Here is a 128,933-nt window from a genome sequence, read left to right as displayed (position 1 = left end):
AATGTCTTACAATCTTGAATCACATGATTCATATTACACAAATAGTTGATCTCACCATCAACAACATACATAAGTTCATACATAGCGGAAGCGTAATAGTAACGGGACTCTCTAGTCCACGGGCCAACATTTGACGTCAGAAACCCCTAGTTGTCGTAGGCGTCCTGCTTGGTCATCCTCGTGATAGTTCTGTTCCTCCTCATACTCTGGCCATTTGAATAGCCAGGGACAAAGCCGTAAGTACTTCAAGTACTTGCAAACTAATACTATTGTAAAATGCCTATTAAAGAAACTAAGTTCTAATTTAACTTGCATAAGCCATATTTTAGTTCACAAGCTTGGATCATGTGCTAACTAACATAAGTGGGAACATTAGTGTCATTCCCACATCATTGGTTCAATACCCAAGAGTCACCAAGTCACCATTCACATTTACTAAAGCTTTCAAAAAATCGACACGGAAGCCTGTATGGCCCTTCCAACCGTCCGTAACCGTGGACACGGCTATTCGAATAGATTTACACTCTGCAGAGGTTGCACACTTGTGCCACAACATTTGATTTCATCCGTCGGAATAACTCCGAGTCACCGTAACACAGTACGCGGATCATCAACCATAACCTTTCACTTACATATCCTAGTATGAGCACCTCTCCCCATGAGCTTGGCCTCCCAGTGAAAACCAACTGTTAACCTGGGAACTGCACAGGGCTTGGCCGTACAATTTCACCGCAATTCACATCCTTTCTCAACAACGGAGGCAGCCTCGGCATAACCCCTATGATGTGTGTTCGAGAGGGAACTCATACTAAAATCTATAAACTTCCAGTTAAGCCCTACCCATAATCGGGTATTGTGGGGGTACTCAAAAATTGGAAAGGTATCGCATTCAAACCAATATCGAGGTTTTATCAAAAATCACCATCTTCTCTTGTTCACATTCAACTTCAAACTCTTCAATGGAATGCTTCATCATTCCAAGGTTTCAAAATCAACCATTCACATGCTCCCATCTAATATAGTCAAATTTTAGTACTTTAGCACTAGCACTAATCATGAGGGGTGCTACCTTGCTTTGCTATCTCTACTCATCTAGTAATCTTGTTCTCTATCCCAATTTTAGTTTATCTTTGGAAAACACAACAAGTAGAACTTGTATGGTGTACACATAAGATAGGCTTGTATAAAGAAAAGTAAGTATCATGGTGCCTTGCTCAAAGTGAGCTTTGCACTTTGCAAGAGTATTATCTTGCCTTGGTAGTTCTCTAGGTTTTCTCCTTCTTCTTCGAGGGTAGAATTCTCCTTCCTCTTGATAATCTCCGGTGCTAGCGTCTAAATTTGAATACGAAGTATAATCACCAAACAAGCTCAAAGGCTATTCTACACACATTATTACTTCACACAAACTATACTAAGCACACACATAAAATAAATAAGTGTATTGTTGGGTGACTTGAGGAAAAATGATTTCCTCTTATTCCTATGTGAGAAAATAGGGTTCATATGGTGTTTGGGAAATAATTTCCTCTCATTGAATCTTCTTAAGATTTAATTTCTCCACAGCAATACTTGAATCCTAGGTTGACCCAAGTCAACCATTCATCATCATTATTGGAGAAAATGATTTAAATGAGGTAGACCACCTCATACTATTTAAATAACACTACATTTGATTTAAATCCCAAGTAATTCATATAAGAGAGTTTGAAACCAGGGGTCCAAACATCCCATGAATTCAGGTGAGACAAGTTTAAATGAAGTATACAACTTCACATGATTTACTTTAATAGTTTTGGATAATATCAACTAGTTAAACTAGTCAAATGATCCATTAATTAAACTAGGGCATGATCATGCAAAGTGACCACACCATTTTCTTGCAGAAACAATTAGTGTAAGTCATATGTGAGCTACTAGAGTTGGAATTGACTTCATATCTATTTTGGTTGATTTTTAATAATTATTTGAATAAGTAAAAGTCCCTGTCTTGTTATTTTTATCACATTTATTCTACCAAGAATTTGACCATGGGGCCAGTGGCATTAGTTAGGTCTTTTTCCTAGCTTTCCAACAATATAAAGTTCATCAAATTTGGTTTAGCCAATTTCAGTCTATTGAATTTCAAAGTTGGAACCAGTATTGAGATTAAATGGATTTGGATAATTCGAATTTGAATTACTGGGCTACGCGGGAAAGCTAAGTGGGCCTAAAGGTTTAAAAACGGCCCAAACCAACCCGAGTTCAGCCCAACCACGGTCCACGGACGCGCAGCGTGCCGACGGGGTGGGGTCCGCGCGTCGGTGACTCGGCGTCACCGAAACGGTATGGGGCGAGGTGGTGCGTTGGATTAGAACACGGATCAACGGCTCGCGTTCATCGTCGTCTCCGACGAGAACCCGGCGTGCGGCGGCGGCAGTAGGGGGTCGGCGAGCTCACCGTGGCTCCAGCTAGGGTTGGCAGTGGGCTTGACGAAGGTGTAGACGACGGCGAGGCAGCCTGTAGCAGTGGCGAAGCTCGAGGCGGCCTGGATCGACGGCGATTTCACCAGGGCTTCCGCGGCTCCGATCGCTCGATTGAGCTTGCTCCGGCGACGATTGAGGTGGCTAGCGGTGCGAGGCGAGCGGTGGTGAGAGGTGGTCATGGTGGTGTGCTTGGTTTGGTCCGGGAGTGCTCTATTTATAGGAGGGAGGGGGTGCTGCGGGGCGGTGAGCAAGTCGTCGTGGGCGCGACGTCTCCGGCGAGCTAGAGGGCTAGGCGGTGACGCAGCGACGATCGCAAGGGTACGGCGAATCCGCGAGCGTCCATGGCGAGTTAATGCGAGGCGTACGATGGTCGGGGCCGTGCGTGTACTGTCGCGGCCGTGGCGGAAGGAAGCTTCCTCTCCGGCGGCGGTAGGCGCTAGGGGGTGACGCGAGCATGTCCGGCAAGCTCCGCGTGGCGAGAGAAGTACTACGGCGCGCGGATATGGTCGGGTACGGCGAGATCTGGCGAGCGCCGCGTGGACGTGTCCGTGCACGCGGTGACGTCGCCATGCCGTTGGCGGCGTACACGGAGCGTGCCGGGCGCGGCGATGGCGGGTCGTGGCGTCGTCCTCTCGTTCAACGGCGGGTACGGGCGATCTTCCGGGATCGTGGGCGACGCGTTTGACAAGGTTGCTTAGGGCTGGGGAGGCAGGGAGAGAGGGGTGAGCGTCGAGGGGCGACGTGACCGGCATGGCCATGGCCGGCCATGTTCTGGTCGTGTCCATGGTGTGTTTTTGCATGGGCTAGGTAGAGGAAGGTCCAAGGCACTGACTTGAGCCAAGAATTGATCAAGGAGTGGTCTGGTTTGATCAATTTCAAACATGTGCTGATCTTGTTTTTGTTAAAAAGTCTCTACTTTGCTTGATCCTAGTTCTTGATCCAAGATGAATTTGGTATGGTCCACTTTACAAAAGTTGTTCATTGTGTTGTATACTTGGATGGCATGCAAAGAGTTGGAGGTGTTTAGTTTAGAAATTTTGAGATAGAGAGGCTCAAAGTGATGACCAGATTGTAATTGTCAAAAATGACCATTATCTTATGTGAGCAAGTTTTAATTCTTAGCTTTGATTTAATTGAGGTTTCTTTGATTCTCAAAGTTGTAATAACTATTTAATAACCTATTACCACTAGTGGTGAAGACTAATTGGGTCTAGGGTCAAAGTTTGTAAAAATATCATATGTCATATGTTAGGGTTTTTAGGGTTTTATTCTTATTTGATTTCTTTCTCTTTTTCATTTATTTGTTTGGTGATCATCATGGGATCACTCTAGGGTTGTGGAGTTTATTACATACACAAAATAACACTCATCATGGCATAGCACTCAAAATGCACAAGTCCTATGCAGGGCACTATATGAATTTTGAAAAGTTTTTGTTGGTTCTCAAATTTGGATAATTGGATTGGTTCTTCTTCCTTTATTTGAAATTTGAGGTGTTACACTTAACCTGCAGCGTCACCGGGAGGTGGGGCTGGATGTCTTCGAGGATGCCCTTGACTGCCTCGGGGTTTTCGACCAGGGTTTCGACCGAGGAGGAGAGCAAAACCTTGAGACGCCTGGAGCGGGCCATGGACCGCGCTAGGGCTTGGCTCTTCACCTGCTTTGGAAGTAGCCGGCTCGATGGAGTCGGGATCGAACGTCGGCAAGCTTGAAAGATCACAACCCCGACGGACGAACAAGAGCAGTATGAGCATACAACAAAGGAGAAGGGTAGGCCCGAGAGAGTGGAGCGTACCTCTCCCAAAGAAGGAAGGGCAGCCGATGTTGTGGCAATCGGCTTTTCGGTGGACTGGGCCAGGTTAGCCACTTGGTCAGCCACGCTCGGCGAGGTGGTTAGGCCGAGCGTGGCGGATGGCATCGGTACCTCTTCAACGTCCCTGCTAGAGGTCCCATTAGTCTGCAAAAGAAATGGTGAGCCGATCCAATTAGCAACGGGACGGTATGGAATATGAGCTGTTGGGGTAATTACATTTGAAACTTCCTGGCTCGGCGAGGAAACTCGTGGGTCTTTGCGAGCCCTTTTGACGCATCGACGCTTCACGCGTGATCCCGTTTTGATCGGAGCTTGGAGGTCAGCAGGCTCGGGAGTCGACCTTTTCCTAGAAGCCGACGCTGGCGAGTCCGTCTGGCTCTGTGTGGTGGATCTCTCAGAATCGCCCGGGGTGGAGTCCCTTGGGCTGGACTGTGCTTCCTCACTGGAGTTCTCTTCAGTGGAAGTCTGAAAGAAGAAGTACAACCATGTTACAAAAGACTAGGGAAGACAGATGAATTTGGTCAAGGCACGAGTCAGCTTACATGCAAGCTTGCTCGGACAGGAGCTTTGCGCTTCAGGGTTTTTCTGGCAGCTACTTTCCTCACTGCCTTCCTCGCCTGGGTTGAGGCTCGGGGGGCAACTGACCCCGAGGATGCTTTACTCTTGGGAGCCGATTTCGGAGAAATCGGCTGGCTCTGCATTATGACCTTCTTCAAGGGCGGTGAGTTCTGACAGAAGAGAACCACCGGGGCTGGTGGAAGAAACTTGAAAGGGGAGCCATCGGCTTGTGTGGGCTCTGGTCCATCCTGTTGCTGCCAAGGAATAAAGTTAGGTTACAGACAATCGTCATGAGCCATTGCAAGTAATTTATATGTAATGGTACCTGGTGTGCAGGAACGTCATATTCAGCATCAATTTGCTTCAGCAACGGTCCTAGAGCTCTTCTGAAGGCGTGGGTCTTCCACATCGACCACCAAGTCTCGAAGCCATCGGTAGTGGTGGTGAAACAGAGGTTATGAGGAATTGGAAGGGCCAGAGCGTCAAAGAAGGTATAGCACCTTTGGCCAGTAAGAATGTCAGGCAGTTCATCCCTGCTTGTTGTCAGGTGGTGGAGGAAGAAGTGTGGGGGCACTTGCCCGAGGCCAAGCTGCCGGGCTACTACCACCGGTTGGTAAGACTCATAACCAGGCTTAATGATCCTATTTGAGGTACTCATGCCAACTGGGAGAAAGCAAGGACGGATCATGATAGAGTATAGGTGCCGGGTGCTGGCGTCATCGGCAAGGCTGTCTAATCGGAAGGAGACTGGATTCTCAAAGATTTCCGATTCAGTATAGGGGAAGAACAGGGGGTTGTCCGGGCCTTGGAAGAAAATCTTGAACCACTCTGCTGCTTCCTTGGGGATCAGCCTGCTGCCTGGGAGACTATACAGAGCTTGGCCATAGCTAGTGCATCGGATGTCCTTCCCATTTGCATCTGGGAAGGTGCAGGTGGCCAAAGGTGGGAAGTTTGGGATTTGGTTTTGAAAGTACAACTGAGCCCATAACTGAATAAACCACCGGGGGCCTCTCGTTTTAACCTGTCCTTTGGGAGAACGAGTTTGACGGACATCGATTGAAGAGATCGATAGACCTCTCCAAGGAGCAGATTTTCCAAGGCCAAGTTGAGTACCTTTGGCGAGCTCATAAGCCGGGGAGAGGTAATTCTTGGTTGGGGCGAGTGAAGGACCACAAAATATGAAGTGCTCCAGCCCGGAAGTTCAAGAAAGCTGTGTGCTCTCTTTCGTCACGTGGCCTTTGGTTTTCATATAACGCTCGAGGTAGGCGCCCAGACTTGTACACTTTGTTTTGGAGGAAAGGGTGAAAGGGACCTTTGGCAATTTAAAGGCGAGAGGGGCTTGGGGATGCAATGTCCAAGCTCGTGATCATGGCCACGTCCGGCAGAGTTGGTGTCATGGGGCCATGGCCGAACATGAAGCAATTTAGTGCATCGGACCAAAAGTAGCCGATGGTTTTCGGGATGTTCTCATTCTTTTCAAGAGGAGACAATGATAATGACAAGGCATCGGCTATCCCTATCGTATCCCAGGTAGCGTAGTGTGTTTTGGACACTCTACTGTACCATGCCACCCAACCTTCGGGAGGATTAGGCCAGGCTCGCAGCCAGTCGGCCCAGGAAGTCAGATCTAAATTCTGGTTCGCAAAGGGGATTCTATTGGCCTCGCATGAGATTAAGTGAGCGGGACTCTCGGAAGAACGGGGTCCAAGACACATAGAGTTTGGGAGAGAAGGGTGCGGCAGCAGGATATCTGAAACCTAAAATTGATAACGGAATAAGGCATTAATTTAGGTGTTTGCTGTTTAATCCGAACCTTGATTCGGATGGCGAAGAAGCGGTTGAGGATTACCTTCAGACCGGAGACCATGGCGTTGGCGTTGGATGATTCCGCCATTTGATGCGCTGAGGAATTGGGACGGTGTGGTTGAGATCTGAGGTTCGTGGGGCTGCTTGGGCGGCGATTTGGGGATCCGAGTTTGCTTTCTCGGATGGAGGTCGCAGGTTACCGTTTGGAGGAGCGATTAGGTTGGCCTTACTCTTGTTTTATCGTAGAGGCTGATGTGATACCATCGGCTCTTGGGAGTGCTTGACTTTGACTATCGGCAAAGTTAAGTGAAAACACTCCTTCATTAATAAGAAGGATTTTTTAGATTGGTGATAAAGTCGAGGAGGCAAGACATCATGATGAAGGATACTGCGACGGTTCTGCTCTGCCACGACATGACCCGACGAAGAAAAAGCAGAGTGATTTTGGAATTGAAATTTCCAAAACCAGGGGGGCATGTGTTATCACCAGAATTTGACCGGATCAGAGGTGGGCCGCGATTGAAGATGGGCTTGAAGGATACACATAGAAGAAATACATGAATCGGCCTTGCATACAAAGTCTGGGCTAGTTTGCCCGTGTATCTGTAACATAGTAGGATACGTGTCGGTTAGATAGAGTTTGGCTCGTGCACGGTTGGGATTATTCCCACGTTAGGAAGTCTACGGACTATAAATATGTATCTAGGGTTTATGAAATAAACAACAATCACGTTCACCACAAACCAATCTAGGCGCATCGCCAACTCCCTTGTCTCGAGGGTTTCTCCCGGGTAAGCATCATGCTGCCTAGATCGCATCTTGCGATCTAGGCAGTACACGTTTATTCACTATTCATGTGTTGCTCGTACTGAAGCCTTGTTGATGGCGAGCAACGTAGTTATCATAGATGTTTTAGGGTTAGCATTGTTCATCGTATCATATGCTATCGTCGTGCGACCCTTAGACGTCTAGACGCCCTTACACCCATCTTGGGTGTAAGGGCGGCACCCCGCTTGATTATTATTTAGTAGATCCGATCCGTTATGATTGCTCCTTGTTCTTCAAGGATTAGTTTAATATCTGCATAGTTAGGCCTTACAAACGGGTTGAAGGATCCAGTGTCGCGTAGGGTGTAGTTTGCTAGCCCTAGACAGGATGTTCCGGGATCAACTTCGTGTTGGTTTTTAGGCCTTGTCTAGGGTCGGTTTACGATCACCGTGCGTGGCCGCCGAGGCTCAATCACGAGTAGGATGTTCCGATTATGTGGTGAAAACCCTAAATCGTAGTAGGTCGTTTTAGCTTTATTTTGATCAAGCGGGACCACCATCCGATCGTACACCTCGTACGGATCATGGGTGGATCGGCTCCTTGAGCCGATTCACGAGACAACCTGAGAGCCGATCGAGGCTCGTATTTAATGTTTACGTGTATGCCATGCAGAAACTAAGCGAGGCACATCCAACACCTTCCCGACCGGGTATAGGTCGGTGGCACGCCCTGCACCGAGCATCGGACGTGCGTGCCGGAGTCTTTGCGGGCCGTCGCTCGGAGGGGCCAGGGCCAGCCGCAGCCCTGGGAGCCTCCCGGCTCTACCGTGTTGCCCGTCTCTGCTCGCCGGTGGGTTTCTGACCGCAACACCAAGTCAAATTAAAAATCAAATGCAACATATGCATAGAGGCATATGTGACACATAGCCATAATACCCAATTCTTGTTCTATGCCTTTAAACCTTGACCAACTGATGTGAAACCATCCCTAAACCTAATCTAACACTAAATTGACCCTAACCCATGCCTAAGTAAAGCAAGGGGAACAATTTACAAGAATAATGAAATTTGACATATCACCTCTTATGTGTTATGGCCATTTTTGCAAATCTTTGAACTAGACCATTTGGAATGGTTTCAATGGTTTGGAAATGTTTCTAAACTAATAAGAATCACTTTAGATTCAAGAAAAGTCAAATCAAATGAAGAGAAATCAATTAGTGAGAAAATCCCATTTTCCCTCACATACACTTTGGCCAATTATGCAAATCTTCACCAAAGGCCACCATTGCTTGATCTATGGTTTGTAAAACTCTTATATATCATGAACAAACACAAATGCATCAAAGAAACCAGAATCAAATCAAAGAAAATCTCAAAACCAACATACATGTGATAATGGTCAAAAGTGAGTTTTATAAAATGTTCCTCACTTTACCCCTCTGGTTTTATCTTTTCTTAAACTAACCTTTGTCAACACTTGCCATGTCATCCAAGACCTTGTCAAGGTGAACAACTTTCCTGTTGACCACCATTGCTAACTTTGACCAGGTTGACCAGAATGGATTTGACAAATAGTGACTTTGAAACAAAGTGTAGATGACCCCAATTTTGGAAACTTGCAAATCAACCCCAAAATGAACACCACCACCACCATTCTATCACATTGATTATATAAATGAGTTGCACCAAAAAGAATTTCAAATTTTGAAAAGAAGTTTCATGCGGCCATTGTGTCGAGCACCTTGTAGGCATGATTCTGGAATTGTAATACCCCTCTTTGTCCAGCAGATTTTAGCCTAAACTACTTTTAATTCTGGATGATCATTGCTCCCCTATCACCCCTACACCAAGCCCAGTACTTGCAATGGTTGATTAAAGTGGAGAAACGGCAGAACTTTGGCCATGCCGTACCCATGCCGGCCACACTCACTCCATTTCTCTCTGGCCCTCATCTCTCCCTCTCACCATGTCAAATGAGTCGCCTACACTCTCCTACTCACGCCGGTACACTTCCCAGCCTAAAGGCTCGCATGACATTGGCCGGAACACCTCGCGCCCGGACACGCCGAGAACCATGCCGAGCCACGCGGTGAGCGCGCACGGGCACCTCCTCGGACGCGCCGAGCACGCACGCGTGCGGTCGCCTCAGCCCACCCCTGCATCCCTACGCCTGCGTCAAGCACCACCACCCTCACCTCTACCCCGTAGACATGCTCTCCAGCTCGCGGAGGAAACGTCGCCGTCGCCATGATCCAAGAACTGCCGCGCCCGTACTGCAGGCACTCGAGCGTCGCATGCACGCTCTCGTCCTCCCTCTGCTGTCCCTTCACGCGCGTTAGCTCCGCCTAGCCGTCGCCTACCTCCTGCGCTCCCTAGCTTGCCCCTTCGCGCCCTGGACAGCCATCGCCGTCGACGACCCCCACAGCACCCCACGGCCACCTAGTGCAACTATAAATAGAGCCCCTCCCCGAGCGATTCAAGCATACCATCGGCCTCCCCTCCTTCTCCTCGATCTCCTCGACCTCTTGCTGCACCACATTAGCCACCACATCGCCGCAATTTGGCCGGAGTCTGCCGCCACCGTAGCTCAGCGACGCCGTTGATCTCCTCCACCCCAAGCCCTGTTGCGACCACCCTCTGTCTCGCCGTCGTCTCCTCGTTCGATCGCCCGCCTCACCGAGTCCTGCCAGCGCCCAGGTACGCCGCCGACGACCCCCTCTGCCGCCGGTAGGGTTTCGTCCCCGACGGGCGGTGTCAAGGAAGGTGATGAACCTCGCCCGTCGATCCCCCTTTTAATCGAACGGCGCAGCTCACCCCATACCGTTTCGGTGTTTTAAAACACACTGACATGTAGGCCCCACCTTTGGACAGCCCACCAAGCGCTGAAGCGTTACTGGGCCGACCAGTTAAATTTTCCCGCGCAAGCCCACCTTTTCAAATCTGGAATAAATAGGCTTGGTCAAATTCTTTACTGATGCTGTGTTTCAAATTCAAATAGCTTCGAATCTACTGAAACAATTTGAACCAACCTTATATTATTGGAAACCCCACGAAATGCTCTAACTAACCCCACTGGATTCAACCCCATACCTAGTGTAGATTTTGAATAGCAAAAATAACAAAACAAAGACTTTTCAGTATTGAAATAAATATAGAAAATCAACCAATTTGAATTTTGAAGTGAATCCAATTGCTATAATTCACATTTCATAAACTCTAATTTACTATGCAAAAATATGATATGGGTTCTGTACATGATCATGGGCTAGATTCAAAAATTGGCTATGTAGTCAATACTAGCTCATTTAAATCAATTTCAAATTTTAGGGTTTTAAATCTATGAGGTGTAGCACCTCATTTAAATCACTTTCCCAAGTGTTATGCAGTAATGTGAGGTCCTTAGTTGCATGATCTCATACTTGCTCACTTGTGGAATTTAAATCAAAATAGTATTTAACTTTGCAATGGTTATTTAAATCACATGAGATGATGAATCTCATTTAAATCATTTTTCTCAAATAATAAGTGTGAAGTGTTGACCTTGGTCAACATGTGATCATACCTGGTTATTTGAGAAGATTAAATCTTAAGAAGATTCAATGACAGGAAATTATTTTCTCCAAAGAACTACATAGAAACCCTAACTCCAATTTCAATGGGAGGAAAGTATTGTCCTATTACTATATAAGAAACCCTAGCATAATTTGTGAATAAATGTTAAATAGTGATGCTAGATCATTTGTGTGAGCCAATAAGACTAATTAAGATTACTTAAGTGTTGTTTGGTGATTGTATCCTCGTATCCGTTTATAGACGCTAGTACCGGAGGCTATCAAGAGGAAGAGGTCTTCTACCAAGAGGAAGAGCCAGAAAACTTTGATCACCTCACCAATCAAGGCAAGCTAGACTAATGCAAGCTATTTTGTTTGCAAGCTATTACTAATGCAACTAGACTAATGCAAAGCTCTACAAGAGCAAGGCACCATTACTTTTATTTTATGCTTAATGCTCCTATCCCAAGTTTTTACTTTACAAGCTTTACTAAATTTTGTTTATCAAAGTACTTTTTGATTCATGATTCACTTAGTTTAGTTATGGGGTAGTGCAAGAGTATCAAACTTAGCCTAGAGCAATCCAAGTTGCTTAGCACCCCTTATGACTAGTTGCTAGTGCTAAACTAAAATTGACTACTATAGATGGGAACTTGTGAAATGAAATAACTTTGAAAACCTTGGAATGATGAGTCATTCTATTGAAAGATTTTGAAGGTGAATATAACTTGTGAATGACTTGGTGAATTTTACCAAAACTGATGGTTGGGTTCGGATGCGATACCATTCCAATTTTACAAGTACCCCCACAATACCCGAATCCGGGTAAGGCTTAGCTGGAAATTTATGTGTCTTAGTATGGGTTCCCTCTAAAACAAGCGTCATCGGGGTTATGGCGGAGGCTGCCTCTACAACAAAAGGAATGATGTGAAATGACGTGAAATGAGGTGAATGTCGGGCCCAAGCCTCGTGCGGTTCCCGAGCCGACTGTCTGTCTTCACTGGGAGGCCAAGCTCACGGGGAGAGGTGCCTATACTAGGGTATGTAAATGAAAGGTTAGGATTGGTAGTTCGCGTACTGCGTACAATAAATCAGGGCCAGTTACCCCTGACGGACTATTGCAATTATTGTGGCACAAGTGTACAACCTCTGCAGAGTTTAACCTATTCGAATAGCCGCGTCCGCGGTCATGGACAGATTGGAAAGGCCATACTTGTTCCGTCATCGAATTTTTCTAAAAATATGAATGGTGACTTGTGATTTGAATTGAAAGGTGACTTTGACTTTGAATCACAACTGAGTTGTGGGAATGACACTAATGTTCCCACTTGAGTTAAGTTAGGCAAATGAGGAGTTTTTGATTATTAAAATGCTTATGAAATAAAGCTGGCTTTCTGCAAATGAAACTAGAGCTTAGAACCCCTTTACTATAGTTGATAGTATTTACCTTAGTACTAGTTTGCGAGTACTTTAAAGTACTCATGGCTGTGTCCCTGGCTATTCAAATGGCCAGACTATGAAGACGAGTACCAGAACCCGGAAGAAGGACGAGCAGGACGTCTACGACAACTAGGATCACTCCCGACGTCAACGGTTGCTCGTGAAATAAATGGACTACTACTACGCTATTTCGCTTCCGCTATGTGTTATGTAATTGATCAATAGAACTTCTATTATTGTAATGAGACTGGATCATGTGATCCTTTATTTGTAAGACGATTATGTGTTGTAATGAATGATGTGTTGTGATATCAATCTATTATGTCTCGCAAAAACAATATTCCTGGGATTGCGAGGAATGGCATAATAGGCATCTGGACTTAAAAATCCGGGTGTTGACATCTGGGGATGCCATCAACTGTTACACCTTTGTTGAATATCATGTGAGTTGCTATGCATGTTCGTCTTGTCTGAAGTAAGGGTGATTTGTCATGATTAAATGGTTTGAGTATGCATATTGTTAGAGAAGAACATTGGGCCGCCAACCAAAGCCATGTATCATGGTGGAAGTTTTAGCTTGGACATTAATCCTCAATCTCTTATGAGAATATTATCTGTTGTTGAATGCTTAAGCATTAAAGAGGAGTCCATTATCTGTTTTCTATGTTGTCCCGGTATGGATGTCCACAAGTTGAGATCTATCAAAATCGAGAAATCAAATGCGATTTATCTCCTTGGACCTTTGTACAAGTGACATAGAGGTACCCCTTTGTGACACTTGGTTGAAACATATGTAATGCAATGATAATCCATGGAAATCCGAGCTAATTAGGACAAGGTGCGAGCACTATTGGTATTCGATGCATGAGGCTTGCAACTTATATGATGTTTTATGCATAACACATATGAATTATTACTACCGTTGACAAAATTGTTTCCATGTTTTCAAAATAAAAGCTCTAGCACATGAGTAATATCTGCTTCCCTCTGCGAAGGGCCTTTCTTTTACTTTATGTTGAGTCAGTTTACCTACTTCCTTCTATCTTAGAAGCAAACACTTGTGTCAACTGTGTGCATTGATTCTTACATACTTGCTTATTTAAATTCACCATATTACTTTGTATTGACAATTATCCATGAGATATACATGTTGAAAGTTGAAAGAACCTGCTGAAACTTAAATCTTCCTTTGTGTTGCTTCAAAACCTTATATTAAGAATCTATTGCTTTATGAGTTAACTCTTATGCAAGACTTATTGATGCTTGTCTTGTAAGTACTATTCATGAAAAGTCTTTGCTATATGATTCAGTTGTTTAGTCATTATCTTTACCATTGCTTTGAATCACTTCATTCATTTCACATGCTTTACAATAGTATTGATCAAGATCATGTTGGTAGCATGTCACTTAAGAAATTATCCTTGTTATTGTTTACCTACTCGAGGGCGAGTAGGAACTAAGCTTGGGGATGCTTGATACGTCTCAAACGTATCTATAATTTCTTATGTTCCATGCTAGTTTTATGACAATACCTACATGTTTTATTCATACTTTATATCATTTTGATGCATTTTCCGGTACTAACCTATTAACAAGATGCCGAAGCGCCAGTTCCTGTTTTCTGCTGTTTTTGGTTTCAGAAATCCTACACAGGAAATATTCTCGGAATTGGACGAAACAAAAGCCAAACCTTCTATTTTACCGAGACGGACCCAGAACACCGAAGGAGAGACGGAGAGGGGCCAAGGGGGCCCCACACCACCTGGCGGCGCGGCCAAGAGGTGGGGCGCGCCCAGCTATGGGGTGGGCCCCTCGGGACCCCTCCGACGCCGCCCTTTCGCCTATATAATCCTCCAGATGCGAAAACCGTAAATAGCCCGACGATATTCCACGAAGAGTTCCATAGCCGCCGCCATCGCGAAGACAAGTTTCGGGGGACAGAAGTCTCCGTTCCGGCACGCCGCCGGGACGGGGAATTGCCCCCGGAGTCATCTCCATCGACACCACCGCCATCTTCATCGCCGTTGCTGTCTCCCATGATGAGGAGGGAGTAGTTCTCCCCGAGGCTGAGGGCTCTACCGGTAGCTATGTGGTTCATCTCTCTCTCCCATGGTGTGATCTTTATGTGATCATGAGCTTTGTATCACTATTAATCTATGTGCTACTCTAGTGATGTTATTAAAGTAGTCTATTCCTCCTCCATGATGTAAAGTTGACAAGTGTGTGCATCATGTAGTACTTGGCGTAGGTTATGATTGTAATCTCTTGTAGATTATGAAGTTGACTATTACTATGATAGTATTGATGTGATCTATTCCCCCTTTCATAGCTATTGTTGACAGTGTGTATGCTATGTTAGTACTCGGTCTAAGTTGCAACGGTATTGTCTTGGATTATGATTTGATGAGGATATCCCTATGAGTGGTGTTTGTCAAGTACTTGATGAACTTTGGGTGGAGCTTTCGTAGCCGCTACATGATTAGTGATTCCAACAGGAGAGTAATTCAGAGTAGCACAAGTGAGGAGAAGTTATTTATTTATTATGTGATCATTGTTGAGAGTGTCAACTAGTGAAAGTATGATCCCTAGGCCTTGTTTCTAAGCATTGAAACACCGTTTCCAACAAGTTCTGTTACATGTTTGCTTGCTGCCATCTTTATTTCAGATTGCAATTACTACTTACAATCATCCATATTACTTGTATTTCACTATCTCTTCGTCGAACTAGTGCACCTATACATCTGACAAGTGTATTAGGTGTGTTGGGGACACAAGAGACTTCTTGTATCTTAATTGCGGGGTTGCTTGAGAGGGATATCTTTGACCTCTACCTCCCTGAGTTCGATAAACCTTGGGTGATTCACTTAAGGGAAACTTGCTGCTGTTCTACAAACCTCTGCTCTTGGAGGCCCAACACTGTCTACAGGAATAGAAGCATGCGTAGACATCAGGCCCGCCAGCGGGCAAAGATTGCATGGCTGCGGGAGGGGGACGCCAACACGGTCTTCTTCCACCAGCATGCGGCCTACATGCGCCAAAAAATGCGATTCATAGCTTACGGGTGGATGGCGCGGTTACCTCGGACCCCGCGGCCATGGCTGAGGCTACCTTCGCACACTTCGAGGGCCTGCTTGGCACCGAGGTGGAGAGGATGCACTCGCTGGATCTGGATTTCCTAGGCTTGGCCACAGAGGATCTCTCCGAGCTGAAGGTGGCATTCACTGAGGACGAGGTCTGGGACGTCATCAGACACCTGCCGGCGGGTAAGGCCCCCGGGCCTGACGGGTTTATGGCCGAGTTCCTGCAGAAGTGCTGGGGTGTGCTCAAGGCTGACTTCATGGCGGCCTTCGACAAGCTTTACACGATGTGTGGGCGCGGATTTCAAGGCCTCAACCAAGCCTTGATAGTTGTGCTGCCTAAGCGCCCGGACGCGATGGCGCTGGCTGACTATAGGCCGATCAGTTTGATCCACATATTCGCCAAACTGGTGGCAAAGGTCCTGGCGTCTAGACTGCCCTCCCGGATGGATTCGCTGGTGGATCGCAACCAATGCGCCTTCATTCGCAAACGGTGCATCCATGACAACTTCATGTTGGTACAGCAGACTGCCAAATTTCTGCAGAGGGGGAAGGAGCCGAGGGTGATGCTGAAGCTGGATATAGCGCGTGCTTTCGACTCAGTGTCCTGGGGATTCCTTTTGGAGGTTCTCCAGAAGATTGGGTTCGGACCGCGATTCCGGGAGCTCGTTTCCTTCTTGCTCGCCACAGCCAGTACTCGGGTGTTGCTCAATGGTGAGCCAGGCCCCCCTATTTGGCATCGGAGGGGATTGAGACAGGGCGACCCCCTGTCGCCATCGCTGTTTGTGCTGGTGATGAACTCGCTCAATAAGGTGCTGATCAAAGCTACTTAGTTGGGTATCCTGCGACGGTTGGCGCGGCGGGAGCTTGCGACTTTCGTGTCCCTCTATGCGGATGATGTGGTGATCTTCTGTCACCCGGATGAGACGGACCTGCGCGCGGTTCGAGGCATCTTGGAGCTCTTCGGACAAGCCTCCGGCCTACGCACTAACTACGCTAAGTGCTCGGTATCCCCCATTGCCTGCACTGACGCCGAGGCCGTTGGCGCTGCGGAGCTCATGGAGAGCCAGCTAGCGCCTTTTCCGGTGAAGTACCTAGGCATTCCCCTGTCCACCAGGCGGCTGACGGCGGTGTCATTCCAGCCCCTTTTGGACACACTAGCTGACAAGCTGCCGACGTGGCGTGCGTCTATGATGCCGCGTGCTGGGCGCTTGGCGCTGATACGGGCGGTGCTTGCGGCCATCCTGTTGCACCAGCTGATGGTACTGGGCCTGAACAAGAAGACGCTCAAGCAGGTCAACAAAATCCTGCGAGGGTTTCTATGCCTGGGTAGGGCTGAGGCTAATGGAGGCACCTGCCACGTGAATTGGGCTAGGGTGTGCAGACCGCTTAACCTAGGTGGGCTTGGAATCCCAGACCTCGCACGGATGGCTACCAGCCTTAGGGTGCGCTGGCTGTGGAGGATGCGCACGGACCCCCTGAGACCGTGGCGCGGGTTGGACATGCAGTTCTCGAAGGCGGAGCGGGACATCTTTGCAGCCTCCACCTCGATGGTGGTGGGTAATGGAGAGTCCGCCTTCTTCTGGGAGGATCGGTGGGTGGACGGCAGATCCATCAGAGAGATGGCGCCGGAGGTGTATGCGCTGGTACCTAAGCGACGCAGGAAGGTGCGTACGGTGCGTGAGGCGCTGCTTGATCGCACATGGATCCCAGACATAGCTGGAGCACCAAGCGCCCTCGCAATGTGGCAGTATGTGCAACTGTGGGGCAGGCTACGAGGGTTCCAACTATCGGCGGAACAAGATAGGATGACCTGGCTGTGGACGACGGATGGACAATACACCTCCCACTCCTGCTATGAGGCCCTCTTCCAGGGGGCGATCACCTCAGCATCTTGGGAGCTAAACTGGAAGTCCTGGGCGCCTCCGAGGGTAAAGTTCTTCATTTGGCTGGCCTATCTGGACAGGTGTTGGACGGGTGAGAGGCTGGCGCGTCGGGGCCTCCTGCATGCGCCCAGTTGCCCGCTCTGTGATCAGTGTGTGGAGACCATGACGCACCTCCTCACAGGGTGCTCATTCTCCAGGACGATCTGGTCCGAGGTCCTCTCGTGGATCCGATCCACCTCGGGACCTCCTACTGAGGGCGACTTCGCGGAGTGGTGGTCGCTGGTGGTGCGGACTACCCCCGCCAGCTGCGCAAGGGTACCTCGTCGCTCATCATGCTCACGGCGTGATGGATCTGGAAGCATCGGAACGCTGTGATCTTCGACAATGCACAGCCCTCGGTACCCTCCCTATTCAGCGACATTAGGACCGAGGCGCGGCAATGGGTGGACGCGGGAGCCTGGGGTGTTCGCCAATTACTCCCCTAGGATAGGGTCTCCTCTCTTGGGTCGAGTTGTAACGCGGGGTGTGTCTCCCTCTTCGGAGGAGCATGTACATATCTAACTTTTTTTATCTATCAATGCATCGAAACGCATTGCGTTTTCGCGAAAAAGGTCTCATCAATCAACTGGTTCACCAAAAGAGCAGGGTTCACTTTCAAACACGTAATTGGTTTCATATTGGTATCCCTTGCGAAAAGTGACTTTGGCACATGAGCACCAATGCTTCCGGTAAAAAAAAAAACATATTTCTAGAATTTCAAAAATATGAGCTTAAATCTACACATACATAAAAATCTTCTGAATGTACTGTAGAAATTTTGGAAGAAAATATGTTGTATTATGAAATATATGAAAAAACAAATTTCTGACAAACATTATCCTTATATACATCCATAAATTTGTTTATTTTACTGTAGCTCAAAATATAACATAAGTTTTACCAAAGTTTAAAATTGTTCGTATTTGAAAAATTTCATAATCGAAAAATGTACAAATTTAACATATGTTCAAATTTTGGAAAACATCGATTTTTTTGAAATGTTCAATTTAAAAAAATGTTCAAATTTTAAAAATGTTCAAATTTTAAAAAACAATCCACTAAGAAAATTATTTTTTAATGAAAAAGACAAGAAAATCAGAACTTCCGTATTAAAAAAACGGATTTATCCATTTTCTTTTTTAAAAACGAAAATATGTAAGCATAAGGAAAAAAAACAGAATAAAAAAAACAAAAACAAAAACAAACTTACATGGGCCGGGGCACACTACACAACCGCCGGGTCGGTGTGTGCGGCATCCCGTCCCACCGTCCCGGTCCGTGTATAGGTGGTCCCCGCCGAGTCGAACCTTCCCCAGCATTCCATCCCCTTCTTTCCCGGAACCGGAAGAGAACACCCGAGATGCTCCTCCTCCGCTCCCACCGCCCCCCTTGCCGCCTTCCTCTCCTCCCCGACATCCACCGCATCACCATGTCGTCCTCCTCCTCCTCGACCCCGGCGCCGGCCTCGTCAGCGGCAGCGGACTACCACTGCCGCACCAAGCACAGCCTCACCGCCGGCTACGCGCGCGGCCCGGGCCGCCTCGACTGGGCCAACCAGCCCAACCCCTTCCTCCGCTTCTCCCCTTCCTCGCTAATCGCTCTCCCCAACCCGCCTCCGCTTCCGCTTCTCTCCCCCGTCCACTACCCGGCCCTCTTCCACTCCCCGCCGCCTCCGCCGCAGCCGCTCTCGCTCGACTCCCTCTCCGACCTCCTCTTCCACTCGCTCGCCCTCTCCGCCTGGAAGTCCGCCGGCGCCTCCACGTGGTCCCTCCGCGTCAACCCCAGCAGCGGCAACCTCCACCCCACCGAGGCCCACCTCCTCTTCCACCACCCGGAGCAGGAGCCCCGCCGCCTCGTCCTCGCCCACTACGCGCCCCGCGACCACCTCCTCGAGATTCGCGCCACCGGGCCCGCTGACAACCCTTCGGCTCTACTGCCACCGCCCGCGACCGCGCTCCTCGCGCTCTCGTCCATCTTCTGGCGGGAGGCTTGGAAGTACGGCGAACGGGCGCTGCGCTACTGCAACCACGACGTGGGCCACGCGCTGGCCGCCGTCGCGGTTGCCGCGGCCACGCTTGGGTGGGACGCCCGGTTGCTGGACGGCTTGTCCGATCAAGACCTTGGCAGGCTAGTGGGAGTGGACAAAGGCTGCCCTGCCCCCCCTCCGGACAATGATGTGGTGACGAGCAGGGGCAAGGCGCCCTGGGTTGAGAGGCATCACCCGGATTGCGCTCTTCTTCTGTTCCCTGTGGGCTCAGAGCCGGAGGTGGACTACGCCCGGATAAGCGATGCTCTGAGGGGATTTGATGCAGTGGAGTGGGCGGGCAAGGCAAATGGGCTGAGCAAGAATCATGTGGTGTGGGATGTCATATACCGCACGGCCGAGGCGGTCAAGAAGCATCGTCCCGAGCCCGGCGAGCAGTTCTCGGTGAGCCCATGGCGCAGGAGTGCAGAGCTATCTGAAGGGCTGTATAAGGAACGGACGGTGCAGGAGGTGGTGCGGCAGCGGAGGAGTGCGGTTGACATGGATGGGATGCACGTGATGTCGAAGGAACAGTTTTATCAGATGCTCTTGCATTGCTTGCCTTCAGGCGAGGTTGGCCCGGGGGAGCGACAGGGACCGCAGAGCGCTCTACCGTTCCGCGTGTTGCCATGGGATGCAGAGGTGCATGCTGCGCTGTTCGTGCACCGTGTCTCAGGGCTGCCCAAGGGGCTGTACTTCTTGGTGAGGAACGAGGAGCATTTTGATACGTTACGACATGCTATGAGGCAGGACTTCGAGTGGGCTCGGCCAGAGGGGTGCCCTGATGGCCTCCCACTGTATAGACTGTTGAAAGGAGACTGCGAGAGGTTGGCAATGCAGATTTCATGCTTGCAGGTATGTGAACATGCCAACTGTAAGAAGTTACGGTTTTTTGTTAACATAAGTTATATTTTTGTGGCTGTGCAACAATTTTATCAAGGATTTATAATATCCTGTTAGCCTTTACTGTGCTCAAACTGTAGAGACTACCTTTTGTTTATCTAGTTCATCTTTCCTTAGTTATATTATATGGAGCTAATCTGAACACTCAAAATATCAGTTCTATAGTTTATCAGGGAACAGGGGATGACATGCTCTGACCTTGTTATGCATTGCTGATTCTTGATGCAGGATATTGCCTCACATGGATGCTTTAGCCTTGGGATGATTGCACGATTTGAAGCTGTGCTGCGTGACAAAGGTGAATGGATGTATCCTCGTTTATTCTGGGAGACTGGTGTTCTTGGTCAAGTTCTCTACCTTGAGGCGCATGCTGTAGGAATATCTGCCACAGGGATTGGTTGCTACTTTGATGATGCCGGTAAGTTGATGTAGAAATATAAAAAGATCAAGTAGCAATTGAAATGCATCATTTAATTATTTGCTCCATTAACCATACATGATTAAAAAGTCTTACGAGCTTTGTTTGGTGAGCAGTCAGGCCTTTCTTTTTTTGCTGGCATGAAAATTTCCTTCTAAACAACTCATTTTACTCACACTTGTGCTCATTATCATTGTGGTAAAAACCAAGCCATAAAGTTGCATTTGTTATGTCCAGACTTGCAGTTAACTTAGCAAGCGTAATCGAAAGATCTGATTGTTAGGTGGACTAACTAAGCTCTCTTTATGGCCCGTTTGCTTAATATCTTGTAAATGCCACACTAAAGTGCACGAAATTTCATGGGTGAGTGAGTACAATAATCACCTTTTCAATAGAAAATGAGTCCATGGATTCTGCAAATCTTGATGCTTTATTGGTTTTGGTCACTAAAATGTTATGTGAATAAGCTTTCATCTTGAAAAGAAGAACAAACAGTGCTGGATTAATATTATTTCCTGGTTTGTTCATTGAAGTAATGGCCCAATCAATTTGATGTTATTTCTACAAGATTCAGTTTTTAAATAATATAAATTTCCATGTACGTTTGAGGCTTGAAACTCATGAAGTATTATGTGGTTGAAAGATCTCGTTTCCAAAAACTTACTAACTCCTTAACTCATTTGAGTTCTTCATTATTTTTTGCACTTGTAATTATTACCTGTAATTTAGTTCTTTTCTTATTCTCCGTATAGACAAGCATGCCTTGCACCCTAATATATGTTTGTTCTTGACAAAACATGTCATCATGTCGTGCCTGCATTTTTCTCAGTTGTTCCTGAATTTGCAGTTTTTTCGTCACATTGTTGTCATCTGCTATAGAATAAATTTTGTGGTCTTTGACTCTGGGGTCGCCTACATTATCATCACTTGAGAGAGAAAACATTTCTGATATTTATATGGAATGCATAGTTACTTTTATGAGAATGCACCCTCCCTGAAATTGGATGATCCATCACCCCAGATGCCTTATAAGCTATTACGGCAATTGAATATATTTCCTTCCGTTGTTGTGCAGTTCATGAGGTACTTGGTTTGAAAGATTTGGAGTTTCAAAGCTTGTACCATTTTACCGTTGGCGCCCCTGTACTTGACAAGCGGATTATGAGTCTCCCTGCCTACCCAGGTCCAGGGATTGATGCATGATTCCTGGGTTCAGAGAGTGATGATCCAGGCCTACAGATCAATGCTTGCACGTATGTTACCAATTAGTTTTTTTTTGTTAACATATTTTTGTGGCTGTGCAACAATTTTACCAAGGATTTATAATAGCTTGTTAGCCTTTACTGTGCTAACTGTAGAGCCTACCTTTTGTTCATGTAGTTCATCTTTCACTAGTTAATTTATGGAGTTAATGTGAGCACTCAAAATATCAGTTTTGTAGTTTATCAAGGAACAGGGGATGACATGCTCTGAGCTTGTTATGCATTGCTGATTCCTGATGCAGGATGGTGCTTCACATGGATGTTTTAGCCTTGGGATTATTTCAGGATTTAAAGCTGTACTGCCTGACAAAGGTGAATGCATGTATCCTTGTTTATTCTGGGAGACTGGTGTTCTTGGTCAAGTTCTCTACCTCGAGGCGCATGCTGTAGGAATATCCGCCACATGGATTGGTTGCTACTTTAATGATGTCGGTAAGTTGATGCAGAAGTTTTAAATGATCAATTAGTTAAACTGCTTCATTTGTATTTGATCCATTAACCATACTAGGGGGACAATACTATTCCAAAGAAACTCAGATGTATGACAAAACAAAAACGTCAGTAATCTATCCACCGAAATTATTTAATCAGAGCTTAATAGGATGGATCAGAAATCCAGTTCTAACTGAGTTGAATATTCGATATTTCTTGGAGCAATGCGTTAGGGTGCTCCTCTCTCACACATCTGGCCATCACGTTGTGGTCGTCCTCGCAGAAGGGCAGGCCAATCCTCTCTTGCTCGTAGCTCATCAACCTTGCCAGCCCCCCTGTGCCAAAATCAAACCATACGCCGAAGTTCCGCCAGGATGACAGACCAAGAAGATCATATCGAAGTAAGCGCTGCTGCAGCACGTCCATGTTTGGCTGGTTAGACACCTGATCCTTGGCATGCTGGATCAAGGTCTATGATGTTTCCATTTGCCACCATGCTACTCGTCACCGTGACAAGGTGTATGGTTACACAGTTACCGTAAAAACCCTCCTTGCCCCCCGCATATCTGTGTGCATTAAACATGAAAAGAGTGCGACGAGGGCACCCTGGTGGCCTGGTCAGAGAAGATTGCGCGCGTCCAGCACTGCTATTGCACCGCAGTCACTGCCTCGAACACCTAGCATGGCTGCCCTTGACTCGTCAAGCACATATGCTTGATGTGGTTGATTAAACTAGATGGTACAGTGATGTTGAGGAAGGCCCTCGGGGATGGTTGCAGGGTAGCCACAAACCGCATAAAGTCTGGAAAATGGAGGCAAACGGGTTGCCGCAAACCTAGGATGATAGATGGTGATGTTAGCCCATGGGCAAGCTCGCCCACCACCTGGAAGAACTGCACGAGCCCACTGCCATCACAGAGACTGTGGTTGCATGTTAGCCCCATGATGAACCCGCCACAAGAAAAGACAGTCACCTGCATCAACATCAATGGCTTGGAGTGGCTGAAACCCACAGACGGGTAGAGGGCGAGCTCTTCTTGCAGCGATGGGTCACACAACTCCGAGACATCCTTGATCGTAGCATGCTGCCGGGTACCCCCTCCCGGGTGCATTTGATGACGACCTAGCCGGAGGTTTCTCCAACAGTGAGGCGGCCCGTGATAGGGTAGTAATGGACGAGTGTCTGTGAGACGCCCCTTCTTACAGTCTCGGCAGGCTCATGGATGGGATTCTTGAACACAAAGAAGGCTGTGACGGGGCCAACGAATATTTTGTCATGCAACCAAAGGGGACTTGCTGATCAGCCCTATGGTCACACTGTTAGTCTCTGCTTCTTATGTACAGCTGTGGTACTTCTTTTTGAGAGATTATGAGTAGCTATGGTTTCTTTTGAGAGTTCCTGGCAGCCTTGTTGTGTTTATATAGACGAGAGGCGAGCTTTTATATGGAACTTGGGTACCGTTATGTGATGCCCCAAAACTGGTACTATGCAGATTCAAGCGTTCCCGTCCAAATTCGCACAATATGATTTTAGGAGATGCACCACCAAGCGCCTCGTATATGCCAAGCATGCACGCTATGGTGGAATCAATCACAGGTAGTAATCATTATAACAAGTAATCATTATAACAAGTCATGACATAGCCCACAAGAGGAATTATTACAACAACGACTCCAACGAATCAGAAATACAAATATACAATACAAAGATTCAAATCATACAGAAAGCCAAATACATCCGAGTACGTACAAATGGACTAAGAGTCTTGAAGATAACCAAGTGGCGTCCATAAGCCTAGGCCAAGCCGAAGGGTAACCTCGCTAGCGTCGTTCTTCATCGAACCTATCTTCATACGTCCAGTATTGTCCCAAAGCAGAAATAAGTAGGGGTTCGTACTTAACAAGACTTCAAGATGTATAAGCTTCGTCAACCAGTCGTCCTTTGTACTTGAGGCACGCAGAGGACTTAGAGGACGCCATAGGCAATATGGTGGGGTTAAGCGGAAGTGCGCAAGCACTAAAAACCTGTAGAGACACTCACAACTTACAGGTGCTAGAAATAGATAAGAGAGCGCATAAGCTAACAGTTCTATACTCTGCAAACATAACCCAGCCGATGTGTTTCCCCCCTTCGCAAACGAGGAAGTACTTGCAAGGACACTCACACAGTTGTTAAGTTTAAACCATTTATTATTGAGGTTGTGCTAACTTACTACGCAAGTTATTATTAATGGAACAACAGGTGTAAGTTGTCTATGATCGAGTTAAACAGCTCCAAGTCGTTCATAACCGCTGATACGGTTTTTCGAAAAGATCTAACCCTGCGGGGGTTCCCAAATGTGCCCACACGCGCGATCAATCCAACCTGGCGAGGGTAAGATATCACGACTCGCACTCTCCTGATAACCTCCAACAGATATAACATGTAGCATGTGTCTAGGAACCCCCAACAAATAACCTGATAAGATAACGGTATCGGTAACAAGATATAACATCTGTACTAAGCACGCACTACGACTCGCAAGGCAGACCCGATAACCAAACAATAGTTGTAGGAGGGATGTGGAGGCAATATGGGCTGCTTGAGGTAAACATGTGGATATGACACGTGAAAAGAACGTGTTGAAGAGTTGTTGCGCTGTTCTGTACCTGGCCCATGTGGCCCAGTTAGAGTGTTACCTTAAGGAGCTATATAAGGGGCTCTGTTCAGGGTTCGTACGCTAGCCGTCACAACATAGAATAGATCAGGTTAGCTACTTTCTTTGCTCAACATGGTATCAAAGCAAGGGGCGATGGAGGTGGCTATGGCGGTGCCGGCGCGTTGGTGATGGTGACTCGTAGCGCGAGCCTAAGGAGTGGCTCTGGGCTGGGGAGGCGATGCTTGGTGGTGCTACAAGTGGGAAGGAGAGGAAATTTCGTGGAGGAGTGACTGCTGGTGCTGTGCAAGATGGGGGACGAGCTCACAACAGCTCTTGAGAAGCTGGCATAGCTTCTCGTGACCAAGAATGCAGAGAGCACTTCCGCTGATGGGGGTGCTCATGCCCAATGAAGTGAAGCTACAAGGGATGAGCAACTATCTAAGTTGGTCGAGGCGAGCAGTGCTTATTCTTAGGACAAAGGGACTGGCTGGACACGTTCAGGGAAGCGCTGTTGAACCGGAGGACAAGGAGAGTGCAGATTGGAAGAAATGAAGTGTGACCCCTTCTATTGGTGTTTCAGCCGAGGGTCTTCCAAATACCTCGGAGGTATGGAGTACTTTGTCAAAATGTACTCTGGTAAGGGAAATCTGATGCTAATGACACAGATTAAGGATGCAGTGCATGACTTGCGTCAAGGTGAGAAGGGCCTGATGGCATATGTGGCTGACTTGCAGCGTCTCTGGGCTGATTTGGATAACTGTGATCCTCTTGAGCTCCCTCATTCAGTATGTGGAACGCCACCGGGTGATGAAGTTTTTGAAGGGATTGAACCCCTCTTTTGAGAACAGACGTGCTACGTTAGTGCACCAACCCAAGCTTCCTTCTCTTGACGAAGCTATTGCAGCCATGTCACCAGAGGAGGTTCGTCTGAAATCTGCTGGAGGCAGTGAACAGCCAATGCAGTCCGCATTTGCAATGACCACAAGGAAAGAAACAAGAGACTGCTTTACCTGTGGTGAACCAGGGCACATAAGCAGATTTTGTACTGCATCAATCAGGGGAAGAGGAAGATGATACAATGGTGGTTACAACCAGAGAGGTGGTCGTGGTTGGGGTGGCAACACTAGAGGTGGCCGTGGCTGGGTTGTTGGTCCTCGTTATGGAGAAGGTGCTCACAAGGCAAATATGGCTGCACCAAGTGAAGGGAAACAACCAATAACCGGAGAGCCTAGAGATGGACCAGAAGCTACTACTTCAAGCTTTGGCAATTTCGCCAACTTTGTCGACACAAATAAAGGTAACACAGCAACACATTCAGTTAATAGAGGATGGGTTTTAGACTCAGGAGCATCCAAACATGTTACTGGGAATCTAAAAGAATTTGAATCCTATATTCGATATCCCCCCACATATCAGGAGACTATACATACAACAGATGGCACATCGCAACCTATTAGAGGAGTTGGGACAGTTAATCATGTTATTGAACTATCATCAGTATTGTATGTGCCTGCCTTTCCTGTGAATTTAGTGTCTCTCAGTGCACTGGTTGATCAAATTGACTGTGAAGTTACCATTAACAAATATATGTGCTTGATCCAGGAGAGGGTAACAAGTAGGAAGCTTGGGATTGGGACCAGGCATAGAGGATTGTGGTACATGGACCGCAGCGTGCCTAGCCAGGATGGGAATCAAGGCCTAGTGGCTGTCACTGAAGACAAGGAAACTAGAGCTCTAATCCATCACTGTCGAATGGGACATGTATCGTTTGATAAAATGTATCAAATATTTTCCGATGTAATGAGTGGTGATGTAATGAGTGTTGTTGACAGAAGCAAGCTCAAGTGTGATGCTTGTGAGTATGCCAAACACACTAGAACCTCCTATGTGAGTAAGGGGATCAGAAGTATATGTCCTTTTGTGTTGGTTCATTCTGATGTATGGACATGTCCAGTGGTATCCATAAGTGGTGCAAAGTATTTTGTAACCTTTATCGATTGTTACTCACGGATGACTTGGATCTATCTCATGCGACACAAGGATGAAGTATTCCAGTGTTTCAAAAAATTTCATGCTCTTGTGAAGAATCAGTTCAATGTACAAATACAAGCTATTCGCAGATAATGGTACGGAATATGTTAACAAAATATTTGGTGCTTTCATGTCTAAGCATGGAATCTTGCATCAAACATCATGTTCAGATACGCCTCAACAGAATGGTGTGGCTGAAAGGGAAACCCGTCATATATTGGAGGTTGCTCGGGCCTTAATGTTCACCATGAATGTGCCTAAATTCCTATGGAGCGAAGCTGTCCCGACTGCAACCTATTTGATCAACTGTACGCCATTGAGTGTGACAGGTATGAAGTCACCATGTGAATTAATTCTAAAGGATAATACTTTTGTTGTTCCTCCAAAATTATTTGGATGCACTTGCTTTGTTAGAGATCACAGGCCATCAGTGAGCAAACTAGATCCTTGAGCTCTGAAATTTATTTTTATTGGGTATTCGCCCACACAAAGAGGTTACAAGTGCTGGAGTCCTTCCGAACGAAGGACATTTGTGAGCATGGATGTCACTTTTCGGGAATCTGAACCATTTTATGGAGATAAGACTGATCTGAGCATATTATTCGAAGATCTTGACCATTGTTCGGCTCATGGAACTGGTCAAGAGGGGGAGAGTGAACAGATGCAGGGGGAGACAATCTCAGAACCACAACCACAACCTCAACCAATAGTGGGTCTCATTCCAGTAAGACAAGATGGAGATGACCAAAATTTACCGCAGAGATGGAGAAGGCTGAATGAGGAACAAAATCTTCAAGTTTATGGTAGGAGGCAAGTGAGTGCGCAACATGTCCATGGGGAGCAACGAGAGTTACAACTTACAAGTTGAACATCAGGACAATTCTAAGACCATCTGCTCCAGTGAAAGCCAAGTTGATGGAGACTCGACAACAATGGGAGGAGGACAAATGGACCTACCAATTGCTTTGAGGAAAGGAACTCGGGCTTGTGTTGAGAGACTATAGAAAAGGCATGATGAGTGTGATATAGGCAACTTTGTGTCATACGAAGCCTTGTCTCCTTCTTACAAAGCATTTGTTGCTTCCCTACAGTCAGTATCTATTCTAACTGGCTGGAAGGTAGCAAAGGAGGACCCAAAATGGCGAGCGACCATGTTGGAAGAACTACAAGCATTAAGAAAAACCAAAACTTGGGAGTTAGTATCTCTTCCAAAAGGAAAAAAAAGGCTGTCAGTTGTAAGTGGGTATACACTGTAAAACAAAATGAACAAGAAAAGATTGAAAGGTACAAGGCAAGACTTGTGGCATTGAGGAAGAACATAACTTAGGAATTGACTACTCTTCCTAGAGGAAAGAATGCAATCAGTTGTAAATGGGTATATACCGTAAAACACCCTGAAGGAAAGATAAAGAGGTACAAAGCGAGATTGGTAGCTAGAGGGTACACTCAAACATATGGAGTTGACTATGATGAAACATTTGCACCTGTGGCAAAGATGAATACAGTAAACTTTGGATGGCCCTTACACCAGCTGAATGTGAAAAATGCGTTTCTACATGGTGATCTACAAGAAGTTTACATGGAGAATGCCCCGGGCTTGGCTTCAGCTGAAACTGAAGGTAAAGTGTGCAAGCTAAAGAAGTCGTTGTATGGTTTAAAACAATCCCCTAGAGCTTGGTTCGATCGATTTAGAAGAGCTGTGTGCGAGATGGGATATGGACAATGTAATGGATCTAGAGGCATTAAAATCAGAAAATAACAATTCTACGTGGATGACATTATAATCACATAAGATGATGTAGCAGAAATAACCATGGTAAAGAATTGTTTCAGCAAAGCCTTTGAAGTCAAAGATCTGGGGCAACTTAGATACTTTTTTGGAATAGAGGTTGCAAGGTCAAAGAAGGGAATAGTTCTATCACAGCGCAAGTACATCTTGGACCTTCTCAGTGATATGGGGATGATGGATGGTGTAGCTCCAACACCCATGGATCAAAATCAAAAGAACTCGTAGACAAGGAGAAATATCAGAAAGTGGTGGGAAGATTGTTATACTTGTGTCACACAAGACCTGATATTGCATATGCAGTTGGTGTAGTGAGCAGATATATGCATGAGCCAAGAAGTGGACACATGGATGTTGTTCATCGAATCCTAAGATACTTAAAAGGAACTCCAGGAAAAGGGTTATGGTTTAAAGCAAATGGACATCTAACAGTTGATGGTTAGTGATGCTGACTGGACAAGTTGTTTAGACGATAGAAGGTCAACTTCTGGTTATTGTGTACTACCTCCGTTTCAAAGAATAAGGCGCCCTCGTTTTACGAGCTTTTTGTTTGACCAAGAATTACTTCAAATAGATAAAAATTGTTTATATGAAATTAATATCATTAAAAAGTTCATTTCAATACGAATCCAACGATACTAATTACATATAATATAATCAAGATTTTGTTACTCAATTTTTATGGTCAAAGTTTGTCTTGGGATGCGCGTGCGCCTTATTCCTTGAAACGGAGGTAGTATTTGTTGGAGGGAATTTGGTAGAAGCAAAAAACAACCAGTATTATCAAGATCAACTGCAGAAGCATGACTCTGTACTCCCGGGGGCCTTTGTTGCTCATATTCCCGTAGGGATTAAAACTATCCGTGGCAAGTCCAAGCCTTATGTTCCTGGCATCAGCGGCAAAGTCTTTATGAATATTGTCAAAATCCTTCCATGCATCCCCGTCTGCTGGATGACTGAGTTCATTCTTCACGTCTTGCCGCTTCAGTTTGTGCCACTGTACCTCCTTTGATTGCTCCTTTGAAAGAAACATTCTTTGCAGCCTTGGAATCAATGGGAAGTGTCTCAGCACCTTCTCTGGGATCTGTCTCCTACCATCAGCATCTTTCCATCTGGAGGCTTTGCACTTGGGGCAATTATTCTCCTTGGCATAATCCTTCCGGAAAAATACACAGTTATTAGGGCACACATGGATACTATCATAACCAAGGCCCAACCTGCCGATTATGCTAAGTGCCTCCACGTATGACTTTGGTATTGAGCTAGTAGGGTATTGCAAGGCCAAAATCAGGAGTATCGCGTTGAATGCAACGTTGCTAATCCGGTAGTACGACTTGGCCTCGAAGTAACTTGATCGTGAGTGAAAACCTTGACATTGTACCCCCATCGGCTGGTCGCGCGCTTGGCTTCCTCTATCAACTCAGACAAATATAGTGTCCTTTTCGGGACCTTGCGGTTCGACTTGTACAAATCGGCAAGCGGATCGGGAATTCTATCATCTTCGTAACCATCTTCCTCTTGCAAACCAAAATAGAGTGCCTCTGCATCACCTCCACCAACATGGTGTGCCCCTGCATCACCTCCATGTCCAGCCTCAGGTTCACCTCCATGTCCAGCCTCAGGTTCACCTCCATGTCCAGCCTCAGGTTCACCTCCATGTCCATGTCCGGCTTCAGGTGCACCTCCTTGTCCTCCATGTCCAGCTTCAGGTACAGGATGTAATGGTTCTCCATGGAAGACCCATCTGTCATAAGTGCTTGTCATCCCAAAAAGAAGCAAATGAGCCTCTACTACATCTAGAGGTTTTGTGCACCGGTTGAGACAGCTACGGCATGGGCACAGGACCTGATCATCATTGGCAGCACTCAAGCAAACAAACTGCATAAACTCTGCCACTCCCTTTGTGTGTTCAGGGGAAAGCCTTCTAATTCTTGTTGTAATCCAGCGTCTGTCCATCTGCGGAAGAACAAAATGTTGCAATTAGCACACACCTAACTGCACAGCGAGTTCCAATTTCAAGCAATGCACAGCCGTTCAATTCGATTTTGTGAACTGATGAAGAAGAACAGATCGAGAGGGGAGAGATGAGAGGGGTGCAGATCGGGAGATGCGGAGGGGCTCGTCGTCGGAGAGGGCCGGGGCTCGTACTGGAGAGGGACGGGGCTCGTCCTGGAGAGGGCGAGGGGCTCGTCGTCGGCGAGGCAGATGGACATCAGATCCCTTGCTCGGACGTAGCGCCGGCACACCCACCACCGCCGTCACCTCGGACTCGGTACTTTAGTCCTAGTAACAGCACATATTGGATCACAGAGATTCGATATTGTGAACTGACGAAGAAGAACAGATCGAGAGGGGAGAGATGAGAGGGGTGCAGACCGGGAGAGGCGGAGGGGCTCGTCGTCGGAGAGGGACGGGGCCGGTGACCACCGCCACCGCCGCCGCCGAGCGACTGGACCGCCAGATTTACGGGAGGGGTTCGAATTTCTGCTAGGTTATCGGAGGGAGTTGGATTCGGAAGGGATATTTGGGCTTCTCCTGGGCGCCAAGAAAAAATCAAAAAGAGTGAGGGCTGGGAGTCGAACCCAGCACCTCTAGATATGTCAACGTGCCAGTTAACCAGTGGAGCTATTGGAGAGATCTTGTCAGCTTACCATCCTTTATCCTTACATAGTGGAACTAAGGCAACTTTTTTTTTTAGTTATGGATACGATCTTGTTACATTATCTATCAGAGGGGATACTGATTTAGGACAACAGTTCATTTGTACAGGAGCATTAGCTAAGCAACAGGCTAATATATGACTAATAATTAATTACGGCTAGCAAACTATATATATCTATATATACTCCAGCATATATAGACCACCAAAAGCACATTATATATTACACATATATAGTGACAGCCTTGAGCTCAATAACATAGTACCAAAAGGACACGTTAATTATAGATACTACCGAGAAGGTTCAACGCTCATTTACTTGAGCTCATTACATAGACCAACAGGCCATTAGATAGTACCAGATCGATAAGAGGTTCAACGCTCATATTACTTGAGCTCATACACACATATATATAGTACTACTAGCTTAATTAGAGAGGTTCAGCCTGCTAGCTCATTTCTCGAGCTTCCTGACATGCAACTTGAGACCGCCCTGGACGCGAATGCGGAACCAAAACACAAAGATATCATTTTCCTTCATCTTGCTCTTCTGCACCACAGCTCTCCAGTTAGTTGTGATCACTGCACCGTCAAACCTCCCTTTGCCCTGGAAAATCCTCACTTTCACACCATGTCTCTCACTGTAAGAGACAAGAAAGTCGTTATCTGGAAGGTGCATATTCCTCGAGATGTGCTGCTTGGTAAACTTCCGGTTGAAGTACTGCAGATTATAAGATGCAAAACTTCGTTCAGATGAAGTCATTGTCAACATATAAAGATGCAAAAACATCCTTGAGATGGAGTAATTATTTACCATTCTGGAACTGCCTTCCACGGTACTTGCGCTCTTTATAGTGCACACATAAAAAGGAATTGCGGGCGCTTTTGGTCAACAAGATATCTCAGGGTTTCAACTTGTGTAGGATTCATTTCCACTAGATTGGGATACATGCAAAAGTCATCCCATTCCTCACCTTCCTCTATCCTGGGACCTACATATAAGGAAACCAGGGAATAATGCCTAGTTTAAAGTTTTCCTAAAATTGAAGTATATCAAACCAACAGTATTTATAGAAACTGAAGTATTCCTTGAATGCTACAAATTGACTAGCTATTATGCCAAACCGAGACTAAGCATTTGACCTATATCCTGCATCTATAACTAATATTTTTTTTTTACCTCGACGAGTCAGATGGACATCAGCAGGAGGAGGAGGAGCAACTTCCTCATGCTCAGCTGCACAATCCATTGCTGCAGCATCATCAGCTTCCTCTTGCTTAACGTGAATCCTATTTGGAGCACCATCCTCACCTTCGGAGGATGAGCTGATGTCGATGGTCTCAACGGCCTTCTTGGATGGGACCAAAATGCCAACTTCATAGTCATAGGGGTCCATGGTGTCGACCTAATAACAAGCAGTGAACAATTTGAGAATTATAAAACTATTAATTACACGTTAATTAAAACTAAGTTGGGATGTTTAGGTTCAGATTGACATTCGCACTAGCGGCACTAGCATTCGCCATGGACGGTGAAGGTCCTGATCTGATTAAAGGCCTGCATGGCTGACGGCGGAGGAGGCAGAAGCGGTTGCGATTCAAAACATGTGCTAGTGCTGCTAGTGCGAATGTCAATCTGAACCTAAACATCCCAACTTAGTTTTAATTAATGTGTAATTAATAGTTTCATAGTTCTCAAATTGTTCACTGCTTGTTATTAGGTCGACACCATGGACCCCTATGACTGTGAAGTTGCCATTTTGCTCCCATCCAAGAAGGCCGTTGAGACCATCGACATCAGCTCATCCTCCGAAGGTGAGGATGGTGCTCCAGATAGGGTTCACGTTGAGCAAGAGGAAGCTGATGATGCTGCAGCAATGGATTGTGCAGCTGAGCATGAGGAAGTTGCTCCTCCTCCTCCTGCTGATGTCCATCTGACTCGTTGAGGTAAAAAATATATATATAAGTTATAGATGCAGGATATAGGTCAAATGCTTAGTCTCGGTTTGGCATAATAGCTAGTCAATTTGTAGCATTCAAGGAATACTTTAGTTTCTATAAATACTGTTGGTTTGATATACTTCAATTTTTGGAAAACTTTAAACTAGGCCTTATTCCCTGGTTTCCTTATATGTAGGTCCCAGGATAGAGGCAGGTGAGGAATGGGATGACTTTTGCATGTATCCCAATCTAGTGGAAATGAATCCTACACAAGTTGAAACCCTGAGATATCTTGTTGACCAAAAGCACCCCGCAATTCCTTTTTATGTGTGCACTATAAATACCGTGGAAGACAGTTCTAGAATGGTAAATAATTACTCCATCTCAAGGATGTTTTTGCATCTTTATATGTTGACAATGACTTCATCTGAACGAAGTTTTGCATCTTATAATCTGCAGTACTTCAACCGGAAGTTTACCAAGCAGTACATCTCGAGGAATATGCACCTTACAGATAATGACTTTCTTGTCTCTTACAGTGAGAGACATGGTGTGAAAGTGAGGATTTTCCAGGGCAAATGGAGGTTTGACGGTGCAGTGATCACAACTAACTGGAGATCTGTGGTGCAGAAGAGCAAGATGAAGGAAAATGATATCTTTGTGTTTTGGTTCTGCATTCGCGCCCGGGGCGGTCTCAAGTTGCATGTCAGGAAGCTCGAGAAATGAGCTAGCAGGCTGAACCTCTCTAATTAAGCTAGTAGTACTATATATATGTGTGTATGAGCTCAAGTAATATGAGCGTTGAACCTCTTATCGATCTGGTACTATCTAATGGCCGGTTGGTCTATGTAATGTGCTCAAGTAAATGAGCGTTAAACCTCCTCGGTAGTATCTATGATTAACGTGTCCTTTTGGTACTATGTTATTGAGCTCAAGGCTGGCACTATATATGTGTAATATAATGTGCTTTTGGTGGTCTATATATGCTGGAGTATATATAGATATATATAGTTTGCTAGCCGTAATTAATTATTAGTCATATATTAGCTCGTTGCTTAGCTAATGCTCCCGTACAAATTAACTGTTGTCCTAAATCAGTATCCCCTCTGATAGATTATGTAACAAAATCATATCCATAACTAAAAAAAAAGTTGCCTTAGTTCCACTATGTAAAGGATAAAGGATGGTAAGCTGACAAGATCTCTCCAATAGCTCCACTGGTTAACTGGCACGTTGACATATGTAGAGGTGTTGGGTTCGACTTCCAGCCCTCACTCTTTTTGATTTTTTTTTTGGCGCCCAGGAGAAGCCCAAATATCCCTTCCGAATCCAACTCCCTCCGATAACCTAGCAGAAATTCGAACCCCTCCCGTAAATCTGGCAGTCGAGTCGCTCGGCGGCGGCGGTGGCGGTGGTCACCGGCCCTGTCCCTCTCCGACGATGAGCCCCGGCCCTCTCCGACGACGAGCCCCTCCGACTCTCCCGGTCTGCACCCCTCTCATCTCTCCCCTCTCGATCTGTTCTTCTTCGTCAGTTCACAATCTCTGTGATCCAATATGTGCTGTTACTAGGACTAAAGTACCGAGTCCGAGGTGACGGCGGTGGTGGGTGTGCTGGCGCTGCGTCCTAGCAAGGGATCTGCTGTCCATCTGCCTCGCCGACGACGAGCCCCTCGCCCTCTCCAGGACGAGCCCCGGCCCTCTCCGACGACGAGCCCCTCCGCATCTCCCGCTCTGCACCCCTCTCATCTCTCCCCTCTCGATCTGTTCTTCTTCATCAGTTCACAAAATCAAATTGAATTGTTGTGCATTGCTTGAAATTGGAACTGATGTGCAGTTAGGTGTGTGCTAATTGCAAAATTTTGTTCTTCTGCAGATGGACAGACGCTGGATTACAACAAGAATTAGAAGGCTTTCCCCTGAACACACAAAAGGAGTGGCAGAGTTTATGTAGTTTGTTCGCTTGAGTGCTGCCAATGATGATCAGGTCCTGTGCCCATGCCGTAGCTGTCTCAACCGGTGCACAAAACCTCTAGATGTAGTAGAGGCTCATTTGCTTCTTTTTGGGATGGCAAGCACTTATGATAGATGGGTCTTCCATGGAGAACCATTACATCCTGTACCTGAAGCTGGACATGGAGGACAAGGAGGTGCACTCGAGTCGGGACATGGACATGGAGGACAAGGAGGTGCACTCGAAGCCGGGACATGGACATGGAGGTGAACCCGAGGTCGGACATGGAGGTGATGCGGGGGCACACCATGTTGGTGGAGGTGATGCGGAGGCACACTATTTTGGTTTGCAAGAGGAAGATGGTTACGAAGATCCTGGAAAGGACACTATATTTGCCGAGTTGATAGAGGAAGCCAAGCGCGCAGCCGGCGATGGGGGTACAATGTCAAGGTTTTCACTCACGATCAAGTTACTTCGTGCCAAGTCGTACTCATCGGATTAGCAACGTTGCATTCAACGCGATACTCCTGATTTTGGCCTTGCAATACCCTACTAGCTCAATACCAAAGTCATACGAGGAGGCACTTAGCATAATCGGTAGGTTGGGCCTTGGTTATGATAGTATCCATGTGTGCCCGAATAATTGTGTATTGTTCCGGAAGGATTATGCCAAGGAGAATAATTGCCCCAAGTGCAAAGCCTCCATATGGAAAGATGCTGATTGTAGGAGACAGATCCCAGAGAAGGTGCTGAGGCACTTCCCATTGATTCCAAGGCTGCAAAGAATGTTTCTTTCAAAGGAGCAATCAAAGGAAGTACAGTGGCACAAACTGAAGTGGCAAGACGTGAAGAATGAACTCAGTCATCCAAGCAGACGGGGATGCATGGAAGGATTTTGACAATATTCATAAAGACTTTGCCGCTGATGTCAGGAACATAAGGCTTGGACTTGCCACAGATGGTTTTAATCCCTACGGGAATATGAGCAACAAAGGCCCCTGGAGTACGTAGTCATGTCTCTAGGACTAAGCGAGATGCTATGGGTAAGAAACCTTTTGAGTGAGTTGAATATCTTAAAGGTCGTACACTTGAACGTATGGTGTGATAACAAGTCACCAATATGCATAGCAAACAATCCAGATCCAAAGACGATAGGACAAAGCACATTGAGATTGACAGATATTAAAGAGAAACTAGATGCTGGAATTATCAAGATCAGCTATGTGAACACAGGAGAGCAAATTGCTGATTGTCTGACAAAAGGTTTGGCTGCCAAGGGGTGTGATCGAGCTTGTGACACGATGGGGATGATAGATATCTATCACCCATCTCGAGGGGGAGTGTTGGACAATATATGGGCTGCATTCTATCTAGCATTCTGTCTTCCTATTCTGGCCCATGTGGCCCATTAGCCCAAATAACATGAGATGGTATATAAGTGAGGCTGGTCTGTTAGAAACCCTAAGACATAACATAGCAACTGCCACTACTAGGGAAAGGCCCATTGCCGGCGCACCTAAAACCCCCATTGCCGGCGCACCACGAGCCCGCCGGTGCGAACGCGCCGGTGATAAACGGACACTGCCGGCGCACCAGGTAGTGCGCCGGCGATATCTCCGCTATCGCCGGCGCACCACCCCGCTTCGCCGGCAAAGATCTATTCCACCGGCGCACTATCGAGTGCGCCGCGAGTAGTGCTTCCAAGATCGGCGAATGCCACGTGCGCCGGCAATGTGTCATTTAGGTGCGCCGGCAATTAATTCGAAAATTCTTTTTTCCACTTTTTTCCAAAGCATATTACAATACAATTTTGACAAGAATACATATTTGACAGCAAGTATATATTTAAACGCAGTTCATATTTATACAAGATTACATGCAATATGAGAAGCACATAGAGAGCCAAGTTTCATTTCGGTATCGTACACAAATACGCAAGTCTCGTTTCGAATGTGTTGATTCATACAACACACATGTGCATATGCAACACCGAACGGCGAAGTTTCACAAAGTTAGAAGTCTTGGTACATAGTCGTCACAAGTATCGTCATACACCTCACAATGTAGGTCCTAACCTAAACTAGAATCACATAGAACATGACCAACATGGTCATGACCATCATCACGAAGGCCATGGTCTTCATCCGGTTCCTCCTCATGTCCCTCATCTCTCCCGCTAGATAACGGGCGTATCTTCCTTCCGCCTCCACCCTAGCGGGGTATCCCTTGTAGCCGTTGCCGCCGAAACGGTGCACCCGTCTCCGATAGTCCTCCCAGCCGTCGTAGACTCCGAGAACCCTCCCCTTGTACACGACATATGTCGTCGGCATCTCCATTCACAAGACAAGTAAAACGTTAGTACCAATGCAATGAACAAGTGCCAACTCAAATAAGAGACAAGTAGTATGAACTAAATAGCATGTGCCTCATACTTTGTTGGTCGAAATAAATAATAACATACAGGGATGGGGTCAGTGAGGCTAGGTAGGATGCACAATAGATTGATATTTGTGGCCATCACACCAAGCCTCACCGGCCCCACCCCGGAGTGTACAAGTGACCGAACATTTTAATCATCGGCCAATGCAATTAAGAAGTGCGAACTCAAATAGAAGACAAGTAGTACGAATTAAATAGCGTGCCTCATACTTTGTCTGGTCGAAACAAATATTAACATCCAGGGATGGAGTCAGTGAGGCTAGGTAGGATGCACAATAGATTGATACTTGTGGCCGTCGCACCAAGGCTCACCGGCTCCACCCCCGAGTGTACGATTGACCGAACATTCTAATCATCGTCGAACTCCAAATACGAGGCAAGTAGTGGTCGAGTAAATGCAAATAATTATTAAGCTATGTACGCCATAATCTTGAAATATATATCAAAGTAAATGAAACTACGTACACATGTTCACATGCACATTCATACAACTAAATAAAAGCAACTACTCGATTCTATGGGAATATATAACAATTATTACAAGTACGGAAGTTCAAGGACATATCGTTCAAGCTTTAGCAAGTGTTCCCGTCGTAGGATCAGAGTTGTACGCCTAGGGGGAATGGACGGCAGCCCTCAAGCGAGTTGAACGGCCTCTCATCACGCGACATCTCCAAGCGGAGGTCTATCTCGTCATTAGGTGGTAGACCATAGCCGTAGAAGAACTCGCCGTACCTATTGTTGACATCCCGCAGATTATCGTGCAAATGAACCGCCGGATGCGACCCCAGCTCTTTCTAATCTCTCTATCGTGGACATCCGCCATGTTTGCAAACCTGTTTCCGAGATTATCCGGCAAGCAACATGTCATCTCGCGTACTTTATGTACTCCCGCATCCGAAGGATGGCGTACCACGTGTCCATCCCATTGTCGGGCGTCGATCGCCCGAGGCGGGGAAGTTGGTTGTGTGGGTTAAGACGAAGCCTCCTCGGGATTTCCTCTCTACTTTGAGGGGCTCGCCTTGTTGGCGAAGCCGGTGAGAGCATCATTGAGAAGGGCCCCGATGTGGGAGTAGTCTTTCTTGCGGTCCCTACCCGAGTCGAGATAGATCGCATGCGAGTGTTGCGGGTGCACGACGACGAGGGTGCAGTAACTTGTCTCTCGCGGAAAACACACGGATTAACCTTTGGAAATGCAAATGGAGATATAGGATAGAATGGTGATGGTGGACTAGCGAGTGATTACTTACTCGGGAAGTAAGGGATGAGAATGGCGCCCTTCTTAATGTTCGCCAAAGCATGAAATCCTCGACCCGCCGGGTGGCAATCGCGCGATCCCCGTGGTTGCGTATGATGCTCTCCCGCATATAGAAGGGGTCCATGATCGCGATGGTCGCGCGTCCCCTCCTTAACAACTGGGAAGACATGCTAAGAGCAACTAGGCGAACCACACTAAAGTGGAGCGCTTGCATGCGATAGATGCCGAAGATGTCGTTGAACCGGATGAAGCACAAGTCCGCGGGTACTTCTCGACGAAGTTCATGCCGCTTGGCACCTTCGCCACGAAGAGAGGGTAACCGGGATCTTTTGATTTGAGAAGAAGGTTCTCCACATGCAAGACAGCCTCATGCAAGCTCCTCATATCCGGGTGAGTTTCTTCACGACATGCTCCGGCAAGCATCGGTTGACCCAAGTGATGCAGAGGTCGCCAATTGTTTGGCAACTTGTCAAGGAGTGGGACCTTGTCCTTGGATTTGGCCGCCGCCGCCTTGTCTTGGGCGTCCTTCTTATTTGCCCTCTTCCTCTTCTTGGGTTGTAGTGCCTGGACCATCCATCGCCGTAGTGGCCGTAGCACGGAGTGTGTTTGGGCTCAACATATTTTTGACGGCGGCGGTGGCGACCTCCTCAGATTTTCCTCCTCATCGCCCGTTTCTTGAGAATCGAACAGCCTTCTTGGAGCACACATATTTGAAGCCCGGCGCATCCTCATGGACAACTTGTGAAGACGTAGGAATATCCCATTGGAAGTTGTCACGTTCATATTCCTCGGCCTCCGGCGCAGCTCGGCCGTTGTGGCGGGGCGCCGACCTCCGGCGCAACTCGGCCGTTCGCGGGGCGATGACCACGGCGCCGCCGGGCCGGTCGTGGAGGGACGCCGACATGTGGCGCCGCAAGGTGCTTGTCTTTGCTTGCCGTCGACCCCGAGTAGGTGTTGATCCGAATTAGGGTCTTCGGCCATAGCAGCAGCCAACCCTTCAGCGAGGCCGCATTCAACGGGCTATCGTCATCGGCACCATGCGGTTGATTAGGAGGAAACAAATCCTCATAGCCCGGTAACGCCCGATCCACTTCAACCCGGTAAACGTCATCCGCCATATCTCGTGTGTGCCACTTCTTATCCAGGGGCCGAATGATGGACCCCTCGCGACGTCTTTGAGTTCGTCGTTTACTCTCATCAAAAGGTGCATGGCGTCGAGAGCGCCCGCGAGAACATGTGTATGGCGTTAGAGTAGAGGGCAAGGATGACGAAACTAATATATTAACTTGATGTACACATTAGTTAATTACCGTGAGGGCGTTGAGCTCTGCTAATGTCGACGGGCCAGCACATGCGGCGCCGGCGTGCAAGTGACGGAGGGGCTGCTACCCGGCATGGACTGGTGAATCCCTAGCACCGGCCGACATTGCTCGGCGGCCGTGAGGAGTCTCCATTATAACATTGTCATTGCCGGCGGACGGCGGCACCATCGAGTTGCCGCCGTTGAAGCTAACCACTTGCATTTTCGGGGTGTGGGGCCTTGTTTGCCACCCTCATACCACGCTTGCATAGCGTTGAAATCTGCTTGGACTCCAGCCGCGACTTCAGCTTTGACTTCAGTACGAGTGTAGCTTTGAGTTGCGGTACCAGCTGCGGTACCAAACCAGCTTGGACTTGGGCTAGGATTGACTCCCTCATTTCCTCCGCCTCCCGCCGCTTCCTCTCATTACGCGCATTTTTATCGGCCGCAGACGACAAGCCATAGTGACCATGCTTGTAGCCCGTACCGGCGCCGCCCACACGGCCTCTATGCGGCCTTCTCGTCGGTGAATGCTCATTAACGATGTTTAGCGCCCGTACGAGAGGCTTGTCCCATGCTACCCTCGCCCGTCGACGCTCGGGACGAGGAGCCTTCGTCACCTTGGGAGGCTTGAGAAAGTCTTTGTCTTTCTTCTTCCTCGCGGAAGAAACGCGAACCATTTAGAAATGTTGCTACTATTATATGAACGATACTTGATCTAATAAAACCGGTAAATTGCTTACCAGCTTTTTTCTCCAACGCCAGGACCTTCCGGTCGTTCGTGAACCAAATTATGTCGGTTACGACCTTCGGGTCCGTGACAAGTTCCCTGGTTAGTTTCTTCTTATGGTACCGGGACCCGATGAATCTTCTTTCAAGCGGGTCCTTGTACTTGAGCCAGTGGGTTCTCAATGCCGGCATTTACATACGCCTCGTCCTCCTTCGCCCAATAGGGCTCCTTTCCTCGTACCCACGGCTCCCAAGGTTGTGGTTGCCGATGTTAAGCTCCCGCATTTCCTTCCCCCACAACTTGCGATTCTTGGTTGCTTGTAGCTCTTCATTGGCCACAAAAGCATCAAAGTCCGCCCCGGGTGACATGCGGAAAGGCGGAGTGGACCTCTTCGAAACCTTTGCCCTCGAAGAATCGGCCTCCGCACCATGTACTTATAGCCGCTCGAGGTGTTTGGTGAACTTCGGGAGGGCTTGTGAGTTCACAATGTTGTTGGTTTGATGACCGGAGGCGTAGTCGCCTAGGAACTTGTATCGTGCGTGCAACCTCGCAATGAGCCGGGCTCGCAAAGGCGCTTTGCTCTCGGCCGCGAGGTCCGTCTCGTTGAGATTGACGACCTCTCGAGGATACATGCCGCCTGGTTGCCGTACCCCTTGGCAACATCCTTAGGCAACACCGGCAAACCACCGGCGGGGTCCACCTCTCGTGGATCGTGTCTCTCGCCGGTGCCGACCGTGTTTTGGCGCCTTGCCTTCCGCGGCCTCTTGGCTCCACTTGTCCCGTGCCACTACTCCCGGCGGCGGCGCTAGGATCGTCGCCGCTTGTCTCGCCGCCACCCCCGGCGGCGCCGGTTGCCTCATCGCCGCTAGGCTCGTAGGTACTACCCCCGGCGGCGGCGCTTGCCTCGTTGCCGCTCGGCTCGTCGCGCACTACCCCCGCCGGCATCCTCCATCTCATGGTCCTCGTCGCCGCCAACACCGCCGGCCTCGGCATCCTCCTCCGTCCTAAAGAAGTGCCTATTGTAGTGCTCCTCTAACTCTTCTTGAGACGACATGGTGGCTTGCACTAATAGAAGATGAAAAAGAGTTAGAATTCACTGAAAAATTCGGCATGACCTTTGCTAAAAATTGGTCATGCCGAGTGCTAGAATTGCCGAACGGAAATGAATCGACATTCCGCACTCAATAGCAACTCAATCCCCGTAATGTAAATGCAAACATATAAATGCCATAACCATAACCATAACCATCTCCATAACCATGCCATCACCATAACCATCACCACATAAATTACAGTAGCTAGCTTTTTAGCATATACATTACAACCAGAGAACAATTTCCAACCAGAGAACAATTTCCATCACCATAACCATGCCATCACCATAACCATCACCAAATAAATCACCATAACCATCACCATGCCATCACCAGAACAAATTTTATCAACTAAACCAACTAATACTAGCTATTTACATTTTTTCATTTAGTTATTTCTATATCACAATTTCCAACCAGAGAACAATTTCCAACCAGAGAACAATTTTTAGCATTTAACTAAATCAATTAAATGAAACCTACTGCTAGCATTCAAAATTTTATGTATAACTTATAATGAAAAATTGAAACCTACCGCTAGAATTTGAAACCAATTTTTAGCATTCAAAAATTCAAACCAGAGAACCCTATTTCCAATTTGAACCCTATTTCTTGCAATGTTAACCAAAGGTAACCAAGCAGAAATCCAAGGGATCATATTGACTTGCACTAGTAAAATTAACTAAACAAAATCAATTTTCATTTTAGCTACCGCAAGTAAAATCAATTTTGAGCCAAACCTCTATTTCATTTTCTTTTTTTGGCAAGTAGGTAATGATGCATGAGCATTTTGAACCAAATTAATTTACAACCAAGTGAGCATGCATGAGCATTTTGAACTAAACAATTGAACCAGTTGAGCTACCGCCAACTAGAGAACCATCATAAAGTAGCATAAAGTAGCATAAAGTACCAAAATGCTAGCATTTTTAAACCAGAGAACACCAGCCAAGATGCTAGCATTTTCTCGGGCATTTTATAAATGGTTTGGTGAGCTAAACCTGTCGCTTCTTTACCTAGCAAACCAGAGAATGCATTTAATCAAGAACTAACATACTCGCTAGCATTCATTTTCCTTTTTCAAACCAGAGAACAAATTAACCTATGAATTTCATTCATATTATTAGCATGAGCATGCAACACCATTTAGCAAAAGCATGAGCATTTTATTTTCATTTAACCATTTAGCAAAACCAACATATATAAAGTTCATTTTCAACTTGATTGCGTAGCATAAGCATGAGCATTTTATTTTCATTTAACCATTTAGCAAAACCATTTTCATTTTCATTTTCATTTTCATTTAATGAAGAACTAACATACCCGCAACTAAAATCATTTTCTTGTTTGAACCAATCCTTTTTTGCTACCGCTAGCAATTAACCTCCTATGAACATAAAGAACCAAAACCAGAGAACAATACCGCTAGCTTTTCAAACCAATTTTAGCATTCAAACTTCCTTTTTGGGCAATTTTGTTGGACATCAAATTTTAGCTTTTCAAACCAATTTTAGCATTCAAATTTAACCAGGGTATTAAACACGAATTAAATGAACCAGGGTATGAGACGAGGAAGAACCCTAACCGGCTTGGGTCACCGGAGATGAGGAAGAACAGAGAGGGAAGGGGAGGGAAGGGGAGAGGGAAGGGGAGCGGGAAGCTCACCAATGGCGCGCGGCTCCTTCTTCTCCAACGGCGGCGCCGACGTCCCTCGCGCGCGGCACCTCCTTCTCCAATGGCGCGCGGCACCTCCTTCTCCACCGGTCCCCCGCGGCGGCGTACGTGGCGGGTGGCGGGGGATGGTCGAGGGATGGTGGAGGACGGTGGCGGGGCGCAGAACGGCGCGCGCTCGAGAGTGGGACTTGAGGTGGCGACGAACGGCGGCGCTCGACGGCGGGGTTGGAGATGTGGTCGTGCGGGAGAAGGAAGAAGGGGAAAAAAGGTTAAGTCCGACTACGAGCTGATCCGGGTTATTGCCGGCGCACCACATACCCGGGTTCGCCGGGGACAAGTATACCCCCGCGAATTAATAAGCCCGGTGCGCCGGCAATAACCCCGGATCAGCCGTAGTATTTTTTTTCTCTTTATTGTATGTTTCTTTTCTTTTACCCCAAAAATTTATTTCTTTTCTCTTTATTGTATTTTTCTTTTCTTTTACCCCAAATACTGTAGTATTTTATTTTTCTTATCTTTTCAAGATAATAATGAAGCAATATGCATGAGTTATGTAAAAACATGAAGATATATATATGAGTTATATATACATACACAAAATATTGACCAACACAATATTAATTAGTCATACATAAAATATTGGCCATGACCATATGAGTAGTTATGAATTACACAAAATATGAGTTATAGATTGCAAATAAATTTTTACATCATTGATTGAGAAGAGTGTTTCGCTTTCTTCTTGCTTTTCTTGCTCGTCGTTGAATAATTTAGCCCCGTGTCGTGACTTCTTCTTTGAAGGGTCGACCCGACCTCGGTAGCGTGGTCCTCGCTTCTTCTTGTGGTGTATGTTGTGTCTTCGTCCTCGGATTCTTCCATCATTGGGTCTCCGACTTGTCCTTCGAAGTCTTCCTCGTTGGCGACTCCATCCATTCCGACGATGGTCCTCTTGCCTCTCCTCACGATAACACGGCTAGGCCTCGGATGGGCTCTGCTATGAAGAAGCATTGGTGCACGTGTTCTCGCCGCACCCATGGCTCATTCTCGCGCGGTGGCGTTCGTGGACTTTGATTTGTTGGCTTCGGGTAGAAACATGGTGGTGAAATACCGGTCTTCTTTCTCGACGCTCTTAGCCCATCCGATACGGAACATCGGCACTTTCTCCCCAGCCGTAGCTAAGCTCCCGCATTTCCTCGATTCTTCCGTAGTATCTAGTCTTTACGTCACCCGTCCAGAATCCATCGTTACCCCCGAGTTCGGTAAACACTCGTTCTTGTCTTTTTCTTCCGTGTAGAATGTGTACCCGTTGATATCGTACGCTTGGTAAGTCATGATGTTGGGCGCGGGGCCATGTGACAAGGCCAATACTAGTTTATCCTTGTCGAATCCATTGGTGGGGGATTAGCATCAATGTGGTCTTTGAACCAGCCGCGCAAAAGAGGAGTTGTGCTCTCCGTATATTTCGCTTCCGTCATCATCGGCTTGCCACCGTTCTCTATCATGGTTTTGTGCTCTTTCAACCAAGGATCGATCAAGTCAATGTGTTGTAGCGCTACTAAGTTGGCCCCGTCAAAGTCGGAACTCCGACCGTACATGTGCACGTGCGCTTCCTTCCTTCCATTTTTGTGGCCTACTCCCTCGAACCTACGGAGGTACTTGTTTTGAGGCAAACCAACAGGGTCCTCGATGTCTAGATAATTCGTGCGTAAAGAGATGCACTCTTCGGTGAGCCAGCCCCGTACGATGCTTCCATCCGGATGTGACCTCGTTACGAACGTATCCTTTAATGACCCCATTCATTCTTTCAAACGGCATCATGTTGTGTAAGAATGCCGGCCCTAGACCGACGATATCATCCATTATATGGACCAACTGTATGGACCATCACGTCAAAGAATGCAAACGGGAAGTACATCTCCATCTCACATAGGATCACCACGATCTCTTCCTCGGAGCCTTGCGAGTTTCTTCACGCTTATCGACTTCCGAGTTATGACGTCGAAGAAGTTACAGAGCCCGACCGCCGTTGCACGGACATGGTCATCCATTATACCTCGGATTGCAACCGAAGAATCTCGCGTCATCATCACGTGACGCTCATGAGACTTCATGCCGCCGAAGTTTCGTTTCTTGGGGTCCATGTATCCGCTTATTACCCCGGAGTAACCGAAGGGCACTCGACTCCTACAAGGCAATTGAAAATTGATCGACCTCGGCCGGACTAAAAGCGAAGCAGAGAGGGGACAAGAATAGTCCGGCTGCTTAATCCTTTTGCGCTTCGACCGCCGTCCGCCTCCTCCTCCGATCGTCCCTCTTGGGCCGGCGGGATCCGAAGCTCTTCCCCGATGCCCAAAACTTTCGTGTCATGTCTTGCTTTCGGCCCATCTTTGGTCCGGTCCGGCATGTTGAGAAGAGTGCCAAGCAAGCTCTCGCACACGTTCTTTGTAATATGCATGACATCAAGGCAAGCGAGGTGTATCGAGAATTTTCCAAGACGGCAAGTCCCAAAACACGGACCTCCTTTTCCATACACCAATGAGCGGCGTCGTTTCCTTTTTCTTCTTCTTCTTCCAGTGCTTTTGACGAATCTTTCCTGCGCAGCAGGCACTCCTTCCAACCTTTCGCAATGTATCGATCTCTTCGCCGCTCTTCTTACGTGGAGGTCCTCGGGGTTCATTTGTACCATCGAACAGTATCTCCACGCTTTCTCCACGGGTCGGCTTTCGTAGCCACCTTCGATGCCCCATGTAAACCGTTTTCGAAGAGCCATCCTTACCAAGCCGCAAAAACATCGTCTCTTCCATGCACTCGACACATGCCTTGTGTCCATGGCACACCCGGCACGAAATGTAACCGTATCCGAGGTAGTCCCGCACCGTCGTGATCAACGCGGCTCTCAAAGGGAAATATTCTTCCGCGACGGCGTCCCATGTATCTACCCCTTCCTCCGCCCACAACGTTTCAAGCTCCTCCTTTAATAGTTCGAGATACATGTTGATATCGTTTCCTGGCCGTGTCGGCCCTTGAATTAGCATACTCATCTCGTATGTACTTCCTCTTCATGCACGACTGTGGCGGGAGGTTGTAGATCCATACAAACACGGGCCATGTGCTATGTGTGTCGCTCGGTTTCCGAACGGATTGAATCCGTCCGTGCTCGCACCCAACCCGATGTTTCGGGATCTGCCCCAAAACTTCCGAATTCATTGTCTAATGCTTTCCACCGGCTTGCATCCGAAGGGTGCGTCGACGACCGGGTGCTCAATCCGCTCTTTATCATTCAACACCGCCTCCTTTCTTCTCGCGTGCCGCCGCATGAGCTTTGCTTCCTTGCGGTCCGCGTAGAACCGTTGAAGCCGGGGGCGAGCGGGAAGTACCACACAACTTTCCGAGGAGCTTTCTTCTTCCCTTTCTTGTACCGTTCAGCTTCACACACGGGACATTTGGTCTTGTCCATGTGCTCCTTGCGATACATGATACAGCTCGTTGATGCAGTGCGTGATACTTTTCGTGGGGTAAGTCGAGAGGGCACGTGATTCTCTTGGCCTCGGCTAGACTACCAGACACGTGTTCCCGGCAGGAAGGAGATCTTTCACGTATTCCAGGATGTCGTCGACGCTTGTGTCCGTCCATCCGTGTTTCGCCTTCATCCGCAAGCACATCGAGAGCTACTCTCAAGCGAGACTCCCCAACCCGCGACCCGAGTCGTACAACGGAGTATTCGAGTCTATCTCGAGTTGCTCAAGCTTTGATTTCCGCTTGGCGCCTTTCGTCTTTTCGAGAAGCGGATCTTGAAGATGAGGGTCCCGCACGACTGAAGCTAGCGGCACCTCTTCGTCGTCGTCAAGGTTATTGTCGTCGTCAAGGTTATTGTCGTCGTCAAGGTTATTGTCGTCGTCAAGGTTATCGTCATGTGCGACAAACTCTTCATCGTCATCGCATCATGATGCCCTCCTTCTTGCCGGCCATTTTTACCAACCGCCGCCGTTGCCCCATTGACCTCCGCGCCATCATCACTCATCCATTGAGTGTGTCCATGCATGAAACCATTAGTGAGCAGGTGCCCCCGCAACTTGCCCGAATACGGGTCAAACCATTTCCCTCGTTTGCATCTCCGGCACGGACACAATACCTCCGTGCGGTTATTTTCATACATGTCGATGATCGCGTGTTTCGGATATCTCATCACGATGCTTTCACTCATCTCGATAACCATTATCGCTCGCATGGTAAGATTACATAATTCATTAGAACCATGCATCCGTCGGTAGTTTTCACGGAAAATTTCGGCATGACCTTCCTACACGGTAGGACATAGGAGCGCCGTAAATGTGCCGAAACGGAAACTTGAAGAATCAACATTTCGGCGCAACGTTGGCAACTCATTTTCAACGCCAACACACACACAAGCACAAGCACAACATATATATATGCCACACACGAGAGCTTTTCTTCAAATGTCCAACATACATCGATTTCATTCCAATTTGTTCATTAATCACCTATTTGTTTGATATATTCGTCGATAAGATCGAGACGACGCGCCGCGACAATGGCGTATGGAAGCCGACTTTCTAGATCTAGATCTAGATTGAGCGGTCAATGCGGGATAGTAGATCTAGATCTACATAGGGGAATGTGGGAGATGCATGTAGGAAGGGAAGATTTGCTCAAAAATTTTGATTTTGTTTGGTCAAATTGGTGAAATTGGGGATAGAAATGGGCAAAAATGAGCTGGGTTGGGAGAAGGCTCGGGTTTGTGTGGAGAAGTGGAGTGTAGTGAGTGTGTGAGTGAGTGGGCTGGTTGGTGGCTGAAATAACTGCCGGAGTTATTGCCGGCGCACCTGGACCATGGTGCGCCGGCAACATATACCCCTTTCGGCTATATCACAACCGGGCCAGGCCCAAGAATCATTGCCGGCGCACCGGCCCGGGGTGCGCCGGCAATAGCAAATTTTCCACCGGCGCACCACTGGGCCGGTGCGCCGGCAATGATTCTTGGGCCGGGCCCGAATCGGCCGGGGCCATGCCAGGAAATAGCGCCGGCGAGCCTTTCCCCGAGGTGCGCCGGCAGTACCCCTTCATCGCCGGCGCGGCTGAAATGTGGTGCGCCGGCAATGATTTCCACCGGCGCATGCACAAGGTGGTGCGCCGGCACCACTTGCCTCCACCTATAGGCTTTTCCCTAGTAGTGTGCTGGCTGCTGCCTCTAGGTTAGCCACTCTTCCTCTTCTACAGATATGCATGGCATGGCAATGATGATTTGATGCAACTTATCCAAATTAAGCGGAACCGGAATTCCGACAATTAAATATTAGTTTGAGTTATGTATCTACCCTTATATTAAATGTTGATTAGCATGGCATAAACATGGCATGGGTGAGCTAAGCAAAATCAAACGGAACCGGGACAATATAAACAATCCCGCACAATTTCATATTTAATTATTATGTGAATCGCTATTACCCGCACAACCACATATGCAATGCGATTCAACATGATAATTTTGATGCAACAAGATAGATAGCACATTTAGAAAATAGGGTCGGTCATGGTCGAGGTCTCATGTTTTGGGTCCAAGAGCGGTCGCCGGATTTGGTTTCGGAGAGGAAGAAGATGAAGTCGGGTCTTGATCTTCAATCCGTGAAGGAGAACTTGAAATTCTTCGGGGTTCATGTCATCGCTGCAGTACCACATCACCACACCATCATCACTTCACACACAACCCCACGGCATCACCAATACCAGCACACCACCAGCTTCACCATCACCACCTATGCCTCATCCTCAACACCACACTGACACACCATCGGGAGGCAAAGTAACAGCACGAGCTCTGGCACATCGAAGAGACACAGGAGATCACGAACAGTGCATCAGCCGTGTGGAGAACAAGTGGAGATGAAGAGCACAGCGAGGCCGTGTGCTCACACACAGAGCAGTAGAACAGTGGCCATGGTCAGCGACATGGTCGGGGCGGAGAGTGGCTGCCAGTGTCGGAGGGGTGCTGCCGGCTGGGCCTTTCTAGGCCTGGCCGGTGGGGAGTCTCTCCCTTTTTTATAAATAGTTTTACTTGTATTTATTTTTTCTATTTTCTTTTAAAACCATTTCAAATAGTTTTTATATAGGAACATAAGCAGAGAAAAAATATATTTTTGTTGAGACAAACAGAGGGGGTTAATTTTAGCAATAAAATAAGGTTTTGTAAAATAATTTTATGTGCAAAAATATGCATGATGTCATGATGATGCATAAAAGAAAAAAATAACAAACAAAATTTAATATGGGGATTTTTCTGGGCCGCTACACGTTACATCCTAGTTAGAAAGAGATAGATTAGGAAATCAAGTGCTGATGGGGAGGTATCAGTAGGTACCGTTAAATCCTAGCGTAGAAAGAGGTAGATTAGGAAAGCACGTGCTGATGGGGAGGTATCAGGAGCTACCGGTACCTCCTAGTGTACAAAGAGGTAGACTAGGCAAGTAAATGCTGATGATGCAACGGGAGATGATGATTTCTCCTCCTTTTATGCTAACCGGGGGTGGCTACAATAGTGTGTCAAGAGCCCGTGCGTTGGTACAGAACTTACTAAAATTACCATGATTAGTTGGTGGGAGTATTAACTTGTATTTCACAAATAATTCTAAAATCATGAAAATTCACATGGGTATGCGAGTGGTATATCTACACGATATTCTTGGGAGGTACCTTCTCATTTAGAAGGAGGTAGTACTTGTTAAATTTGTAAGTTGATGTCATCCTTAAGTCCTTGCTGTGTTCATATAGACGAGCTTTTCTACAGCACTTGAGAGGTAATTGCCGGTTCCTCCTCATGTAGGAGGTAGATTCGGAAAGCGAGTGCTGATGGGGAGGTATCAGGAGGTACCGCTACCTCTTAGTGTAGAAAGAGGTAGATTAGGAAAGCAAATGCTGATGGTGCAGTGGGAGATGATGAATTCTCCCTTCTTTTATGCTAACCAGGGATGGCTACAATAGCATGCCAAGAACAGTATAATTCAGTGTCCTTACATGGTTTAACATATTCCCAAGCACAAAGGAAATCTACTTGAAAATATGTGGATGGGGTGATGTGGGTGACTGAGCACCACATAGTTGAAGAGGAACGTGGAAAGTGTGGCTAACTTACTTAGCTGATGACCGAAACATGATGAAGTTACTAATCAAGCCCCGCGAAGTCTTCAAGGTAGCATAATAATAACCTGATAGACGATCAAATATCCTTTAGTGTCGTGTTAGCCTAGGTTGCTAATGGTAATCTCTATGTCAGGATTTCATGGTTGTCTTTGAATACACATAGTGTGGTTTTCAGTCTGATGTTTGCTGTGCATATCAATTGGTGAGATTAAAATTTGCCTTTCTGTTACAAGGCATTTCCAAGCAGAGTTCCATTTGTTGTTAACTTAGCTAATGACCAAAACGTGATGAAGCTATCAATGAAGCACCACAAAGTCTTCGAGGTGGCTTAACAACCAAAACAACTAATGTGTGTATGGTTAAACATGAGAAAGTTGTGTTAGCCTAGGTTTGCTAATGGTGATCCCATTGTCATGTTTTTTGCACAATTGTGTTCAAATCAATCACGCTATTTATGGTTTTCAACCCTTTACTGAACTTTACAATTCAACGCATATCAATGGGTGCGATTAAAATTTGCCTCTTAATCAGAAAAGTTTTTCAAGTGGAGTTCCTTTTGTTGTTAACAAATTTTCTAATTAAGTACATGATCAATAAATGGTTAACAAAACTAGCTATAATTTTTTGTAGTTATCCGATTGGGATAACCGTACCTCAATTAAACAACGTATGAGATGGAGTAGTAAATACATGTACCATGGCAAGGTTAGAAGCAGCGTAACCAAAACTAACGCCACTGTTGTCCAGTTCACTTTCACGCCGTTTCCAAATAAAAGGATATTATATTTTGCAAACCCAGCAACCCTTTTTTCTACCAAAGATCATATCTGGGAGTTACATTTCCATCCATAGTGGACAGACTAAGGGGTACCACAAAACACTAACCATCCCCACCTTCCGCGTTGAAAGATCTCATGTGATGTTGATACTGACACACGAAAATTAATGAAGTCAATGTGACTTACCAACTAAAAGATGGACTTGCATGATAAAGTTTTGCAACAACTGAGAATACGACTTTCCATCTTGAATAACAGAACTCACAGTCCCAGGGTAATGTCATTGCCCAGTTTTTTCATTGATTAATTGTCCCAAATCAATTGGATGTTATTTCTGCAAGATTCAGTTTAAAAAATATATAAATTTTACAATATGTTTTGAGGCTTGATATTCATGAATTATTGTGTGGCTGAAAGATCTCGTTTCCAAAATATAGACAAGCATGCCTTATACAATATATAAGTTTGTTCTTGAAAAAACATGTCATGTAGTTGCCTGCATTTCTCTCAGTTGTGTCTGAATTTGCCATTTTTTGTGCTATTTTGTGGCAAAGGTTTTAAATGTAGCTGTCTGGTAGGGACTAGTAATCTTGTGGTCTTTGACTCTGGGGCGGTCTACATTATCATCAATTGCGAGAGAAAATAATTGTGATATTTACACCGATGTATGGTCACTATTATGGGAATGCACCCCTCTGTCAAAATTAATGATCCATTATCCCAGATGACTTGTAAGCTATTACGACAATTGAATTTGTTTCCTTCATTTGTTGTGCAGTTCATGAGGTACTTGGTTTGAAAGATCTGGAGTTTCAAAGCCTGTGCCATTTTACCGTGGGTGCCCCTGTGCTTAACAAGCGGATCGCGAGTATCCCTGCCTACCCAGGTACATGGATTGATGCGTAGTTCGTGGGTCCAGAGAGTGATGATTCAGGGATACCGCCTACGGATCAACATCCAAATGCCTGGATGAAACGAGGAGTCAGTTCCCTTGTATAGCAGAGCAGCATGTTTTTTCTTACCTTGTGGTTCCTGCCCTCATAAGCCACACCACCCTGCATGTTTTGTACAGTTGTCGTCTTCTGAGTAAAAGAGCCTTATGATGATAAGATGGAGTGTATCCTGATCTTCGTACATGACCAGCAATCAGGATGGTGGTATTAATCGTGTGAGCATGAGAAACAAAAGAGATGCTCATAGATAGAATTAATCTTTTCATGGATGAATTAGAGCCGGAATTACCCGCCACTGGCCTCTCACAGTGGTGATTGCTGCCCTCCTCCCCGTCGCAACTCCGTTGCGAGGTCCTCTGATGAGGCTCTCGGAAGCACCTTCCCTAAACGATGGGAACACCTCCACCCTCCATGGCAGCATCCCTCCCTCCCCTTGAAAGCACCTCGCTCGCATCACCGCCGCTTATCGCTAGGAGTAACGTCGACCAGTAGCACCCCCACCCTTTGCTCGCAACAATGCTGCCCAATGTTTGTAACAACAGATGCGTCGACCAGTAGCACCCCCACCCTTTGCTCGCAACAATGTTGCCCAATGTTTGTAAGAACAGATGCGCCCACTCGAAGCACTAACCCTCGCCAGAGGTAGGAGAGGGCACATGTGGTGGGATTGGGTATCAGGTAGAGTTAGCGGTAGGATCACAGGTGATTGTTTGTAGCGGGAGCACATCAGTGAGTTGTAGCTGGCGGCACAATCAAACACATCAGGTCACACCTCATGAAAATTTCCTTGCTATAATAAAACACACCTCATCTTTTCATACCATTAGACATAGCATCTCAATCCTTTATTTTTTCTACTATTCCTTTATTTTTTTATTTTCATACACAAAATTAAATTTGTGTGGCGGTTGACATGCATGCAACCAATTAGTACCGTAAACATGCAGCTAATTAATTGTCCACTTAAATACACACATGCATATAGTAGTAATTAGTCTTCTGTGTGATTAATTAAAGATACATGTACATTGCTTGTGAGCATGCATGGAAGCTCACATCATCAAGGTTCTTTTGATTTCTAAATATTTAAAAAGTTTTTTCTTCTGAACCGTTGATCCGAATCACAATCTGTTTTCACCGTTAGCTTACTCGCGACGAGATCTTTAAAAGTAAATCCTATATCGGTATGTTCCGATAAAATTATTTTTTCATCTGCAACTACCGGATTATTATTACATACTTGCCAGATTACCAATACTTAGTTGCCGGATTAGAAAAAAACTCGTTTGTCGCTATTTGCTAGATTGTTGTCACATATTTTCCGCGTGCGGCTTAGTTGCCACCAATTGTCAGATTTTTGTGATATACTTCTTATATTATTCGCTACTTAATTATCGGATTAAAATAACCTGTTCGTTACGTCGATGTAATATTCAAGATATAAATTTTTTTGTTGAACAATGTCATCACATAGTTGGTTGGACACGCTTCAAAGCGCACTCTTAAATTATGTAAATCATTTTGATGTATCAGAATATGTAGTACACCATCTATAACTAAGTATAATTATTATGGTAGCTACTCGATGCTAATCTGGTAATTGTGATAAAGTAATCCGGTAGCTAATACGACGGAAAAAATATCTTAAAATGTAACAACATAGGATCTAGTTTCGAAGCCCTCGTCGAGACGAATTTGGCGGTGAAAACGAATCACTGATCGAATTAACTGTTTAGGAGATAAATCATTTTAAGTTTTCAAATTTAATAATTAATGCGATGATATCAGCATGATGTGTAAGACTGCTACATACATATATGTCATCGGTACTATAGGGGAAAAGCGGAACTAAAATAAACCGCCGCATGGGTCAGCGCCTCCGCCTCCTCATAGATTTTCCCATGAATCAAAGGAGACATCTGCACGCGAAGTCCCCCTTTCATACGAGCTCCGCCGGACGTCGGGCCACCGTCGGGAATTCTGCACTACACACAAACGTACAGCCACGCTCGCGCGGCGAACGCCAAACCTTGTGGCCACCAGTCAAAGTCCAACCAAGCCACGTCAGCACCCACCCCCGCCGCGCATCTCTCCCACCCGTGCCGGAAGATAACAACAGAGAACAACTCGAATACGCGTAACACGAGATCTATTGACAACTCCTCCTCCGCCGCACCCGCTCGGTTTTACTGGCACCGAAGATAGAGAGGCGCATGGTCGGCTGGTTCCTGGTTCTCCCAAATCCCGATCACCTTCCTCAGGTGCGAGTCAATCTCTAATCTGTTGGCTCCATCGCTTCCAGTTCTGTTGCTGTCTATCTCACCCTCACCGAGCATGTGTTTCATTTTTGTTATTGTTCGAGTATTGAATGGATTTCTCAAGTTAACCTCTTTCGTCGTCGATCTTGTACTGTTTCGGTTGGTTTGGCAGGTTTAGCTGGTATGGCTGTTGAATCCGAGTGCTGCAACTGCGATGCCTGGGCAGCAAGAGATCCTTCTGGAATACTCTCCCCCTACAGATTCACCCGTAGGTAAGTAAACCGCGGAACACTTCCTTGCGATGTGTCAACAAACGTTCTCTTCTTCTCAATAATGCAATTAGTTGTAGCAAAAGATCATTCTGGAACTGATAACTGTAGGCAGTTGACACAAGCTCTCATAAAAAGAACAATTCTCTCTGTTTTGGGATGTGAAGAGGTCATCTTTGTTTTCTGAATGTAGACTCGTATGTGCTATTCAGTTATTCATAGCTATAATCATGAATAGAGACTGCAGAGGATTTGCTTCTTGAATAACTGCTACATTAAGTCCTCTAGCTTAGCCCCAAAACACCCACACCATAAGGTTCATAGTTTTTTTTGTTGAAACGGAGGCAAAAGATTTACTTCATTCCATTAAATAAGAAGAAGAGTCATGGCATGACAAGGTAGCAAATAAAGTTACAAAAAAAACGGATTACTCTCCCGCTATTACATGACTCAAATTTTTGGCACCCGCCGTGGCCCAAAGCTTCATCTCGATCTTGGTAATCTTGTGTAGGATGGTAGGAGGGACAGACTTATTTTGGAAGACCGTAGCATTTCTCTCCTTCCATATCGTCCAACTAGTTAACATGGTGAGGGAGGCCATTGCCTTTTGGTTCGAAGAGGCCTTGAAAGACATTAAGGACCACCATTCGTCTGTGGAAGAATCATTTGACCATTCTTGGATGCGGATGCAAGGGAGACAGCCACTCCTTGACCATGCGGGTTTACCTGCCCGTCTGCGCAAGAGTTCACGGACTATCTCTTCCATCCCACTTGGGGTTGCAAGTCATCATTAGAATCTTAGAAAGCTGTCTAGTCTAGTCACCTCCATGTACATGTCGATAGTTAACTCCTGACATAGGCGCTTGCCGTCTAAAATGGAGTATCGCAGGGCTCGTATGTAACCTGTACCAATTGTATTACCTGAGGGATGTGCTAACTGGCTTCCAAGGTTGGTCCATGCAAACATGATTGAGCAGAGCTCATTATACAAATGCCTTAGATGTCTACTGAAAACAATGCACAACGGACTTCCATAGAAAAAGCGAACTGATAGGAGTATACGAAGTTGACAGAAGCTCCCATAAAAAAGTTGTAATGCTATTATTTCTACTGTACATATGCAATTCTTTCTTGTTTGTGATGTGAATAGGTCGAATTTGTTTTCTGAATATACTTCTATGTACTAGTTCAGTTATTCATCGCTGTAATCATGAACCGATACCTTGCAGAGGATTTGCTTCTTGAATAACTGCTACATTAGAATTTTATTAGGGAGATGTCTGGCTTTCCATACTTTTGCACCAAGGCCTCCATTTTTGTATCACTGTAGCCCTCTTGAAATGTCCTCAAGAGTATCACCCTTCTGCCCAACCTATTCACACGGCTCACCCCAGAAATGATCCTATACAGGACGATTTTGTTTAATTCGAAGCGGATCACTTTCTGGTGATCCCAGAGCCAGTCTAGTTTAGTCACCTTGATGTACATGTCGATAGCGAACTCTTGACATAGGCGCTTGCCGTGTAACATGGAGTATCGCAGGTAGCAATTGTATTTCCTGAGGGAGATGCTAATTGGCTGAGAACAGCTTCATATTCCAAGGTTGATCAGTACAAACATGATTGAGCAGAGCTTGTTTGTACAAAATGCATTAGACGTTTACTGACGACAATTGGACAAAGGACTTCTGATTTAGATGATTGTATCTTGCAAAGTTAAGTTCCATGTTACAACTAATTCTTATGCATACATGCTGCCCTGATTCATTACCAGGACTGTACAACATACCGATGTTTCTTTGAGAATCACGCATTGCGGAGTCTGTTATGCTGATGTTGTCTGGACGAGAAATAAGCACAATGACTCTGTGTACCCTTTGGTCCCTGGGTAAGCTTTTCAGATCCTTGTATTTGGGGAAAGAAATTAATGTATTTTTACCATTGAATCCAATTAGTTACTAGTGTATTGTATAAATAAAGGTTTGCATGCTAACTCGGGTGCCTACATTTCGATATGCTATAGGCATGAGATTGCTGGAGTTGTAACTGAGGTTGGTTCAGACGTTGATGGCTTTAAAGTGGGGGACCATGTGGCTGTTGGGACATATGTGAATTCATGCCGTGACTGCGAGAACTGCAATAGCTTCCTTGAGAACCACTGCTCAAAATTTGTTTTCACTTTCAATGGTGTTGATTCAGATGGTACTGTCACAAAGGGAGGATATTCCAGTCACATTGTAGTTCATGAACGGTATGAATGCATTTTCTTCTGGATGTTTTGAATAGACAAACTACTGCTATGCAACTTCTAAAATTGGTGACTGGCATAAACTGCAAAGTCGATCCAGAAATACTTTGGCATAGTTTTTTGTTGGAGGACTGATAGTCTTGGCGTGTATAAGGATATTCCAGTTCCTGTTAATTCATTTTTGTTGCAGGTACTGCCACAAAATACCTGATGGGTACCCACTGGAAAAGGCAGCACCTTTAGTTTGTGCTGGAATCACTGTGTATACTCCAATGATGCGACATAACATGAATCAACCGGGAAAGTCACTTGGTGTCGTTGGGCTTGGTGGGTTGGGTCACATGGCAGTAAAATTTGGGAAAGCCTTTGGATTGAAGGTTACAGTTTTTAGTACAAGTGAATCAAAGAGAGATGAAGCTATAAGCCTTCTTGGTGCAGATAATTTTGTGATATCATCAGATGAAAAACAGATGGAGGTATAGAACATTCTAAATCTCCTTTTACGTGAGTGTGAGACAACCTATTAGCAAACTGCCACATAAGTGTGTATCTCCTTACCTTACTTTGGATTCCAGTTGAGCCGTACTACAATTTAGAACCTAGTTTGTGTGCTTTTCTAATTCCAATAGTACAGTTAAATTAAAGCATGCAAGTAAATTTGTCCTCAGTTTGTGTGCTTTAATAATATTTTCAATGCTTCCACTTAGCACTTTATCCACTCACTAATAATAATTTTCTACACATGATTGCCAAAGGATAGCAGAATTGCGGTAGCATAGTGTGGCATCAATCCTAGTCATACAATATGTTTTACCATTTTGTATGTCAGCATTCTACTTTAAATGTCTCTCGCAAAATGAATTCATAGAGCTGAATTACGTTTGTTATTCTTGGGTATGACAATAATGAAATGTTTTATGTTTGCAGTCCCTTAAAAATTCCATGCACTTCATTGTTGATACTGCCTCTGGTAACCATCCATTCGACCCTTATCTCGCGCTTCTGAAAGTTGGTGGCGTAATGGTGCTAGTCGGCTTTCCAGGAGAAATCAGAGTGCAGCCTGCAACTCTTAACCTAGGTAAAATACCTTTCTGTTACCAATGCAGCAAAATAGTTACGGAGTGAAAGGTTTGCTTCATCAACAAGTAGTTAAGTTCTTCATCTCTATGATTGTATGAGACTGCCATAATTACCTGTGTTTCATTATATTAATGAAACCAGATTTCGACCTTTCATCAAATAAAATTAATCTGAACTTCTGCAGGTGCACGGAGTTTATCTGGTAGTGTAACCGGAGGCACAAAGGATACCCAAGAGATGATAAACTTCTGTGCGGCAAACAAAATCTATCCAGATATTGAGTTGATAAAGATGGATTACATCAACAAGGCTCTCGAGAGGCTTGTTAACCGTGACGTCAGATACCGGTTTGTAATCGACATAGAGAGCTCTTTCAGGTGATATCTTTGCAGTTGGCATTATTTGAATCTTTATTGAAGAATGTGGAATAAGTTTAATCTTCTAGGCAATGCGACTGGTTTGTAATAGAGGGCATCCTCTGTAATTTTCTGGTATACTTTTCCTTCCGTGCAATTCTAGTCATACTGTCCAAACTACGGATGCTTATATTATTTTGCGGCCACAAGAGAGCTCCTCTGCATTTCTCCTACTCTGTCTCTAAATATATGGGCTACTCACTCTGTCTCTACATTTATGACGTGCTCGTGATATGCAAAAACAATTGACGTGTAAATTTAGTAAAAAGTCAAATGACTGTAAGTTTTACCAAGTTTATACACAAATATAAAATTCTACAATACAAAATAAATATCAATAGATCTACAATTAAATATATTTTATAATGTATTTATTCAGCACCGTAGCTATTGATATTCGTTTGGTTAGACTTAGAAAGTATCGACTTCCTTGCTAAGTTATAATACACAGAGGAGAACCAATGCCTCTAATCGGGCGTGCATCTAGGATGCACTACAAAACGGATGATGTTATGTACTCCCTTCATCTATAGATGTCTGAGATTTGTTTAAATCTAAACGTATCTAGACACTAAATAACATCTAGATACATCTAGATTTAAACAAATCTCATGTCTATTTTTGGACAGGAGTAATATGTCAAATGGAAAATCTAAAAAAATTAAAAAATTAAAATTTGTAATCGTCTTAACCATTGATTTGTTGCGACAAGATCTGACGAGATCTTTTGTTGCGACTAGATCTCTTCCAAATTAGATTGATAATGTTTTCGACGACTCCTTTTCGTACTTAGGGTTTGTTTGATTCGTACGATAGGAGAGTGGAGGAATAGGAAAAATAGAGGATTGCTACGACTTGTCCCCTCAAATTCTACGGGAAGGAAATCTATGAAAATTGGTATAAATTAGTTGTTTGATGGTAGCATAGAAAATTCGTAGAAAATTTCTATAAAGATCGAGTGCATTGCATATTTATCATAGACACACATGTATTTTTTCAAGAGGTGTAACAGATTGTAGTAAAGGAAACCAATTCCTAATTTTTTTGGAGGATTCAATCCTTTGAACCAAAGGGACTTTGTAAAAAAATTCTACGGGTAAAAATTCTACAAGATTAGGAATTATGTAGGATTTTCATCTTTAGGATTTTTTTTTCTGTGCGCCGTTTGATTTGTAAGATTGAATCCTTAGGAATGCATAGAAAAGTTTCCTATAGGGTTGCATTGCAGTATATTTAGTTAGAAAGTTTTCACCCACTCAAACCTGATCTTACAATTCCTTTGATTTTCCATTGAATTAAAAGCTACTTGAAAAAAATTATGTAGGTTCCAAATCATGTAGGATTTAATTGGACATTGCAATCCTACGGTTTTCCTATTTCTATATTCTAAGAATCCTACGAAATCAAACAAGCCTTAAAAAATTATCAGGCATTAACATGTGTGTTAGCGGGCTGTAATTGTAAGTTATAATCCCATCGATAATTAGTTTTAGCTTCACATAGATCTTATTCTGGGTTGCTCTCTGGGTTTTTTAGCTTAAAAGTTACCACCTTCATACAAATTTCGTTTGTGTGATCATGCACAACATGATCATTAAGTATTAGCATGATTGCGTAAGCCTCCATGACCAAGGATGCAATTTCATGACGAGTTGGTTGAGCCACAACCTAGGGCATCTATCTTTGAGGAGTTCCTCCATATGCACACTGGTCTCCGCGGTCTTCATATTCATGATCGTCTTCGTCTTCGAGCGGATTTGATTGAGCATCAGTGAGCATTGAGTGGTCACGAGGAAAGTAGTCATCCCATCTCATTCTGTTTTTTTTTTAATTTTGAACTATGTTCTTCAATTTGCTCCACTATGTTGCCTATGTTATTTATTTAGATGTATGCTATTTAAATTTATTTATTTGCAACATTATGTTTTCAAATAAATACGAGCCATTTAAGTTGAAAATAAGAGAATATTCAGTCAAAATAGCTAGGCCAGACCAAATAGGTCGGATCGCTAGGGCCTCCAACCAAGACAGATAAAGATGCCCGAACAATTATTTTTGTGTCCGCGGCTCGATTAAAATAGACGCCCTTTTAGTTTTAGAAATACTCCCTTTCTCCTAAATTAGGATTTTGGTCAAAGTTAAACATTGTAAACTTTGACTAAATATATAGAACATTATAACAACATCTACACCATTATCTTAATGTTATTACAATCATCATAAAATATATTTTTATATTATATGCATTTCATATTACAGAAGATAATATATTTTCACATATAGTTGGACCAATTTTGTGGGAGTGATGTTTTGGTACATAGGAGCGTATGCTTCCTTTATTTTAAAATGCATGTTAGATATATTTTATAATGTCAAAAAATTTGAAACAAAACTTTCACCTTACAAATTCGTTTCATGAAAAATTGACTTATCATGTGACGTGTGTAAAAAAGATAAAATTCGGTGCTAAAACAAAGATTTATCGCGAGATAAATTTTCTCTTTAGATTGTGCTACTGTTCGTGCTACTGTTTTGCTGCTTGCCCGCAGTTACATCATTCATTGCAGAGTGGCTCCCGCCGTCCCGCGTTAGATCGTGCGACTGTTCTCTGCCAGTGCCAGATCTACTGTTCGCGTTCATTTTTCAACTAATTAGCTTCTTTTCTAGGATCGTGGAATTTGTAGGAATACACCCGTATACTTGGTGTCTCCAAAACAGGACCGCGTATGGGCATTTACTCCATCTCGTGTCTCTGGATCCCTCGAGCGCATTCACCAGATGCAGAAATGTAATGTTGCATACAGAAGCACGGTAATAGTTATGCAAACCCAGCTATGTGTACAGATTTATAGATCGATAGACATAGCCGCATCTGTTGCTTTCACTCTTCAAGAGTGTTTTTTTTTGTATAACAATTGTTTAGTTGCTCACCATGTCTACCACATGGTCACTCTTCAAGAGTGTTAGTTAGCAATGAAGAGGCTCGTCACGGAGAGCTGGAAAGAGTCGAAGCTGCTATGGCGCGTCGCCTTCCCGGCGGTCCTCACCGAGGTGTTCCAGTTCTCCATTGGCTTCGTCACGGCTAGCTTCGTCGGGCACATCGGCGTCGTGGAGCTCGCCGCGGTCACCGTCGTCGAGAGCATCCTGGAGGGCTTCGCCTACGGAGTCCTGGTATATCGCAGCACACATTCAAGCCGAGAGATCGTCGAATTAACCACCATGCTAGAATTTCACTAAGAATCGTGTGTGCGGCAGCGCAGTTCGGCATGGGATGCGCCCTGGACACGCTGTGCGGCCAGGCCGTGGGCGCCGGGAAGCTGGACGCGCTGGGCGTCTACGTCCAGCAGTCGTGGATCATCTGCGGCGCTACCGCAGTGGCGCTCACTCCGGCTTACGCCTTCGCCACGCCCATCCTCGGGTCCCTCCTCCGCCAGCCCACCGCCGTCGCGGTCGCCGCCGGGCCGTACGCGCGGTGGGCGATCCCGCGGCTGCTCGCCCACGCCGCCAACTTCCCGCTCCAGAAGTTCTTCCAGACCCAGAGCAAGGTCTGGGCCCTGACCGCCATCTCCGGCGTCGCCCTGGCCGTCCACATCGCCCTCACCTACGTCGCCGTCAACAGGCTCGGGTATGGCCTCCGCGGGGCAGCCGTTGCGGGGAACATCTCCTACTGGCTCATCGACGCAGCGCAGTTGGTCTACCTGGTCAGCGGCCGGTTCCCTGACGCATGGAAAGGGTTCTCCCTTCTTGCGTTCAGGAACCTCGGTGCCTTCGTCAAGCTCTCGCTCGTGTCAGCTGTCATGATCTGGTTTGTACAGTTATTATTTTTCCAATTATTGTCAGTACTAATCAACTTCGTCGATCAACAGTTTTAACTAAAAATTTCATTCATTTTTGCAACTTTATGTATATAAAGCTTGGAGTTTTGGTACTACGCTGCACTGCTCATTCTTGTGGGTCTCCTTAAGAATGGCCAGCTACAGCTTGATATCATGTCAGTCTGGTGAGTGTTTCCTGTTGTTGCACTTGTACGCCCTCTATTTTCCTCTCACAATCACCAAAGGTTTGGAGACAGAAAGAAGAGTTCTGAACTTCTTGGATTACGATTTACGAACACCTTGTTTTTTGCATTCTTAAAAAACACCTTGTTAATTTGACAGCGTCAACTACCAGTTCTGGACGATGATGGTTGCGCTGGGCCTCAGTGAAGCAGTCAGGTGCGTGAACGATCTCGAACTTCATCAAAATAACTAATGCTCAATCACTCATGAATGATGTATCGATGTCTACATATGATTCAGCGTTAGGGTGTCGAACGGGCTTGGGGCGAGCAGACCGAAGGAGGCCAAATTCTCGGTGGCCGTGGCGGCTACAACATCCGCATTCATCGGGGCCATCTTCATGGCCGTCTTCTTCATTTGGAGGAGAAGCTTACCTAGGCTTTTCAGCGGCAACGAGGAGGTGATCGAGGGAGCGTCTAGACTGGGGTATCTGCTCGCTGTGACCGTCTTCTTCGGCAGTATCGGGCCAGTGCTCTCAGGTAATTAATTTTTCCTTCTAATTAAGGAACCTTTATCTCTTTGAAAGACATGCGTTCATGTAGTAGAGTAGAGTTTTTTTTTATAAAAGGGAATATATTAATATTAAAAGATATCAATTACATTTAGCCTCTGCAACAACGCTCCACCCTAGTGGCAGTACGGTAACAAAAAAAAACTAAGAAATAAAAGTCCCGCTACAGCATTTCAGACCTAGTAACAACAATACAACCACCACCATGACAACACCTGAAATAGAGACTCTCCAAAAGCGACGGCTCCAAGAAGGGAACAATGCACCAACACCGTCATCGCCCGACCAAAGGTCTTAGGTTTTCACCCTGAAGATAGTTCCCACTCTCAAAACAATACCTCCAACAAGATCATTGCCAGGCACAACCAGTTAAGGCCAGACCTTGGGTTTTCACCCTGAAAGATAAGACTCTGAACTTCACTTGTGCTGCCGCCCCACTTGCATACCACTGCTGCGGAGCCCGGAACGCTAAGCAAATCCCACAGTGTCATGGAGACTCGAACCTCTTTTAGCCAATCCACCAATCCAACCTTCATGATATTCCTTCTTCTGACTTCACCATGGACCAAAAAGATACTTGATTTCAACACAGAATAGAGCTTCACGCCGCTCCCTCCGGAACCAAACGGTCGGATTAAAAACATGGGTGCGCGCGACCGAATACCACCCGATCCAACAAACTTCAGGCAAAAGATGCACTGTTCCATTCGCCGGCGGAGCTTTTTGGAACTCATCTATCCAGCCAGATCAACACAAACTTTGACCTCCGGTAGAACTTCATCTTCACTTGCGAGAAACCCGTGGACCATCACCAAAACAAAGCAAGACCAGCAGCCCCACGCCGCCAGTCCCTCCTGTCGGATCAGAAGGGAAGAGGACGGCGACGCGGACCGCCACCGGGGGCGGAGGCCGCCATCGCTCCACCCACTCCTCCATGGCTACCGACGAAGAGCATCAGGCCCCGACCAAACAGTCGTGCCGCCCCGCTTCCTCCACCGGCGCCTCATCACCTCCCATGGAACGCAGCCGCGGAAACCCTTTCTCCCCCCCTCGTCGTTCGACGGAAGGGGCGCTGCCATCGCAGGGATCGTTTTATAAAAATATTGCCTACGTATTGCAGGGATCGTTTTATAAAATATTGCAGGGATCGTTTTATAAAATATTGCCTACGTGGCACCACTCAACACGTCACGCGGCCGACCCGACTTGAGGTGTTAAGAGCATCCACAGGGTTGCCAAAGGCCAATAAGCCATGTAATAAAAAAGGATTTTGTTGGCAAATGGCCAAGTTTCCTACATTGTGTAGATTGCCACAAAAATCTACATTCTATGTCCTTAGCTTTACATGGTCCACAACAAAGAGAGACACTAGAGAGTAGAGAGAAAAACAATTTAGCTATAGCAGCATCTACTTGCTCTCATTTGTAATTTTTGGCTATAACAATGCGCTCTACAAACTAGAGAGGAAGCCAATGCCAAAATCCAAATTTACCATTTGAAACTACTTCTTGGGATACATTGTAGATGCTCTAACAAAATTAGGTGGTCCGATACATTTAACAAACTATTAGAATTTGAACATGCATTTTCATAAAACTAGACTTACTTGGCACAACACAAATACTGCACCTCCCTCAAAAAAACACAAATACTGCACCAATACTTTTAGGATCTCCGCTGCATTTTACTCATTAATTAATATTAGAGCACTTAGTTGCTCTTACATATTTCTTCTTTTTTCTCCTTAGCATGTTAGCAAAATCACCTTTAAGGTGTTACTCCTCTGTTAGTCGATGCATTTCTAGTCATGTGGTCTTTTAGCAGCGACCATTCGTTTTGTTTTTGTATATTCGCAGGTGTGGCTGTCGGAGCGGGATGGCAAGTTCCTGTAGCATTCGCAAACATCGGTTGCTACTACTTGGTGGGCATTCCCGTTGGGGTTCTGTTTGGATTCAAATTAAAGCTTGGTGCTTTGGTAAGCGAACTAAGAAATCAGTTTCGTTCAAACGGCAAGTTCAAATTAATCAGCATGGTATTCGACGCACAAGAAATGATTTATTCAATATTGCAGGGGATATGGATGGGCATGCTAACAGGAACGTTACTCCAGATGGCGATACTTCTTTTCATTATTAAGGGAACAGAGTGGGAGAAACAGGTACACGGTAAAATTTTAAAAATTATCCTGAATGAAATATATCTAGCTACTAACTTTTTTATAATCCTCGGACGCCATGTAACGTGTGCAAATCTACCATAATGTGACCAAACCTTCTGCGCCGGCGATCTCAATAGCACCCAAATAGCTATTTGGGACCAACATTGTTCTTCGGATCACGGCGGTGCGTCTAAAAACAATAGCCGATGTGTATCCGAGTCCAATAAAATCGCTGGCAACTCCGAGCCAACCCCAATTCACAGGGCACCGAATGGATGCGTCGGCACCCAATGCCACGTCGGATTTCAGGGACGGGACCGACATGTTAGCGACTCCATGCTCGGCTCCATTTTTAAATGCCACGCCTCAGATGCTCTCGGATGCTCTCCGGTGGGTCACCATCTTTAATGAACCCCCCCATTCCCCACGTGGAGACGCCGCCGTAAATACACACACCGGCCACCTCCGGTCGTTCTATTTAGTGCGTCCTCTCCGCTCACCTCCGCCACACTCGCCTCTACACCACCATCGTGCTCCCCTCCTCCGCCACACTTGCCTCCACACCACAATGCCGCGCCGGCTCGCCACCACCTACTCCATGCGAGGCAGGAAATGACCGCACCCCACTGGAGGTGTTGTAGCCACCGACACAACTAGAGCCGCCACAGCCGACAACGAGCTCGAGATGCCAGACTTCAACTTCAACGGCTTCTCCAACGAATCATTGTTTGACGAGTGGAACGAGGTGTCCATAACGGATGTTGATGCCAAGGTCGCGGAGGAGCAAGCGTAGTGGGGTGGCGAGGAGTTCCAGAGCGACCTGGAGCAGGCGGTGAGCCTGGCCTCTTTCAACGCTCAATGCTACCGAAGGATCCGAGAGCAAGTACGTGCTCGAGGAGACCAACACCGCCAACTTCAAGCACACCGTCTAGATCTTGCGTGAGCGGGCGGCCACTAAGGAGGCAGGTTGCCTCCTCATGGCGGCCGAGAGACAGAGGCTGCTTGAGCTCAACGCTCAGCCAGGCCGAGGCGGCTGCCCGAGTGCAAGCGAGCCTCACCTAGAATGAGGAATCCCACCGGTGGCGGGGGTCGATGAAGGCCCAGCGTCTCTGAGAAGCCATGGTGACTGCTGCGGCGATATTGCACCGCCAGATGCGCGAAGCAAGGGGCGGAGAGGCGGGCGCGGAAACCAGCGAAGGGGAAGAACGACAATGATGCAGGCCCATCGCACGCGCCAATCGATGGCTAGTAGACTAGGATTTATTTTGATTCAAATTCATTCAAAATTTGTAAATAAACCTAAATTTAAATAAAATTTCGCAGTTTATTTAAATTTGTCTGTTCGATTTTCCTTTGGGATTCTTATTGGGGTCGTCAGTGTGTGCAACCTCTCCCCAAATAGGGGAGCAGGGGCCGCCACCACCAATAGGGCACTATCAGCGCACCTGCTAGCGTCTATTTAGAAAGCGCCGGTGGAGATGCTCTTACAGTGTTGACATTTCACACGTTTTGCAATACGAAGCTGTAATCTCTATCAGATACTGTAACAAGAAGAATAGTGTACAATTACAGGCCTTATTGGCAGCAGAGAGGATCAAGGTGGCTGGGGGAAAGAATGAGGGCCAGACATTGATGCCAGCGACATGTACAGAAGATGATCAGATAGATACTTCAACTCTTGAAGTTCATATGCAAACATGCGAGAAGAATACAGAGTTAGTGTAGAAAGACAAGTATACAAATTCGTCTATAATTGTGTAAATTTTGTGCATTTTCCCTCGGCCGTTGGAAAGCTCGATTTTTCATGGCTGTATGAAGTTGGCAAGATCAAAGCCTTTACCGACATGGTATTATTTCTCCATTAAGTTCCAATTTTGTCGAACTAGCGTATATTGCATCTTTTCCTCCTCAGGTTGGTGCCAATAATGCTGACATGGTTGTGCAATTCGGCTTGATGCTCGATGATGCCGAATAATTGATCGCATTTGCCAAGCATGATGTAAAAAAGGAAGACCAAGTTCTAGGTCAGCGCAAAGGTAAATGGACCCAAACTAAAAAACCACAGGACCAAGAAGGATGAAGCTGATCTATAGAGTACAGAAGAGGCAACAGTGTTCAAAAGAAACCAAAGTATAACCAATTCCATATAAGAAGCAAATAGGCCACCATGTCTTAATTGTGAGGGATCAACAAGCACCAGAATAAAGCAATCTTATGGACACGGGTTAAATTAAACTCTCTTCGGCAAGGGAGATAGGCTCATGTCGCTGGAATCGTGGCAGTGATGTGTAGGGTTCATCGGCAATGGATGATCGGTGAGTTGCTTTGAGGCCCCTCAACACAAACAAACATGCATGCACATATAAATGAGAAATGTGCATTATGCTTTTAGAAACCACAAATTTCTTTCACAACATATTTACAAATTTCACAACACAAGCATTACATCGAGAAAATCACCTTTTTTCATAATATAGACACCATCACATATGCAATGTCATCTTTACACATTTTAGTCACCCTGTCACAACATACGTAATGAGATGTCCACTTTCATTAATACAGTATAATTAGTGAAAGAAGACTATAATTCAAATATATAAAGGAAGACATAACAATATGCTTCTTGGTTACGTTGTTGCTTTAATGGAATGTCTTCCCAAAACCTACCCTTGTGATCCGGGAGGTCATGCTCTGGGGTACGATGGTAAGGGGAACTCCGGCGAATGATTTCATTAGGTGGGCATAGTAGATCGTGTGGAGTACTTGGGAAAAAAATGTGTGTGTTTGTGGTTTCATGGGGGAGGAAGCTCACAATAAGGGTCCAAGAGGAGATATCAGCAGAAGAAATCTTGCAAGATCTTAGGGTGTCTTGGGCGGTATCGCGAGAAAGGAGGGGGTGTGGCACTGGCCTGGGCCAAACATGGAGGCACACACCTAGACACGAAATCAAGCTCGGGCGGCGTAAAAATAGCACCGACGAAGGTCGTGCGGCAATGTTAGGAGGTTTAAAATGACATACAAGATTAGCCCACTTTTTGTTGTGAGAGGGAGGAGAGAGAAGACAAAACATGTGCGTGGAGCGATGTGGGGCTCTAGATTGATATGAAATAGTTCAAAACCCCCTTTAAGGTGCTGATACAATGAAAATGTATCTATGAATCTTCGTGATTTTGATACGGTATTATATGATACTTGCACGATATTTGAGGTTCTCTAGTTCTTTTATATTGAATTATGGGGATTTGTTACGAAGTCCCCTTTCATTGGTTTTTAATGCTACGGTACATAAAATCTTATTTTGCTTATTTTTTAGTTTTTCAAGATTTATCAGAATATGAGTGAAGGAGATGGACAAGGGGCATGCGGCCCAGGAGATAGGCCCACGACGGGGCCTACCCCTGCCGACGTTGTGGGGACACACCCCAACCCTCGTGCACTATTTTTCCTCATTTTTAACACCATCCAATGATTTTTGCCCTAAAATTAATTGTATATATATATATATCTCCGCAACAAAGTCGGGAGGATGTGGCCGGATGCGGCCGTAAATAGAGAAATACACGAAAGAGAGAGAGTTCCTGCTAATATTGAGAGGGGAAAGACCGCCAGAGTTGCCCCAGTTGCTCCTCCTCCTACATCATCACTATCACCACCACCACCCTGATGAAGAGGAAGTAGTTCATCTTTTTACTATGGCTTTGTGGAAGTAGATTTTATCAATCTCTCCCTATGTTCTTCACTAAATAGTATTAGATGAGCTGCCTACATGATTGTGACCATATATGTATTGTTTTAATGGTGGATATTTTGTTATGAGATGATTAATGGGTGCAATGACTATTTTGTGATTGATATACTGATATATGCATATGTTACCTCACCCATGTGTGTTCTTATAGAAAATTTGTACGCAAGAACCCATGTCGTGATGTGTGTGTTGTGTGGAGTAACTTGGTAATAATATGCATGTGGAAGTGACACAAATTCTTGTGCTATTATGTTTTTTTACCTTTTCATTGGTTACCTCAATAGGGAGAAAAAAAAAAGATTATGTTCGGGTTCAAGATGATAATATGTAATCCAAGTCATGTCAAAGTTTTTGCGAAAATACTTTGTTTATTCTTTTTTCGATAAAGGGAATATACTAATATCAAAAGCTACCAATTACACACAACCTCTGCAACAACGCAACACCCTAATGGTAGTACGGATGCACACAACCAAAAAAAGAGAAAAGAAAACTAAGAAACAAAAGTCCCGCTACAGTATCCCATGCCTAACAATAGCAATACATCCACCACCAAGACAACACCTAAAATACAGCCTCTCCAAAAGCGACGCCTCCAAGAAGGGAACAGTGCTCCAGCACCGTCGTCGCCCGATGAACGATCTTAGATTTTCACCCTCGAGATAGTCCCCGCTCTCAAAACAATGCCTCCAACAAGGTCGTTGTCAGGCACAACCAGTTAAGGCCGGACCTTAGGTTATCACCCTGAAAGGTAGGCCTCTGAACTTCAGTTGTGTTGTCGCCCCCACTTTCATCCCACAGCTGTGAAGCCGGAAAACCAAGCAAGTCCCTCAACATCACGGAGATGTGAACCTCCCTTAGCTATTCCTCGACATCTAGCCTTCATGATATTCTCTTCTTCTAACTTTCACCATGGATCCAATATCACTTGGTGTCAACACAGAAAAGAGCTTCCCGCCACTCCCTCCAGAACCGAACGGTCAGAATAAAAGCATGGGTGTGCGCGATCGAATACCACCCGATCCATCGAACTCTAGGCTAAAGATGCGCTATTCCATTCGCAGGCGGAGCCTTCCGGGACTCAACACTCCGGCCACATGAAGAAGGATCGGCATTTGGTAGGTCTTCATCTTCGCAGAAGAAGAACCCTAGGACCACCACCTTCAAACCCGAAGCAGACGAAAAGGCCCCCACACCGCCATCTGCTGGCCAACGACGACGAAGGAGGACTGGGTGGACGGCGGCCGCCGCAACCACACCATCCTCGCCCCACAAATCACCACCCCCTCCTCGCGCCGCCGACCGAAGCCGACGACGGATCTCGGAGGGCACAAGATCCAACAACTGCCGCCACCATCCATTGCCTGAGGCCGTGAAGGAGGAGCCGCCACCGCTCATCTAGATTCGCCGCCCTAGACGCAGAGCTCATCGAAACCGGTGGCCTCCACCCCCGGTTGCCGCCTCCATCATCCCCCCGGGCACGTTTGGTGCCGAGGCCTACCACCACCGTGGCCAGCGCCGACGGCAGCGACGGAAGGAGAGAGGATGCAGGGGGGAAGGCTAGCACCACTAGGGTTTGGAGCCCCTGGCGTCGCCCTGGGGAGCGTACGCGAGGGGTCGTTTTTCCTACTCTTCACTTTGTTTATTCTTAATATTGGTTTGAGAAGTTTTTCATTATCAAGTGAGCATTAGTGAGATGTTCTGCATAAAATGTATGATAGGACATAATGCTCATAGGAATGCTTATCAACGGCATAATATTGCTTGCTATCACTTGCTACATGCTTTTGAGTTCGTTATTCATGCCCATCATGTTTATGAGAGAGAGACCAAGTGAACAAATGAACTTCGGTCCATTTAAATCATAAGATCAACCTTTAAACTTATTTTAGTTGCACTTTAGTTTTAGTACTTATTAATTTTGAAAATACAAACATATTTTGCCTACTTTATTTACTTTAGATTTATAGTTTTTATTTATTTATTACACATTGTTGTGCGTGACAAACACTTCGGTGGAGTTGCGTACACAAAACTATTTCTTTGCCTTGATAGATTTCTTGAAGCGGATAGAAGGAAGAACTAAAAAAATCATGATAGTTCGATATAAACACTTGAGTCATCCTTGTGGAGAAAATAACCATTGCTACATCACTCAGCACTACGAGTCTCAAAAATTGGTATACGTGTGTACTTTTGTTGCCATCACGTGTTTTAAGTGAGGTGAGGTTATACGAAAGTCGGATCTTGATCTAACATCCCCGGTAGGTATAAAAGAAAATTCATGGGATTTTTTACTAAATTATGTTTTCATGGACAAGAAATGCCAGAAATGTTTATTAGAGTTTTTAAATGCCAAATCATTAGCTAGGAATTCTTGAAGAATCTAGTACTCTCTCTGTCCCAAAATAACATACTCAACATTGTCTACATATAGAAGTACCAGTATATAGACGCATTTTTGTTATAGATACATCTGTATCTAGAAAAGTTGAGCAAGTTATTTTGAGACAGAGGGAGTAAATAAAAATAGTTATAATGGGACTATCAAATCATTTGCATTACAAATTAAATTTTGGATTCATTTTATTTTTTAAAACATTATTGAGGCTTTTAATAAATTCCTTAAAACAGCTGTACGGTTTAGTAAACTCTTAAGAATGAAAACAAGAACTTTAGGATATAAATGTATCCAAAGTAAAATATTTTTCAAATTTTTTTATATTTAAATTTTATATTTAACTTTCTCTCTTTCAAAAATGAAACAAGGGTTAATATTAATAAAGTCAAGAAATTCATATAATTTAAAATAAAATACGACTTCAATATTTCTAATTTGCATTAATTTTTTCCCAACCAATTTATTACTTTAGATACTCGTATGAATTGACTCTTAGGTATTATTTTAAACAAGGTAAGGAAAAAAATTACACAGGTCCAGATGGGGAATTATTTCTCTTCTGTCTTAGATGGGAACCTACATTGTTGTGATGCCTACTTACTTACCACATTGTCTTCACATTGCAAAAGATTATGTTCAACCTTCTATTACAATAGAAGTCCACAATGCACACAAACACGTGGAAAACATCAGTGGTTGATGTGGCCTACCCACATTGGCAACATTCTTCCACTTTTTACATGACCTGATGCGTGTCAGGTCATGATCCCCGGGGTGTGCCTTATCGCTCCTATGATTTTTTAATTGTACCATGTGAATGCCATTGCCGATGTGGAGGTGTCAAGTGTATCACTATATACAAGTGAAGAATTTTTTTTCACATCTAACACTCTGTGCATTGTTTGGCCAACTAATTTTCGTATTCATCCTTGCCTAGAGGAAACACTTTTCAAGCGAATGGGTTGCCACAATATGAGTCACGATATATAATAACATTATTTGATAATGGAATCATATATTGATCTTCTCATTACATCTAGTTAATAAAACTTTTGCTACCTACAAAAAGAACAAGTTGATACAATCTAACATGAGTGAACTTTATCGATGGTGGTTGTTACGAAACTGGAATCCTTCAATTCGAGTACAACAATACCTGCCAGTATGGAGTCAAGGAACTTCCACACCTGATATTGTCTTTAGTGGAGAAAGTTCAACAATATCATACAAAAAAAATCATATCACACACGGATATACCACATAGATAGTTGAACCAACCGGTTACTAGAATTTTTTGGACAAGTTTCTCAAAAAATGGATTGCAAACTTGTTAATGTTTAAATAGTTCACATTGTTTTTGGGAGAAGGAGGAATCGACAGTTCGAGACAGAGGAGCTGGGGCGTGGTGAGACATTAGGGGAGAAAAACATAAAATTTAGGTTGGACTAAGTGACTAACCACCCAACTCAAAGTCTAAAGGCTTGTGCTTTTTGCACGTAGTTTTTTTGTATATACGGGAAACTTAAACATAATTCACCGTGAGTTCGAACAAGACACTATTGACAGCTATCATTGCACAATTCACTTGAAGAGCTGGTCGTACATGGATACTGTAGAAACACAACCCTTCCTAGATATTTTTCAGTGTGTCATGGGGAGATTCCCTGTTAAGTATCTAGGTATACCTCTATATCATGATAGATTAAGGAGAGAAGATTTGCAACCTCTCATTGAGAATATCCTCAAAAGAATCACTGGATGGAGAGGGACTCCTATCCTCTGCTGCCAAAAGGATTCTTATCCAAGCTTGCCTAGCTAGTATCCCCATTTAGTTACTTTCTTTTTTTAAATTCCCTAAATGGGCTTTGCATTTAATAGATACACAGATGGCCAACTTCATGTGGAATGATGAAGAAGGCAATCATAAGATCCACTTGGACAATTGGCCCTCTATCTATATGAAAAAAACATTTTGGAGGTTTGGGAATACCAAACTTACAAGATTTAAATATCTGTTTGATTGGTTCCTGGATTAAAAAATACATCCAGAGTGAGGGGGCTATGTGGAGGAAAGTTTTAGATGCTAAATATAACACAAAAAACCCTAACATATTGTCTTGCCATGATTTACAGCCTTCCACCTTCTGGAAGGGAGTTATGTGGGCTTCTAAGGCAGTAAAGTTTGGATATAAATGGCAGGTGGGTAATGGTAAATCCATAAAATTTTGGGAAGACATTTGGTTTGGTTATTCTCCCTTAGCTAATCAATTCTGGGACTTGTATTTTGTTTCTAATCAACAAAACAAAACCATTTTTGAGATCTGGGATGGACATGAGATCAGAGGTAACTTTAGAAGAATCTTTACTGATGATATGATGAATCAGTGGTATGAGCTGTTAGAGATTGTTAGAACTATTTCCTTTTCCTAGGATGAAGACCAACTCATTTGGCAATACAATTCCTCTGGGGTATATTCATCTAGCTCTTTGTATGCTATTATCAATTTTAGAGGGATCACCCCTGTTTATTTACCTGCGGTGTGGAAGCTTAAAATCCCTCCCAGGATTTAGTTCTTCCTATGGCTATTCTCTCAGAATAAAATCATGACTAGAGATAATCTGAGAGCTAGAGGTATCCCAAAATCTATGGATTGTGAGATGTGTACTGAATTTGAGACAATACATCATCTTATGTTCGAGTGTGTTGTTGCTAGATCCCTATGGGACCTGTTTGAAGAAGTCTTTGATGTGCATGTTATCAATTTTGAATTCATTGCTTCCAAATGACTCTGTAATAAGAAATTCATGCATTTTAATGTAGCTTCTTCTGATGTTCTGTGGGGTTTATGGGTTAATAGGAATAATCTTGTGTTTAATAAGACTACATGGATTAATGTGAAACAGGTGAGGCGAATGGTTTTCTTTCTCCTTCGAGATTGGAAGAAACCTTTCAAGGCTCTAGAATTTGGAAGAAACGCTCAGTTCATGGACCTGCTGCTGGCCAGTTTAAAAGCTCCATTTTGCCTCCCAGTGGGGTAAAGTCCCCCTCCTTCTACTGGATCTCCACCTGGAATTCGAGCTATGAAGGAAGGGCGACACTGACCTACCTCTTGGACAACCCTGGCGAATCTCACAAGATTCATGTGGTGACCTGATCGAAGCATCAATGTGGTGAAAAGTGCCCCAGGGGAAAGAAGAAGAGGTGCATTTGGAAAAGTGTCGGAGCAGGAAAAACTTCAAGCCAACGCAGCGTTCTGTTTTTCTTGAGCTGTAATCGAAAACTAGACGTTTATCTCTTGTTGTCGTTTAGTTGTAAGGTGGTGGTATTCTATGTTTTTGCTGGTATTTCGGAAGTAGCTGGGATGACAGCTATTTCCCCAGCAAAAACGAATGCCAATCTCTCCAAAAACCTGTTTTTTGAACATTGTTTTCCTTTCCTGTAAACTTGGCTTCTTTTTCAATAAAAAATGGAGCTGGGGGAACCCCTATTGATCTAATAAAAAAAAAGAGCTGGTCGTACATAGCATTTTCATCTCCTGGATCCTTGCTTGTGCCGTGAACCTATTATACAGATAAGGTGAAGAAATCTGCTTGTCGTACAATGGTAACCATCTCGTAGGTAGTGAAGGTGAACCTATTATACAGGTAAGCTGAATAGAAAGTGGTTGCCAAGGTAACGGCTGCTTATGTTCCAACATGATTGTCTGTATTTTTTTCTGTTTCTCGATGTAACGTTAGTGGGTCGAGAGCATGCTACATTGTCATTCAAATTATTGCCGCTGGATCTGATTAGAAACAAGTCTTAGCTACCATGAAAGTGGTCCAACAGCAAGGAAGAGCACAGATGGCCGATTTTATCACCGTCACAACTGGAAGATCTTATTTATTGCCTCTAGCCATTGCTCTGAGTGTCAATTGAATAATGTGACATTTTGTTAAATTATTGGATGAGCTTAATAATTCTGAAAGGTCTGGTGGGTCTCCTTTCTTTTCGAAAGGCATCCAAGAGGGGTGCGGCTTCAGCGAGGAACAGAGGAGGACATCAAGTTCAGCTGGTAAAATTTGGTGACATATGGGTGCTGCATTTAATTTAATTTATCGAGTGTATCGTGGTGTACGTGCCTTTATGGGCAGCACGAGGTCACATTGTGGGAAGGACCGTTTGCAGGACTAGAGCCCCATCAAGATCTTGGTTTTCAGTACGTTACTGGGTAGGAGGGGCAGATGAAGATGCCCCCCTCCCAATGCATCGCAAGTCTTCTTCTCCCAAGTCTTCTGCTCTGCATGCATGCAACACGGCCCCAAAGTCCTCCATGGTGCCTTAGGTTAAATATGAGAGCATCTATCTCTGCCCAAGCCTTCAATTCATTCCAGACAATGGCAAACAATCCAATATTTATACTGAATAAATCGGCCAAAACCTGACTAGATCTACCGTGTGCCCCCGTCTTCCTGTCCTGTAGGTTTTATTTCGTGCGTGACAGAACTGAAGGAATTCAGAAATCGTAAAGGGCGCATTGAGTGTGTCGATCCAGGAGTGCAGAAGAAGCAAAACATGCATCGTGGTGGTTGCCCCGGTTCGTGCAGTTCATCTCTGTCTGGGCGGCCATTCAATGTCTGTGTGCTAGCACCGTCGAATTTCACGAACGAATAAGTGCACGGATAAGTGATATCAGAGAACATCAATGCCGATAAGCCTGCACAGCTGAGATCTCAATTGGCTGTCTGTGTGACTGCAGCACTGCTACTTACAACTGGCAGCACGGCTGTATCAGTTCTTCTGCGTAATTACCAACAGCATGCATGGGACAGGACATGCTAGGCCGGCAATGTATCATGCATTGATCAAGGCCATCAATCAAACACATAGAAAGGAAACGAGACCCTTCTCTCTCTGCATCTCTCTCAAGTTCATATATATCACATCCGGCCGGAACACGTACGATACCTAGTGTCATCAGTATATCACACACCAAAACCAGTCGGCCATGGCGACCTTCACGGCACGCCGGAGCGAGCCCGAGGTGCTGTCACCGGCGCGGGCGACGCCGCGTGAGACCAAGGCCCTGTCGGACCTCGACGACCAGCGCACGCTGCGCTACTACGAGACGGTGGTGGGGTTCTTCCGCAGCAACAGCAGCAGGCCCGATAATCCGGCTAGGGCCATCAGAGCGGCTCTAATGGAGGCTCTGGTGTACTACTACCCGATCGCCGGCCGCCTCAGGGAGGACGGTGCAGGGAGGCTCGTCGTCGACTGCACGGCCGAAGGAGTGGTGTTCGTGGAGGCCTACGTGGACGCGCGCCTGGAGGAGTTCGGCGAGCCGCTGCTGCCACCGTACCCTTGTGTAGAGGAACTCTTGTGCGATGTGGGCGACACGAGGGCCGTCCTCGGCAAGCCATTGCTCTTCATGCAGGTAATGTTTGGTTTCTCAACTCCATGTCAATTTAGAAATTTGTTCACTTTTAGGTATGGGCGCGGCACAACGTCGGGACATGGTGTTTTGTCTCATAGATCCAAATGCATCTGTTATGAAAAATGGATTTAAATATATTTTAATGGGTAAAAAAAAACTGAAAAATCAGTGTGTTCGTATAAAAAATCTTATGGGGAAAAGACATTTTTTCTAGGTTGTGTAAAAATGACAAATGAAATAAATGTCTCGTGCAAAGTTATTTTGGAGCACCAGAAATTGTCTATTTTATACACAAATCACAAAAATATCATTATTTCCTGATTTATGTGCAGACATGGAATGTGCAGGTATACAACTATTTTTCAATTTTTTGAAATTTTAAAATATTTTTTTTGAATAATAGGTGTATCTACACATATGAGCCAAAATGCATTTCCCACAACACCTTTCCTATATAGCGGGGTGTTGCATGGAGTTTTTCCTCTTGGAACATATTTTCCGGATGAGCAGTAAATTTGAAAAAAGGAGTATGGTTCTCTAAACAAGCAACAAATTGGATAGTTAACCGGTGTTTTTAGACAGTTTACAAACACTTGTGTTTTCTCCATAGAAGTTTGCAAACAACCAACTGAGACATGTCAAATTTATTCATATATTTGAAATCCATGAAATATTTTTTTCGGAATTCAGGAGCATATGCACTTGGGAGACAAATGCATTTCCATGGGTGTACCATAAGTTTAAAACCTACGCGCCTATTTCTTTTCCGAGAAAGTCTTCACACCATCTTGTCATAAATCTGATGGAATAACTACCTGAATCGCCCGAAGTTCTAGAAACGCTCGACCTAAAAAAATATTTTGGTAGGACATGTACAATGATGATATCTTAGTTGCGCCATGTGAAATAAGTAATAAGGTGGAAGGAAGAGAAAGTTGAAAAGGGGGTTTATCTTCTCTTAATTAAGAGATGATCCCTTAACAACAGTTTCCCTCACCATAAATTTAGGGATTTCTAGTTAGTATAAAGACAAAACTAAAAAATAACCTATTATATATTATTTTTTATGATATATAAATTACGTGGCAGGATTAAGATAAGACTACCTATCAAGAGACCGGCTTTTGTGAACATGGGGGCATGTGAACCCACTTTTTAAAAAGTTTCGTTTGTGATATCAACCACTATATGTGTATAATAGCGCACCCTGTACTAAGATTCAAATATAGATATGAGCGTGACCACGTTTTGACTGCGATCTCCTTACATCATGTTTCCCATTGCCACCATATATGTATATCAATTGGACAGAGATACAAATTAGGTGGATGTGTTGCATTGGCATGTGACGTCATGACCACTGTCTCCCAATGAATGATCCATGCCATTTCTATTGCAATGTTAGTCTTGCGCCAGAGTGCTTCTGAAAGGACATGTAAATGGCAACTTAAGTATCTTGCTCATGTGCTACATCGTTCTTGTATGCTGATCTTGTCTCATCTTGCTCTCATATCTCTAAGGGCATGTACAATGGTTGATAAGACTGTCTTATCATAGCGCCGTCACGTAGTTTAGATATAACAACAAAACATGATGTACAATGGGTTATTTTTTAGTTTTATCTCTAGTAATCACATATTCTAAATTTGTGGTGAGAGAGATTGTGCTAAGAGATCATCTCTTAGTTAAGAGAAGGCAAACCCTTTTTTCAACATTCTCTCTCCTCCACCTCAGCATTTATCCTACGTGGCACTGCTAAGATATCACCATTGTACATGCCCTAAGCGTTAATCTTACATGAATATATGTAAGGCGCGATATACTTCGAGCCCCTTCATTAATTATAACTAATTGACTTGTTTTATCAAAATTGCACATACCAAATATATCTCCACATAAGTTGCTGTTATGTTCGAAGTTGTAACTGAGTATGTGTACAATAATGCAGGTAACACGACTCAAATGTGGAGGCTTTGTCCTGGGTTTTCACATCTGCCATAACCTTGCCGACGGTTTTGGCATGGCACAGTTTATCAAAGCTGTAGCTGACATCGCACGCGGAGAAGCGGAGCCAACCATTTTACCCGTGTGGGATAGGGATTTGCTCACAGCACGCAGCATAGCCCCCATCGCAAGATCGTACCCAGTGTACGAATCGCCAGTAAATGACTTGGGGAGCACAGCTCGTGACATGATGTTGTCCACTCCACCGAGGAGCATGGTCGCCAGGTACTTCCTCTTTGGGCCAAGAGAGGTATCAACCTTGCGAGATCGCATACCAGCCGGGCATCCCGCCCGCTCCGCCACCATTTTCGAGCTAGTGACCGCGGTGATGTGGCGGTGCCGCACGGTCGCTCTCGGGTACGAGGCCGGCCAGAGGGTGCGCCTCATGGTCACCATGAACGCCCGCGGGAGGTGGAACAACCACACCCCGATCCCATGGGGATACTACGGCAACGCGCATGTCTCCCCCATCGCGGAGGCCACGGTGGGCGAGCTATGCCGGCAGCCGCTCGCAGAGACAGTGGAGCTCGTGCGTGACACCAAGCGCCGCATGACCAAGGAACGCATGGAGTCGATGGTGCAGACGGTAGCGTCGCTGCGGGAGTGGCCGCCTTCCGCCATGGACAAGGTATACGAGGTATCGGATGTAAGGTGGATGGCAGTGAATGTGCTGAAATTCGGTTGGGCCGAGCTGGCTGGCGGCGGCATACCGTTGGCCGGAGACCTCACTTCCAAGTTAGGGAGTGATCACGTGTGGTGCATGAATGAGAATGGCGAGGTCTCGACTGTGGTGTCAATGCTGCTGCCGAGGCTAACGATGGAGAGGTTTAAAGAAGAGATCGCGCTATGGCTGAGCGGCAAAGATGAAGAGAAGAATTTAACTCTAATGAGCTCCCTATAGGGAAGCTTATATATGTCATCAGGGTTCTATGATACTCTTCACCGGCTATTAATTGGGAGGTTACGAAGATCAAAGTACTTTTAATCACCCTTGTCAGACGCACATATGATGTTCACATCCATTGCTTTTAGAGTTTGGTTATGAAGTGTAGTGAAATATTAATTAGGATTTAGATACATTTTATTCAGTTCATCCAATTCTATTGATAAATTGTGTGAGTGTCACTAGGAACTGTACTTCTCGGGTTTCTGCCAAACCTGTATTCTTAAGTGTAATTCAAAATGTCTTTATTATTTTTATTTATATATGTTCCTTATACTGTGTCATGGTTGCATTTGTCCAACTGTTTTTAGTATTTAATTTAATAGTGGAGTAACCGTTGAGACTCTTCCTTTTTTATTGAAGCTTCTCCGTACCATATATGATCAGAAAGAGTAATGTTAACAATCAATGTCAGTTAAACAGACTCTTGTTGCAATCTAATACAGTATGACTGAACTTTCCCACCTGCCATTGTCTGAAGAAGCATTAGTACAGCTCATTCTGTGTGAGACTCTTTTGACAGAAATGGAGCCTAGCACTAGTCTTGATACATGGACAATTTTTTGGTGATGCTTCTGTGCTCAAAGCACCCAAGGTATATAATTCAATTATGGTCAATGTGGAGACGTGGGCAGCTCTGAAATGGCTACAGAAAGGTTGTTGCCAATAGAAGCATGGAAAACTGCAAACGAAGGCCGAACTACATGTAGCTCTCTATTTTTAAAAATTCGAAAATCATAGTTTTAAGTTTCAAAAAAATCTGAAACAAATACCAGATGTAGATAATCATGAAATGTAAAAATGTGCAAAATCTCAATGTGAAATTCTTTGTATTGTAGACTACACAAAGATGACAAAATCTGACAGATTTTATAGTTTTGAAATGTGCATTATTCACTATTCTCATATCCACATATTTGTTATTTTTCTGTAGCCTAAAGTACTAAGAATTTCATATTGAGAATTTACATGTTTGTAGATTCCATCATTGGCTAGATGCAGGATTTTTTTTAGAAATTTTTGAAACTTAAAAATAAGATTTTAAAATTTTAAAAAATAAAGAGCTACATGTAACTCGGCCTCCATTTGTCCACTCTCATAGAAGCATTCAGTTTTTCTCTCGCTTCTTATTCACAACAGATTGAACACTAGGGCCGAGGACCTACGTACAGCCGTGGATGCTCGCACATGCAGGAAGAAGAAGAATTGCGGACGAGAGTGAGGAGTAGATCTGTGCTTCACCTATAGTCTAGAGTGGGCGGTGCGATGTAGGCTTAGCCCAGTGGTTGGGGTCGTAGTGGCGCACCCTAACGACCGGAGTTTGATTCCTGTCAGGGAATAACTTCGGAATTGTCACGCTAAGTCTCGTTTCTACTATATTAAAAAGTGTCTAGTTCCTTATTTTTTTTAGAGTAGGCGTGGATGGCGGAGCCACATGTACAATTATTTTTAAAACACCTGTATATCTTAATGAAGATGACAAGAGTCCTCGAAAGAATAACACCAGGGCCACGCTTCAAAGGAAGCACTTATTTATGTTGGATTACTCCTGCCATGTGTAATGAACATGTTTTTTTCTTCGAAATAGGGGTATACCCCGGCTTCTGCATCATGGCGATGCAAACGGCCATTTATTAAAAAATATTCAAAATAGCATCTTTTACAACTCACGCATCACCGAGGATTGATACAAAAATCAACCATCGAAAACAACTCATAGTATGACTACACATCAACATAGTCTTCTAGTATGTCGTCAACCAGCCTGGCACAAGATATCCTGAGCGACCATCAGGAGCCGTGTGCATCCAGAAGACATGGCACCCCGCTGCTCCACCGGAGAGAGTAGAGCCCGAAGCTGGACCCAATGGGGAACCATATGGATAACCTACAAGAAATGAAAGGAGACGTTTTTATTAAAAATTATATCATTTCTGACCCTCCAAATAGACCAACATAAAGCAGAAACCCCAATTCGGATAAAAGCCTTAGATTGTCTATCTACTCCATTTAACCAATTACCAAACATATTGGTAATATTGGTTGGAGGTGGAAGATTGATACGTCGCAAACGTATCTATAATTTCTTATGTTCCATGCTAGTTTTATGACAATACTCACATGTTTTATATACACTTTACATCATTTTGATGCATTTTCCGGCACTAACCTATTAACAAGATGCCGAAGCGCCAGTTCTTGTTTTCTGATGTTTTTGGTTTCAGAAATCTTACACAGGAAATATTCTCGGAATTGGACGAAACAAAAGCCCACGGTCTTATTTTGCACGGAGACTTCCAGAAGTCCGAAGAGGGGCCGCGAGGCGGCCACACCATAGGGCGGTGCGGTGGGGCCCCTGGCCGCCCGGCCTGTGGGGTGGGCCCCTCGGCCGCCCCCCCGACTCTGCCCCTTCTCCTATTTATTCTCTCCGTCGCGAAAACCCTAGCTAGTACCGAGAGCCACGATACGAGAAAAGATACTGTGACACCGCCGCCAATCCCATCTCGGGGGATTCAGGAGATCGCCTCCGGCACCCTGCCGGAGAGGGGAATCATCACCGGAGGACTCTACATCATCATGCCCGCCTCCGGATTGATGCGTGAGTAGTTCATCCTTGGACTATGGGTCCATAGCAGTAGCTAGATGGTTGTCTTCTCCTCTTGTGCTATCATGTTTAGATCTTGTGAGCTGCTTAACATGATCAAGATCGTCTATTTGTAATGCTACATGTTGTGTTTGTTGGGATCCGATGAATATGGAATACTATGTCAAGTTGATTATTGATCTATCATATATGTGTTGTTTATGATCTTGCATACTCTCCGTTGCTAGTAGAGGCTCTGGCCAAGTTGATACTTGTAACTCCAAGAGGGAGTATTTATGCTCGATAGTGGGTTCATGCCTCCATTGAATCCGGGACGGCTGACAGAAAGTTCTAAGGTTGTGGATGTGCTTGTTGCCACTAGGGATAAAACATCGATGCTTTGTCTAAGGATATTTGTGTTGATTACATTACACACCATACTTAATGCAATTGTCCGTTGTTTGCAACTTAATACTGGAAGGGGTGCGGATGCTAACCCGAAGGTGGACTTTTTAGGCATAGATGCATGCTTGGATAGCGGTCTATGTACTTTGTCGTAATGCCCTAAGTAAATCTCATAGTAGTCATCATGATATGTATGTGCATTGTTATGCCCTCTCTATTTGTCAATTGCCCAACTGTAATTTGTTCACCCAACATGCTAATTATCTTATTGGAGAGACACCACTAGTGAACTGTGGACCCCGGTCCATTCTTTTACATCTGAAATACAATCAATCGCAATCTCTGTTCTCTGTTGTTCTTTACAAGCAAACATCATTCTCCACACCATACGTTTAATCCTTTGTTTACAGCAAGCCGGTGAGATTGACAACCTCACTGTTAAGTTGGGGCAAAGTATTTTGGTTGTGTTGTGCAGGTTCCACGTTGGCGCCGGAATTTCTGGTGTTGCGCCGCACTACACTCCTTCACCAACAACCTTCACGTGGCCTTCATCTCCTACTGGTTCGATAAACTTGGTTTCTTTCTGAGGGAAAACTTACTGCTGTGCGCATCACACCTTCCTCTTGGGGTTCCCAAAGGACGTGTGCATCACGCGCCATCAAGACTGTTTTCTGGCACCGTTGCCGGGGAGATCAAGACACGCTGCAAGGGGAGTCTCTCACATCCAATCTCTTTACTTTGTTTATTGTCTTGCATTACTTTATTTTATTTTCTGTCTTGTTTGATTTCCTTATATCAAAAAAACAAAAAAAATTAGTTACTTGCTTTACTTTATTTTATTTTTGTCTTGTTTGCTTTCCTTATATCAAAAACACAAAAAAATCAGTTACTAGTTTTACTTTATTTAATTATGTTCTGCTTAGTTTATTTTTATTACTGTTAAAATGAATTCTCCTGAGAACACTAAGTTGTGTGATTTCACTAGCACCAATTATAATGATTTTATATGCACTCCTATTGCTCCACCTGCTACTACATCAGAATTTTATGAAATTAAACCTGCTTTACTAAATCTGGTTATGAGAGAGCAATTTTCTGGTGTTAGTTCTGATGATGCTGCTGCCCATCTTAATAATTTTGTTGAACTTCGTGAAATACAAAAGTATAAGGATGTAGATGGAGACATTATAAAACTGAAATTGTTTCCTTTCTCCTTAAGAGGAAGAGCTAAAGATTGGCTGCTATCTTTGCCTAAGAATAGTATTGATTCATGGACTAAATGTAAAGATGCTTTCATTGGTAGATATTATCCTCCTGCTAAAATTATGTCTTTGAGAAGTAGCATAATGAATTTTAAGCAATTGGATAATGAACATGTTGCTCAAGCATGGGAAAGAATGAAATCTTTGGTAAAGAATTGCCCTACCCATGGACTGACTACTTGGATGATCATCCAAACCTTCTATGCAGGATTGAATTTTTCTTCACGGAACCTATTGGATTCAGCTGCTGGAGGTACTTTTATGTCCATTACTTTGGGGGCGGCAACAAAGCTTCTTGATAATATGATGATCAATTACTCTGAATGGCACACTGAAAGGACTCCGCAAGGTAAGAAGGTAAATCCTGTTGAAGAAACCTCCTCCTTGAGTGATAAGATTGATGTGATTATGTCTATGCTTGTTAATAATAGAACTAATGTTGATCCTAATAATGTTCCTTTAGCTTCATTGGTTGCTCAAGAAGAGAATGTTGATGTGAACTTCATTAAAAATAGTAATTTCAACAACAATGCTTATAGGAATAATTCTGGTAACAACTATATGCCATATCCTTCTAATAGTAGTAATTCTTATGGAAGATCTGTTTTGCCTAGTGAGGAAAAGATGCTAGAAATTGAAAGAGCTACTAAGAGCTTTATGCAATCACAATATGAGCAAAATCAATTGTTTACTAAAACTATGAATGAACAATCTATCTTGTTGAAAAATATAGGAAATCAACTTGAAAATTTGAATATGAAAATTTCTGGTTTGCAAACTAAGCTTTCAAATGCTGAAAACCGAATATCATACATGTCACAAGCCTCTTTAATTAATAAAATGGCTGCTAAACCTGAGGATAATGATAAAAAAATTCTTACTACAGCAAATGCCATAAGAGTTCGAATTAATGACAATATTAGATTGATGGCTCAATTGCATGCTAGGTGGGAAAGAGAGGAAAAACTAGCTAAAGAGAATAATGTAGCTAAAGTTTGGACTATTACCACCACTAGTAATGATGATGCTTCACATGTTGCTAAACCTCCTACTATCAATGGTAAAATAATTGGTGTTGGCAATGTTTCTACTCCTAGTGCAAAGCGTGCAAAATTGCCTGAAACTGCTGAAACTGCTTGTGATAAAAGTGCTGAACTTTTTCAGAATATTGGGGACATCGATACCATTGCTTTAGATCATAATGGTTTAGATTTGATGATTGTCATATCTCTGAAGTTATTAAGTTCTTGCAAAAACTTGCTAGAAGTCCTAATGCTAGTGCTATAAATTTGGCCTTTACAAAACATATTACAAATGCTCTCATTAAAGCTAGAGAAGAGAAATTAAAACTTGAAACTTCTATTCCTAGGAAGTTAGAAGATGGTTCGGAGCCCATCATTAAAATGAGGGTCAATGATTTTGATTGTAATGCTTTATGTGATCTTGGTGCAAGTATTTCTGTTATGCCTAAGAAACTCTATGATATGCTTGACTTGCCACCATTGAAAAATTGTTATTTGGAAGTTAATCTCGCTTATAATTCTATAAAGAAACCTTTGGGGAGGATTAATAATGTTCACATTACGGTTAACAATAACCTTGTCCCCGTTGATTTTGTTGTCTTGGATATTGAATGCAATGCATCTTGTCCCATTATTTTGGGGAGAACCTTTCTTCGAACTGTTGGTGCTATTATTGATATGAAGGAAGGAAATATTAAATATCAATTCCCGCTCAAGAAAGGTATGGAACACTTCCCTAGGAAGAGAATGAGGTTACCTTTTGATTCTATTATTAGAACAAATTATGATGTTGATGCTTCATCTCTTGATAATACTTGAGTTACACTTTCTGCACCTAGCTGAAAGGCGTTAAAGAAAAGCGCTTATGGGAGACAACCCATTATTTTATTTCTGCAATTTTTGTTTTATATTTAGGGATTTCTATTTTCGTGCCCTCGGTTCCTTAGTTGTGCTCAGTTTTCCCCAGCTCCTTAGTTTTTCCTCAGTTTTCCCCAAGACCATGGCTGAAACCATCACAGATGCTGTAACGGCCGGTTGCCCGACGGTTGACCGTTATCTTCGACTAGTGGGGCCACGTAGAGCCCGCAAAGACACGTCGGACCATCCATCTTTGTTCGACCGTAAGCATCGCTGTATCCACGACCAAAACACGCACGAGTGGGGCTTCGGTATATCGAATGACAAGTGGGCCCCGGCGCCGATACAAGGGGCAATACACGGGTAGGAATAGATTTTTAAACGGAGCTCTACGGTGATGGCACGGAGGAGGTGGCCTGCGGGGTGCCGAGATGAGATCGACGTCCACAAAGAACTGCATGAGGCGAGACCGGACGCATTAGATAGATATGAACTAGACGCGTTTAACCATGCAAAGAAGAGAAGAAATGGTCGACGACATCGACGACTACCTCAAAACTTTGACTGACCGTGTCCGACACGAACGCGAGCAATGTAGAGAAAACTAGTGTCTCTCCTTTCCGGCGTGTATAGATGGGTGCTAGAAGAGTGTGGTGGCGAAGGGAAAGACCTCGCGGTGGTCCGTGGCGTCCGAGCATAGCGGGCGGCGTGGCCGTGCCCACATCGGCGTGGATGCATGTTCGGCATTGGCATCGGCATGTACGTTCGGCATTGGCCTCGGCGGTATCTCCGGTGTGTCGGTGATCGAATGAGGGGACGGGATTGAGGGTGCATCCCGACGGTGACCTAGCGGTGGCGTCGAGCATAGCCGGTTCGACCATGCCGATATCGGCATCGGCAAAGTTTGGAGGCTGTGGTGCTCGAATCAAGGAGGGATTTGTTTCTTGTACGCCAAAAGTGATTTGAAACAAGTTTCGTGTTGAAGGTTAGGTAACGAAAGTTTGTAACTAAGCCCAAAATTATACTAGCGCCATGGTGAGGTTCTTTTTGATAGAGCTATACGGTTGGGCAAACTTTTTTGACACTTTTTAGATAGGGTTCCTTGTTGTTACACGTATGGCATCATGTATGGCAAATTTGGGATCATTTGGAGATGTTCGAAAAAATCACTTTGCTTAAACGCATGCCGTTTCGTCTCATTGAAACCAGCTTTTCTAACAAGGTGATTTATTCTACCTCCTCTAAATGACCTCAAATTTCATACAGCTGATCTTCTATACATAGATAGATAGATTGTTTCGTTTTTATATTTTTCGAACTTTTTATTTCCCTTTATAATATCCAATTGATTTTCAGGTCAAAACCTCGAAAAACGAGCATCATGTATGGCATCATTTTCGCCATAAATTTCAAATTTTGTGAAAATTTCCCTTTTAGATATTCCTTGTTGTTATTCCCTTATAGATATGGCATAATGTATGCCAAATTTGGTTAGGTCTCACTGAAACCAGCTTTTGTAACAAGTTAGGTTTTTTCGACCTTCTCAAAAGGGATTTTATTCTAGCTTCTCTAAATGACCTCAAAAATCATACAGACGATCTTCTATACAAAGATAGGTAGATTGTTTCTTTTTTACATTTTTTTGAACTTTTATTTCCCTTTATAATACCCATTTGTTTTCAGGTCAAAACCTCGAAAGTTAACATAACTAGATGGTGAACCCTTCCAAACTTCAAATACGAGAGATAGATAGATTGGTTCGTTTATCATTTTTACCGTGAATAGTAATGGCTACAAGAAATCGGTGATGGTCTATCATTTTTTGCGTGAAAAGTAATGGATACAACAAATCGGTGATGGTTTATCATTTTTTGCGTGAAAATTAATGGCTACAACAAATCGGTGATGGTTTATCATTTGGGATTTTCGTGAAAATTAATGGCTACAACAAATCGGTGATGGTTTATCATTTTTTGCGTGAAAATTTATGGCTACAATAAATCGGTGATGGTTTATCATTTTTTGCGTAAAAAGTAATGCCTAAAAGAGTTCATAATTTTTAGCGCGTGAAAATAAATACAGAAAACCGCCCTTTAGCATACTTAGAGAGTGGAAGGTAACCGCCGACAGAGAGAGAGGGGTTATCCTGCCCGTTAGATCATACGATCAACGGTCGGCGGGCACGATCCGCGTGACATGGGCTAGACCAATCGGGGCAATGTTGCACGTGTGAGAGAATTTGTGGAGGGAGAGGGCAAAACTCGAGTAGTATCAAGAAACCAAGGGCACCTATGTAATAAACAAACTAAGGGATTCAAATATGAGATTTAAAAAATGGAAAATGCGTGTTTTGTACAATAAAACCCATCTTGACCTATCTCAAACTATTTGCAATACAAATATACATGAGTGTGAGAATTGTGGCCTCATTTAGACAAAGTATGTTTTGGGGAAAGCTGTTTTGGGAAGGGCTTATTGTGGAAAACCATGCACTTTCATAGCTACTAGGTGATTTGAGAAGGCTTTTGAGAAGTGGCAATTTGTGGTAAAACTTGATTTATCTATGACTTATCTATGTTTTGAGAACTGGCAATTTGTGGTAAAGACTCCATGAGTATGTGCCACTATTTTTCGGAATTTTTTGCACATTAAATGACTCATTTAACTAGTTAATCCCATTTGTTGACTGTCTGTTGACCAGCTACTTGAGGGTAAAACTGAGCATATTGCACTAGCCAGTATTAGCACTCAAGGGGAAAACTGAGCACACAAAAAATGCTAGTATAATGCTCGAGGTTATACACGAGTATATCTAAATTTCCGGGGTTAGACTCGAGGACGCGTGTTGCGGTGCAGAAATGAAAGACGTGCAATTGTTGACGCGTAGACGCCGGTCGCGGTGCAGAAGTCGAAGACGTGCAATCGTGGACGCATGGCGCATTGCAGAAGTCCAAGACGTGCAGACGTGCAGCGGTGGACGCGTAGGACGCGGGCCGCATTAACCACCCCTTGCCTTTATAGACGCCTCCTCCCACAATCTCTGTCACTCTCACTCGCCTACGCAACGCCGCCTTTCTCACGTCCCATCATCTTCTCCAAAGCAAAAAACCCTCTCCCTCTCCCTCTCCTCTGCCGGCGAGATGGACAAGGAGAATGCCAATCCCATCGTCCACGGCGCCGTCGGCTCCAAGCGCGACGCCTCCCTCTTCGACGCCGTCCCCTCAACGGACGTCGCCGCCGTCCCCTCAACGGACGTCGCCGCCGCCTCCGCCGGTGCATCGGAGGCTGCTGCCGCCGGTCGCGGTCAGATCCCGCCGGGATGGGACCCCTACGAGCCGGTGCCGTACGTCCCGCCCCCGAACCGCTACGACACCTCCATAGAGGACCCATGGAACGAGGTAACTACGGTTTGCTTCCTTTTTTGTTCCCCATTCCTTTTTGAACCCTATTTGTGCTGGTGTAGATGGATCCGTGGATGGATGAGTATTGGGCTAATATTTGCGCCGATTTTATTCCATTTTGCTTTGATCCCTCCTTGATTTCGTTTAAGATTTGGGGTTCGGCCGTTCGGTTAATTTATGCAAGTAATAATGGGATCTCAATCGGACATATAATCGTGTCCACTCTAACCGAGGCTGCCTCTGTTTTTCCTAACTTTGTTATCATGCACGTTTGCAACTCATTCACTAATAAATTCCCGTTTGATATGGATCAGCTCATCCGGCAGCGACGTTGCGGCAGCGACGACGAGCACCATGACGTCAAGACTCGCCAGGTGCTGCGGAGGCTGCAGGTCGGCCAGTACGTCTCCTACCTCGACATCGCCAAGGGTGTCTACAGGTGCCCCTTCTGCACTAGGAGGCTCGGCGGCACTGACTTCAACTGCGTCCTCACGCATGCCGAGAACATCGGCCACACCAACCCCAAGGTCGGCGCGTCGGTGAACCCCAACTCCTTCCGCGCCAAGCACTTGGCGCTTGGCATGCACCTCCGCAGCATCCAGCGGGTGGAGATCTCCGGCGGGCGCATGCCTCTGCTCAAGCCCAAGGCTCCCAAGGGGAGCAACAAGTGGAGGCAGAGGCAGATGGGGTAGGCGGAGTCCTGGACGTGTCTTGCTGCTACCTCCTCCATTTTGTTGTTGGGATCCCTTTGTTGTTAGCTAGGGATCCTCGTTGTTATGTTGTTAGTATGATGGTGCTGTACTCTGCTGTGAAGAACCTCGAACCCTACTATGTTTGCTCGTTGAATGCAGCTTATTATCTATATTATCTATCCCTATTCTACTATATGACCTTGTGAATTTATCGTACATTCCCCGTAGATTTGCTTCTAGATTTAACTACATACATATGGACCAGATAGAGTACTAGATTGGGCTCCCTACTAGATTTGTCTGCCATATTGGGCAAACAACGAGGGCCAAAAGGCACAAATAATAATTGAAGAAAGACAGAAATGCAAGCTTCTCTAGATTTGATACTAATTAGGTGAAAAAGGCGGAGAGAAGGAGTGCAGAAAAGGTACTCTTAAAACGGAAATGCCAATGGCCGAGAGAGACAAAACCCAGCTCCTGCTCACGTGCAACCAAACGCTATCTCGTCCTGTCCCACGCGGTCCCTTTCTACCAGCCCCACACGACGCGGGCCCACACGACGCGGCCCCACACGTCAGCACGGAGCGGTCAACTTAACGGGAATCCTGCCGTCTGAGCTGCCTTCTGCGGGTTTCAAACAAGCACTTGGGGAAAACTGAGGAAAAACTAAGGAGCTGGGGAAAACTGAGCATAACTAAGGAACGGAGGGCACGGAAATAGAAATCCCTTATATTTATGTCTTGGAAGTTGTTACTACTGTATCAACCTCTCCTTCTCTTTACTTTATTTCATAGTTGTGCCAAGTAAAGTCTTTGATAGTAAGGTTGATACTAGCTTTGGATTTCTGCGCAGAAACAGATTTCTTGCTGTCACGAATTTGAGTAGATCTCTCTGTAGGTAACTCAGAAAAATCTGCGAAAAATCATGAGTAATCCTCAGATATGTTTGCAACTTTCATTCAATTTGAGCTTCTTCATCTGAGCACGTTAAGTGCCTCTAAAAAATTCGTCTTTACGGATCGTTCTGTTTTGACAGATTCGACTTTTATTTCACATTGCCTCTTTTACTTGTGTTGGATGGATTTCTTTGTTTCATTAACTTTCAGTAGCTTTGGGTAATGTCCGAAGTGTTAGGAATGATTGTGTCCTCTCTGAACATGTGAATTTTTGATTATGCACTAACCCTCTAATGAGTTTGTTTTGAGTTTGGTGTGGAGGAAGTTTTCAAGGGTCAAGAGAGGAGGATGATACAATATGATCAAGAAGAGTGAAAAGTCTAAGCTTGGGGATGCCCCGTGGTTCATCCCTGCATATTTCAAGAAGACTCAAGCATCTAAGCTTGGGGATGCCCAAGGCATCCCCTTCTTCATCGACAACTTATCAGGTCACCTCTAGTGAAACTATATTTTTATTCCGTCACATTTTATGTGCTTTACTTGGAGCGTTTGTATGCTTTTATTTTTGTTTTTGTTTGAATAAACTCGGATTCCAGCATTCTTTGTGTGGGAGAAAGACACGCTCCGCTGTTTCATATGAACACTGGTGTTCTTAGCTTTACTTTTAATGTTCATGGCGAAGGTTGAAAACTGCTTCGTTCATTGCTATTTGGTTGGAAACAGAAAATGCTCCATGTGGTAATTGGTATATTGTCTTGAATAATTTGATACTTGGCAATTGTTTTGAGCTCTCAAATAGATCATGTTTAAGCTCTTGCATCATGTAGTGTTGAACCTATTAGTGAAGAACTACCATAGAGCTTGTTGAAATTTCGTTTGCATGATTGGTCTCTCTAAAAGTTTAGATATTTTCTGGTTAAGGTGTTTGAACAACAAGGAGACAGTGTAGAGTCTTATAATGCTTGCAATATGTTCTTATGTAAGTTTTGCTGTACCAGTTCATACTTGAGTTTGCTTCAAACAACCTTGCTAGCCAAAGCCTTGTACTGAGAGGGAATGCTTCTCGTGCATCCAAAACCTTGAGCCAAAACCTATGCCATTTGTGTCCACCATAACTACCTACTACATGGTATTTTGCTGCCATTCCAAGTAAATTGCTTGCGTGCTACCTTTAAAATTTCATTCCTTGTCTTTGCAATACATAGCTCATGGGAAAATAGCTTAAAATACTATTGTGGTATTGAATATGTTGCTTATGTATCTTATTTCTTATAAGTTGCTTGTTGAGCGGTAACCATGTTTATGGGGACGCCATCAACTATTACACCTTTGTTGAATATCATGTGAGTTGCTATGCATGTTCGTCTTGTCTGAAGTAAGGGTGATTTATCATGATTAAATGGTTTGAGTATGCATATTGTTAGAGAAGAACATTGGGCCGCCAACCAAAGCCATGTATCATGGTGGAAGTTTCAGTTTGGACATTAATCCTCAAATCTCTTATGAGAATATTATTCGTTGTTGAATGCTTAAGCATTAAAGAGGAGTCCATTATCTGTTGTCTATGTTTTCCAGGTACAGATGTCCTTAAGTTGAGATCTATCAAAAACGAGAAATCAAATGCGATCTATCTCCTTGGACCTTTGTACAGGTGACATAGAGGTACCCCTTTGTGACACTTGGTTGAAACATATGTAATGCAATGATAATCCATGGAAATCCAAGCTAATTAGGACAAGGTGCGAGCACTATTGGTATTCTATGCATGAGGCTTGCAACTTATAGGATGTTTTATGCATAACACATATGAATTATTACTACCGTTGACAAAATTGTTTCTATGTTTCCAAAATAAAAAGCTCTAGCACAAGAGTAATCCCTACTTCCCTCTGCGAAGGGGCCCTTCTTTTACTTTATGTTGAGTCAGTTTACCTACTTCTTTCTATCTTAGAAGCAAACACTTGTGTCAACTGTGTGCATTGATTCTTACATACTTGCTTATTTGCATTCATCATATTACATTGTGTTGACAATTATCCATGAGATATATCCATGAGATAAACATGTTGAAGTTGAAAGCAAGCTCGCTGAAACTTATATCTTCCTTTGTGTTGCCTCAAAACCTTCTACTAAGAATTTATTGCTTTATGAGTTAACTCCTATGCAAGACTTATTGATGCTTGTCTTGAAAGTACTATTCATGAAAAGTCTTTGCTATATGATCGAGTTGTTTAGTCATTATATTTACCATTGCTTTGAATCACTTCATTCATCTCATATGCTTTACAATAGTATTGATCAAGATTATGATAGCAGCATGTCACTTCAGAAATTATCCTTGTTATCGTTTACCTACTCGAGGGCGAGTAGGAACTAAGCTTGGGGATGCTTGATACGTCTCAAACGTATCTATAATTTCTTATGTTCCATGCTAGTTTTATGACAATACTCACATGTTTTATATACACTTTATAGCATTTTGATGCATTTTCCGGCACTAACCTATTAACAAGATGCCGAAGCGCCAGTTCTTGTTTTCTGCTGTTTTTGGTTTCAGAAATCCTACACAACAAATATTCTCGGAATTGGACGAAACAAAAGCCCACGGTCTTATTTTCCACGGAGCCTTCCATAAGTCCGAAGAGGAGACGAAGAGGGGCCACGAGGCGGCCACCCCACATGGCGGCGCGGTAGGGCCCCTGGCCGCGCCGGCCTATGGGGTGGGCCCCTCGGCCGCCTCCCGACTCTGCCCCTTCGCCTATTTATTCACTCCGTCGCGAAAACCCTAGTACCGAGAGCCACGATACGAGAAAACATACTGTGACGCCGTCGCCGCCAATCCCATCTCGGGGGATTCAGGAGATCGCCTCCGGCACCCTGCCGGAGAGGGGAATCATCACCGAAGGACTCTACATCATCATGCCCGTCTCCGGATTGATGCGTGAGTAGTTCATCCTTGGACTATGGGTCCATAGCAGTAGCTAGATGGTTTTCTTCTCCTCTTGTGGTATCATGTTTAGATCTTGTGAGCTGCCTATCATGATCAAGATCGTCTATTTGTAATGCTACATGTTGTGTTTGTTGGGATCCGATGAATATGGAATACTATGTCAAGTTGATTATTGATCTATCATATATGTGTTGTTTATGATCTTGCATGCTCTCCGTTGCTAGTAGAGGCTCTGGCCAAGTTGATACTTGTAAGTCCAAGAGGGAGTATTTATGCTCGATAGTGGGTTCATGCCTCCATTGAATGCGGGACGAGTGACGAAAGTTCTAAGGTTATGGATGTGCTTGTTGCCACTAGGGATAAAACATCGATGCTTTGTCTAAGGATATTTGTGTTGATTACATTACGCACCATACTTAATGCAATTGTCTGTAGTTTGCAACTTAATACTGGAAGGGGTGCGGATGCTAACCCGAAGGTGGACTTTTTAGGCATAGATGCATCTTTGGATAGCGGTCTATGTACTTTGTCGTAATGCCCTAAGTAAATCTCATAGTAGTCATCATGATATGTATGTGCATTGTTATGCCCTCTCTATTTGTCAATTGCCCAAGCTGTAATTTGTTCACCCAACATGCTATTTATCTTATTGGAGAGACACCACTAGTGAGCTGTGGACCCCGGTCCATTCTTTTACATCTGAAATACAATCAATCGCAATCTCTGTTCTCTGTTGTTCTTTACAAGCAAACATCATTCTCCACACCATACGTTTAATCCTTTGTTTACAGCAAGCCGGTGAGATTGACAACCTCACTGTTAAGTTGGGGCAAAGTATTTTTGTTGTGTTATGCAGGTTCCACGTTGGCGCCGGAATCCCTGGTGTTGCGCCGCACTACACTCCTCCACCAACAACCTTCACGTGACCTTCATCTCCTACTGGTTCGATAACCTTAGTTTCTTTCTGAGGGAAACCTTACTGTTGTGCGCATTACACCTTCCTCTTGGGGTTCCCAACGGACGTGTGCATCACGCGCCATCAGGGTGTTACACCGGGAGCGCAGGAGGAGAAGGATCTGGGCGCCGCCAAGCCTCCCCTACACGCCACCACCACTCCATCACCCCGCCAGGACGTCGCCGAGCCCATACCTCCCGCCGGTAAGCCTTGGTCGCCCCTCTTTTCTTCTCCGCCAGCGTGCACGGCGTGGACGTGGAGGAGATGACGGCCTGCAGCCGTTAGATCTCCATCCAACGGCTGCATGGCCCATGCAGGCCAGGCTGGCAATGCAAGCCTCGCCCGCCATGGGCCCCGACCCTTTTCTTTTTCCTCTCCCGCGCCACCTGGAAACTCCCCTGGGCCGGCCCATCTGTCCACACTGGCGCGGCCCAATCCCTTCCCGCCCTTTTTAATTTGTTTAAAAAATTGAAACTCTGTTAATATTTGAATATGTATCTGTGAGCCCTTTTGCTAATAACTTTAGTTTGGCATATCCAATTTGAGTGAAACCAGTTGTGTTAGAACCATATTTTCATTATCTTCCAGATGCCACTGGCCTTGTATTTATAGGATTTTCTACGATGTTTGGCATATTAAACTTGTTCTATGTGTACTGTAGACTCTAGCTAATTCCTAAAATTGTAGAATTAAAGTTTTTGAGTGAATCTAATTTTGTTAGTCTTGTTTTAGTACTGGCACTTTTGATTAATTAGTGATAGTCTTTGTTCATGTTATTTTGTTACTATTAGTGATAGTGGTGTGTCACATGAAATGTTTAACCCAAAACGCTTTGTTTTTACTCAAATCTTTGTCACCACTTTTGTTTTTAAATGGCCAACTCATGTTTTGAACTTGCCAAGTAAATACCCCTGCATACTTAGACTTGTTTTATTTAAACCTTGGTTTTTGAGTTATGTGTTGATTGTATGTAGTTCGTTTATTTTTGCGACGCTAGATTCGAACGTGGGTGAAGTTGAAGGAGAGGAAGTGTGTGAAGGATTTGAAGAAGACCAGGGACTATCCAACCAAGGAAAGCCATCTTTTGATCTCTTTATGTTGTGTTACTTGTTGTTGTTATCTTCTTGCTATCATTGTCTCTTGGTTCATCTTGAGTTGATCCCCCTTATGTTGACACTATGCATGCTTACTCTAAGTATGTATGACCCCCCTTGACACCTCAATTATCATCTCCTTAGTGGTATGATGTCTTGCATCATGCCCTTGTTGTAAGCTTAGTTCATCACAATAAAACCTTAGGTTTAGAAACCCTAATGTTTTATGTTTTGGAAAGACTTTGAAAACTTTGGGGAAGATGTGGTCTTGTCCAAGTGTTGTTTCAAGAGAAAGAGCTTGATGTTTCAGAAAGTGGTATATGGTTGGTTGTTGACAAACAAAGGAAGTGTGGGTAAAATGTTTTTAAAAGAGCACTGAGTATAAGTGTTCGCCATCCCAACTTTTTATCGCGCAACCACACTACCCTGAGGTGGGACGGGGCTTAGCCCGTAGTTTGTTCTTCTTAACATGGGACACCGCACAACTATATAAGGGTAAGGTTACCCCTGAATCCGGGTTGCCGTTGGTGGAGGAAATAGTATAACAGGATGCCTTCGGGGCTACCCATCCGGACGACACTATGGGTCTCCCGACATGGCAATGGAGTCTGATGTCTACGGGAGCTTCTATTCTTGTAGACAGTGTTGGGCCTCCAAGAGCAGAGGTTTGTAGAACAGCAGCAAGTTTCCCTTAAGTGGATTACCCAAGGTTTATCGATCTCAGGGAGGAAGAGGTCAAAGATATCCCTCTCATGCAACCACTGCAACCACAAAGCAAGAAGTCTCTTGTGTCCCCAACACACCTAATAGGTGCACTAGTTCGGCGAAGAGATAGTGAAATACGAGGTGGTATGAATAAGTAGTGGCAACGGCACCAGGAAAAGTGCTTTGCCCGGGAATAGTAAACAAGCGTAGTAACGCAGCAGTGAGTAACGCGATAGAAACAGTAAACAAGCAGCGATAGCGATATTTAGGAACAAGGCCTAGGGATTAGACTTTCACTAGTGGACACTCTCAACATTGATCACATAACAGAATAGATAAATGCATACTCTACACTCTTGTTGGATGATGAACACATTGCGTAGGATTACACGAACCCTCAATGCCGGAGTTAACAAGCTCCACAATTCAATGTTCATATTTAAATAACCTTAGAGTGCAAGAAAGATCGACACGACTAAACCAAGTACTAACACAACATGCACACTTGTCACCTTCACGCTATGTAGGAGGAATAGATCACATCAATACTATCATAATGATAATTAACTCCACAATCTACAAGAGATCATGATCATAGCATATGCCAAGTACTAACACGGATGCACACACTTGTCACCATTACACCGTGCGGGAGGAATAAACTACTTTAATAACATCACTAGAGTAGCACATAGATAAATTGTGATACAAGACATATTGCAATCATAAAGAGATATAAATAAGCACTTCACTACGCCATTCATAACGGTGAGTAAGTATTCGTGAAATATAGCCTAAGAGACCCACACGGTGCACACACTCGTCACCTTTACACACATGGGACAAGGAGTCTCCGGAGATCACATAAGTAAAACTCTCTTGACTAGCATAGTGACATCTAGATTACAAGCATCATCATATGAATCTCAATCATGTAAGGCAGCTCATGAGATTATTGTATTGAAGCACATAGGAGAGAGATGAACCACATAGCTACCGGTACAGCCCCGAGCCTCGATGGAGAACTACTCCCTCCTCATGGGAGCAGCAGCGGTGATGAAGATGGCGGTGGAGATGGCAGCGGTGTCGATGGAGAAGCCTTCCGGGGCACTTCCCCGCTCCGGCAGGGTGCCGGAACAGAGACTCCTGTCCCCGGATCTTGGCTTCGCGATGGCGGCGGCTCTGGAAGGTTTTCCGTATCGTGGTTTTTCGTCCCGGGGTTTTCGCGACGGAGGCTTTATATAGGCGAAGAGGCGGCGCATGAGGGTCGAAGGGTGGCCACACCATAGGCCGGCGCGGCCGGGGCCCATGCCGCGCCACCCTATCATCCGGGGCCCACGGGGCCCCCTGCGGCGGCTCTCGGGTGTTCTGGATGCTTCCGGTGAAAATAGGAACCTGGGTCTTGATTTCGTCCGATTCCGAGAATATTTCGTTACTAGGATTTCGAAACCAAAAACAGCGAGAAAACGAAGCTGGCTCTTCGGCATCTTGTTAATAGGTTAGTTCCGAGAAAATGCACGAATATGACATAAAGTGTGCATAAAACATGTAGGTATCATCAATAATATGACATAGAACACAAGAAATTATCGATACGTCGGAGACGTATCAAGCATCCCCAAGCTTAGTTACTGCTCGTCCCGAAGCGAGGTAAAACGATAACAAAGATAATTTCTGAAGTGATATGCCATCATAACCTTGATCATACTATTTATAAACATATGTAGTGAATGCAGCGATCAAAACAATGGTAATGACATGAGTAAACAAGTGAATCATAAAGCAAAGACTTTTCATGAATAGTACTTCAAGACAAGTATTAATAAGTCTTGCATAAGAGTTAACTCATAAAGCAATAAATCAAAGTAAATGTATTGAAGCAACACAAAGGAAGATTAAATTTCAGCGGTTGCTTTCAACTTGTAACATGTATATCTCATGGATAATTGTCAACATAGAGTAATATAACAAGTACAATATGCAAGTATGTAGGAATCAATGCACGAGTTCACACAAGTGTTTGCTTCTTGAGGTGGAGAGAGATAGGTGAACTGACTCAACATAAAAGTAAAGAGAATGGTCCTTCAAAGAGGAAAGCATCGATTGCTATATTTGTGCTAGAGCTTTTATTTTGAAAACATGAAACAATTTTGTCAACGGTAGTAATAAAGCATATGAGTTATGTACATTATATCTTACAAGTTGCAAGTCTCATGCATAGTATACTAATAGTGCCCGCACCTTGTCCTAATTAACTTGGACTACCGGATCTTTGCAATGCACATGTTTTGACCAAGTGTCACAATGGGGTACCTCCATGCCGCTTGTACAAAGGTCTAAGGAGAAAGCTCGCATTTTGGATTTCTCGCTTTTGATTATTCTCAACTTAGACATCCATACCGGGACAACATGGACAACGAGATAATGGACTCCTCTTTAATGCATAAGCATGTGGCAACAATTATTATTCTCATATGAGATTGAGGATATATGTCCAAACTGAAACTTCCACCATGAATCATGGCTTTAGTTAGCGGCCCAAAGTTCTTCTCTAACAATATGCATGCTCCAACCATGAAGGTGGTAGATCTCTCTTGCTTCGAGACAAGACGGACATGCATAGCAACTCACATGATATCCAACAAAGAATAGTTGATGGCGTCCCAGAAGCATGGTTATCGCACAACAAGCAACTTAATAAGAGATAAAGTGCATAAGTACATATTCAATACCACAATAGTTTTTAAGCTATTTGTCCCATGAGCTATATACTGCAAAGGTGAATGATGGAATTTTAAAGGTAGCACTCAAGCAATTTACTTTGGAATGGCGGATAAATACCATGTAGTAGGTAGGTATGGTGGACACAAATGGCATAGTGGTTGGCTCAAGTATTTTGGATGCATGAGAAGTATTCCCTCTCGATACAAGGTTTAGGCTAGCAAGGTTATTTGAAACAAACACAAGGATGAACCGTACAGCAAAACTCACATAAAAGACATATGGTAAACATTATAAGACTCCATACCGTCTTCCTTGTTGTTCAAAACTCAATACTAGATGTTATCTAGACTCTAGAGAAACCAAATATGCAAACCAAATTAGCAAGCTCTAAGTATTTCTTCATTAATGGGTGCAAAGTATATGATGCAAGAGCTTAAACATGAGCACAACAATTGCCAAGTATCAAATTATCCAAAACATTTTAGAATTACTACATGTAGCATTTTCCAATTCCAACCATATAACAATTTAACGAAGATGAAACTTCGCCATGAATACTATGAGTAGAGCCTAAGGACATATTTGTCCATATGCTACAGCGGAGCGTGTCTCTCTCCCATAAAGTGAATGCTAGGATCCATTTTATTCAAACAAAACAAAAACAAAAACAAACCGACGCTCCAAGCAAAGTACATAAGATGTGACGGAATAAAAATATAGTTTCGGGGGAGGAACCCGATAATGTTGTCGATGAAGAAGGGGATGCCTTGGGCATCCCCAAGCTTAGACGCTTGAGTCTTCTTAGAATATGCAGGGGTGAACCACCGGGGCATCCCCAAGCTTAGATCTTTCACTCTCCTTGATCATATTGTATCATCCTCCTCTCTTGACCCTTGAAAACTTCCTCCACACCAAACTCGAAACAAACTTATTAGAGGGTTAGTGCATAATTAAAAATTCACATGTTCAGAGGTGACACAATCTTTCTTAACACTTCTAGACATTGCTCAAAGCTACTGGAAGGTAATGGAACAAAGAAATCCACCCAACACAGCGAAAGAAGCAATGCGAAATAAAAGGCAGAATCTGTCAAAACAGAACAGTCCGTAAAGACGAATTTTAAAAGGGCACCAGACTTGCTCAAATGAAAATGCTCAAATTGAATGAAAGTTGCGTACATATCTGAGGATCACTCACGTAAATTGGCTTAATTTTCTGAGTTACCTACAGAGAATTAGACCCAGATTCGTGACAGCAAAGAAATCTGTTTCTGCGCAGTAATCCAAATCTAGTATTCACTTTACTATCAAAGACTTTACTTGGCACAACAAAACACAAAACTAAGATAAGGAGAGGTTGCTACAGTAGTAAACAACTTCCAAGACACAAATATAAAACAAAGTACTGTAGCAAAATATCACATGGGTTATCTCCCAAGAAGTTCTTTCTTTATAGCCGTTAAGATGGGCTCAAGCAGTTTTAATGATGCACTCGCAAGAAATAGTATTTGAAGCAAAAGAGAGCATCAAGAGGCAAATTCGAAACACATTTAAGTCTAACATGCTTCCTATGCATAGGAATCTTGTAAATAAACAAGTTCATGAAGAGCAAAATAACAAGCATAGGAAGATAAAACAAGTGTAGCTTCAAAAATTTCAGCACATAGAGAGGTGTTTTAGTAACATGAAAATTTCTACAACCATATTTTCCTCTCTCATAATAACTTTCAGTAGCAACATGAGCAAACTCAACAATATAACTATCACATAAAGCATTCTTATCATGAGTCTCATGCATAAAATTATTACTCTCCACATAAGCATAATCAATTTTATTAGTTGTAGTGGGAGCAAATTCAACAAAGTAGCTATCATTATTATTCTCATCAAGTGTAGGAGGCATAGTATAATCACAACAAAATTTACTCTCCATAGTAGGTTGTATCAAAGGACCACTATCATAATTAGGAGGCAAAGTATCATCAAAGAAAATTTTCTCCTCAATGCTTGGGGGACTAAAAAGATCATGAAAACCAGCTTCCCCAAGCTTAGAACTTTCTATATTATTATCAACAATGGTGTTCAAAGCGTTCATACTAATATTACTACCAGCATGCAAATAAAATTTCATAGGTTTTTAAATTTTCGCATCAAACAATCCATGTTTTAAATCAGGAAATAGAATAAGAAGCTCACTCTTGTACATTATGCCAAACTAGTGTAAACAAGAAACAAAAAGATGCAATTGCAGGATCTAAAGGAAATAGCTTCGAGCACAAACACAATGGCGCCGGAAAAGTACTGTTACCTGGAACCGTAGTATGAGTGCCTTTTTACCTTTCCTCCCCGGCAACGGCGCCAGAAAAGTGCTTGATGTCTACGGGAGCTTCTATTCTTGTAGACAGTGTTGGGACTCCAAGAGCAGAGGTTTGTAGAACAGCAGCAAGTTTCCCTTAAGTGGATTACCCAAGGTTTATCGATCTCAGGGAGGAAGAGGTCAAAGATATCCCTCTCATGCAACCCTGCAACCACAAAGCAAGAAGTCTCTTGTGTCCCCAACACACCTAATAGGTGCACTAGTTCGGCGAAGAGATAGTGAAATACAGGTGGTATGAATAAGTAGTGGCAACGGCACCAGAAAAGTGCTTTGCCCAGAACAGTAAACAAGCAGTAGTAACGCAGCAGTAGTAACGCAGTAAAACAGTAAACAAGCAGCGATATCAGTATTTAGGAACAAGGCCTAGGGATTAGACTTTCACTAGTGGACACTCTCAACATTGATCACATAACAGAATAGATAAATGCATACTCTACACTCTTGTTGGATGATGAACACATTGCGTAGGATTACACGAACCCTCAATGCCGGAGTTAACAAGCTCCACAATTCAATGTTCATATTTAAATAACCTTAGAGTGCAAGAAAGATCGACACGACTAAACCAAGTACTAACACAACATGCACACTTTCACCTTCACGCTATGTAGGAGGAATAGATCACATCAATACTATCATAATGATAATTAACTCCACAATCTACAAGAGATCATGATCATAGCATATGCCAAGTACTAACACGGATGCACACACTGTCACCATTACACCGTGCAGGAGGAATAAACTACTTTAATAACATCACTAGAGTAGCACATAGATAAATTGTGATACAAGACATATTGCAATCATAAAGAGATATAAATAAGCACTTCACTACGCCATTCATAACAGTGAGTAAGTATTCTGTGAAATATAGCCTAAGAGACCCACACGGTGCACACACCTGTCACCTTTACACACGTGGGACAAGGAGTCTCCGGAGATCACATAAGTAAAACTCTCTTGACTAGCATAGTGACATCTAGATTACAAGCATCATCATATGAATCTCAATCATGTAAGGCAGCTCATGAGATTATTGTATTGAAGCACATAGGAGAGAGATGAACCACATAGCTACCGGTACAGCCCCGAGCCTCGATGGAGAACTACTCCCTCCTCATGGGAGCAGCAGCGGTGATGAAGATGGCGGTGGAGATGGCAGCGGTGTCGATGGAGAAGCCTTCCGGGGGCACTTCCCCGCTCCGGCAGGGTGCCGGAACAGAGACTCCTGTCCCCCAGATCTTGGCTTCACGATGGCGGCGGCTCTGGAAGGTTTTCCGTATCGTGGTTTTTTCGTCCCAGGGTTTTCGCGACGGAGGCTTTATATAGGCGAAGAGGCGGCGCAGGAGGGTCGAAGGGGTGGCCACACCATAGGCTGGCGCGGCCAGGGCCCAGGCCGCGCCACCCTATCATCTGGGGCCCACAGGGCCCCCCCCGGCGGCTCTCGGGTGTTCCGGATGCTTCCGGTGAAAATAGGAACCTGGGTCTTGATTTCGTCCGATTCCGAGAATATTTCGTTACTAGGATTTCTGAAACCAAAAACAGCGAGAAAACAAGAAGCGGCACTTCGGCATCTTGTTAATAGGTTAGTTCCAGAAAATGCACGAATATGACATAAAGTGTGCATAAAACATGTAGGTATCATCAATAATATGGCATAGAACATAAGAAATTATCGATACGTCGGAGACGTATCAGAGTCACGCTCAAAGTGAGGTCAGCTGCCATGGTTTGCCGGGGAGGTACATACTCCATAGGGTAGGATCCCGTGCTAAGACGAATAGGCGAAAGGTTATGTCGGAGTTTTTTCATGGCATAGTTGATATGCGGGGATGATGCCCAAATGATAGGCTCGCGGATCTTGTGGGGAAAGTGCGCAAACTTTGCAGAGTATCAATCTATTCGAATAGCCGCGTCCGCGGTCATGGACGAGTTGTAATGGCCATACTTAACCAGGGATACATTTCGTTTTAGAAATGCTTTACAAAGAAAAAGAGAAAGTTGTTCTCGGAGTACCGGAAGGGTATGGAAAAAGTTGATGACCATATGGACATGGTCGGAAAGGAAATAAAAAGGGTTACCCCATGATGTTGTCCCTATGCATGTTTACCCCAAGCATGTATGGCCCCTTTGACACGTCAATCATCATATCCTTAGTGGTATGTTGGTTAGCATCATGCCCTTGTTGATAGCTTAGTCCTCCACAATAAAACCATAGGTTGGGAAAACCCCGATGTTTTATGTTTTGGAAAGACTTTGAAAACTTTGGGAAGATGTTGTCTTGCCCAAGTGTTGTTTCAAGAGAAAGGTCCTGATGTTTCGGAAAGTGATATATGGTTGGTTGTTGACACACAAAGGAAGTGTGGGTAAAAATGTTTTTAAAGGAGCACTCTATATAAGTGTTCGCCGTCCCAACTTTACTTCGCGCAACCACAATACCCCAACATGGGCACGTGGATTAGCTCGTAGTTTGTTCTTCTTAACATGGGACACCGCACAACTATATACGGGTAAGGTTACCCTGAATCCGGGTTGTCGTCGGTGGAGACAATAGTATAACGAGATGCCTTCGGGGCTACCCGTCCGGAAGACACTATGGGTCTCCCGACGTGGCAATGGAGTCACGCTCAAAGTGAGGTGAGCTGCCATGGTTTGTCGGGGAGGTACATACTCCATAGGGTAGGATCCCGTGCTAAGTCGAATAGGCGAAAGGTTATGTCCGAGTTTTTGTCATTGCGTAGTTGATATGCAGGGATGATGCCCACATGATGAACTCGCGGATCTTGTTTGGAAAGTGCGCAAACTCTGCAGAGTATCAATCTATTCGAATAGCCGCGTCCGCGGTCATGGACGAGTTGAAATGGCCATACCTAACCGGGCCTAGTTTTGTTTAACAAATGTTTTACAAAGGAAAAGAGAAAGTTGTTCTCGAAGTACCGGAAGGGTCCAGGAAAAGTTGATGACCTTGTGAAGATGGTCGGAAAGGAAATAAAAAGGGTTACCCCCATCCTAGTGTTTTATGTTGTAGAACTCTTTTGAAGTATCTTCTTCAACAAAGATATAGGGATATCGTAGAACTCTTTTGAAGTATCTTCTTGAACAAAGATATAGAGATGTCATAGGATATCTTTTGAAGTATCTTCTTCAACAAAGATATAGAGATGTCATAGAACCCCCTTGAAGTATCCCCTCCGACCAAGTAGGGATGCTATATCCATAGAGAAACTACTTCTCTTCTACATGCTATATCCACAAGAGAAACTACTTCTCTTCTACATGCTATATCCACAAGAGAAACTACTTCTCTTCTACATGCTATATCCACAAGAGAAACTAGTCTTTCCCTCTTGTCATCTTAGATTAGCACTTTTTATCTTGCGCTCTTGCAAATTACATTCTTGATGGTTTGCGAGTACAATTCCAATGTACTCACGGCTTTGTCCCTGGCTATTTTTACTTGGCCAGACTTGGAGGAATTCGACAAATGATTAAGGATTGGATGATGTCTATGCGAGCTAGGAATGTTCTCCAAGTCAGTTGCATGTAGGGTTATGGCAGATGACTTGGGCTCTGCGCTGTTGAAGTGATTCCGCTACTCTGGTGATTTAGTTAGGCCCTTCGAGGCTATTATGTAAAGATTGGTCATGTGACCTTATTGTAATTTTCTTATTCTGTTTTGTAACGGATGATGTAACTTTGATATCAGTTCGGTTATGTGTTCACGACACACTGATCATGGGATCATGAACTGTAAACATAACGGGTATTTCAGATAGCTAGTCCGGGGTCCCCACACCCGGCGTCTCTTTCTTCTCAGCACCCATCGGCCCGAGCGTGGTGGCGGCGTTCCCCGGCGAACCTGGCCACGGTGAGGGGTAGGTTAGGCATTGCAGAGGCTGGGGAGGGTGAAGGGAAAGAAAGGAGGGGTGGGGCGGTGTCATGGCGTGCTCCACCTGTGCGTCACCCTCGCGGTGACCACGGGCGGCGGCGGCGTCTTGCAGTAGCAGCTCGAGCAGCACTGTGGCATGGTCTGGCAGGTGGGTGGGGTGGGAGAGAGTAGTGAAAAGGGAGGTGGTGGCATCGGGGTGGTTTTTATAGGCGGAGAGGGAGACAGGAGGATCTCTCGTGGCCAATGGGCGTCGTGGCGGCGTCCACGCGCGGCAGAGAGGCGACACGCGGGCAACGAAGCAACGAGGGAGGTGATCGAGGCAGGGGCGCGTGAAGTCGAGGCGCTAGGGAGGGATCGAGGCGCCATGCGCATGTAAGTCACACGGGAGCCAGCCAAGCGTGCGCGCGTGCGACGTCCTAGGCTAGGGTTTTGGCGGGAGGGGGTGATCTGGCCGTATTGGGCCGGTGAGAAGGAGAGGGAAGGGGTAGCTAAGGTCTTGGGTTGGGCCAGGGTGGTGGGGATGAGAGGGGAGGGTTAGCTCGGCCCAACCAGAGAGGGAAAATGAGAGAGGGAAAAGGAGAAAAGAGATGAGAGGGGGAAGTGTCCCCTCTTAGGGTTTTCACCCTGGAAAAATAGAGAGAAAGAAAGAGAGAGAAGGAGAGAGGCAGAGATCAAAGAGAGAGGGTCCATGCAAGGGAGTTGCATGTGCCAAAATTTTGGAAGAGGCCATAGCACAAAATTTAGAGAAAAAGAGAAGGGAGGGGTGGTGTGATGGTGGTGGTGATGATGCCACCTTAAGTGGTGGTGTCTCCACTAGAAATAAAAGAGGGAAGTGTTCCCCCTCAACTTTGGGAATTGTTGGCAACAAGTGATGGGGCCCTCTAGGGTTTAGTTCAAGTGATGAAGAATTTAGGGAGAGAGGGGGTATCAAGTAGGAGGGAAACCCTAATGGTTCAAGATGGTCTCCAAAATTGGTACTTAGGGTTTTAGGTGGGAGGCTACTCTCAAATAATATATGTCTAAATACTACCATAAGCAACATTCTATCCTATGCACACACACAAAGTAACATAAATAAAAAGTTTTTGTTGGCTCAAAATTTTCAAGACTAGAAAACATGCAAGGTTGAAAAGTGGGTTGTGACAGACCTTCCCCCCTTAAAAGAATCTCGTCCCGAGATTCCGAGACTAAGAGCTGAAGAGGTATGGGAACTCGCTCCTAAGATAGTCCTCTCGTTCCTAGGTAGCGTTCTCTTCGGAGTGGTTACTCCACTAAACCTTGAAGAACTTGATTTTTGTTCTGCGGGTAACTCTCACCGTCTCTTCTAGGATACGAAGTAGTTTCTCACGGTAGGTCAAGTCTTGGTTTAGATTGATAGAATGATGATCGATGTTCTTGAACACCTCTGGCTTGTCAGGCACTTGGAGGCATCTTCGGAGTTGGCACACGTGGAAAACGTCGTGAAACTCTGACAATTCTGGGGGTAGCTCTAGTTGGTAAGAGACTTCACCATGAAAGCCTAGGATTTTAAAGGGGCCAATATATCTGGGTGCTAGTTTGCCCTTGACATGGAATCTTTGCATTCCCTTGAGTGGTGTGACACGGAGATAGGCAAAGTCTCCGGTGTTGAAGGTCACATCCCGGCGCTTAGGATTGGCGTAGCTTTTCTGGCGGGATTGTGCAGCTTTCAAGCGGTCTCAGATCAGTTGGACTTATTCTTCAGCTTCTCGAAGTATATCTGGGCAAAACACTTGGCTTTCTCTCGGTTTCAGACCAGTTGAGAGGTTTGTGGCACTTACGTCCATAGAGGGCTTCAAAGGGTGCCATCTGAAGGCTGGCTTGATAGCTGTTGTTGTACGAGAACTCAGCGAATGGCAGACAGTCCTCCCACTTGGTTCCATATGCTAAAACACAAGCGTGGAGCATATCTTCCAGAATCTGGTTCACGCGTTCCATCTGTCCACCTGTTTGCGGATGATAGGCAGTGATGAAGGAGAGCTTTGTTCCCAAGGCTTCATGTACCTTCTTCCAGAACCGAGAGGTGAATGGAGGACCTCGGTCCAATACGATGGTCTTGGGAACACCATGAAGACTAACTATCCTAGATATATGCAGGTCTGCTAACTTCCTTCCATGGTCAGTGGTTTTGACCGACGAGAAATGGGCAACCTTGGTAAGACGGTCAACGATAACCCAAATAGAATCATGACCACGATTCGATTTTGGAAGTCCGGTAATAAAGTCCATTCCCACTTCATCCCATTTCCACATGGCAACTTGCAAGGGTTGAAGTAAACCAGTCTGGGCGTTGATGCTCGCTTTGACTCGCTGACAAACATCACACCTAGCAATAAAGAAGGCAATGTCCCGCTTCATTCCGTGCCACCAAAAAGTTTCCTTGAGATCTTGGTACATTTTTGTTCCTCCGGGGTGAATAGAGTAAGGGGTGTTATGGGCTTCCTCCATAATCAATTGCTTCAAGTCGGGAATATTGGGCACGCAGAGGCGTCCATTATACCACATAACTCCTTCTGCATCAATAGAGAATCCAGCCACTTCTTCCTTGTCCATTCGGCGTTTGATACCTTCAATACTTTGATGGCCTTTCTGGGATTCCTTGATTTGATCCTTTAAAGTGGGCTTTGATACGCGTACAGCACGCGTCCGTTGGGAACCCCAAGAGGAAGGTGTGATGCGTACAGCGGCAAGTTTTCTCTCAGTAAGAAACCAAGGTTTATCGAACCAGTAGGAGCCAAGAAGCACGTTGAAGGTTGATGGCGGCGGGATGTAGTGCGGCGCAACACCAGAGATTCCGCGCCAACGTGGAACCCGCACAACACAACCAAAGTACTTTGCCCCAACGAAACAGCGAGGTTGTCAATCTCACCGGCTTGCTGTAACAAAGGATTAGATGTATAGTGTGGATGATGATTGTTTGCGAGAAAACAGTAGAACAAGTATTGCGATAGATTGTATTCAATGTAAAAGAATGGACCGGGGTCCACAGTTCACGAGAGGTGTCTCTCCCATAAGATAAATAGCATGTTGGGTGAACAAATTACAGTCGGGCAATTGACAAATAGAGAGAGCATAACAATGCACATACATGATATAATGAGTATTGTGAGATTTAATTGGGCATTACGACAAAGTACATAGACCGCTATCCAGCATGCATCTATGCCTAAAAAGTCCACCTTCGAGGTTATCATCCGAACCCCTTCCACTATTAAGTTGCAAAACAACGAGACAATTGCATTAAGTATGGTGCGTAATGTAATCAATAACTACATCCTCGGACATAGCATCAATGTTTTATCCCTAGTGGCAACAACACATCCACAACCTTAGAACTTTACGTCACTCGTCCCGGATTTAATGGAGGCATGAACCCACTATCGAGCATAAATACTCCCTCTTGGAGTTAAGAGCAAAAACTTGGCCAGAGCCTCTACTAATAACGGAGAGCATGCAAGATCATAAACAACACATAGGTAATAGATTGATAATCAACATAACATAGTATTCTCTATCCATCGGATCCCGACAAACACAACATATAGAATTACAGATAGATGATCTTGATCATGTTAGGCAGCTCACAAGATCCGACAATGAAGCATATGAGGAGAAGACAACCATCTAGCTACTGCTATGGACCCATAGTCCAGGGGTGAACTACTCACTCATCACTCCGGAGGCGGCCATGGCGGTGAAGAGTCCTCCGGGAGATGATTCCCCTCTCCGGCAGGGTGCCGGAGGCGATCTCCAGAATCCCCGAGATGGGATTGGCGGCGGCGGCGTCTCAGTAAGGTTTTCCGTATCGTGGCTCTCGGTACTGGGGGTTTCGCGACGAAGGCTTTAAGTAGGCGGAAGGGCAGCCTCGGAAGGGTCACGGGGGCCCCACACAGCAGGGCCGCGCGGGCCCCTCCTGGGCCGCGCCGCCCTAGTGTGGCGGCGCCCCGTGGCCCCACTCCGTCTTCTCTTCGGTCTTCTGGAAGCTTCGTGGCAAAATAGGACCCTGGGCGTTGATTTCGTCCAATTCCGAGAATATTTCCTTTGTAGGATTTCTGAAACCAAAAACAGCAGAAAACGACAATCGGCTCTTCGGCATCTCGTTAATAGGTTAGTGCCGGAAAATGCATAAATACGACATATAATGTGTATAAAACATGTAGATATCATCAATAATGTGGCATGGAACATAAGAAATTATCGATACGTCGGAGACGTATCGGCATCCCCAAGCTTAGTTCTCGCTCGTCCCGAGCGGGTAAACGATAACAAAGATAATTTCTGGAGTGACATGCCATCATAACCTTGATCATACTATTGTAAGCATATGTAATGAATGCAGCGATCAAAACAATGGTAATGACATGAGTAAACAAATGAATCATAAAGCAAAGAATTTTCATGAATAGTACTTCAAGACAAGCATCAATAAGTCTTGCATAAGAGTTAACTCATAAAGCAATAAATTCATAGTAAAAGGTATTGAAGCAACACAAAGGAAGATTAAGTTTCAGCGGTTGCTTTCAACTTGTAACATGTATATCTCATGGATATTGTCAACATAGAGTAATATAACAAGTGCAATATGCAAGTATGTAGGAATCAATGCACAGTTCACACAAGTGTTTGCTTCTTGAGGTGGAGAGAGATAGGTGAACTGACTCAACATAAAAGTAAAAGAAAGGCCCTTCGCGAGAGGAAGCATTGATTGCTATATTTGTGCTAGAGCTTTGGTTTTGAAAACATGAAACAATTTTGTCAACGGTAGTAATAAAGCATATGTATCATGTAAATTATATCTTACAAGTTGCAAGCCTCATGCATAGTATACTAATAGTGCCCGCACCTTGTCCTAATTAGCTTGGACTACCGGGATCATCGCAATACACATGTTTTAACCAAGTGTCACAAAGGGGTACCTCTATGCCGCCCGTACAAAGGTCTAAGGAGAAAGCTCGCATTTTGGATTTCTCGCTTTTGATTATTCTCAACTTAGACATCCATACCGGGACAACATAGACAACAGATAATGGACTCCTCTTTAATGCATAAGCATGTAGCAACAATTAATGTTCTCATATGAGATTGAGGATATATGTCCAAAACTGAAACTTCCACCATGATTCATGGCTTTAGTTAGCGGCCCAATGTTCTTCTCTAACAATATGCATGCTCTAACCAATAAAGTGCTAGATCTCCCTTACTTCGGACAAGACGGACATGCATAGCAACTCACATGATATTCAACAAAGAGTAGTTGATGGCGTCCCCGGAAAACATGGTTATCGCACAACAAGCAACTTAATAAGAGATAAAGTGCATAAGTACATATTCAATACCACAATAGTTTTTAAGCTATTTGTCCCATGAGCTATATATTGCAAAGGTAAAGGATAGAAATTTTAAAGGTAGAACTCAAGCAATTTACTTTGGAATGGCGGAGAAATACCATGTAGTAGGTAGGTATGGTGGACACAAATGGCATAGTGGTTGGCTCAAGGATTCTGGATGCATGAGAAGTATTCCCTCTCGATACAAGGTTTAGGCTAGCAAGGTTATTTGAAACAAACACAAGGAAGAACCGGTGCAGCAAAACTCACATAAAAGACATATTGTAAACATTATAAGACTCTACACCGTCTTCCTTGTTGTTCAAACTCAATACTAGAAATTATCTAGACTTTAGAGAGACCAAATATGCAAACCAAATTTAGCAAGCTCTAGGTGTTTCTTCATTAATAGGTACAAAGTATATGATGCAAGAGCTTAAACATGAGCACAACAATTGCCAAGTATCAAATTATTCAAGAAATTTGTGAATTACTACATGTAGCATTTCCCGATTCCAACCATATAACAATTTAACGAAGAAGATTCAACCTTCGCCATGAATACTATGAGTAAAGCCTAAGGACATATTTGTCCATATGCAACAACGGAGCGTGTCTCTCTCCCACACGAGTGAATGCTAGGATCCATTTTATTCAAACAAAAACAAAAACAAAAACAAACCGACGCTCCAAGTAAAGCACATAAGATGTGATGGAATAAAAATATAGTTTCGGGGGAGGAACCCGATAATGTTGTCGATGAAGAAGGGGATGCCTTGGGCATCCCCAAGCTTAGACGCTTGAGTCTTCTTAAAATATGCAGGGGTGAACCACCGGGGCATCCCCAAGCTTAGAGCTTTCACTCTCCTTGATCATATTGCATCATTTCCCTCTCTTGATCCTTGAAAACTTCCTCCACACCAAACTCGAAACAACTCATTATAGGGTTAGTGCACAATAAAAATTAACATGTTCAGAGGTGACATAATCATTCTTAACACTTCTGGACATTGCATAAAGCTACTGGACATTAATGGAACAAAGAAATTCATCCACCATAGCAAAAGAGGCAATGCGAAATAAAAGGCAGAATCTGTCAAAACAGAATAGTCCGTAAAGATGGATTTTATCGAGGCACCAGACTTTCTCAAATGAAAATGCTCAAATTGAATGAAAGTTGCGTACATATCTGAGGATCACGCACGTAAATTGGCATATTTTTCTGAGCTACCTACAGAGAGGCAGGTCGAAATTCGTGACAGCAAAGAAATCTGTTTCTGCGCGAGTAATCCAAATCTAGTATGAACCTTACTATCAACGACTTTACTTGGCACAACAATGCACAAAACTAAGATAAGGAGAGGTTGCTACAGTAGTAAACAACTTCCAAGACTCAAATATAAAACAAAATTACTGTAGTAAAAACATGGGTTGTCTCCCATAAGCGCTTTTCTTTAACGCCTTTCAGCTAGGCGCAGAAAGTGTGTATCAAGTATTATCAAGAGATGAAGCATCAACATCATAACAAGGGGTATTGGGAGTTTTATCAATTTTAGGCCTATAATAACTCTTTGGTTTAGGCACCTTAGAGACATACATGAATTTTTGCTCTTTACCCACATAAGCTTTCTCCTTATATTTAAGAGAAGAAAAAGTTGAACCCAAGGTTCCCACAGCTTTTTCAAGTTCGCCAATCCTATTGATTTGATTATCATGGACAACACAAGTTCCTAGGACACTAATTCTTTCATCAATTCCTCCTAAGGATTTATCAAGTTCATCAGTTTTATCAAGTAACATTTCCAATTTAGTTTCAACACTTGGAAATTTTTTCTCTATGGTTTCCAATTTTTTCATAACATCCTCAAGAGAGATTTCACTTTTAGTTTCATTAACAGGTGGTATTCCAACTAGACTCTCAATGATGCAACTAGCTTCTAAAGTAGGAGTACCTAGGAAATTACCCCCCGAAAGAGTATCAAGAACATACCTATTCCAACTAGATATACCAACATAAAAGTTCCTAAGTAGGATAATAGTGGAGTGTTTCTTAGTGCACCTATGATGAGCATCACTAATTCTATACCAAGCATCTTTAAAACTTTCTCCACCTTGTTGTTTAAACGAACGAACTTCAACTTCAGGATTACTCATTTTAGCAGTAGTAAATAAAGCAAACTAGATAAAGTAAATGCAAGTAACTAATTTTTTTGTGTTTTTGATATAGAGTGCAAGACAGTAAATAAAGTAAAGCTAGCAACTAATTTTTTTGTGTTTTGATATAATGCAGCAAACAAAGTAGTAAATAAACTAAAGCAAGACAAAAACAAAGTAAAGAGATTGGATTGTGGAGACTCCCCTTGCAGCGTGTCTTGATCTCCCCGGCAACGGCGCCGGAAAAGAGCTTGATACGTGTACAGCACGCGTCCGTTGGGAACCCCAAGAGGAAGGTGTGATGCGTACAGCGGCAAGTTTTCCCTCAGTAAGAAACCAAGGTTTATCGATACAGTAGGAGCCAAGAAGCACGTTGAAGGTTGATGGCGGCGGGATGTAGTGCAGCGCAACACCAGAGATTCCGGCGCCAACGTGGAACTCGCACAACACAACCAAAGTACTTTGCCCCAACGAAACAGCCGAGGTTGTCAATCTCATCGGCTTGCTGTAACAAAGGATTAGATGTATAGTGTGGATGATGATTGTTTGCAGAAAACAGTAGAACAAGTATTGCAGTAGATTGTATTCAATGTAAAAGAATGGACCGGGGTCCACAGTTCACTAGAGGTGTCTCTCCCATAAGATAAATAGCACGTTGGGTGAACAAATTACAGTCGGGCAATTGACAAATAGAGAGAGCATAACAATGCACATACATGATATAATGAGTATTGTGAGATTTAATTGGGCATTACGACAAAGTACATAGACCGCTATCCGAGCATGCATCTATGCCTAAAAAGTCCACCTTCGAGTTATCATCCGAACCCCTTCCGGTATTAAGTTGCAAAACAACAGACAATTGCATTAAGTATGGTGCGTAATGTAATCAACAACTACATCCTCGTACATAGCATCAATGTTTTATCCCTAGTGGCAACAGCACATCCACAACCTTAGAACTTTCTGTCACTGTCCCAGATTTAATGGAGGCATGAACCCACTATCGAGAATAAATACTCCCTCTTGGAGTTAAGAGCAAAAACTTGGCCAGAGCCTCTACTAATAACGGAGAGCATGCAAGATCATAAACAACACATAGGTAATAGATTGATAATCAACATAACATAGTATTCTCTATCCATCGGATCCCGACAAACACAACATATAGAATTACAGATAGATGATCTTGATCATGTTAGGCAGCTCACAAGATCCGACAATGAAGCACATGAGGAGAAGACAACCATGTAGCTACTGCTATGGACCCATAGTCCAGGGGTGAACTACTCACTCATCACTCCGGAGGCGACCATGGCGGTGAAGAGTCCTCCGGGAGATCATTCCCCTCTCCGGCAGGGTGCCGGAGGCGATCTCCTGAATCCCCCGAGATGGGATTGGCGGCGGCGGCGTCTCAGTAAGGTTTTCCGTATCGTGGCTCTCGATACTGGGGGTTTCGCGACGAAGGCTTTAAGTAGGCGGAAGAGACGCCTCGGAAGGGTCACGGGGGCCCCACACAGCAGGGCCGCGCGGGCCCCTCCTGGGCCGCGCCGCCCTAGTGTGGCGGCGCCCCGTGGCCCCACTCCGTCTTCTCTTCGGTCTTCTGGAAGCTTCGTGGCAAAATAGGACCCTGGGCGTTGATTTCGTCCAATTCCGAGAATATTTCCTTTGTAGGATTTCTGAAACCAAAAACAGCAGAAAACAAGAATCGGCTCTTCGGCATCTCGTTAATAGGTTAGTGCCAGAAAATGCATAAATACGACATATAATGTGTATAAAACATGTAGATATCATCAATAATGTGGCATGGAACATAAGAAATTATCAATACGTCGGAGACGTATCAGGCTTAATCTCCATTGCAGCCAAAAATCCATGGCTAACCAGTTCCAGACCGAACTCCTCAAATTCCTGGTATAGCAAGGGTTGTTCCTCCTTCAAGCGGGCATTGAGCGAACATGGCTCTCTACTAAGGGCATCGGCTACCACATTCGCCTTTCCAGGATGATAGTGAATGCTGAGATCATAATCCTTTATCAGCTCTATCCACCTTCTCTGTTGCATATTCAGCTCTTTCTGAGAGAATATATACTTCAAGCTCTTGTGATCGGTGTAAGTATCACACCGGTTTCCGATGAGGTAGTGGCGCCAAGTTTTGAGAGCATGAACTACAGCAGCTAACTCAAGCTCATGAGTTGGGTAGTTCACCTCGTGGGGTCAGAGTTGTCGGGATAGGTAAGCGATAACTTTCCCTTTCTGCATCAGAACACTACCAAGCCCAAACTTGGAAGCGTAACAGTAAATCACGAATTCCTTGGTGACATCAGGCATGGTCAAGATTGGAGTAGACACAAGTCGCTTCTTGAGCTCTTGGAAACTTTCTTCACACTTGTAAGTCCATTCAAACTTCTTGCCTTTCTTGAGTAGTTGTGTCATGGGTTTGGCGATGCTTGAGAATCCTTCAAAAAACTTGCGGTAGTAACCCGCTAATCTGAGGAAGGATCTCACTTCGGTTGGGTTAGTGGACGGCTTCCACTCCATGATGGACTTGATCAGAGAGGGGTCAACAGAAACTCCTCCGGCTGATAGGACATGGCCAAGAATCCAACTTCCTTGAGCCAAAACTGGCATTTGCTGAACTTAACATAGAGTTGGTGTTCTCTCAAGGTGCCCAAAACAAGTCTCAGATGCTTTTCATGTTCTTCTTAGGTCTTTGAGTAGAGTAGGATGTCATCGATAATAACCATGACAAACTTGTCGAGGTACTCCATGAAGACTTTGTTCTTGAGATTCATGAAGTAGGCAGGGGCATTGGTGAGACCAAAAGACATGACGGTGTACTCATACAGTTTGTATCGAGTGGTGAAAGCCATCTTGGGAATGTCTAACTCTCTCACATTAAGCTGATGATAACCAGTGCGGAGATCAATTTTGGAGAAGACTCGGGATCCATTCATTTGATCAGAGAGATCCTCAATCTTGGGAAGGGGATATTTGTTCTTGATGGTCACATCGTTCAGCTTTCGGTAATCCACATGTACACAAGCAAATGGTACCATCTCTCTTGTCCACGAATATCACGGGTGATCCCCATGGCGAGGCACTATGTCGGATCAGACCTTTACTCAACATGTCATCCAACTATTTCTGCAACTCAATCAGCTCTTGGGGGTTCATGCGGTAGGGTCTTTGTGATATAGGTGCTCTTCCAGGGATCAACTCTATGATGAACTCGATATCCCTATCTAGGGGCATACCGGGTAACTCTTCTGGGAACACATCAGGGTACTCACAAACGATTGGGACTTGGTAGATGGTTGGTCCTGAGACACTGTTCTTGCAGTAAGCTCAGGATGAGGGCATAGTGGCGGTATATTTTACTTGGATCCCTTCACCATTTGTCAGGGTAATGGCTTTTCTGGCACAATCAATCTGTCCCTGATACTTGTTCATCCAATCCATCCCAAGTATCACCTCTATACATTGGGCTCCTAGAACTATGAGTTCAGCTTGGAATGGTACTCTTGGATTTCTATGGGGACTTGTTTGCAGGATAGACAGGTTTTCGCAGTGGATCCAGGTATTTGAACTAGCATGAGTCTATCCATCAGGGTTGGTGTCATCCCACTTTTCTTAACAAAGGTAACAAAAGAATGCGATGCTCCGGAATCAAACAGAACTCTTGCAGGGGTGGAGTGGACTAGGAACACACCCATCACAATGTCAGGGGATTCCTCGGCTTCCTCAAATTTGGCATGGTTCAGATGTCCCTGATACGTCTCCGACGTATCGATAATTTCTTATGTTCCATGCCACATTATTGATGATATCTACATGTTTTATGCATACTTTATGTCATATTTATGCATTTTCCGGCACTAACCTATTAACGAGATGCCGAAGAGCCGCTTGTCTGTTTTCTGCTGTTTTTGGTTTCAGAAATCCTAGTAAGGAAATATTCTCGGAATTGGACGAAATCAACGCCCAGGGGCCTATTTTTCCACGAAGCTTCCAGAAGACCGGAGGACTTACGAAGTGGGGCCACGAGGTGGCCAGACACTAGGGCGGCGCGGCCCGGGCCTTGGCCGCGCCGGCCTGTTGTGTGGGGCCCTCGAGTGGCCCCCTGACTTGCCCTTCCACCTACATATAGTCTTCGTCGCGAAACCCCCAGTACCGAGAGCCACGATACGGAAAACCTTCCGCAGACGCCGCCGCCGCCAATCCCATCTCGGGGGATTCAGGAGATCGCCTCCGGCACCCCGCCGGAGAGGGGAATCATCTCCCGGAGGACTCTTCACCGCCATGGTCGCCTCCGGAGTGATGAGTGAGTAGTTCACCCCTGGACTATGGGTCCATAGCAGTAGCTAGATGGTCGTCTTCTCCTTATGTTCTTCATTGTCGGATCTTGTGAGCTGCCTAACATGATCGAGATCATCTATCTATAATGCTATATGTTGTGTTTGTTGGGATCCGATGGATAGAGAATATTATGTTATGTTGATTATCAATCTATTACCTATGTGTTGTTTATGATCTTGCATGCTCTCTGTTATTAGTAGAGGCTATGGCCAAGTTTTTACTCTTAACTCCAAGAGGGAGTATTTATGCTCGATAGTGGGTTCATGCCTCCATTAAATCCGGGACAAGTGACGTAAAGTTCTAAGGTTGTGGATGTGCTGTTGCCACTAGGGATAAAACATTGATGCTATGTCCAAGGATGTAGTTATTGATTACATTACGCACCATACTTAATGCAATTGTCTCGTTGTTTGCAAATTAATACTGGAAGGGGTTCGGATGATAACCTGAAGGTGGACTTTTTAGGCATAGATGCATGCCGGATAGCGGTCTATGTACTTTGTCGTAATGCCCAATTAAATCTCACTATACTCATCATATCATGTATGTGCATGGTCATGCCCTCTCTATTTGTCAATTGCCCAACCGTAATTTGTTCACCCAACATGCTATTTATCTTATGGGAGAGACACCTCTAGTGAACTCGTGGACCCCGGTCCATTCTTTTACATCGAATACAATCTATCGCAATACTTGTTCTACTGTTTTCTGCAAACAATCATCATCCACACTATACATCTAATCCTTTGCTACAGCAAGCCGGTGAGATTGACAACCTCATTGTTTTGTTGGGGCAAAGTACTTTGGTTGTGTTGTGCAGGTTCCACGTTGGCGCCGGAATCCCTGGTGTTGCGCCGCACTACATCCCGCCGCCATCAACCTTCAACGTGCTTCTTGACTCCTACTGGTTCGATTAAACCTTGGTTTCTTACTGAGGGAAAACTTGCTGCTGTGCGCATCACACCTTCCTCTTGGGGTTCCCAACGGACGTGTCATCTACGCGCATCAAGACTGTTTTCTGGCGCCGTTGCCGGGGAGATCAAGACACGCTGCAAGGGGAGTCTCCACAATCCAATCTCTTTACTTTGTTTTTGTCTTGCTTTATTTTATTTACTTTCTTGTTTGCTGCATTATATCAAAACACAAAAAAATTAGTTGCTAACTTTACTTTATTTACTGTCTTGCACTCTATATCAAAAACACAAAAAATTAGTTAATTGCATGTTACTTTTGTTACCATGTCTAGTTCTGCACCTGTTACTTCTTCACCCGAGGAATTAGTCTTCGCTTTTAAACAAGGGGATGAGGAGAGTTTTAAAGATGCTTGGTCCAGAATTTTTACTTCTTATCGTAAAGCTGAACCTCAAATGACTCTAAGTTTGCTCCTTAGTAATTTTTATTTTGGTCTTATGATTCGCTATAGATATGCCTTGGATGCTGTAGTGGGGGGAGATTTCCTTCATTGCAATGGGGATCAAGCTTTTAATGCCATAAAAAAGTTGGTTGCATCACATGATTCAGCTAATAACTTTGATTCAGCTCTTATTAGCATTTATAATAGATTAAACACTCTTGAGACAAGTGCATCTCGCTTGAATGAAAATTATAGATATGTTCGTAACCGTCTTGATCAAGTTTTAGTGAACTCTGAAACTTCATTATGGGATCCTACTATTAAAATTGTTATCGGTGACCAAACTATTCATGCCAATTGTGATATTATGTCTGAATTTTGCCTAATGCCTAAGAGTATTCATGAATCTTTGAAACTTTGGGGATTCGTTGAAGGGGAGAAGGAATAACTCTTATTGATAACTCTGTTATAATTCCTAAAGGAATAGCTGCGGGTGTGCATACAACCTTTCTTGGGAGAACAATATCCATTGATTATCTTGTTATTGAATGTGCAGGAACAGGACAAATAACACTCGGAAGATCCCTGCTGAAACTATTGGGAGCAGTCATAGATATGGGAGAAGGCACCCTAAAATTCACCTCTACACCCGGGGTAGACATATATTCCCTAAATCAAAGAGTAAGAAAAAGAACAAGAAAGGTAAGGGTAAAGCCCAAGGTAATGTTGATACTGCATCTCTTGATAACACTTGATATACACTTTCTGCGCCTAGCTCAAAGGCGTTAAAGAAAAGCGCTTATGGGAGACAACCCATGTTTTTACTACAGTACTTTTATTTTATATTTGAGTCTTGGAAGTTGTTACTACTGTAGCAACCTCTCCTTATCTTAGTTTTGTGCATTGTTGTGCCAAGTAAAGTCTTTGATAGTAAGGTTCATACTAGATTTGGATTACTCGCGCAGAAACAGATTTCTTTGCTCGTCACGAATCTGGGCCTAATTCTCTGTAGGTAACTCAGAAAATTATGCCAATTTACGTGAGTGATCCTCGGATATGTACGCAACTTTCATTCAATTTGAGCATTTTCATCTGAGCAAGTCTGGTGCCTCAATAAAATTCGTCTTTACGAACTGTTCTGTTTTGACAGATTCTGCCTTTTATTTCGCATTGTCTGTTTTGCTATGCTTGATGGATTTTTCTATTCCATTGACTTTCAGTAGCTTTGAGCAATGTCCAGAAGTGTTAAGAATGATTATGTCACCTCTGAACATGTAAATTTTAATTGTGCACTAACCCTCTAATGAGTTGTTTTGAGTTTGGTGTGGAGGAAGTTTTCAAGGATCAAGAGAGGAGGATGATACAATATGATCAAGGAGAGTGAAAGCTCTAAGCTTGGGGATGCCCCGGTGGTTCACCCCTGCATATTTTAAGAAGACTCAAGCGTCTAAGCTTGGGGATGCCCAAGGCATCCCCTTCTTCATCGACAACATTATCGGGTTCCTCCCCCGAAACTATATTTTTATTCCATCACATCTTATGTGCTTTGCTTGGAGCGTCGGTTTGTTTTTGTTTTTGTTTTGTTTGAATAAAATGGATCCTAGCATTCATTGTGTGGGAGAGAGACACGCTCCGCTGTTGCATATGGACAAATATGTCCTTAGGCTTTACTCATAGTATTCATGGCGAAGGTTGAATCTCCTTCGTTAAATTGTTATATGGTTGGAATCGGGAAATGCTACATGTAGTAATTCTAAAATGTCTTGAATAATTTGATACTTGGCAATTGTTGTGCTCATGTTTAAGCTCTTGCATCATATACTTTGCACCTATTAATGAAGAAATACATAGAGCTTGCTAAAATTTGGTTTGCATAATTGGTCTCTCTAAAGTCTAGATAATTTCTAGTATTGAGTATGAACAACAAGGAAGATGGTGTAGAGTCTTATAATGTTTACAATATGTCTTTTATGTGAGTTTTGCTGCACCGGTTCATCCTTGTGTTTGTTTCAAATAACCTTGCTAGCCTAAACCTTGTATCGAGAGGGAATACTTCTCATGCATCCAAAATCCTTGAGCCAACCACTATGCCATTTGTGTCCACCATACCTACCTACTACATGGTATTTCTCCGCCATTCCAAAGTAAATTGCTTGAGTGCTACCTTTAAAATTTCCATTCTTTACCTTTGCAATATATAGCTCATGGGACAAATAGCTTAAAAACTATTGTGGTATTGAATATGTACTTATGCACTTTATCTCTTATTAAGTTGTTTGTTGTGCGATAACCATGTTCCTGGGGACGCCATCAACTACTCTTTGTTGAATATCATGTGAGTTGCTATGCATGTACGTCTTGTCTGAAGTAAGGGAGATTTACCACTCATTTAATGGTTAGAGCATGCATAATGTTAGAGAAGAACATTGGGCCGCTAACTAAAGCCATGATCCATGGTGGAAGTTTCAGTTTTGGACATATATCCTCTATCTCATATGAGAACATTAATTGTTGCTACATGCTTATGCATTAAAGAGGAGTCCATTATCTGTTGTCTATGTTGTCCCGATATGGATGTCTAAGTTGAGAATAATCAAAAGCGAGAAATCCAATGCGAGCTTTCTCCTTAGATCTTTGTACAGGCGGCATAGAGGTACCCCTTTGTGACACTTGGTTAAAACATGTGTATTGCGATGATAATCCCGTAATCCGAGCTAATTAGGACAAGGTGCGGGCACTATTAGTATACTATGCATGAGGCTTGCAACTTGTAAGATATAATTTACATAACACATATGCTTTATTACTACCGTTGACAAAATTGTTTCTTGTTTTCAAAACCAAAGCTCTAGCACAAATATAGCAATCAATGCTTCCCTCTGCGAAGGGCCTTTCTTTTACTTTTATGTTGAGCCAGTTCACCTATCTCTCTCCACCTCAAGAAGCAAACACTTGTGTGAACTGTGCATTGATTCCTACATACTTGCATATTGCACTTGTTATAGTACTTTACATTGACAATATCCATGAGATATACATGTTATAAGTTGAAAGCAACTTCTGAAACTTCAATCTTCCTTTGTGTTGTTTCAATACCTTTACTTTGATTTATTGCTTTATGAGTTAACTCTTATGCAAGACTTATCGATGCTTGTCTTGAAAGTACTATTCATGAAAAGTCTTTGCTTTATGATTCATTTGTTTACTCATGTCATTTACCATTGTTTTGATCGCTGCGTTCATTACATATGCTTACAATAGTATGATCAAGGTTATGATGGCATGTCACTCCGGAAATTATCTTTGTTATCGTTTACTCGCTCGGGACGAGCAGAACTAAGCTTGGGGATGCTGATACGTCTCCGACGTATCGATAATTTCTTATGTTCCATGCCACATTATTGATGATATCTACATGTTTTATGCATACTTTATGTCATATTTATGCATTTTCCGGCACTAACCTATTAACGAGATGCCGAAGAGCCGTTCTGTCGTTTTCTGCTGTTTTTGGTTTCAGAAATCCTAGTAAGGAAATATTCTCGGAATTGGACGAAATCAACGCCCGGGGGCCTATTTTTCCACGAAGCTTCCAAGACGGAGGACTTACGAAGTGGGGCCACGAGGTGGCCGGACACTAGGGCGGCGCGGCTCGGGCCTTGGCCGCGCCGGCCTGTTGTGTGGGGCCCTCGTGTGGCCCCTTGACCTGCCCTTCCGCCTACATATAGTCTTCGTCGCGAAACCCCCAATACCGAGAGCCACGATACGGAAAACCTTCCAGAGACGCCGCCGCCGCCAATCCCATCTCGGGGGATTCAGGAGATCGCCTCCGCCACCCTGCCGGAGAGGGGAATCATCTCCCGGAGGACTCTTCACCGCCATGTTCGCCTCCGGAGTGATGAGTGAGTAGTTCACCCCTGGACTATGGGTCCATAGCAGTAGCTAGATGGTCATCTTCTCCTTATGTGCTTCATTGTCGGATCTTGTGAGCTGCCTAACATGATCGAGATCATCTATCTGTAATGCTATATGTTGTGTTTGTTGGGATCCGATGGATAGAGAATATTATGTTATGTTGATTATCAATCTATTACCTATGTGTTGTTTATGATCTTGCATGCTCTCCGTTATTAGTAGAGGCTCGGCCAAGTTTTTACTCTTAACTCCAAGAGGGAGTATTTATGCTCGATAGTGGGTTCATGCCTCCATTAAATCCGGGACGATGTGACGGAAAGTTCTAAGGTTGTGGATGTGTTGTTGCCACTAGGGATAAAACATTGATGCTATGTCCGAGGATGTAGTTATTGATTACATTACGCACCATACTTAATGCAATTGTCCGTTGTTTGCAACTTAATACCGGAAGGGGTTCGGATGATAACCTCGAAGGTGGACTTTTTAGGCATAGATGCATGCTCGGATAGCGGTCTATGTACTTTGTCGTAATGCCCAATTAAATCTCACTATACTCATCATATCATGTATGTGCATGGTCATGCCCTCTCTATTTGTCAATTGCCCAACCGTAATTTGTTCACCCAACATGCTATTTATCTTATGGGAGAGACACCTCTAGTGAACTGTGGACCCCGGTCCATTCTTTTACATCGAATACAATCTACTCGCAATACTTGTTCTACTCGTTTTCTGCAAACAATCATCATCCACACTATACATCTAATCCTTTGTTACAGCAAGCCGGTGAGATTGACAACCTCACCTGTTTCGTTGGGGCAAAGTACTTTGGTTGTGTTGTGCGGGTTCCACGTTGGCGCCGGAATCCCTGGTGTTGCGCCGCACTACATCCCGCCGCCATCAACCTTCAACGTGCTTCTTGACTCCTACTGGTTCGATTAAACCTTGGTTTCTTACTGAGGGAAAACTTGCTGCTGTGCGTATCACACCTTCCTCTTGGGGTTCCCAACGGACGTGTCATCTACGCGCATCAATCCCCTGGAAGCATTGGCTTGTTTCTTAGGCTGGGGCTTCTTTCCAGTTGCAGCACGAGCTTGACCTTGATTGGGTCTTGGTGCATTGGGGCGCTGAGGGGCATTCATCTTGGAGGGGCATTCATGAGAGAAGTGTCCCGGCTGTCCACAAGCAAAACAGCCATCTCCGGGTGTATGGACATTGGGGTTGTTGCGGAGGTTGTTGTTATAGTTTCCTCCTCCAGAACGCTATGGCATAACTTGGCAGTTGGTGTTATTGTTGGTGGGGTGATAAGCTGGGGCTGGAAATCGCTGGGGCTGAGGCGCCGGCCTTGATGGAGGCGGGCTGCAGAACCTTGCATTGCTGGGTCCACTCTGCTGCTGCATCTTGCGCTTCCGGGTTTCATAGGAAGCCTTACGCTTGGACTGCACCATGATGGCGGCATCCACTAGCGCTTGCAGGTCAGGATAGGGAACAACCAGTAGGATGCTCTAGATCTCCTCAAACAGACCATTAAGAAACGATCTCGCTTCTTCTCATCGGTGTCGGTGTCATGAGGGGCATACCTAGCCAGAGTGTTGAACTTTTCAAGGTACTCAACCACACTAGTGTTGCTCTGCTTTAGGTTGAAGAACTCATCCCTCTTCATCTTGATCAGTCCAGTGGGGATGTGGGCCTTGCGGAACTTAGTGGTGAACTCCTCCCAGTTGATCACATGGTTTTCATCTTGCATGGCCTTGGCATTCTCCCACCACGCCCTAGCAGGTCCAGCAAGGAAGTGAGTGGCGAGAATCACCTTCTCATTATCTCCAACAGCCGCAACTTCCAGATTGTTCTCAATGGTGCGGAGCCAATCGTCCACATCAAGGGGTGCAGTTCACTTGGAGAACACATCTGGGTTGGTGTTCTGGAAGTCTCTCAGTCAGGACCTTGGTGCTTCCTCACCATTCCCTTCTTTGTTGTTGTTGTTGTTGTTGTCACCCGTGGCGAGCTTTGCAATTTGCCGCAGTGCCGCGATGTTGGTTGACTTTCAGCTCGAGCGTCTTGGCGGTCCTCCATCATAAGGCGCAAGATCTGGTCCATGTTGGAATCAGGTGGGGGTGGAGGGTCGTCCTGGCTTGAGCCGCCACAGCGAGTTTCAACCATCTGATGAGACAAAGGTATAAGGCAAAAGGGAACACTCCGACAGGCAACGCTCTTCTAAGGGGGGGTATGATGCATAAAACTTGTTGAAAACTTAAAAGGCAACAAACACATAAAAAGATGCAAAAATAACCATAGCATAGATACTACCAAAAGATCATAGTCTCACAACCAAGTCAAGGTCACAACTGGACCAACATTGTATGTCGCGATACAAGAGGGACAACATCATAACATCACTATCGAAGGTGCACAGTCTAGTCGCCGTGAAGGACAATAGTGTCGTCCTCGAACGGGGGCTCAACATGGTCCTCCTCCTCAACCGTCGACTCCTGGGGTGGAAGGGGCTCGGGGTCCTCGGGCTCGTCGTTGATGAAGGCGAGGTCTTCCTCATCCTCATCCTCATCCTTGTCCTGCCCCTACCATTTGTACCCCTCATCCTCCATGTAATCGTCGTCATCACTCATGAGTGCGGCATTCTCCTTCCGGAGATCCTCACCCTCGTCCTGAAGAGTCTCTATCTTGTCCTCGGCCTCATGGAGGGCGGTCTTGAGGTGCATCACCTTGACCTTCAGCATGTAGTTGGACTCTGACTCGAAGCTTCAGCCTCCTCTGGCGGCGGCCCTCGACCTTCGCCAACTTCAGCTCCTCCTTGGCCTCCTCCAGCTCGGCCTTCAGCACCTCATTATCCATCCTGTTGGAGTCACGGCTGGCCTGAGTCTTGTAGAGCAGGTACTCCATCTGTGCAGCATGGCGACCGAGGGGGCAAGTGTAAGGCACCACGGTAGGGATGCCCTCCTCATCGCGGCGTCCCAAGTGAGCGTGGGGAAGTCCCTTGGACTCCAACTCCTCACGGTGGTGAAACACAAGGCGAGCAAGGGTTGCATGCATCACCTTCACAAGTCCTTCCTCCCAAGTGCGATCGAACAACTGGATCTCAATCTCCTCGAGGTTCGCCACAAAACCCCGAAGAGTGCACACCACCATCCAGGACAACGCTCCGTCCTCCATGCTCTCCATCTGCATGCCCTTTACCTCGGGAAGCAAGCGTCCCACAACCTGCGACACCTCGATAAGGGCGGACTCAAAAAGTTAACGAGGCTGCTCAACACCAAGCTGAAGGCTCTTGGTGTACATGACGTCTGCCATCTACACAAAATTTTAAGGTTGCAATTAGTAATATGACCAAGGTGTGCAAAATTTTAAGTACATAAAGTAAAATTTTAAGTATTAATGCAAGTAACTTAAATTTCTAAGAGAACTAAGGGGAAGAGACAAGGTATTATTTGAGCATATAGTCATCTCGTTTTTTATATCGAAAGTATTTTTGTCCGACATTAACGCCCATGCTAACTAAGGTCTCCTATAGTCAGGATAGCTCTGATACCAGCTCTGTCGGGACCCCGGACTAGCCGTCCGAAATACCCGTTATGCATTCAACTCACGATCCCATGATCAGTGCGCCTTGATGTAACACCCCAAATTTCAAAACAAAGAGAAAATGAATTTCCTTTTTAAAAAAATGAGAACCAACAAAAACTTTTCTTATTTAGAGTGCTATGCATAGTGCTCATACCTAATACTTGTGTTTTGCCATGATGAGTGTTATTATGCTTATGTGATAAACCCTAAAACCCTAAAGTAATCAAGTGAAGATCACAAACCCCAATAAAATAAAAGAGAAAGAAATCAAATAAGAAAAACCCTAAACCTTGATCTTCTCAAAATACAAATGGATCTATTTTGAGAAACCAAAATAAAGAAAAAGACATATATAGGCATATAGCCCTAAGAGGTAAATCTTGAACCCTACCTTTAATATTTTTGCTAAATAGTGGTGAACCATGGTGAACCCCACTAAACCCTAAACCTCATCTCTCTTGTCACCAATCTTTGAAAAACCAAAATAAAAAGAGGTGATCTTAAGTAAGGAAAAGGCATTTTCAAGCCTATGGCTACTTTTTGCAAATGCTCCAACCTTGAGTGTTAACCTTGGTAGATATTTTGGAAATACCTCAACACACTCAACCAAGTACTTACCATCCAATTCAAGTGAGAAACAATTATAGAATAAACACATGCATAGAGGCATATGTGGCACATAGCCATATTACCCAGTTTTGACCTAAGCACCTCTACCTTGCCCAGATGGTTTGAAAATATTAAAGAAGCTTACCTAGTACTCAATCAAGCCAATCCAAGTTAAAACCAAACAAAATAAAGAAAACTTTAAAATGTCCCTAGAGGCATATGAGGAGAAATGGCCAAAAATACAAACTTGAGCCAAAGGCCACCAAACCTGTTTCCAGTGCTTGGATTACTTTCTTATATCCTTTTAAACCTCAACCACATCAATGGGGTCAAGAGAAACCAAATCAATTTGAAAATAGAAGGAGTTTCCAAAAACACATATGTGGCTATGGCCAATTTTGAGAATCTTTAACCTAGATCCTTTTGGCTTGCACCATTGATTAGAGATGGTTACTAAACACTTATAAACACTTTTGGAAACAAAGAAACTCAAATCAAATTGAAAACAAAGGCAATTTCTAATTCACATGCAATATGGTCACATGTGACATTCTTAGCTCGATGCCCACTTTGAGCCTTGTTATTTAAGGAATTCTAAACTAAACTTTGCCCAAACTTTGCACCTCATCCAAGACAACATAAAAGTGAACAACTTTGCTTAAGCACCCCTCTGCAAACTCTCTTTGGATCCAAGGATATGATCAAGCAAAGTTGGAACCAGATTACAAAATGAAGATCATATGCAATTTGAGATTTTGCATATAAACACCATTTTGACCACCACCACCTCCATTCTACTTCTCATATTATATCTTTACACTCCACCAAAAATAACTTCAAATTTTGCAAACTTTTCTCTTGCGGCCATTTCAACAAACATGTTGTGAGCACAAAACTGAAATTCACATACATTGCAATGTCCAGCATGTAATAGCCTAAACCATCCCCATTAGGTCAGCATTTGTACTCCATTGACCTCTCTCTACCCTGCCAAGCACATCGGACAAGAAATGGTACACCATTGCATCATCAATAGAAGGAAACCATGCCATGCCGTGGCATGGCATGAGCTCACCATGCCAACTCCTCTCTGGCCCACCCCAGCATGCTCCACCTTGTCAAACGCGTGCACCACACTTCCCTGAGTCTGCTCGACACCTTGCTCGACGTTTTCGTGCACCAGACACGCCAGGGACGCGACGCCCAGACGTGCCAGTGACGTGCACGCACGCGCCAGAGCGTGCACGGCGAACGCCACGGTGCACGCATCGCCTCGACGTTCCGTGCCTTCCCGGACCCCCTTTCTCGCCACGAGTCTCGCCGCAAAGCACGGGGAACACGAAGGACACGCCGACGTAGCCGACCCGTGCCCGCCGCCGCCGGAGACGACGACACAATCCCGCCGCATCCGCACCCAGGTACGCGCCCTTGCCCGACCATAGTACACCTCGCCGTACCGCGT

General features: G+C 44.5%; 4 protein-coding genes across 7 annotated transcripts; all 4 read left to right on the top strand.

Annotated features, from left to right (window-relative positions):
• Positions 1–18,735: 18,735 nt before the first annotated feature.
• Positions 18,736–53,026, top strand: LOC124676611. Of its 4 annotated transcripts, XR_006993715.1 has the most exons (6): positions 18,736–20,280; positions 20,557–20,746; positions 21,822–21,999; positions 22,251–22,440; positions 33,693–33,862; positions 33,956–34,308. XR_006993715.1 is itself a non-coding variant. In XM_047212648.1 (3 exons), exons 1-3 carry the CDS (start codon positions 18,763–18,765, stop codon positions 21,947–21,949), a joined length of 1,836 nt encoding a protein of 611 aa, XP_047068604.1. In that variant the 5' UTR covers positions 18,736–18,762; the 3' UTR covers positions 21,950–22,217. The 4 variants fall into 4 exon arrangements, 1 of the variants encoding a protein (XP_047068604.1); XR_006993714.1 differs by lacking the exons at positions 33,693–33,862; positions 33,956–34,308 and adding an exon at positions 52,657–53,026; XR_006993716.1 differs by lacking the exons at positions 33,693–33,862; positions 33,956–34,308 and adding an exon at positions 35,372–35,497.
• Positions 53,027–54,956: 1,930 nt separating this feature from the next.
• On the top strand, positions 54,957–59,248 carry LOC124675201 (probable cinnamyl alcohol dehydrogenase 1). The gene is made up of 7 exons (XM_047211268.1): positions 54,957–55,092; positions 55,262–55,361; positions 57,132–57,245; positions 57,381–57,608; positions 57,796–58,081; positions 58,533–58,683; positions 58,870–59,248. Exons 2-7 carry the CDS (start codon positions 55,273–55,275, stop codon positions 59,064–59,066), a joined length of 1,065 nt encoding a protein of 354 aa, XP_047067224.1. The 5' UTR covers positions 54,957–55,092; positions 55,262–55,272; the 3' UTR covers positions 59,067–59,248.
• Positions 59,249–62,074: 2,826 nt separating this feature from the next.
• LOC124677303 (protein DETOXIFICATION 29-like) lies at positions 62,075–67,689 on the top strand. Its single transcript, XM_047213307.1, has 8 exons — positions 62,075–62,272; positions 62,362–62,906; positions 63,015–63,101; positions 63,259–63,315; positions 63,400–63,638; positions 65,527–65,645; positions 65,742–65,828; positions 67,401–67,689. The coding sequence occupies exons 1-8, from the start codon at positions 62,075–62,077 to the stop codon at positions 67,551–67,553; spliced, it is 1,485 nt and encodes a 494-aa protein (XP_047069263.1). The 3' UTR covers positions 67,554–67,689.
• A 9,279-nt stretch (positions 67,690–76,968) lies between these two features.
• LOC124670773 (acyl transferase 1-like) lies at positions 76,969–80,299 on the top strand. Its single transcript, XM_047207248.1, has 2 exons — positions 76,969–77,394; positions 79,343–80,299. The coding sequence occupies exons 1-2, from the start codon at positions 76,969–76,971 to the stop codon at positions 80,297–80,299; spliced, it is 1,383 nt and encodes a 460-aa protein (XP_047063204.1).
• Positions 80,300–128,933: the final 48,634 nt, after the last annotated feature.

Source organism: Lolium rigidum, chromosome 7, assembly GCF_022539505.1.
Source record: "Lolium rigidum isolate FL_2022 chromosome 7, APGP_CSIRO_Lrig_0.1, whole genome shotgun sequence".
Taxonomy (NCBI): Eukaryota; Viridiplantae; Streptophyta; class Magnoliopsida; order Poales; family Poaceae; genus Lolium; species Lolium rigidum.
The sequence above is the reverse complement of the archived record's forward strand: the minus strand, read 5'-3'. Positions and strand labels throughout refer to the sequence as shown.

Bases quoted from the DNA above. Each gene is read 5' to 3' on its own strand.
- LOC124676611 (XM_047212648.1), top strand. From the start codon at position 18,763: ATGCTCCTCCTCCGCTCCCACCGCCCCCCTTGCCGCCTTCCTCTCCTC. The intron at 20,281-20,556 runs GTATGTGAACAT...TTCTTGATGCAG, and splicing joins TGCAGATTTCATGCTTGCAG to GATATTGCCTCACATGGATG. The intron at 20,747-21,821 runs GTAAGTTGATGT...GTTGTTGTGCAG, and splicing joins TTGCTACTTTGATGATGCCG to TTCATGAGGTACTTGGTTTG.
- LOC124675201 (XM_047211268.1), top strand. From the start codon at position 55,273: ATGGCTGTTGAATCCGAGTGCTGCAACTGCGATGCCTGGGCAGCAAGA. The intron at 57,246-57,380 runs GTAAGCTTTTCA...GATATGCTATAG, and splicing joins GTGTACCCTTTGGTCCCTGG to GCATGAGATTGCTGGAGTTG. The intron at 58,684-58,869 runs GTAAAATACCTT...GAACTTCTGCAG, and splicing joins GCCTGCAACTCTTAACCTAG to GTGCACGGAGTTTATCTGGT.
- LOC124677303 (XM_047213307.1), top strand. From the start codon at position 62,075: ATGAAGAGGCTCGTCACGGAGAGCTGGAAAGAGTCGAAGCTGCTATGG. The intron at 62,273-62,361 runs GTATATCGCAGC...GCGGCAGCGCAG, and splicing joins GCTTCGCCTACGGAGTCCTG to TTCGGCATGGGATGCGCCCT. The intron at 63,102-63,258 runs GTGAGTGTTTCC...TTAATTTGACAG, and splicing joins CTTGATATCATGTCAGTCTG to CGTCAACTACCAGTTCTGGA.
- LOC124670773 (XM_047207248.1), top strand. From the start codon at position 76,969: ATGGCGACCTTCACGGCACGCCGGAGCGAGCCCGAGGTGCTGTCACCG. The intron at 77,395-79,342 runs GTAATGTTTGGT...ACAATAATGCAG, and splicing joins AGCCATTGCTCTTCATGCAG to GTAACACGACTCAAATGTGG.